Source organism: Poecilia formosa, unplaced genomic scaffold (assembly GCF_000485575.1).
Source record: "Poecilia formosa unplaced genomic scaffold, Poecilia_formosa-5.1.2 Scaffold160, whole genome shotgun sequence".
NCBI lineage: Eukaryota > Metazoa > Chordata > Actinopteri > Cyprinodontiformes > Poeciliidae > Poecilia > Poecilia formosa.
This window is the reverse complement of record NW_006800099.1, coordinates 224,421-368,599: the sequence shown is the minus strand read 5'-3', so window position 1 is coordinate 368,599 and position 144,179 is coordinate 224,421. Positions and strand designations below refer to the sequence as shown.

The following is a 144,179-nucleotide window of genomic DNA, read 5'->3' as shown; positions in this document are numbered from 1 at the left end:
AGTCATTGTCCTTTGCATACGCTGCATTTATGAGCCACAGCTCAAACGCCCTTTTCCCATTAGCAGAAGTAAAGCTTACCATTTCAAGTCTCAACCATGACATTCCTGGCACAGTTCAGTACACACGAAATGCAATGAACCTTACTTACTTTTAACATTTACTGTTTCTACGATTTGCAACCTCCTTCTAGTTTCCAACTAATCAAGATGAAATGGGCCCTGAATGCCTTTTCAAGAAGTCACGACAGCATCGTCATGATCAAATGCTAAGACATGAACAAACAATCCCTGTGTGGTTTAAGAGAGGCCAGGGAAGATATATGTATGAATGGGGATTGCTCTTCCTAATATATTCCACAGTAAAGACCAGTGCAGGGCCACCAGACGAGTGAGATGAATAGCAATGACTGTTTGTATGGACTGGCAGATAGAAGGAGACCCTCATTGCACTGCATTAACTTTTAATTATGACCGTCTGGGAGATTCAATTACCCATTTGAGACTAGACCTGCTAGAGCGCTACAACCAGGCTGCGCCCATCTGTGCAAGGTTTAGAAAACTTAGCTTTTTTTTACAAAGTGTCCTGGTGGTTATTTCAGGCTACGTTTCTACAATTGTAAGCTGCAACATTCCTTTTGTTGTCTCTGTCTGATTGTTGTTTCCTTCACTTTGAGGTTTCTGTCCAACATCTCTTTCACCGGCTCTACGGGACTGATCCAAGTGGACGCTGATGTTTCTCGAGTCCTTTCCTCACAACTGTTCCACGTATGGAGTCTTAAAAGAGGCGCGCTGGGTCAGCCAGCGTGGGTTACTGTAGGACAGTGGACCCGTGGCCGACTAGAACTTGAGGGAGGCATTTTGGGACTGGTGGGAGGGCTCGGCAGCAGCCAGGGACAAGGCCTTGGAGCTGGTGTCAGAGGAGGGGATGGTCAAGGGGACGGGTATTTTGGAGGACGCTGGAGACCTGGACTTTCCGTCGAGGGACACCGCCTCCGTGTGGTGACATTGGTTGAACATCCATTTGTCTTCACACGGGAGGTCGATGAGGATGGGTTGTGTCCAGCAGGTCAACTCTGTCTGGATCCTAAAACCAATCGGACTGATATAATCAATGGCCTCTTCAACCAGCTTCACAACCCCAACTCTACAGTGGTAGACTGGGATGGAATTGGTGGGTTTGTTTTGGCAATTACTTACAAAATACTTGCACGGTGTGTTGCACATTTCCAATGAAAAAAATAGTAGTACAATAAGTCCTAAACTAACCTAATGACAACTGTGGCATTATGGAAGGATTTTTAATTATTCTCAATTCCACATTAATGCATCAATGTGTTTGTTTTTGCTTTAATGTAAATACCGGACACCATATACCTAAAGTAACTTCAGATAGTAGTATAGCGTTACTTTAGTATCGAGCTCATTTTGTTAATGGTCCGTATAGTTCAAAAGCACATCAGGCTTGGTGCCAAGGGCTGAGCTCTACAGTCACATTACACTTTCATGAATGAAGTACATGAAACACATTAAATCAATATTCTACTCTACTGAAGATAAATCTAGTATGTTTTCTGACGCAAACAGATATTTGGCAACAGGGAAGCTCAAGGTTTTCAAATTGACCTTTCTTGTACTTTTTTGTAACTTGAATCAAAAAACTGCAAATAGAAGATAGCTATGTTAATAAGCTAAAGCATTAAGTCATGATCATGTGTTATAAAATTTTTTATTGCAAATCTAAAAATACAATAATATGTATAAAGAAGCTCAGAGGACAGATCTCAGGGCAGGCCTTTTATTTTTCTGGTAATTAAAAGTCACCACTGTCTTTGTAGAAGCAGTGTAGTCATACACTGTTGGCTGCTTCATGGCCTTCCTGTTACCAAGTGGTTCATTCCCTGCACTCGGGCCAAGAAACTAACTCACTGGTAATGTTCCAAAAATATCAACTTTAACAATCCCATATCGGACAAAATTTCTAACTGGTGAAGTTAGTGTCCAAAACCAAAATAATCCACATAACTATTCAGGCATAGATGTCATACAAGGATCAACAAGTCAATACAACTTTTCCAACATTTTTGCTCCCTTTAATGCCAAACATGCCAAATGAGATATTTTTGTAAAAGCCTTGAAAGGGGGAATAATTGAAAAAAAAAAAGAGCCACAGACATGTTCTTTCCTCTGCTGCAGCGTGACTGAGTTATTCTTACTTCTATACATTCCAAACTTGAAACAACAGTATGGTTTTCTTATAAACCGATGTACTACACAAATATGAGAGTAATAAAGAGACAAACTCTCATGTGCAAGGATTGTCTACAACTGGAATACACAGTATACTGATTGCTACATTCACTCATGGTTTAGCATAGTCTGCTGTGAGCTACAGGCTGACTGTGGCTAAACTTTATCCTTACCTGCTAAAACAACATATGAATATAGTCAGTAACCAAAACATATTCACAAGCTCTTTAGCAGTTCGTAAACCCACTTACAGCAGTAGAGTTAAGCTTATGTGTAGACCCATACCTGAAATGGAGAATAGAAGAAAGTGCATTGACTGAGAAGGAGGAAGTTCCCTCTTTACTATTGCTCACTAGCGCCAGACCCCCCCTGCTGGATGCATTTAGTTGTTACATTTACTGAATCAAATTAGACATTATTTAACCCAAACTGCTGGCAAAACATTGTACATGTAAACAATAATGCAAGAAGTCTGTAATGCATGCAGATATGATCAAAAAGAGTAAATGTATTTCTGACTTTTAATGGACACATGCCAGTCCATCACATTTCCACATGATTATCTGTGTGTTTGGGACTTATGGAGAAATCTGGACCCAACTTAAAGGAGTTGGCAGACAGCCACATTTAATTAACTGAGATTGTAAAACAAAAAAAAAATGCTTTGCCAAAGAAATCAAAATAGCAAAAAGTATATTATGCATTGCCAGCTGTCTGATTTTCATACATATTTTAAGGGTTTATTATTTAATACATTTTTTAGCCTCAATTATAATAAATGTAGCCTAAACCAGGGTGCCAGGTTCATTAAAATGTCCAAACTGATTTTTTATTTTTTTTTCCTTTGGTGATCCATCAGCAACTTTCTTAAATCACTGTTGCATAGAGATTCCCAGTGGTGCAACCACTGCACTTACAAAGCATGCATAAGAATGTCCAAATGGTTTGACATCACCATCGCTCCTTTGTTTCCTCTTAGATTTGCCGGGGGATCTAAGGAAATGCTGCTATGGGTACTGCATTGACTTGTTGGAGAAACTGGCAGAGGATATGGGGTTTACCTTTGACCTTTACATTGTGGGAGACGGAAAGTACGGCGCATTGAGCGGGACGGGACGCTGGACTGGCCTTGTGGGGGACCTCCTGAATGGAACAGCCGACATGGCCGTCACCTCTTTCTCCATCAACTCTGCCAGGAGCAGAGTGATAGATTTCACTTCTCCCTTTTACTCCACCAGTCTGGGAATTCTGGTATCCTTGTTTTTAGCATCATTTTGTTCATTTTAAGTTTGCACTCAACATGGTGTTGGCCGCATTTATTGGCACCCCTGATGAAGATATGTTTAAAGCCTTAAAATAAATTCAAACTTTATGACAGTAGAATAATCTCACGCTGAAATCTTGCATGAATTCATGTAACATCTCATGCTATTAAATGTTTTTTGTTTTGTTTTGTTTTTTTCTACGCTAAATCACTGGAGCCACAGGTATTGGCATCCCTATCGTCAAAGGTTTGTTCAACAACACTTTAGACACGTTAAGACAACACTTGATGTTCTCTTATATTTCTTATCTCTTTTACGAGGTTGGAGCATATAGAAACCTGGATCTATTCTATCTAGATCCAGAGTTCTGGGACTAACTCACACTTTCCTCATGGATTTAAATACAGAGATTTTGATAGCCATAGGAAAACATAGATTTTTGTGTCCAAACCGTCTCTATGGTGTGTTGGTGTAGTTTAGAATATTTCCCTCTTGAAAGTGCCAATGACGTCCCACTTTCACTTTCCTCATGGAGGGCACCAGGTTTTGATCAGGCATTCCTGTTTGCAGAGTGAAGTTGCACAGTGAGGTTTTGTGTGTGTCTTCTTCACTAATACTGAAGAAGACAAACTCGGCAGATGAATTATAACACTGTGAGGCATCACCTGCATTGTGACTAGAACGGGGAACACCTCTCCTTGAGAGTCAGCTACTTCTTATCACCACATCCAGGATTGCATATCTTTGGCTGCTCTTTTTGTCTGTCTTCTAAATTGCTTCCATAACTAAACAAATTAAACATTTACTCTTACAAATGCGCTCATATCAATTATTTCAAAAGGTTTCATGATGCCATACACCCCCGAAAAGATTATTTTGCCCTTTGCAAGAGAAACACGAATACAGCGCCACAGATCCATCGCTGTGCTTAACAGTAGTCTCATCTAACTCCATCTGTTTACATTTGTGATGGTATTGCAGAGTAGGCTTTTTCTGACATGCAATCATCCAGTCGGTCAAGTTTATTTCAGCAACATGGCAGTTCAAAGTGCTGTCCACTGTGAAAACGTAAAGACATCATAGACGCATCACATGTGAAAACCAGTAACAGGCATCGCATTTCGTCAAGTGTCATTTGTTAAAATCATCGATACATATCAAATATGTTGGTCAACCCTCCATTTACCATGGTTCAAAAGCAACTCTAACAGGTGGGTTTTCAGTCTTGATTTAAAGGAACTTGACGTTTCCGCTGATTTGCAGTTCTCTGGAAGTTTATTCCAGATTGAAGCTGAATGATCCCTCTCTTTGTTTTGGTTCTGGATCTGTGGATACGGAGCAGACCATAACCAGAAGACCCGAGAGGTCTGGGAGCCTGATACATACAACTGGCACATGGAAAGCATCTAATGGTTCTTATGACAACTCCAAGATATTCCTCTTCACTAAAATGTTTAACAGTAAGATTTTTAAGGGTCTTTTGCAACATTTAACTGGCACCCTGTTTGGTGGCGAAGTAAAAAATAAGTCTGCCTCCAGCCTGATAACCTAAAGGAAATGCCGTCTCATCAACGAAGAGTTGAACTTTAAACATGTTTAAATGCATTCATTTTCTTGGTATTTCTTTATTGGTAGAAATATCAATAAAGGTGCCACCATGGATTAGCTGAAGACATTTCATTTTCATTATGGGATATTTTCCCCAATATGTGAGATTATACTACTGCAATAAAATATTTGTTTATTTGAAGGCTTCATATACATGTTGCCAATGGTGCCAATTTGCTCATGTTTGTATGAGGCATGGCTAAAAAAGAAAACAAAATCTAGACTGTAAGTCCCTAATAAAGCTTTCAGAATCTTTTCTCTGCGACTGTTTCAGTAAAACCTAACCTCTTAATTCTTCTGTATATTTCAGTCTTAATCCTGGTCTTCTGGCAAGAGACATATCTTCTTTTTTTTGTTGCAATAATTAGCTTGTGGAGCTTTGTGGAGGACATGTTAATTATAAAAGTTCAAAACAAGAGTTAGCTTAAGAAACGTCACACATTAGAACTTAATTAAGGAAAAAAATAAATTCTTTCCTTAAAAAATGCATGCAGAACAAGCAATTAATTTAGTCTGCTTCAAACAAATTAGAATTGTGTTGACTGTGATTATTTTCTGGAAATAAAGAGTGAGATTTATAGTGACAGTTCTGGATTAAGCACCACAAGATGAAATGTTTTGAGTCAATCTCAAGTTTGCTTTTTTTTTTCTTTTTTTTTTATGTGATTCAGGTTCGTAGCCGGGACACGGCAGCGCCCATCGGAGCGTTCATGTGGCCTCTCCACTGGTCCATGTGGGTCGGCATTTTTGTTACGTTGCACCTCACAGCGCTCTTCCTCACCTTGTATGAGTGGAACAGCCCGTTTGGCATGACCCCCCACGGAAGAAACAGGCTGCGTGTGTTCTCCTACTCGTCTGCCCTCAATCTCTGCTACGCAATACTCTTCGGACGCACCGTCGCCACCAAGGTAAAGAAGCTCTCCCTCTCTTTGGCGAGCGTGTCTGAAAGTACCCAAACAAGTCGGGGAGAGAATGAGAATCAAAACAGTAGGCCATGGGAAAAGGCTTGGGGAAGATGATAGAGACGACCATAACAGAGGAAAGATTAATAGGAGCATGGTTAAGAGGGTAGGCAGTGATGAAGTAGAGAGATACAGAGAGGGTAATGTACGTACAGGGAGAGAAAGGGGAAAGGGTAAGTGCGCCAACAGATACAAAGGGGAGTTTTTTTGTTTTTTTTTAGGAGAATGATTGGGATGGATGAAAGTGGTAAAAGATTTAACGGTTAGAGGTTAACTCCTGAAAGTAGTCAGACACAAAGTTAAAAACAAGAAAGCAGGGGAAGGAGGGTTGCTTAAGGGCTGCAAAGGTGATAGAAAGGGAGGTAATCGGCAGGCTGACAGAAAAATTCTCAGACACAGTTCAAAGTGTAATTGTGGATATGAGAGATGAAACTGTTTGAGGGTGCTGTAGAAAGCTGGTGATGTACACCGGGGCAAACAACAACTGAACAAATCAATGCTTCACTCAGTAAATGCAGTTATAATGTGCCCACTGGCAGGAAATTCAAGTCGGATGTCAGTATAAGCTCAAGTAATCCGCACATACAAAGAAATCAAAACAAGCTAGTTAGTAAATTATATGTTTTTAAAAATGGAATGACACAAGAAAACAAGTACTTAACATGGTTGCAGAAATAGCTTTTGGCTGGTACACAAACCAAGATCAAATGTTGAAGGCTGTGGGCGTCTCTCCTATGCAATTACATGTTCAGATATTTCCACACATTTTCAGTTTGACTCAAGTTGGATGTTTGATTAGGTAGCTCGAGTTTCTTTCTTGGGCTGATTATTGGCTCACTAAAAACAAAACAAAACAAAAAAAAAAACTATCCACCCCCATTATATCTTCTTATCAAGAATGTTTCAGTAATTATTTTCTCATTTATTCTTTCTTCGATTGTTTAAGGAAAATACCCGACAAGGTTCCTATCTTCACCGTTGGCGCAGTATGTTGGAGTGACGAGAAGTGTCATTCCTTTCATAATTATAAAATTTCATTCTCCTCTGACCAAACAATACTCTAGTATTTTGTTGGCTTTTCCAAATATTCAGCACTAAACGTTAAATAAACTCCGGAATGCTTTTTCTTCAGAAGTGGAGTCTTGTGCTGTGAGTATTTATAGTGTTCGCTACAGTTGCGTTCATCATCGATTCCATGGAAATGTTTTGATTCCAAGTCTCTCTGTAGTGCTCCGCAAATTGAGGTCACAACCACCTAACCCAAGACAAAGTCAAGACCAGCTCATTAAAAACCAGAACAAAAGAAAAGACAGTAAATAGCTGCTCTCCAAGCTAACTGGTTGCACTTATATGGCTGATTTTTATAGCTAGGTGCTCCACTGTGTGCTATTCGGGTGAACCTAAACTTTTATGTCAGCAAACTTTTAAGCATATGCCATTTTTTCAACTAAATCTAACCTGCTGTAACAACCACACAAGTATGCAGGGCACAAACCTTAACAAATTTGGCATTAGCTGCAGGCAGAGTGGGTGGAAGCAGATGACCAACCCACTCAGAAGCCTTACTTTCTGCATATTACACAGACAGATGAACATCCATATATTTGTGCATCCTTGAAACATAAGGACATTGTTTAAATTGCTGGCATTTTTAAATAAAAAAAAACAACAAAACAAAACTTTATTTGCTGCATTTGATTCCAGACGGCAGATTAACAGAGTTTCAATAAAAACGATGTTGCAACAGTGGTCTTGACTGGCTTTGCGGTTCATGTCCAGCATGTCCAGAACTCGGACAAGACCAAGTAAAAATTCAGTTGACACAAGACATGACTTTGAAAATGTGATCTCAAGGCGAGTCTTAACGTGCTCCTTGTGCTATAAACACAAGTAAAGAGAAACCTCTTCATTTACCATCAACTGAGACTAAAACAATAACATTAGTCGACACTGACAGGTGGTGAAATTCCTTTGTGATTCCTGACTAAATTTAGAATGCGAAGCTCCAACAAAGAGATGTGACTGCTTCTCGTCTGTTAATAAACATGCGGCGGCTGGTGAAACAATCCAGTTTCCTGCACCTTGTTTCCATGTTATTTATTTGACATAAGTATGTAAAGATATTAAATGCGCCTTTGCAATAACAGCGTTCTCCTGGGACGTGTCAGATTTGACAGATTGTGTCACACCCACAGTCACATTGGCGCGCACGTCCAACCACAAAGCGGATGAATGATGACTCCATCCTCCGTGCATTCTTTGTTTTCCATGCAGCGACGCAGCCGTCCAAAAATCCATCATTATGAAAACCTGCGCTTGTGCGCTTGAAATTTTCCCAGCAGCAGCGGCAGCAAGTGTCATTTCCTAAAAATCGCGCCTGCCCTCCTCTTGTTGAGATTGCGGCTAATCGTGAAGTATTTCAAATGCATAATAATATGCTGTCCCTAAAGGAAGCTGCTCACAATAACCAGAGTGAAAGAGTTTGAAGGACTTCCGCGTAACCGAACGATGACAAGCCAAAACGAGTTGGTCTGCTGATAGCTTTACTCCTTAAAGTGTTGCTGGAGTCTTCACCTCGAAGCGTTACTCTAAGGGTCACACGTTCGTTCTTTGCAGCAGCTAATGTGTCAGTTAACAGTTGTGTTCATTAGCAGTCTCAGGACCCGTTAAAATGTCCTTCAGTAGCTCCGTGAGACCCTTGGTGTCGAGCCAAACCGTGACGTTTTCCACACGCCCTGCCTGTCGGGGGAGGGAGGGCAAGTGAATCGATCGCTAACTGTTATTGCAAAGTTCAGCTTTGATATTTGGTTTAATCCTTTCAGACATCCATTAGCTATCCCCAATTTGTTTTTGGAGTGGGTTATGAGGTGCTGGAGCCCAGCCCAGCAAGAAGCAAAAGATACCTGGAGTATTTTGCCATTGCATTCTAGTGCTAACACAAACAGACAAGCATCAGTGCTTATAGTGAAATTGTGGACAATGTAGGCAGATTGCTTCGAAATAACTTTTTGTGGTTTACATAATCAAAGGCCTTTGAGGCATCAATAAAGCAAAAAAAGGTGATGTTGAAAAGATCTGAAATTTATTTCAAAGCAAATATGTCTGTCCGATGTTTATGTTTAAAGTCAAACTGGTTGTTGGAGGTCAAAATGGCCTTCACTAGTACTTCAGACTCGGTGCTGATCAGCACGTAGCAGTCTCATTTAGTTAAACCCACTAACTACATTTCTTTAACGCAAAGAGCTGTGACAATTTTTAGATTTTGAACTCGTCATAATGAGTTTTAGAAAGAGCTATCCAAATCTAGCTAGCTGTTTGGACAGCTAGCTATCCAAACAGCTATCCACAGTTTGGATAGCTGTGAAACTTACAGCGATCCATTGTGTCGACTATTAGACAAATTTGCCAGATTATTATGCATTGATTGACCTTCAGTCTGTAGGTCCGAAGTTGAAAACAGGGGGAGAATAAAAGGCAATAAAGTAAAACAAACAGTTATTCATTGCATCCACAACTGTGTACCAAATGTCTAAATCTTCTAAATTCATTTGCTCTGCCATTCTCTGAAGAATATGTATTACATATTATTCCTGTTCATTTGACTTATGGTTCATTTCAGGCACGAAACAATTAAAAATGTAACAGTACAAAATAGGGAATGTATTTTTCAACTAATTATTCATAATACATGTTCCCTTCTTGTACCGTGTGCACTCAAAATGATGTCTTTAATATTTTTTATGTATTTCTTGAAATGTGTTTCTTTTTAAAGTTTAACACACATTGAGGGAGTCATTTTGACCAGGCTGGTGACTTTTCCACTTTGACAGTTTATGATTTAAACTTTTTATTTATTTATTTTTAAGAAACTCCTCACAGCCTGCTGTCAGGGAATGTGGTTTATGACTCCAGTAAATAATATCAACCAGCAGGAGGCTGCGTACAGCTATTTTGCTTTAATCAGGAGTCACAATCTGTTACGTTTCATAAGTGCCAATCAGAAAGACAATCAATGAAAATGGTTGTAATTTTTCATCTTCAGCAGACTGCATACAATTACAACCAACTTATATGGCATTTGAGAATTTTTATCATTACAAACCTTCATATTTCATCTAAATACATGACACAAAGTGGCAGAAGCAGATGTAGATGAAATGTTAATGTGTGGTTATGAAATGGAACTGAAATTATTGCTTCTTTGTAAAATATGGATTTGATCAGTGGGGCTTGTTTTTTTTCTTTACTAATTTTATAGCTCGTCTTCTAAAATATTACATATTTAGCTCTGATGTTTTTTTATTTGTTCAGCTCAGTTTTGTGCTTTACTGTCACTCACGGGGAAAAACATAGTGCACAGCATTAGTCAAGGTAGTCATACATCACTGCAATATTACATTCAATAACAAAAATAGAAATCACAACGTATTATAAAGTGTTAGAAAATGTGCCATGCTCGGTCAAAACGGGCAAGAGCTTTAATTTGTGTAAACTGGAGTTCTTTTTATGAGAATAATGTGTTTTTTTTATTAAAGACTTTGCATTAGAAAGGCTATCTTTTCTAATACAAGCAGCACATAAACGGGCTCACATCTGCAGCCGTTTTGGGCTTTGATGGTAAAATCTGAGCAACCTTGCGAGAAAAAGAAACAAACTGTTTACAATGTTGTGCCAACAAATCTTCTAATCCTGAAGCTTTTTTTTCCTCCCCCCTCTGCAAACACATTCAACTTGTGGAGACAAACAAGTATGTAGGCTAAGCTGTCAAACTGCCCGAATTAGGTGTCTATTTTAAATCCTGCTTGATGAGGTTTTCATGCAACAATGCTGAATTTTTTTTAATTTTTTTATTTTTTTTTCTCAGTGCTCATCAGCTGAGAGTTTGCTCGGAAAATGCAGCTTCCAGGTCTTTGTTTAAATATGTTTGTATTCGGTAAATTAGAACACGTTTGACAAGATTTATATCTTAACGTTCGTTTAGAAAACACAATTTCCAAAAGGCAGTGCTGAGTCGGCACTGAGACGCCACTTTTATTATTCCATCTCCACTGGAGAGACGTAGGAGAGCATGTAAGCTTTCCTAAGGACGACTTTCCTCCCCAAAAATGCTAATTGGAAAATTATGCTCATAATGTGAAGTCTCACTTTATTCCCTTTTCAGTAAACCGACTAATTATGCCTGAGTGTTCATCACCCTCTCCACGCTGTTGTGAAAGTGGGTTATAACCTTGTTTGTATAATTGATGTCCCATTAATCTCCAGCCTTTAAAACACTGGAAGTGAATTTATTTTCTTTCTTTTAAGTGGATTTTAATTGGATCAGTAATTGAATGATTGCATGTTTCAGGTGTTGAATTCCCCTAAGCAGGCGATTTAATGGAAAGATATGTCCGATATGCTGCAACAAAAACACTCGCACTTTCTTCTCTCAGTTTTGCCTTTACCGATTCATTGGTTTCACAATTTGTGAATTTCATGGGAGGAAAAAACACAGTTTGCATGAAGGTTTTATATTTAAAAAAGTGGAGGTGGGGGGGGAGAAAGGCCATTTTTGACACGATGTTAATTCTCAGTTTCTTCTTGAGTTACAATAGTTCAATCTTTTAGATTTGTTCAATTATTCATTCATCATCCGCCATCTCTCTGCAGACTCCTAAATGCTGGACGGGACGCTTCTTGATGAACCTCTGGGCGATTTTCTGCTTACTGGTGCTGTCCAGCTACACGGCCAACCTTGCTGCTGTTATGGTTGGAGAGAAAACCTTCGAGCAGGTTTCAGGAATTCACGACGACAAGGTAAGGCGACGTGCAAGCTGGCAAGTTTATAACTGGAAGGTCTTTGACGTGCAACACAGAGCTGTAGTGGTCTGGAAAGGTATTTATACCACTCCTACTGTTTCCAACTTAGCCAGCGTGACAGACTTCAATCTGTTTTATGATGATAAACACAAAACAGTGCATTGTTTTGTTGTTTCTTTTCGGAATTGGAGGAAAAATTGTATCCATATATAATCATTCCAATCCAATTGAATAACCCTGAAAAAAAAAACTTCAGCGCATTGATTTACCTTCAGAAGCCACCAGTTGCAGTAGTAAATAGAGCCCATCTGTGTGCAACTTAATCTCAGTATAAACACAGCTGTTGTGTGAAAGTCTCAGAGGTTCGTTAAAGAACAAAAGAGAACAAAACAGTATCATGAAGACTAAGGTATACAACCAGACAGGTCGGGGAAAACTTGTGTTAACATTTATAACAGTTACGATATCCTAAGTTTGGACGTCTCGTGTTGAAAGAGGATGGCAAAACTTCAAACTTCCCAAGACACAGCAGGCCTAAACCGACAAGGCAAAGAAGATCGGTGGTGTTTAATACCAGGGAACTCTGGGAGAAAGCCTGATAGAGGAAGCAATAAGTGTGTGACGGGGTTGGACATTCATCTTCCTAAAGGACAATATGCCTAAACAAACTGCTCATGTTACGATGGAATGGCTCAGAGCAAAGCATATCCATATGCAGTCAAAGTCTACGGTTAACAGGTAATTTGTTGCAATATATCATCATTAATTTTAAGTTCCAATCTGACTGAACTTCTGCAGTTTTGCAAAGAAGACTTAGCTAGACCGTTGGTCCCTAGATAAGGAAAGCTGCTAAAAAGAAAAAAGAAGACAAACTGCTAGAAGCTGTAACTGCAGTGGAAAGTCGTTCCTCAAGCACCGACTCGGAGGCGCAGACCGCATTATGTTTAAGACATTTCCACAGTTTTGTGGTAAAATGTGTTCGCCATGTGCTACTTTGTTTTTGACAAAGGCACAATAAAAAAAAGGTGACAGTTGTAGACAAAAAGTGAAAAATGCTCAACAGGGGCTGGGGGGGGGAGGAGCGGAATAATTTGTCAAGCATCACTGCTTTTCTCGCATCCCTATTCCATTTTCGGGTGAGTTTGGAGTCGCCGTGAATCTCACCTCCGCGTTCCGTCATTTTTCTCTTTTACTTCTCCATTACCGCCTCGGCGTCATCCTTCATCCATCCTCTTCCTGTGTCATACCCCCCCAGCTGCACCATCCCTCTCTGGGCTTCCGCTTTGGGACGGTGAGGGAGAGCAGCGCCGAGGACTACATGAAGAAGAGTTTCCCGGAGATGCACGACTACATGCGACGCTTCAACCAACCCACAACGCCAGAGGGTGTGCACATGCTAAAGTAAGGCTTAAAGCGCGCTCTTTTTCTTTTTTTATCCTTGAGTAGTTGCTATCCAAGTCCAATCAGTCTTGTGTGTGTGTTGCATCTGTTCACCCTACTTCTCCACATCTGCTTTTGGAGCAGTTCCATTACGTCCTAAAGATTCGTTTTGAATTTCAAAGAGAGCAGTCAAAGGCTAGATGTGTTTTTGTAGGTTTCGCGAGATTTGTTGCCATTTTTCCGCCTGAAGTAATGTTCCCTCTAATCCATTTTTTTCTGTGTTTTCTTATTAAGAGAACACGGTACTTTGCGATTGCACCTGTCAAAGATACAAACGAACACCCGTTGATGTATGCATTTGCACTCCGCATTAGCATGACCTTTTTTTTTTTATTTTATTTTTTTTAATGCAAACCCATTTCAGATAAAGGTATAAGTGAGGTAAAACTAGACATAAATTGCACTGACAACATGCTTGCAATGGGGGGGGCGGGGTTCTGGGGTTCTTATTCATAATGAGTTTTGGAAAATAGGAATGAACGCAAGTCAGGGCCAGACTGATGTAAGTATCGCTGGGAAGGAACGGTTCGGTGGGATGCTGAATGGGGACAGAAAGCAGATGAAAGCGAGGAGGCAGAGCGTGTTTATTTTTAAAGTTTAAGTAATTCACAAGGGCTGCAAGAGTGATTCGTATACGGCATTAAAAAAAAAACATAAAGCAGATGAAACACAAAGGTGCTAAAGAAAACAAATATTTTCAGCAGGGAGGAAAAAGGTTTACGTAACTGCAGGACCCCGTCCTGTAGGGGCCCCGGCTGAAATACGGAATTAGAGGACCCCTGCATCTAAATATATTCACACTGGTAGGTCTGTTCTGAGGGAATTTAGTTTTTGGACGCTGGGAGAAAGCCAGAGTGCCTGTGGAAACCCCACAGGGTATACCAGAAGGACATTCGAATTCTAAACGGAAAAGGGCCACAGCTGGGATTTGACCCCGTGACTTTCCTGCTAAGCACGGGGTCAAATGCTAAGCACCACCATGCTAAGCACCACCATGCTGCCAGATGTCTGTACATGAACGGGCATCTACATAAAGGAGATACACACATTCACTGGCCATTTTTGCTAAGCACCACCATGCTGCCAGATGTCTGTACATGAACGGGCATCTACATAAAGGAGATACACACATTCACTGGCCATTTTATTAGGTATGCTCATTCAACTAACAGATTACAAGGCAGCAACTCATTTCGCCGACGTTTAAATCAAGTATCAGGGTGAGCAATAAAGGGACTTACGTGACCTTGAGCAGAAATAGCAATATATATATTTTTACATTGCTGATCTATAGAAATAATTTGCAGCAAACCATCTAAAAAAACAAACAAAAAAGATTCAGTGAGTGACACTGTGAGGATCTGGGTTTTCTGTGCTTATTTAGTTCCTGTGTTGTCTTGTTCATCCCTTGATTGATCCCAGCTGTGTCCACTTTCCCCTTATTACCTTCCCTGTGTATTTATACCCACCTGCGGTTGCATCAGTAGTCGTGTGCATGTCCCAGTTGCTGCCAGAGTCAGAGCTTTGCCGCTGCTGTGCTGCCTGGATTTCTGTGTATTGATTCTTCATTAAAACCCTTCATTTTTCACCGTACCTGGTTCCTGCTGCGTCCATCCTCACTACCTCCCTACACAATTCACGACAGACAGGTGTGTGGTCAAAAATGCTTTGTAGATGTCGGATAAGAATTACAGATTGGCTCAAGAAGACAATAATATATAATTGGCTCAATTGGTCACTTGTAAACAACCAAAGTATGCAGAAAACATAGATGGGGCTACAGCAGCGATTGGGTAAACGTGACAACTACATTTTGCATCGGTTCACTGGAACTGAACAAATTAGAAAAAAAAAGTTTCCAGAAAAAAAATAGGCTTTTTTTTTTGTCATCAAATCTGTATTAAAGTCAGATGTAAAACAATATAGTACATTCAGAGCAACCCTTAAAATTTAATGTGATAGAAGGAAATGAAGGATTATAAGAGTAATTGCCTGATGGGATGAGATTCCATATTAGCTGCAAGATTCAGATGCTAGAATTTAAGGCATTGCATTAAAGTTTGTGGCTGTTCAGAGTAGTGAGGTTGTTTGGGATACTTTCTTGCCCCCCTTTGAGCTCCTCAGGGCAGGCCGTTCATTTTTAAACAACACAGCCTGTACCTGGGTATTTTTGCTGACGGGGCCCCTGCCTTTATAGCCTGTATAGCTCTGGATACAAGTTCAAGTCTCAATCTGGTTTCTTGAACACAATGAGTTCACAATACTCTAATGGCCTCCAAATCTCATTCCTATTGCGCACTTTTGGCTTGTTGTGGAATGAAATATTCACTCCATTGATATTCAGCCGTGAACTCTGTAGCAACTCTGCGAGGCTTTCATGTTGACGTAAACCAAAATCTTTTAACGTTTTTTGACAAGTTGAATGTATACCAAGAATATTTAAGGCATTTTTAAAGGCAGCAGAGTTCAACTCGGTAACTGCAAGGATGACCTAATTTAGCATGCAAGTTTGTAATTTGCCTTCTCCAAAAGTTAAGACATCTGTTAAGAGTACTCCATTATGTTTTATTTATTAGACTTCTTGATCTGGGACCTGAGTTCGAGTTTCGTACCATGAGCAAGCAATTGTGAAATGGTATGACGATTAAATTCCTTGAATCCTTGAAACGTGAGAGAATCAGTCTCAGAAATCAGCCTTCATTTAACCTTCTTGTTACCTATGAGAAAGCCTTGCTCTCTCTCACTTTTTTGCAGCCTTAATTAACAGCAGCTATACGTCACAGAATACACAGTTCTCTTTTCAGTAACCCTTTTCTCTATGCTTTCTCCAGCTGCCTTTTAGCTTTGAACGTTTTCCAAACAGTCCCAGATCCTACTGCCAGCTCTCTTCAGTGTTAGTGGAACCTGGCACGGTATCGCTTAGGACTTTATGTTCTCCGATCCGAAAAAAATTAGATTTTTGGGAGGGTGGGAACCAGTCAGGACCAGTCAACCTAAAAATCGACCGAGTCTGGCCACCAGATGATTTCTGGGTTTGTTTCTGCTTTAACAATGATTCAAATACATCAAAAAGGATAAAGTGAAACATTTTGATATAGAGATGACTGTCCATTCAGATCAACTCTTTGCTAAATTTCTATGGAGTGGATACCTGACTCTGGCACTACCTACCTTGGTCTAGCATTAAAACTGCCTTGGTGAAGAAATGTTTAATAAACTGTGAAAGTCAGCATACTTTGAAATTATTTAATCATATTTTCACGTTCTTTGCCATCAGCTCATGGCTTTTTTCGGCTGAACATAAACAAACACTCGATCATGCATTACATACCACCTCCACAATCTCTGCTTTGATCATGTTCCTGTTACGGTGTTGATTTTGAACACGTAAACAGCTATTTTGAGCTCACTGTACCTGAACTTTCCACCAACACATCCGGCACATCTCACTTCTGTAACCTAGCAGGGCAGCCGATGTGCTGGCGTCTGAGCCGCTTTGCCAGTTTCTTCAAAAGTCTGGCTTATCCTGCTGATTGTTGTGACAGTAAAAGAAGGATGAAAGTGACAATACTGAAACCCTTCAAAGTCTTCAACTTTATTGAACCTGTAGATCAGTGCATAAATTCTTCATCATCCTAAAATTTTCAAATAAACCGTATCGCGAGTTAGGTAGTGAAGACTCTCAAGGTTTCATAACTTATTCCGTAACGTCTGTCAGGGCAGCCTTCAAAAGCTTCACGGAAAAACTAGCGGAGTGAACACAGACCGCAAGGATTTAAAAAGTAAGTTTGGACCGGCTACATGCAGCATTGAAGACAGATGATGCTATAACCGTACATGCACTTGTCAGAGGCGCCGCCTGCTCCATAAAGCACCAGCGGAGATGCGGAGATAGAGCATGTGCTGACTTTGTGATACCAGTGGGAAGATACAAAGCGCTTGTTCAGAAAAAGAGGATGATGAAGGCGGTGTTTGTTTGTGTGCAAGGCAAAGCTGAATTGTAAGACACAGCAGCGCAGGGAGCCCGAGTTGGAATGTAAAATACTGTGTTGGCAGAACTACTGACCCCAATACTCCTCACAAATCTTGGAGAGAAGTAAAACCCAATCCTTCCTTGGCTACTTATACGTATTTACACATGTGTAGAGGGCTCGGAAAATAACTTGCACACACTCCACCTGTGCGCACAATTGAAACATGCCTTTCTGGCTGTCGTCTTTCATGCATTCGTGTGCGTGCGTGCTCGTACGCGGGCAAACTCGATTCTTATTCCAAGGCCTTGCATCGGGTGAATTCCGACCCTCTTTAGTCCCGTAAGTTGTCTCTATCCTCTCTGCTCCCCGCGCCTCATATTTGACAGGCCTAGACATCGAAAAACAGACTTTCCATCTTTGCCAGGAAGGCAAAGACTTTGTAAAGTCAACCTTTTGTTTGGAGGCTCATGTACTGAATAACAAGTTACTGGAAATTTGATCAGGCTGCTCTGTTTTTTTTTTTTTTTTAACCAATAGACGGTAACAATATGTTTTCATGTGTATGCGCTTATGTAAATTTAACGATCTCCCCAGTTGAACCTGGGTGCGTATGGGCCTATGCTGAAAAAGTGGAATGTCTTTATCTTAGATAAGCAGGTATATTTTTCAGACTCTGAGTGTTGTGCATCCTTAACCACAGCCGCAGCAGTGGTCAGCAGCACGGGGACGGTCTGTAATTAGGGGTCAATTAGGGTCGATTGGATCAATATCGCTGGAGCAGGAGAGTCCTCTGCAGAGTGTATAATGCCTTATCAGTCTGTTGCAGAGCCTGTTGGTTTAGGTAATGATATATGTGTTTACAAAGTGTATTGGAGCATGGTTAATCTAATCCTCCCTATGAATGACGAGCTGACATGACAGCCTCACATTCAGAATCGTGGGAATCGAGGGTGAGGAGAACTCAATCTGGCGTATGTTTATATTTACTTTTCTTGCAGATTAGAGGTCTTTAATTAATCCGTCACTCTCTCTCTCTCTCTCTCTCTCTCTCTCTCCCTCTCTTTTTCTTCTTGTCGTTATGTGTGTGTGTTGGTGGTGAAGGACAGATCCTCCGGCCCTGGATGCATTCATCATGGATAAAGCCCTGCTCGACTTTGAGGTCTCCATTGATGCAGACTGCAAGCTGCTCACAGTGGGGAAGCCTTTTGCCATTGAAGGTGCACACGCCAGCAGACTCACACACTTGTTTATACGACTTGCAAGGAATTTTTATTGACCAGCGGTCAGCCTCCCTCCCCGGGTAGTGTTTTGTAAAATAATTTTTTCTGCCGCTCTGTTGATCTTATCACATATTTTTTACATTTTTTATTTTAGTTGGGTGGCTTACTTTAAAAACAACAACATCACAGGGCTTATCTGAGCTTTGATCGAACTAAATGTTTGATTTCTAGGAAGGGATCAAAACACTTTTGAGGCTTAATTTCATTAAATGTTTGACTGTTTAAACACCCGCTTCGTCGTCACGTGACTTTGGTGGAGCAGTGATCACAAAATATCTATTGTGACGACAATGTCTCCATAATACATTGAAGAAAAATATCAGACTTTCAAATTCACTCGTCAGGGTTCAGTTTTCTGCTTTTCCACCTGCAGTGCCAGTCAGAAGTATAGTTATGCTCATTATTTTTAAACTTTAGGCATTTAGTAATACAGTACATTTGAACTGTTTTTTTTTCTTTATCCATGTGAGAATCTCTATACCACCAAAAATTTCAGTGATTATTCAAAAATAATAATTGGATGTCTCTGAAATTTCTAGCAAAAATTTAGTATTTATTTGCAAAAAAAATGAGAAATGGTCAAAATGATGAAAAATATGCAATGTTTTCAGATCTCAAATAATGCAAAGAAAACAAGTTGATAATCATTTAGAAACAACAATACTAATGTTTTAACTCAGGAAGAGTTCAGAAATCAATAGTTGGTGGAATGACCGTGAGGTTTTCAATGGGGTTCAGTGCAGTGGTCTCTTAATTTTGTCCAGAGCTTTATGTCTCCACTAATGTTTGGAAAAGCAGGCCTTAGTAGGTTGCAGAGAAACCACATCCTTTTGTCATCAACAAGCTTCTGGTATAATTTTGCCTGGTTTTTGGTCACCTCTCCAAAATGTTTTAATTCACTTAAATTGTTTAGTTTCTGGACTGCACAGGCTGTTGCCTTTGAGCAAAAAGGCTCTTGATTTGAATCCTGGCCATCTTTCTGGATGGAGCTTGAGTGTTCTCTGCACTGGATATATGGGGTATATGTACAATTGCTGTCTTGTAAGTGTGTTGGTGTGTGAAAGCGAAAAAAAATGTTTCTGGGGGTGGGGTTTGTCCTAAAGGGCACCCCATTTGGATAAAGTAGGTTGACATTAGGCTTCTGGAACGATCCGACCTCAGCTTTATAGAAATCCTGCTTAAAAAGAGAGGTTTGTTGCAGAAAGTTAAATATTTTAAATTAACTCTACCAGTTCTTCCAAGAATAGTTAATTTAATATTCAGCAAGAGGATTTCCAGAAGTTTGTTCTTGTCTATAAAAAAAAAAAGTGTGGTTGAGGAGCAACTTGCTAACTCGTATTTTGATACATTTATCAAAAATACCACCACAACAAATGTTCATCTAATTATCATCTACAAAAGTCATTGAAGTTGTTTGTCGTAAGATCAGTCCACCACAAAAAAACAGTTGCATTGCTCTATTAAGAGCTTCACTGCTAACCAGCATTTTAAAGATGGCACATCTGTATTCACAGAGTGAAGGATGGCTATCTATCTCATACTCACTCACACATTCATCTTAAGAAAGATGAGTTTTCTGCTGTGAACTCATGCAAAGATCAAGATCAAATGCTGTAGTCAGCAACATGACTGACAGGATAACAAGTGTGTGAGCTTATAATGCCCCCGGGGTACTCGGCCATCTATTATTAATAAGACAATGTTGGACAAGAAGACTTTGGACTTAATGATCACAAGTTAGACTAACAGCAAAGCAGCCATAAGGCCCATAAACAAATCCATAGCCAGACAGGAAACACCTAATGACCCGCATAGGGGTTTGGGGTACGCAAGTTCTTCCTCAGTGCTACATGCATGCATGTATTACTGCATGTTGGTGTGTGTGAACAAGTGTATGTGTTTATCAACTTGTGGGTGTGTGTGTGCGTGTGTGTCCCAGTGCCATTCTTGCTTTGAGACTTTCGGGGGAGGACATTTATTCACAGCTGAGGTCTTTGCTTTTGTTCTATTTGATAATCACAGTGTAGGCCATGGCATGAATGAGGAAAAAGGAACCTGGAATATGACCAAGATGCTTCCAGCAAGCATTTCATGCAGCTCCCAAACTAATTGGTTAAGCAATAAACGCAAATTTTGTAAAAATGCTATAAATATTACAGTAAAAGCTCTTATTTCATGTTCATACGAGACGGCTTTGCACCGCAGGACCTTATTCTCTAGGAACCAGGTTCAAGGTTTTCCCCAGAAAACTTGTAAAGCCTGGTGGCCCGCCAGGCTCATCATACACTAGCAGGAAACCTTGAGATTAGTTTTGACCAAATCAGATTAGCAAGGCGGACATTTACCCCAGAGGAAATGAGTTTAAATCTGCACTGAATCGTTGTGGTGGGAGTTTGCTAACAGTTTTTGTAATTGTTTAAATACCACCTCAGTTATATATTAGCCATCTTTCAATTTAAAAATACATTGCAAAACATTCTTTTTAGAAAGCTTGCAGATAACCCTGAGCATCTTGTTCATGAGACCGTTTTACAACAACAGATTGTCTTCAGCTAGAAGTTTCTTCAGCTCTGCTGTAATAAAAAAACAACTGCAGGAGGTCCTTCCTGCCCACAGACAGCAGCATCTACAGCAAAGAAACTTGGATAAAATTGTTTAGCACATGTTTTTCCAAGACAAATTTCTCCTATGGGGACAATAAAACACACCTTAAGACTTACAAGAACATTTAATTTCCCTTTGGAATTAAGTATTTTTGAGGTGAACTGAATAATGGTCTAGACAATAATGAAACTCAGCTGGTGATGTTCCAGTGCAAATTCAATTATACTGGAATCAGCTGAACCGAACACAGACGTTACTTCAAGAACAAATAAGTGAAGTCTTAATATTCAGACATCAGAACGATCAGTGTTAATTTGTTGGATTTTCAATGAGACATGTTGGGTTTTTATTTACACTGTTTATATTCCTAAGTAAAATAATAATGATGGGACAAAAAAAAAAAAAAAAAAAAACATTATGGTTACATCAGTAATAGCAGGTCGTCTACGTCCTGAAGTCGGATCCTAATACTACTGGTTGTTATATCGGTTGGTCTGTGTTACCCAGAAAGCAGTTGGGCACAGTATCGCAACACCAACACCGTGAGTGAAACAACGACTGGGGCAGCTTACTATATAAAAGTACTCGGGGACCAATTCTTTATTATTATACATCCACATTTGTAGAGTACGTAACAAATCACGTCCTGTTTAGGTTCAATACGGGACGGGTGGCAACCCGACCTGTAGTGTCGATTCTATACGCCTTATAATGCGCTGCGCCTTATATATGAAAAAAGTTTTAAAATAGGCCATTCATTGAAGGTGCGCCTTATAGTGTGGAAAATACGATAGATATATATATGTATATTTTTAGCAAATGTGAGACAAGTTTTAATGGGATTTTTTTTTTCTTTTTTCTTTTGAATGGGTGGCAGTCATTATTTGTTTGGCCTTGAAACTTTCCAAGAACTTGGATGCCTTTTCTACCCAGATGTACTTGCCACCTCCAGGATAATTGGTTGATGTGTTCTTGCAGTAATTTTGGCTGGCAGGTCACTCCTGGGAAGTTTTGTCATTCCACGTTTTCTCATTTTGTGTACAGAGACTCATTGTGGTTCACTGGAGTCCCAAAGTCTTACAAATGACTTTTTAAACCTTTCCATCTGAGAGATGTCGGTGACTTTGATTCGCATATGTTCATGAATGATGCATTGACGTTTAAGATCTTTTAGCCTACTTTATGTTGTCAGGTTCTATCTGAGATGTATGACAAAACAGGAAAAAAAAAACATGCAAGAGGGCAAATACTTCTTTACCAAACAATGTCGACAGTTCTGAAACGCAAATCAATTTGAATTTCCAGTTTTACAGCTATTAAACTCAAAACACTTAAACACTTCTTTTTTCAGTTTGTACGGTGGTTAACGGTTGATCCGATTTAGATTCAAGCAAGTTGTTTATCTGTAATCGGGAGTGACATACACACACGCGTGCAGAGCGGTGGACCGTGTCGCTTTAAGAAACGAAAGGCTGCCGACGACCTGCAAGAGAAGATCATGTCTTCTGTCTAATAACAGCCAGCCTCTCTTTCACTCTGCTAAATGAAAAGCTATTATTCAGAGTTTTACATTATTCCAGTCACATGCCATTTGCACTTATACGCCTTGTGAAGGTGACTTTGACCTGAAATTTCAGCTCACAGAACAAATTTATTAAATATGTCAAACTGTTAACTTGTAACCCCGCTCAGCTCGTCTCACGCGGAGGATCCTGCAGGGATGGGGGCGGGGGGGGGCGTGCTTGTCTTTGTGTCAGTCTTCACATTGCCGAGACATGCAGATACTACTAGTAAGGGTGCCACGTGGGAGCAAACACTTACTTTGTTGCACCTTCTCTGTCACTCAGAGCGTAGCCTCAGAAAGACCCCGCTCCCGCATTTCCCCTCGCTCGGCGTACAACTGTTGTACGCCGGAGAGTATCTACTCCTTTCTTCGCTGCACACCACAAAGCGAGTTAAGATGCGCCGTCGTGGCGGCGCTCTTGATCGCAGCGGTAAGCCAGGTCTCATTGGTATGTAGGACGGGTCAGTTTGATGACTGCGCGATTCATAATCCGTGTGAAAAAGCAGGCTAAAGGAATCTACTTTGGGCATCAGTGGTTATTTACCCTTAGAGTCTGAGTGAGGAGGATGGGAGTGAATACCTCAATAAATCTTAGCAGTGTTAGAAGAATGAGCAGGAAATGACCCAGACAGGAAACGGGGAAAACACAAGGAAGGAAAAAAAAAGGGCAGTGAACGAGATGGAAGATGGCAAAAAAAAAAATCCCCAACAAAGGCGATAAAAACGAGGACTGACTGAGGTTGGAGTCGGCCATGAGAAGGAGATAGAGGGCTTTCATTTGCCCACTGCCAGCCCTGCGCCTTTCTGCACAGCAAGTGATAAAAGAGCCAGCCAACACAGTCCCCTAATCAAGACGAACCTTTACCCCAAGCAGATGGACTAAGGCAGGAAAGAGAGGGGAAAAGTAGGAGGGAAAGAAAGAGAGGAAGTGTTATTTGATCCATCTGAGGAAGGATTTATAGAGTGGTTTGTGGTCGGGAGATGCAGGAAGCCAGAAGAATTGGGAGTGCGCAGTTGCTGCAGGCAAGGTGCTCAGCTGAAATCTTCTGGCTGCTTAACTGGAGAGAGATGCGGGGGTGTCGCTGTGTGTCTGTTTCCTCTGAGTGCTGCTGGGAGATGTTTACGACAGCCGAGACACACCCCATTAATAATATTGCCAGTGAACGCGGGGCCGCTCGCTGCTGCCGCTCGCTGCTGCTGCGTATGCACGCTGGTGTGTAGATGTGTCTGTGAACGCGTCTTCTTCCTCTGCACATAAGCGCACCATTCAAGTTCAGCCAAGCAGCACGGAGTACGTCTGAAGATCAAAATAAGGATGGGAGAGGACTTTGTTACCAGGGCTAAGGCTGTCATTGGTCGGGCAGCTCACGTCTTGACGCGGGCAAATACACGGACACCTTTGTCTGCTTCTGTGGCTGAAATTCCAGAGATACTGAAAGAAAGAAAAAATGTTCAAAACATCCTGAATACAAGTTTATAATTTAAAATTAGCTTAATCCATTTTCAAAGTTTCTTGGTCGTATTTTATGACATTGTTCGTGTATCATTAAGAATAATGAGGCTAAAATCAATTCACGCTAGGGATTGTGACTGAAGGTGAAGCCAAAGGGTTTTGGGTTTTTGTTTTTATATATGCAGATGAAATTCAGATTCTTCAGGTGCAAACCTGATGAAAGGGGAGAAACTTCACTTTCAAAACAAAGACTCATAATTGTTTCTCTTCAAAAATGCACATTTTTACTGGCAGGAAAACACATGCAAGGGCTGTCGCTTCCACAGAGTGTTTGTGTTGTAGGCATGTTCACAAATCATTCCCCCCTCCAAGTCCAAGTCAAGTTTCTGGTGACTCATGAGTGCATGCTATTCAGTCTACCTATACTGTGTCATTGCTATACTTTAGAAACTCAAATCCATGTACTATTTGTCATTTGGCTTAGATTAGCATATTAGATTAACTTGTAATCTTTTACTTCTCGTAATGTTTCTGCATGAATAAAATCGTTTATTTTATTTCACACCTTATGATGACTTTAACACCTATTAATCTTACAAAATTGATACTGGAGAGTGAGCTACATCGATGCATTTCTTTCTATCTCTTGTATCAGTTCCCCTTTTCTAACTACTTTTCTTTGTAGATTTGGATTGAAATTTGGTTTGGATGGAAAGAAAAGTTTTAGTTTTTTTTTTTTCAAACTTTAGGGAGCACAGTTTTTTTCCTTTTAAATGCCCACTTTTTTTAGCATTTGTATAAATGTTCTCATCCACTCATTACAGTTTATTGAATGTTTACACAGGTACATGAAGAACTGGATCTGGATTTAAAAAAAATAGTTATCGTTGCCCAATACAACAAGTTATTGTTCGGTCTTGCACATTTTTATCTCGTTAAAATACTAACAATTTTTAACTTAAATGAAAAAAATAAAGAAAGAAAAACTAAAAAGTTGCTGAAAATCACATTTCTCAAACTTTAATTAAAATTTTCCTGAGTGAGTAAATTTATTTTTAGCATTTTCCTGCTCCTCTGTCACCGATTTCAACATCTTGGATGAAAAAAATCAAAGTCAGCCCCATGAAGGTCACGCACAATGCACCGCAGTCAACCAAAGCATTAAAACTGACGGATAAAGTGAATTACATCCATTACTGTCTTACAATGGCCCCTGTCAAGTGTTGGGGAGATTTGAGCCATCAAGTGAACAGTTAGTTCTTTGGCAATGACTTGAGTAAAACTGGCAGAGGGGGCTAAAGCACGAGAATTTGAGAAACTCTGGGAAGGACTAAACTTTGACAGAGTGACAGCTAAGTGAAGCCACCTGAAGCAGGCAGTCTTGTGAAGCTGAATCTGTATCCAAAGGTTTGTACTTGACGAAAGCAGTCCTCAACATTTAGCAGTCGAAACGGGGTTATGGATGTCACAACAGCTGCTGAATAACCTGCACAGCTCCAAATCAGTTTGACGTCCATGTGCAGAGAACGTGTGCACACACTGAGCACAGGACTGAGCTGCAAAGCAATAAAAAGAGGTGGAATCGCATCTTTTTTTCTTTTTTTTTTTAAATGTTTATTTGCGAAACGGGTGGAAGGAGGACGCTTTGCGAGCCAGGCTCTACCTGGCGTTAGCGAGGTTTCGACATTCACCTGGATGTCATTTTGTCACACAGAACCACCTACCTCTTCCGGCACAATTAGCACAAAAGCAGTCAAAAAAAAAAAAAAAAAAAAAAAAAAAAAAAAAAGACTGCTGTCAGCCACGTGCTAATGTTAGCTGGAAGTTCGTGTTGTCATTATGCCGAGCGAGAACGCATGGGAAGCAAAACAGACATCTCGCTAATTAAATTTATGCTTGATGTCTCAACCATGCAGCGGTACATGCATAAGCCCGACAGAGATAATTTCTTTTGCACTGTCCAAACCGTAAATGTGGTAATGCCGGGTTCATCTAATGCGAGCCGCAGAAACCCACTCGATTTGACCGAAAATGACTGTGTTTAGAACCGTTTGTTGCTGATTTCTGGGGATAATGTTGCATTAAGCAGACAAATTACAGCTGCGATCATCAGCATGCTGTACAGTGCGATCATTTTTGTTCCTAAATTATGACGCCCGAGTGCTAGAACAAGCTTGATTCCAACGCAGGGCGAGAAACGCACCACAGATTCAATCTCAAAATAGCAATATTGTCCAGGTGTTCTGTTTCTGTTTTATGCTAAAGACATAATTTAGAGGATCCACTACATAATTACGAAGCGCTCTTCCATGCGGGAAGCTTCGGAAATGCATCAGCAGCTGTCTGCCATTATCCTTTTTCGTCAATCCTTACTTTGCACTCACTGTATGTGTGGACATTAAGGACAGAAATGGACAATTTAAATACAATTTATTTGAATCTCCGCATGTTAAGTTTTTTTTTCCTCTTTATGACACTTTTTGCTGACTGACGTGTTAAATGTTAATTCACATTGACTGGCATGAACCGAAAATTAAAAGATTTCCGTCTGTAGCCGTGATGAAAGCTAACTGCGGGCAGAAAGCAAGATGGCCACGTAAAGACGGTGCGGTGCAGTCACATGTCTGCATAGTTTCTTTGGGGATTAATACGAATTACTTTACAGGCGGGACTTCTTGATGTTGCTACTGCATTTTTCTCACCTCGTATTTACACTGCGCAAGTCGTTCCTGACCGCCCTGATTTAACGCACCGACATCATTGAGTCAGAAACTACCAGAAAACGTCCAAGCTAAAGTCGACAGATTCCGTGACTTTTTCAGAAAGCAACTGAACACAAGTTACCGGTTGGACAAGCTTCCCTCCTTGCATTTGACAATTGCTAAATAAATGCAACTCGCATATTTTTTTCCTTTCTGTAAGGGTGTTTGTTTTTTTTTGTTTTTTTTATTTAGTCCCTATGTTGTCTTGTCTAGTCCCTGATTGGTCCCACCTGTCTCTTGCACTAATACTGAATGTGTCTCATCAGACGTTCACCCTCTTCTGTCCATCTTTGCTTAGAAATGATCAGCATTTTTAAACATTTGTCAAAACAAGTGGTCAATTTAAGTGTAAAAATGTCTCCCAGATAATTTCAACAGTCATATTGGAATGATACGTTTAAAAAAATGGCCACAAAAACACACAAATAAAGCATTTAAATACGGTTTGTTTGTTTATTTGTGTAGCACATTTCAGAAACACTGCAGAATTAACAGCAGTTAAACACTCGTGTGTTGGTTACAAATTAATAATTCATGCAGTCTGTTTTATTGCATCTCTTATATTTCACGCATTATCAAACAGGTTGGCTTTCAGTTTTATTGTATCGAGTGCTTTTAAGTAAAGTCTAAAGTGCACCATCACGTCTGTTTAAGTCGCTGCGTGGGGAATTTGAGTGACGACTTTAGGGCTTCAGATGAAGCAACCGAATGTCTGGGGGACACAATCAAAACAAATGACAAGTGGCTGCCCACTTGCATCTCACTGTCTGACTGAGTGCGCCACAAAAAAATGCAGATGGAGATTGGCTGATGACAGAAAGAAAGCCGTCTGTTGGCTGGAAGTAAAAGGAAAGAGGAGGGAGACGTATGGAGACAGATGAGTGGACCCTGGAGAGGACCTGAGAAATGCGGAGAAGAATGGATTGAAGCAGAAAGAGAACAAAAGCAAAGGGATGACAGCGATGAGGGGGAACGCGACCGGCGGCAGTAGAGAGAGAGAGAAATGACCTCAGAGTGACAAGGAGGAATAATGAAATGATGGCAAAAGGAGGGAAGAAGAAACAGAGATAGAAAATGGGAATAGAAGGGAGATGAGTGTAGACGGTCTTTGTAATGTAGGAAGCAGAGTGTGACAGTTGCGTGAACCTTTGCTATTCTCCTCTTCTTTTTTTTTGTCCACAACCCCATCAGGCTCACACACCTTGACAGTCGCATCGTACACACACACACTTACACACACACAGACAAACAGCTGCCAAGCCTGAGACAACCCCACAAAGCTAAAAAAAAAAAAGGAAAGAAAGAAAGAAAGTTGGCTCGACCGCATCTTTGACTGCAGTACAGATGAAATGAAACAAACAACCCCAGGGGAGCTGGTAATTTTCAGAGTCTTTTGATTGAAAGCTAAAGAACAGATTTCTGTTTGGCTTTTTTTTTCCCCCCCTACTTGCAGAGATGCATGGTATAATGCAGATCAAAGGCAGTTTCTGCAAGCCTGTGAAGGGCAGAGTCGTTTCTCTTTCGAGATTACAAACAGTGATACATGAAAATGTCACAAAAGCAATTAAGGCGATACAGCAATAAAGACTTGTGACAGACGTACTCTAATATCTTACTTAATTAAAAACATTATGGTTATATAATTATCAACTGTGAGTGCAGCGTGTTTTTATTGCTTTCCGGTCCCGTAAACTCCACACATTTTCAGCTTTACGCGGAGAAATGAGAGCAATGCAACGGCGTCTACAAACAAGGCAGATTTAATGAACTACAGAAAGGATTTCATTTATTACACTTCATTGGTGATAGTTTTTATTACACACCTGATACATTACAAAATCTGAACTGCCAATTGTAAAATTCAGCTTCTATTTAAAGCGGAAGTCGCAAATACACTCGAGGGGGTCACGTCACAGGCATCAGGTAAAATATGTCACACCAGTTAATTTGAGAAGTAAATAAATAGCCAACCACTCAATATGAAATTTTGTTGAGTTTTAGCAACAATGATTTATTACAAACCTCACAAGCTAAGAAATAATAATAGTTATCCTGATAAATAGATCAATAACCAAAAATTCCTCAAAAAATAAGGTTAGGTTATATTTAATTCACTCAGTTCATGTCGGTATAGAAACCCAAATGGCTAAATGTCCAAATATTCCCGTTCCTTTTTAATGCAAATATTGTCCACAAAAGAGTTCCATATCCTGGGAGAAATTATCCCTTTTAGTCCAAAGTCCCAATCTAAAATGAAAAATCCAAAGCGTCAAGCCGAACGTTGATTGCTGTTTTATCTCTTTCCTTTGATCTATCACTTGTTCTAAACTTTCAGTCAATCCAAGCCTCCCGCTGCACTGATCTGACGGTGAGCGTCCTCCTCTCCTCTCTGCCGCCCCGCGCCGACGCACACGCCCCTTTTTATATACTAATCTCAGCCACACCTAAAAATCAGCATGACCTGCCCAAACATCAGTTTTAAAAGTGGAAATTCTGAATAATTTTACAATGAAATAACAGCAACTGTTATACAAATCAGATAATACATTTACTCTTCAATGTATTTATCCAGGAAAAAAAACAAAAAAAAAAAACATAGTGGTTATGTTGCACAATTAAACGATTTAAATGCTAAACACATCTTGATCTGCAAGAATATGTGCAGTGGAAACTTAGCGCTACCGCTGGTGGGACAGCTAATCAACCACACAAAAACATAAATGCCGCTCCTGAATTGGCTGTTTTGCATGTCACGTAGCATTTATGCTAGGTATTTGAGCTTCCAAAAGCTGTATTTTCTTTTCAGTATTTTAGATATGCTCTACGAAAAATCTGCAAATATGCCAAATACTGGCCATAATCTTCTGTTTACCTAAAAATTAAAAAAAAAAACCTTATAATTTGTTTCTAAAGATATTTCTTTCTCAACGCACACAGCTGCAAACTTTAATAATCTGAGGCCTTCTTCCTAGAAATAATATACATATGACTACATTTCTACTTTGAGCTCTTTCCAGAAGGGCAAAGCTAACACGAGCAGGTTCAGCCTCTGTTTTGATATGACTTGTTGATAATTCGGCACATAATGCATTTCAGTGGAGGCTCCAGCTAACTGTCTGAAATCAGAGTTTGCAGAAAATCAAAGTGGTTTCTCTCACACTAATGATATCTTATCACAGCAAATGCACTAAATGGAGGCTGAAGCTGGTGTGACTTTTTAAAATCTTTGCAAAAGATGAAAAATCCTTAGCCATTTCGATCAAGAAAATTGTGTGCATGGTGGCTGAGTGCAGAATGTGCACTAAAAACAGCAACAGAGAGATTAGTTAGGTCAGTAAACGCAGTAAAGATTATTTAAAAAAATGTCTTAATCAGAACACTTGTCTGGTTTCATTTCCAAATGCTTGTTTTGGGTATTATAATCTCTTTAATCAGATCCCCCTGTGTTTGTCTTGCATAGTCTTTGAGTCATTCTGTTGTGTTTTGGTAAATTTCCACCAGGCACTCATGTTCATTATTGTGAGAAATTGCTTGCATGTAACCGTTCTACCGTAAAGCTAGTACACTGTTTGCTGATGGCGCTGAAGCTCTTGTTGCTGCTCAGCCTCGGCTAAATGTGAACAACAGAAACATTTATCCACAAAATGTAATACTGATGCACGTTTATGGCCATGAGATAACAAAATATTCCCCGGTTGTTTTGTATGTTTGTATGGATTTTCCATATATTTAACAAATTATAACAACTCGAAGGATGTTTATATTTAAGATATTGTGACACTTCGGATCAATATCCAGTGTTTCAGAAACTGAATGACAACAGACCATTTAAAGGATTTTTTTTCTTTTTAAATGCTTACCAAATGTTTTAAATATATATTTAATACTGTCTACATCGATTCAGCCGTCACCACTCAGAAAGGAAATCAAGGTAGAAATGTAAGAAGTTGCGAGTTGAAAAGGGCAAGCAGAGAAGAGGAAGACCTGTGAGAAACATGCTGCGGGGTGAGTCACGACCCTGCGACCTTTTTAAAATAATATCTTCATAAATTCCCCATTTGTATCATCAGTTGGCGATAAAGGGAGAAGCCGATGCGGTGTATCCGAGTGTATTTTTGTTCTGCTTTGTAACTACTGACTGCAGCAAATTGTAATGGAGCAACAGTTTTGGAAAACGGTCTCAAAGTTGCACTTCTTTATTCGCCTTAAAATCATACATATTGTTCACATTTCATCTAACAAAGTGGATGTCTGTGGCAGGACCTAAATCCTCACGCTGCACTAGACGTGGAGTCGCCGTTTACAGCCGGTCTATAGAGGTTTGGACTGAGAAACTGCAAACTGCTGCCGCCGCTAGTCTAGAGGTGCAATTCCAAGGGGGAGCTTTGTATAACGAATGGCTGTTACGGGAAACTAGTGGATCTCTAAAATATGCATGAAATCAATAAAACATCATTTCAAGTATGTTTTTGATGGGGAAATAACATTATGAATACCTCCCCCCTGCATCCCAACACGCTTTAAACACAATTACGGTAAAAGGAGATTTTTCTTTTTCTGCCTCACAATCACTTCTAATAAATAAGGTGTAGTTAATTATGCCGTCGAGGGAGGCCAGCGGTGGGAAGCTGCGTTAAGCCTGAGGCTTTGTGGGGGTAGAGGGACTATTTGATAGAATTTGACAATGTACATTGAAATTATGCAAATACATACAGCTTGTTTAAAGTGTAAGAAGATATTTTAAGGGTGGCGTCTACAAATCTTGCTACATTGATTAACCCAGGATCAGACTGATGACCGACGGGTCTGGCTCTGGGCAAGGAAACGAGTACAAGTAATATCATGTGCAAAGAAAAATTTAGGATGCTTCACTGAGTTCCAACAAAAGGACAAAGAGGACTTTTTTTTTCCCCACCTCTCGCATAGAAGAATGCCGAAATCTATTTATTTGTCTCCGATGCCACTGGAGGTCATGCATGAAATGAAAGACCCCTTGCTAATATTTCCATCTTTTGTTGGGGTTTTCTTCAAGGGCCTCTTTCTGTTTCTGATCTTTTCTTTAGATTCGTTTGCTTTCAAACACCTCTTGGGTTTCAGCAAAGGAGGAAACGGACATCTTCTATGCAAAATAATGTGATCTTAATCACAACGGAGACCTCCACCAGACACGTTTGGGGAGATTTTTCTGTAGGGATGCACACACTTCATCGGACACGAGCGGTGAATAAGCTAATCACATGGCAGCAGCTCAGTGCATGTAGGCATCTGGACATGGTGAAGACGCCTTTCTGAAGTTTAGCTGGGCAGGAGGAAGAAATGCTGCTAAATTTACTTGGAACATTTTGTTGTTGTTCTCCAACTGGCTGGTCACAGTATTCAGAAAATTGTTGATGGTCTAGAATGTTCAAAACGCCACCCACTTTTCTGGTTTATAGACAAAGGTCTAAAAAAAAAGGAGAGAAAATCAAAGAGAGATAGTTGAGTGGGCAAGAGTGCTTTGTTGAGGTCAGAGGTGAACGAGCTAATAGGTTCGAGTTTATTGGCAACAATAATGAGAATAGCCATTCCTTGCCACCAATTCACAGTCGTATTCAGTAAAATAGAATCTACATTTCAATGAGATTTGTTTGCCAGATTAAAACTATCTTAAAAATAACAACCTTAAAGCAGTTGTTAATTGTTAATGTCTTGTTTCCACTACCTGTAGGCAGATCGTCGTAATTTAGGCCTGTAAATGGCCATCTGTGTGTAATTAAATTATATAACGTTTCACTTACTGAGTTGAGTTACTGGAATGAATTAACTTTTTTAACAACATTCCTATTTTAATGACTACAGCTGCATGCAGGGTGTCGTCTCTGAACGTCCGACTCGTCGAACTTTGAAGCAAACGGGCCCTAGCAGCAGAAGTCCAGGTGCAACTTTTCCCTGATGGAAACTGGAAACTGTTTCTGTCTATTTGAAGCAAATAGTGAAGGCTCACAAAAATTCCCTGGTTCTGTGACTCCTGATTTCAGCTTGCAACATTCAGGTAGTAAGGTTGAACATACAGCAGCTTGGGCTGGAGTCAGCAGTGACGGTGAACGTTTTCTTGTGACACTTTGGGTCCCTCAAGTGAGCATCGTTTGAACGATGAAGCCTACTTGTGTGTTACTACTGACCCTTTCCACCAAACGTGTTTATTGAACCCCGACGATGTATTTCAATGGCCTCCACGGTCGCCTAATCTTTATTCAGGAAAGCAGCTTTCTGGATGTAATGGAACCGAAGATTGGTTTCTGCAGCCGGACGTATCTTTGTGCAGCAACTTTGTGATGTCGTCATGTCATTATATATGCCCATATAATGTTTCCAGCACCTTGCCGAGTCTACGCCATGAAGAACTAAGGGAGTTGTGAATGCAAAACGGCGTCCAACCAAGTGCAAGCGAGGTGTGCCCAATAAAAAAATGTCCGGTTACTGCACTAAATGTTGTGCTCGTGCACTGAACTCGGGCAGAAAACACGGTTGATTCTGATTCAAAGTGAAGCCTGGAAACTGAAGTTACATATTTTCCATAGGGAATTTACCCTTTGGCTTTTTTTTTTCCAAGTGGCCAACTGTTTTCCTACAAAAAAAAACAACCAAAGTTTGCATGCCCTGTTCCTCGGGCACAGCTAAAGTTCTGAGTGCCTCCGCTGAGGGAACATTCATTTACATCTATGTCTATGTCTTCTTCCAGGCTACGGCATAGGCCTTCCCCAGGGCTCTCCTCTGACCCGTAATGTGTCAGAGTTTGTGAGTCGCTACAAGTCTGACGGCTTCATGGACATGCTGCATGACAAATGGTATAAGGTTGTACCCTGCGGAAAGAGAGTCTTTGCAGTCACCGAGGTAAGTCATCAGTGGGAGTGTTCACATGGCGAGCGTGCATTGTGTGCAGAACGAAGCCTATAAATGAGTCTCCCGTTGCGATGCGGACGAGATTGGCTGCCAGCTAAAGCGCACACGCACAAAGACGTACGCATAAGTCACCAAAATTACATAAACTCAGGTTTATTCACCGACCTCAACTAGCGTTTCAAGCTCAAACTGAGCATCGACTCCGATTTTGTCATATTTTTTTTGTGTGTGCGAGTGAGGAGTACATAAAGTTCTCTGCGCTCCCTTCTCCTTTCACTCTATTTTTTATTTTTTTTGTAAAGGATTAAAATCCCTAGATACAGCACTATGTCTGTATCTCATATTCGCAACTAAAGAAGCAGTGCATCTCCCTTCGGCCGTTCCTTTTTAAAGGATCCTACTTCAAAGTTGAAATATGGAAGCGAAGTGCAATTACGCAACCTTAGCTTCACCCCGCACCAGGAACTTATTCGTCTTCATCCCGTTTAAAGCCCGGAGAGCTGGCTACTCTGAAACAATGTGAGCATTAGTGCAAAGTTGGCCCCCTGGATCAGGAGCAGAAGGAGGTCATTGTAGATGTTGATGAATTTGTCGAGTCAGCATGGGGCTAATTGCCATCAGAGGCGACGCAGAAATGAGTTGGGTGTGGGGGAAACGTGATTAGACGACGGCGGCGGCGGCGGCGGTGGAGGAGGAGGGGCTCCCCGCCACTTCCTCTGATGAGCGTGTCATAAGATGGATGTCGCTTGAGTTAAGGGTTGTGGGCGAACGGAAAGGAAACAAAGTGCTTTTTTTATTTCTCTATTTTCCCCTTTTATCGTCTCTCTGCTAACTGCTGCTCCTTTTTATTACTCTAAGTTGAGCCTTCCACTTCTCCCTTCCTCTGTCTTCTCTCTCCCCCTCTACCAGCATGTTTTTTTTTCCCCCCCTTACACTTTATTACTACTCTTATGGGCTTACACAGCCGCACTACAACGGCAGAATATCAATTGCGCCCTCACTAGCAGTGGCCTTAATGGTAATTAGCTTAAGAATAAATAAGAAATCGTTCCATTTGAATCCTTGCCGGCCCTCGGCTCCACCGGGTTTCTGACGCTCCCGTGTCTTCCTTCCTTCCTTCCTTCCCTCCCCCCCTCCTGTCTTCTTCGACAGACTCTGCAGATGGGCATCCAGCATTTTTCAGGTCTGTTTGTGTTGCTGTGCATGGGTGTCGGCGGAGCTCTGCTGACCTTGGCAGGTGAACACACCTTCTATCACCTGGTGGTCCCCCGCCTCCGGCGCTCCAACACCCTGCAGTACTGGCTGCACACCAGCCAGGTGGGTGAACACATGGGGCGGGCGGACAGGCATGCACACTCCCTTCTCCTCCGCCCCCACCCCACCGTCACATCTCGCACACAGCGAAGCAAATCTACTGCAAAGATGTGCAGACGCTGCTTGTAATCTTAATATTAGTCTCTGGTGTTCATGCACTCCAGCTGCTCCTGCTGCAAAGTTCCCACCTGCATCACTTGCAGATAACCTGCGCCCTCTGCTGTTGCAAACTTTTAATGACACTTACTTTGAGATCATTATAGTTACAATTTGGTTATTTGGCACTGAGGAAAGATACAGTCTGACCTCCTTATGTTATGTTAATTACATTAATTAATGGGGGTGGGGGAGAAACTTGTTAATTACCTAATTAAGCTTTAATGCTGCCTATAAATTAAGAAGTTAATTTAAACTTCTTAAATTAAGCACATTTCCGATAAGCAGTGCTATATGCTCTGGTTCATGGTTGGCCCATTGTACATCTACGCCTTTTGTCAGCAAAAGTCGCTTTCATCTGATGCTAATGGGCTCTTGGAATACAAAACAGGGCTCGAGATTTTAATACAACATATTGTATCTGAGAACTTGTGGTGTTTTGCAGCAATATTGAAATAGCAAACGAATAGCAATGCAGAATTTAAAGGTCATGTGAAGTTTTTCTTCTTATGCAACTCTAGTCATTACCAAATGAGAGCCCTGTGGCAGTTTCTGGAGTGAATAATGGAGCCGGCGGTCTGAATATCAAGACTGCTCGCATTCTTTTGCTACGTTTTTCCAAAAGGGCAGCCACTTCAGAGCCGCTAACTACGGTTTCTGACGTAGTAGTTCAATCTGAGCCCTGTAAAATAAGAAGAAGTCTGATTGCCGCGGCTGTAACGCTCTGGCCAGACGTTTATGTGCACTCATCATAGCTGTAAACATCATTTTTTATGATTACCATTGTTGTTTAGTGTTGGTTCTAAAAAAAAAAAAAAATAAATAAATTAATGGTTCCATTAAATCAGTAAGAGCAAATGGTGAGTGTTTATAATCTTCTGAGCAGAACTGGGAAAATGACATCATGTTCATTCATTATGTATTTTCACTCTGTGTATTTGGACAAACAGTAACACTTAAACTGTCTCAAAATGGCAAGTTTGAAAGATTTGTACTTAGCTGAAATTCAGAGAATCTTCTCTGAATTTTCAGAGACAAAGCTGCCACAGATGCTCTGTGAAACTAGGCGGAATATTAATGCCTTGAAAATAGCTTTCCTAATTTGACACAGGTCAGATAAAGTCGTAACATTTTTATTTATTTATTTATTTATTTTGCTTTATCACCGCTTCTGCTTGCAGAAAATCCACAGAGCGCTCAACACTACATATGAGGATGTCGGGAAGGAGCTGACCGGCCTTGACCAAAAGTAATGAGCTCACTGACATTTTGATCTCTGTTTGCCCTCTGTGTTCACAGTCTCTTGTTCTGAAAATGTTCTGCTAAATCCAGCTTAAACACTCTAGGGAAAGTTCATCATTCACCACAAACGTATAGTTGCAAACACACATTATTGTTGTTGTGATACTGTCAGGTTTTTTTTTTTTTTTACATCTTGTAAAAACGTATTATGACTATTTGCATCTTTACTCCTTTTGAGATTTTACTACTACTTCCTGTTTCCCTTTAAATGCCAACAAAACACCTGAAAAAAATGTACAATAAATAAAAAGGGTGAAGGGTTATGAAAAGTTTTGCAAGGTATTACTGCATGTGTCACAAAGTCAAAATGGAGACCAAAGAATATTGGATTAGAAATCCTATAATAAAAAAGATTTGCCTCCTCATATATATGTAGGGATGTCTGCTTAATACTGAATGTCACTTGAAACATGCTGCAATCTCCCTCTCTTACTCCAGGCCCTCCTCTTGTATCTCAGAAAACTGCACCTTACACAGGAAACAGCATCAGCCCTCTCCGCCGTCACCTCCCACATCCCTCCCTGCTTCCACCACAGCTGGTGAAACCGGAAGCTCCTCGCCGTCTCATGAGCCCAAGGAAAAACGCGTACACTTTGACCTGGACACGCTTCACAGCTACCGCCTGCGCACGCACACGGCGTCGGTGCGCGGCCGGCCGGGCATGGTCGGCCGTCCGGGCCTCGGTCTGGGAGGGTTTGGCTTCGGCAGCCTGGGCAGCTTTACCTCTCCGCCTCAGATCAATCTCCATGTCAACGGAGGTCCGGTCTCTACACTGGCGTCCACGGGTTTGGTCCTCTCCCCCCTGGGAAACAGGGCCACTCAGACCAGCCTGTGGGAGGGGGAGCTGCAGGAGCTTCAGGTGAAGATTGAAACCTTTCGCAACCAGCTGAGAGAGGCTCTGGCTCGAAGAGCCGAGATCCAGACCAGCCTAGACAGAGAGAGGAGCGGGCTGGTACGACGGGACACCAGCCTGGACAGGGAAAGAGACAGACAGCGGGTCCAGACTATCAACACAGACAGAAGCAGTTCCACTTTGTCCAAACTCCCTGAAAGAGACAGGACCAGCCAGCTGCAAACCCTGAACAATCAGCAGACAGGACGACCCAGCCAGACAGCTGGAGCTGGTACCGCAGGGCTCGGACGGACCAGCCAGTTAAACACAGTGAACAGTTTGGACAGAGGAAGAGCCACTCAATCACGCCCCGTCGTTACTGTGACGGGAGAAAGGACTGTCCAGTCACGCACTTCCAGTTTGGAGCGAAGTCAAGTCAACCAACAAGGTGCTGGAAACATAATCGTCCAGACAAGGAACACTTCCAGCCTGGACAGACAGAAGGCCAACCTATCACGCACTCTGAACACTTTGGAGAGGACAAAAGCCAACCAGTCAAGTGTGAGCAGCGGAACCTGATTGGTTCTCTGAAGCCTTCTGGTGCGCAGGAATTAGCAGAGAACTAGTCAGGTGGCGCTCTCATAGCCGAGGGAAGATGGCTCGGAACGGGTTCTGGACATTTCACCCTTTTGCCATTTTGTAGCTTTCGCAGCCTTGGTCTTTTCCTCCCTGACCTTTTCAGGTTTGAAATGGAGCCGTCTGCCACAGGATGTTTTGTACCGACCCCAAGTCACCTGAAGGCCACACTAACTAATTTCAAATATATCCAGCTTACATTCTGCTGTAAGAAAACGTGACTCCAATTGGAAATATGAGCACAGGACATCTTGGTGTGACACGTTTCTTGTGTTTTTTGCTGTTTTGTTATATCAAGTCAAATTTTAATATAAGATTATAATAACTAGAATATACGCAATCAGCGGTTTTCAAACAATGACTTCATATTTAAATGTCTCTCAGTGAGGAAATAAACAACATGGCATACAATGATTTAATTGGACAGATATTAGACTAAGAAGTGACAAAATAGCAATGTATGGCTAATAAACGAGGTGCAAATTGGCAAAGGGGTGAATTGACCCGGATTCTGTTGGAGTTCATCGTTTTTTTGTTGTTGTTTTTTGTAGTTGGGGAGTGAGATGGCAGAAAGCGGGAAATGTTTATTCACAATTTCATTTGTAGCAATCCACCTAATTTGAACAATTTCCACTCTCGCTTCAATTTATACCCAGAGACAAACGCGAAGCTGACTCTTGAGCGATGATGAAACTTCCACATTTACCCTGCAATAACCAAAAAAAAAAAAAAAACTAGTCTTAAGAAAAGCAGCAACAATTGCAACGGTGTCTTAATCTCCTAAATCAGATGAATTAAAACTGGTGGAAGAAAAACAAGTGAACTTTCAGTGGCGGTTCACATCAAGATCGATTAACCACCACTGATTAAAAAGAAGATGGCCTCTGGCAACTACATAATCAGTGGCAAGAGGGCAGAAAATCTATTTTAATCACATTAAAAGACGACTAACTAAATTAAAAATTTGAAAAGCAAAACAACAGCCCGACACAAGAATTTGCAGAAAGCAATGTAGGAAAGAAGAAACTAGAAGGATGGAGTGGCATAGACTGAAAATACTTGAAATTGCTAAATTTAATGGACTCAAACTGTAACTGTCTTGATATTATATCCTGTCCTTAAGTCACTATGTCAAGAAATGTTTTCTATTTTTTTTCCTCTCTCTGCTAAATAAGACATAACGGGTGGATGTTTCACGGGTAATGGAAATGAATGATATTGGAATATGATCTACTTTATTTGTTTTCCTTTTTATTGAACCTTCATTCAATGTCTTGTTCTCTCCCTCTCTCTCTTTTTACTTCATTTTTTCCGAAGTAAGAACAAACTACACACAGAGGCCGGGGTTTCTACGTATGCAGGATTATTTGGGCTTGTGTGTTTCAGATGAAAAAGTAGGATGCTGTGTAAAACATAAATGCAAATATGTGCAAATAATACAAAAAAAAAAAAATCTCCAAACCCATCCTGCACTCAAACTGCTGCGTAAACAATCCATTTGATCTCAGCTGTGAAATATGGACGGATCTGGTGCAGAAACTCTTTAACACAATGGAATTATGGGATATTTGCTTTTTGTAAGTCGAAAACCTTTCGGCATAACGATCGCCAGGGTGGCAAAAAATACATGCGAAAAAAAGAAAAAATGTTCTTATATTTGTTACAAGGGACAAAGATTCCGACATTGTTTCAGACCACCCATCTTTTAAAACATTCCTGTGCCGCTGCTAATTAAGACGTGGAGACAAATGTGGTTTTGAAAAACAGACATTTACATATTTACATTCCACTTTAACGACTTCAGTCCAAAGCCAAACAATAATTCGGGCCCAAACGCAGTCCGACACGTCTTCTCTGTCTCCAGTCAACGTGGGGGGGTTTTAACCGAGAGATTGAACACACTAGTTCCTTGTCAGCGCTGCTCGTAGGCCCGTTTCCATGACAACACATGACCAAGTGACCTCAGAGAGCAGGAGAGAGTGATGAGAGAGAGAGAGGGGGGGGGAAAAAGCGTTTTGAAGTTAAATTAATAAACTGGTAAATCACATTTAAATCCTTTCAAGTAGAGCAACTCAAATCAAAAGAAGTGCATTTATGAATTAAAATATTTGGTTAAATAGAAAGTGCATAAATGCAAAACCTCACCGTTTTACATCAACATTGTTTTTATTTTATTTTTTTTGCTAATTCTTTGGTCAAAATGTGACTGAATATAGCTAGCACTAGCTTTCCTTAGCAGGTAAAATGCTAATGCTAACTGTATTAAACAGTGTATTCTCTAGGCCAGACTAAAGTTATTAATATGGCTGACTTTCTTAAATATTACTATTTATTGTTTCTGCCCTACGTAAGACGTTTATACATTTATGTCATTGTTTGGCACTCTAAAGGCTTTTTCTTGTCTCTTAAATAATCTAATAAGCCGAGTCGGAATGTTTGACCCAGGTGTGGTTAGAATTACCCGACAGCATAAACACAGCATCTCAGTGAAACAAATATTTCACTTTTACGTTACGTTTTAAATATCTTTGCAGCCCTGTAGGCTTTCCCAGTCTTGCAACTGACTGGGAAAGTAATTAAACATCAGAGCAGCACAGACATTTGATGCAGTTGTAATTCCCGAAACAGCGAAAGCTGTAAGTACACAGATGAAACCGTGGATAATATCACCTGCGGAAACAATTAACATCAACACACTGTAATAACCAACTTTCCAACTGAGCAGATTATTCCCGTTTTAAAGCTTTAAACCATTGTGTATTCTTTTTTTTGTATCCCTTTCTCTGTTTTTGGTTGCAGTCAATTTCTGTTTAAGTGCCTGATGTTAAAGAGTTAAAAGCTGCTCATTTTGCTAAGGTCCTGAGTTACATGCAGTGATCACGCATGCAGTCACCAGTAAAATAGAAGAGTCGTCTCCATAAGCAGGTTTCAGCTCGAAGTTCTTTGTCAGTTCTGTTTAAGAATAGATTAATGTTTCACACAGCATCCCAGACCTTTTTGGAAAGTAAAGTTAGTTGTGCAATATATTTTAAAGGCTGAAAGCACATGCATATGTACAGGTAAAAAAAAAAAAAAAAAGATGCTGCTGAAAAATTCACTGAGGTGGTTTGACCCATCACATCACAGATTTGGTTAACTCAGTTTTTTTGTTTTGTTTTTTTTTAACACATTTGATTTTTATCATCCATTTTTTCCCCCTCGTGTCTTCTCTAACCCCGATCATAATAAGGTGCAATATTAAATTACTGCAAAGTACCTTTAATTAAAATCCCATCCCATTCCTCGTCATTCTATTTAGGGTTTGACAGCTTGCAAAAACCAAGTACACTATTTGGATTATGGAGGAAATAATTATATATAACAACAACAAAAAAGACTCGAGAAAACTTGCGATTGGGACACAACCTCTCTCCTTGTTTTGTGTCCTCTTCCTTTTTAGACATGTCTACTTTTCATTTTCTGGACGCTCATGCAGGTAGCCAGTTGCCCACTAGAGGGAGACGCATGTCTGCTTCCCGGTGGCTATGGACCGTGGAGAGGTTCTAGAGAGATATTTTGATTAACAAAAACAAATTAATCACTTCACGTGGTTCACGTATAAAGACATAACGGCATGTAAAAGGTGCATTTATAAACTTTGTTCTGCTACGGAGGCAAATGGTTTTTACAAAGTCTCTCCAGCATTTTAACAATGCAATTCCACTTACTGTCTTTGAGATTCTCAATCTCTCCAAGCAGATGTCAGAAATCTGAAAACGTCACCTTGATTTTTTTTTTTTTTTTTTTTTTTTTGTGATATTGTACATTTCAGCATCTCAACCTTTGCTGTGGTGTGAAGTGGTTGTGTTCACATGCCATGGTGTCTTAAAGGACGTCAAATATTTTAGGAATTTTGTCAAGGAAAAGCTTGTGGTACTGGATATTTAAAGAGATACTTTTAAATTATCACTTATTAAAGTTATATCGACATATTAATAAATTTTATGCATAAATGGACATTCTCATGTTTTGAAATAAACATTTATATACTGACGTACTTGCATTATGTGATTCTTAAAGTAGACATTTGTTTAAAGAACCGGCTACAAGTTATAATCAATAACCAAATCAGTGCTAAAAATAATGAATAAGAGCAGGGATAGTAGGTATAGTCTTGAATCTTTACCTGTTGCACTCTAACAAATAAAAAATAAAAATAAAAGCACTGAGTTTAAACCAGAAGTTTGGACAATTTTTCTAACTTTAATTCTAAGGACCAATCAACCCTCGGCTGGTTCTACACAGATTTTGTTTTATTATTAATTATGCATTAAGCGTGATCTCAGATAAAGTCAGTTTAGGGTAGGGTTAGGGGTTAACCCAAACTCCACTGTAAAAATATTTATTGTATCAATGCAGCTAGGGTAATTTGGATGGCAAAACTGCAAGAAAACTTGATATAAATATCAATTTCTATCCATTTGAAATTCACAGCAACTATTTTTGATTAAGATGCGAGTGCTGAACATGAGTAGTACTGGTTTGTGCTAACTTGGTTACTTTATAAGGTATCTGTTGAGTTAATGTTTAGTTAAAACTATAAATGCCTTTCCCAACAGCACAAAACTAGCATTAAGGTTAATGAAATAACCCATCAACTTATTTGTGAGGGTCCCAATCCCCCATTTTGCGAATAGGGAAAGAAATATATAGAAATACGGAACTATTCTGTGTTTGTATTTTTTATTTTTTTTTAACTGCTCTATTTTAAATCGGTATCAGAAAAGAATATTGGTCTAAAGTTGCCTCAGGCTGCAGACTTCTGAATTAATCAATTAATTAGAAATTGTAACTGATATTGATCTCTGTTGTCAGCAAACTGCCAAAACCTAAATGTCCTTCTATTAGATCCATCATGATTTTGTGACACGTCGGGTCAAATCCTCTGTTTTGTGAGGTCATAACGCTTATTACAGCAAAGTGTAAAAGGTGAAATGGTCACAGTCTGAGTGAGTTGTCAATGACTTGAGGCCAAGTCAGAAACTGGCCTAAATCGCAGTTATTTGTGCAATGGCAGCTTTCAACCACACAGTGGCGCTCGAGTCTATCACTTCAACTCGCAGTGGAAGTTCCTGCTGGGAGTGACTTTGCACTAAAGACACTTGTTTCTGTTTTCGGTAGAAAAAGTTTATGTTGACAATTTACAGATTATTTGTTTTCATGTTGTCTGTTATCCCTCATCCTCCTAAACCATTCAGCTGCCAACATTTGGTCAAAAACATGTACCGGCTCTAATAGTGTGGTTTAGAAAATGATACGCTAGTGGAAAAAGTAGCATGCTAATAATTTACTTATGGTAAATTTGCCAGACTGCATAGTTCAAAATATTCCTATAGTGGTAAAACCAATCAGTTCTCTGCACGTGCACACAGTTTGCCCGAGGCTGTGATAGAACAAACAATGGTCTCTTCGTCAGGTGTGTTGAAAGGGGAAACGCTGAAGAAATCAATCAGAATCCAATCATAGAACTGATCAAGATTTCAGCTGGATGGATAAATGTACTGATATGTAAGTACAAGGCTAACCAAAATGCTTTCATGTAACGCATACAGCAGTCAAAGATAATATTATGACCAGTGACAGATAAAACGAAGAGTGTTGACTGTCCATCACGTGTGCCCATGGCAGTGCAGCAATTTAGACTACATTGTGCTGCACGTAGTCTCGCGCTGCAGCAGTTCACTTTACTTTACACTGAAGGAACACGAGTGAAATGGTTTCGGGGTTGCAGGATTGCGAGCCGTTCAGGAGACAAGGCGAAGCTAAGGGGATGCTTACAAAACCCAAGTCGATTCTGACAGGAAAAAGTGTCGGCTAGTGATGCTGGCTGAAAGTTTTTGAGTAAGGGGGCGGTGGAGAATGATCCTTTCTCCATTCGGTTCTTGATGTACGAGGTTGAAGAAGAGTCAGTGAGTTGAATTCAACTCGCCAAAATACAGCTGGTCCATTTGTTCGTGCCATCCTTATGGATTAAGAGCAAGATGGCATTGAATAACAGTTTGCAGTTCTCTTTGTTAGCCTCTATCTAAGCCGTGTCATGTCCTTTAATAAGGTTTTAAAAATTAAACCGCAGAGCGATCGAAGACGATTGGGTTGTTCTGAGGCACCTTGTCGTCTTTCACACCAAACAGATGAGAATCATGGTCAATGTCTGTCATTACCTGGAGAAGACATAGCTCTGCACGATGTATGATATGTGTGTTTCCAGATCCCTCGATATTATGCCTACATAACTGTGCTAGCTGTATGAGTATTGAGGCCACGCCCCCTACTTGCACTGTGCATTCCTCCTTCACACACACTGTGTTTTCTAGAACCCTGAACTTTTGAGGTGACAAAACACGGCAGGACATCAGAAGCCACACATTTGGTCTTTTGGACTATATTAAGTGAGATGGAATACAAATATCACATGGACTTTTGTTCATTTCATGACAGTCATGGTTGGATATGACACGCTTTTTTGTAAATTATCCATTTCAGTTTTGTGGAATTTAATTATTTAGAAACTGTTTTTGCCTTTGTGCAACCCCATTTGTAATGTTAAAATATATTTAAAGGGCCAGTTTAAGAATTTAGAACAATAATATCTGCCATGATGTGTGTAGAAGTGGACCCAACAGTAGCATGCAGCAGATGCAGAATATTGTGGGGGATTTTTAAGGAAGAAAATCAATAGCTGAAAATAATTCTAACACTAAAGAAAACCTGATAAACTAGAAGAGAAAAAGGCATGAGGGAAAACCTAAACAAACCTAAACAGAAACCAGGCTGATTTAACAATAATAAGAATTAAAGATCATAGAGCTAGAGTAATTAGAAAGACTAAACAAAGAATTAACCTAACTAGGATTACTAAAGGAAGATGGACATGCATAGCAGGACCAAACCTAAGGTGACCTGATAAGGAAAGATAGAAACACTACGGAGGGGAAGCTAGAAGGACTAACAAAGAAATAACTGGAACCACTAAAGAAAGGTGACGAAATAACTAAGAAATAAACTAGAAACTCTACAGGGAGACTGAAATACGGAAAGCAATAACAAGAAAATTCTAATCACAATAAATAACCTCAAACAATAAAACTAAAATGACCGTTAAGGGCTAACCTAAAGTAAACTGAAACACAATGATCGAGATGAAGAGCAAAACCAAACCCAAAAACCCAGAGTCCTGACAATATCTGAGCCGATTTAGACGAGTATTCCAACAGGACAAAACCAAATCCAAGACTTAATCGGACTTATATGGTTTTGAAATAACTTTTATTTCAAAATGTTCAGAGGAAATGTATTTTATGAGCCTTTAAACTTTTGTCATGTTTGCAATGTGTTGTTATTTACACTCAGGTCAATTCTTATTCACACAATAAATAAGTGAAGGTAGGAGGCAGTGCAATCCGAGTAATCTTCTAGTGTGAATGTGTAAAGCATTTCTGGTCAAAGTAACTGTTATAAAAGATATAAAAGTTATTAAGTGTAAAAAAAAAATCAACTGAAGAATATTCAGAAGAGCCATCATAAGATTTTTTTTTTGTTTGTTTGTTGTTGTTTTTTTTGTTTAAACACTGCTGTAGTTTTTTCTTGTCCCTTCTAGGGTTAGCCATTAGCTTCAGTCTAGTGACACCAACTAATGTGAATTTATACCAAAGCAGGACACCGAGAGAGTTATCTGCTGCAGGTAAGACATTAATATTTCATAACCTTCTAACAAAACTTCACTCTAAAATGTTCTACAATAGTAACCTAAGTGTTAATGTTCTGCAAAAATACATGTACAGTCGGTGATAAAAGTCTGCTATGTGGGTCACATATGAACAGCAGTCAAAAGTTATTTTAATTAAAAATGTTAAAAATCCCCAATGCACATACCCCGCAGCAGGCAATTAGCATCCAACCTGGGTAAATGACAAAAAGTGATGATTTTTTTTTTTTTTTTTTCTGGCAGCGTTGTAATTAGAAACATACATTTTTTTAGTCATTTTGTAAAATTCATAGTGAGAAGATTGAGTTTCCAGCAAAAAATAAAAAAATAAACATATGAACCACTTCATGCTTCTCTCTTCCTCTTGACAGCAATTTGTTTGTAGGTGAACAGCATTCAGACACAGTGAGTGATGAGTTTATTAGCTCCTACCAGCTGTGACCAACCCTTGGGTGTTGTTGGAGGGGTAGCAGTCCTGTATCTCTATGAGGACAGGATTGTAGAGATGGGGGGTGGTACGGCTCTACCCAGGCCGGGGGGAACGGGAGGGGTGAAGGGAATCACAGACGAGGGAGCGCCTGTGAGTATACCAGAAGAGCTCCCTGGCAACTAGAGACAGGATTGACGCCATAAATGGGGCTCCCCTGTTCTCTCACCATGAAGCAGTCAAACAAAGGCCAGTGACAGAGGGTGGGAATGAAGAGGAGGGGCCGGGGTATGTAGGATATCCAAATGGGTGTAAAGCTTCCAAAGGCTGGACAGCGGACGAATTCCTGCTCCTCACCTTAGCGAGCTTTTCCTGCCCAGAGAGAGAGACTTGGAAAAAACATCTTCAGCTTTTTCACTTTTTGACGTTTTGTCCTGTTGCAACTACTAACATCGGCCTGTTATGATGGGATTTATGTGACAGAGCAATATATAAAGCAGCACGATTGTAAATTGAAGTAAAATAATACATGGCTTTCAAAAGTTTCAACAAACACAAATATGAAAAGTGTGGCACATGTTTAGATTCGGGCCAGTGAGGCAATCTTTGTGGAAACCCTTTAGCGACAGCTGCAGCTCCAAGTCATTTTGGGTATGGTCTTTGACTGGGCCAGTCTAACACATGAATATGCTTCGAAGTAAGCCGTTCCATAGCAGCTCAGTCTGGGTGTTTAGGGTCATTCCTGCTGGGATTTATGTTCTTTCCATACAGGGTTAGTTTTAAAACCTAACCCTGTTAAAACGTCTCCACAACTTGATAGGAAACAACTTTTCTGGATTTATTCCAAGGTTAAATCACACAAAGAGGGATACCTTTAGAAATTTGGGGACTTCTGACAGCAAATAATTTTGTTTAGTTTTATCAAAGATTTAAGTAAAGGGGGGAGGCTACCACAATTTTCTGATTTGTATGCGTAAGCTGTATTAGTCATGGTCGTTTGTGTTGGTCTGTCACATAAAATCTAAATTAAATATACTAAACTTTGAGATATGGGGTATTAATACATTTCCAATACAAATGTGCTAACGTGGGACTCGTGTGTCCCTGAACGTGTCACAGCTTTCTCACTTGCTGACATTGCGGGGAAAACTGAATACGGGGGTAAACCGGGGCTCCAAATGGAGATGTTGAAGTTTAGCTTTAAAAGCCGCATTAATAATTCATCACAGTGAGCGCAGAGGTTATAGATCTCTCACAGAGAGCATCTTCTGAAAGCACCAAAAATGCGCACGCCGACCATTTTTGCTCGTGCGCACGTGCAAGCGAGCCTCTTTGATGTTAATTACCGCAGCGTCATTCATTCGAGATGAGTCAGAAGAGACTGCGTTTGCTGGGGGAGATATTGGATTCCGGGGTGATCTAAACGCACCACCGTGGTCAAACCGCCCGCCACACCCTTCAGAGTAAACAAAAGGCAAGGCGCACGTGAACCTTCATCTGCGGGTGACGGTTGCTAGACGTCACGGGTCGTTTAAATGAAAGCAGTGGGGTTCAGGTAGTGCTGTGTGACAAACAAGCTTTTTGCTCGGACATGCAGAGTTTATCTCCAAACACACACGTCTTCACTTTCTACGCGTCGGCTGATCGTGCAAACATGTACATACAGTCGCACAGGCACATGCGCACATGAGGTTCACATTCCAAAAATCAACCCCCTTTGTTTCTGTCGCCCCCCGAAACAGGAATTCGGCAGAGAAGCGTGCTCGTGTGGACCAGACTGTCTCCTCCCCCCACCCTAAGCACACACACACACACATACACACACACACCACAACTCTCTCTCCTCCCTCAGTAACCCCCCACTAACATCACCAACAACACACACACCTCCTCAACCCCTTTGTGTGTTTATGTGTGCATGCTGAGAACCCCGGTGACGGATGCTGAGCTTATAAATCTTTTTTTAAAATTGTTTTTATTATTATTTTAAATAACATGGATGCATTTTATTCACCAGCAACAGCTTCTGCTGGATGTATGGAAGCCTGCAGGTGAGAATAAGGCGGACCGGGTGAGCGCGTGCGAGTCTCACCTCTCTCCATAGCCAGGACCCGGATTGCAAGAGGAGCCTGTTACCAGGAGCAAGTGCGGCAAAACTGGGACTTTTCCACCATCAGCATCCCTCCTCTCCTCGCCTCATCCCTGCTCCTCCTGTGGCCACGCCACCATCCCCTCTTCCCTCCCACCCCTCCCATCTCTCCGTCTCCTTCTTCCGTGATCCCAGAATAGCCTCGCACCCCTTATCCCCGGTGGAGTGTTTGGAATTTCGGGGTGACTCGAGGGAAGCTGGAGGATGGATTAGCAGAGGCGGCGCGACGGCAAAACTGGAGCAGCACGCGCGACCACGCCGGGGGGGAAGGGGGCGACGGGACTCGGTGAATTCACGGAGCCCCCGGGACAGAGGTGAGTAAAGCCTTCAGTCCCCTCCGCGTGGATTTACACAGGCGGGCGGGCTGCCTCTCTCCTCCCCGGCGCAAGGAGGTGAGAGGCGGACAACCAGCACATGGCTTTCACGTTTCTGTAACTGATGATCTGAGTCGGTCTGCTTTTTTTTTTTTTTTTTCTATTGGTGGAGGCGTAGATGTGAAATGCTCCTGTTTAAACACTGATTGATTTTTTTTTTTTTTTTTGTGGGGGGAACAAATAAAAAAAAACTACAGCAATCAAAGCAAATTGAGCATAATGAATCCCTCTAGAAAAAAAGATGCAATCGTCGTGATAATTCTACACGCTTCATATAAATCAGGACAAAAACGAGTAAGCACAAGGGTTCAGCTTTTATTTTTCTCCTCAGTCTGTGAATTAAGTTGGGTGTTCCCTCCTCCTCAGGACTCATAGAAGGCCCCTCTAGGTCCATGTGAGAGTTAAGAGGCATTTCTAATGGATTCCGCTTGAACTTTTTTTCACAATTTGTCACAACACAAGCACAAACGTCCAGTGTATTTTTATTGCAATTGTAGATGTTTGAGAATCATGAAGTAGCGAAGTGGAAAGAAAATGGTCACATTTTAGAATATTTTTTTTTATTGCAAGATAAAGCATTCCTTTGCAGGCAGCAGTGGCTCCATGTTTAAGGTCCTTATCCTGCTGGAAGGGGAACCACCGCCCCGGTCTTTTGTATCATATAACAGTTTTTTTTTTTTTTGTCTTTTCCCATCAAAGATTATCCTGCATTTAGCTCTGTACCAAAGATAAGGATCCTTTCAGCATGACGCTGTCACCACCATGTTTTATTGTGTGTTGCAACCTGCCACATGTGGGCAGAGTAATTCTGGTCTTATCACACCCAGGCATCCTTTTCTACATATTCATGGGCTCGACATAAACTACAAATCGGACTTTCGTTTTAGGGCATTTGCCTTTTATTCGTATTTTAAACCCGGTTTTATGGCGTGCGCAACTAATACTCCCACCTGAGCTGTGTATGTCTGCTGCTCATCCATAGCTATCAAATGATTTCCACGTCTCAGTATGGTTTCTATGACATTTTGGATGGTGAATTGAACAATGCTCTATAAGATGTTAATAGCTCGGGCTGTGGTTTAAAAACCGAATCCTCCTTCATGTCTCACCAACACTTTATTCCTGAGCTGCCTGCTCTGTTCCTTGGTTTTCATGATGCTGTTTGTTCTCTAACGATCTCTGCTGATCTGTTAATAAATAAATGAATCCTTTGAATCGATTCGCAGACGCATAGCTCAGGTCCTGTGCATCGAAGAGACGCAGCCTCAGTTTATGACGCCGCTTATTCAAAGCGAGTCCCCTCGAAGGCTGAAAAGAACAGAACTGACTGAGACAGTCATGTCAAACGGCAACATTTGACCGAGTTGGCTCAATTGCCAGACGTTTAATAAAGAGCAGGATCCCACGAAGCTCATTGAACAGTGAGTAATTATCACTAACATGAATACTTTTGTGATCAAATACTCAGGATTTCATTATAATTTGACTGGAGTACAGCAGACTACCAAATCACATCATTTCAGTGTTTTACTTGCAGCACATGATGAAAACAATCAGCGTTTCTTGAGCATATTGAATAGAATAGTGTGTGAAATGATGAAACTGTTAAAACTATATACTAGACATCACTAGAGCATGTTACCAGTTTCAGGGATCATAGCTGTGTAGCAGTGTGGCGTGGTTTGGATGCCGATGCGTCGCTTTTGAGATGGCAGCAGTTTGTAAAGTTTGGCTCCCCTCACTATCTCCTGCAGGCAACCTCTCGCCTACCGTCCCGCGCCAGGTTTCCGTCTGTCCTCCAGCTTTTGTTGGCGTTTGGCTGCTTTTTGTGTTTACTGATCCACCGTTCCCATGGATGGGTCGCGCTACCCTGGTCTCACCCAACAATGTATTGATAAGGTTCTCTCGTGTGTGGACTCCCAGTTACGTTAAATGTAAATAACAGATCCTCACTTGTTATTGTTTTGAGATATTGTTTCCCAAAATCTATTGAAATAATAATGATAATGCAGCTTCGAATGGATTTTTAAGCCCAGAGAGCTGGAGCAGCATTCTTCCCTTCATCGACGTTCTCCAGTCATTGTGTGGGGTGGAAACCATGCGACATACACTGATTAAAGGTTTTTTCACCCGTGGTCAGGTTAGCTCGGACGTAATGATTTTGATGGGCGTAGAATGTGACTAATGTCATTTTCGTGCTCATTAAAACACTTACTGAACCGATGGAAGGGAACATTCATCTCGGAGGTCGCTTCTCCCACCGGGAAATAAATGCTTCATCCAAGGATAAAAGTGATCACCGAAAACAAGTCTGCATTGATCTGTAATAGCACATGCACTATCCCCCAACGGGACCCAGTCTATGTCCTGCAAAACCGTAAAAGAGCTCCTGATTTTTTTCTTTTTCTTTTTTTCTTTTGTCACACATCTGTAGGTAAAGGCCTTACTATTCAAAAGAACTGACGAGATAAAAATAGCTGGGTTTTGTTTACGGTTCAAAAATTGGATAAAGCGGCTGATTTCTAGCATGAAAACAGCCGTAAGAGCGGAGAAATAACCCATAACCTGAAATTCAGAACAAGTAACATTTGGGTTTAATGAATCTGAAATGACAACAGATGACATCCTCCTTTTGTCTAATAATGTATTGTTTTTGTTTTTTGTTTTTTTTATCCAAAAGAGCAATAAAAATCTCGTAAATGTTACCAACATCATGAGTGTAGGCTACACATTAGGACCGCTAGAGCAGTTTGAAAACTGGAATCTGAGGGTTATTTATGTCTTGCAGCAAAAAACTGTGAACCGTGCTCACAAAAAAATAATAACAAAATGCTTAATCTTAATCGCTTTGTGACCGTGAAATGTTCAACAAATGATCTTTGATCAACCATCTTTCTTTTTATCCGGTAGCATAAATGTCAGGTAATTGACTTTTATTTGATGTTTTTTTTTTTCCCCTTTCTTTCACTTAAAAGTTCACATTCATTAAAGTAGAGCAGACCCATTGCAGCGTGATGTCACAAGCTGCTTTTCTTATTTTCTTGTAGTGGATAAGCATGCATGAAAATCTGAGAAGTTAATATGAAAAAAAAAAACTCAAACATGTGCGTTCGCCTGAATATAAACTAAGGTTTGTCAAGAACTTAAGCCTTCATTTTTTCTAGATAAAGAAAGCTTCGTAAATACCTGTCCAGCACAGAATCATAACTCACTTGTGACGTTTAGATAGTGGTTAGCAGTCTTGACTTTTACTACAGGCATATTTACTTCCTTTTTTTACTTTAATAGTTTTGTGAGGGTTTTCACATGACTTCATAAAAATGCAACCATATTAGCGGAATAGAAAATATTAGCAAACAAGCACTTCAGTCATCTAAAACTTGAATTGTTCCAATCGTGGAAAAACTTTTATTCGTTAACACTGTTCTATCAATTTAATTTTTTTTAAAGTGTAATTTACGTGCGGGCTTCTCGTGTGCCCCAAACGTTTATCACTTTTTACTTTGCATTTCAGCTTGATTTATTTATAGCTTCTGTTTCTTTAACAGACTATATTCTGGGAGTTGTAACGATTAAACAAAAATACCGAAAAATTAACTTGATAAGTAGTGTTGTGCAGAAGCTTGATACGTTTCTGTCAGTCTGCAGCTTTTATCTGATATTTATTTAAAATTTCTAAGAAAATATTCAGAAAAAATGAAATATTTAACCTAAACTTCTTTATTAATGTCTGCCACTACGGATTTTTGAAATTTTGATAACGTAAGTAAAAAACAACGCTCTATGCACTGTCACTTTCATAAACAGTAAACTTCTGGAGCCGCCTCCAGTCCTCCCACCACAGCTGCTCCCACAAGACCCTGATCAGAGCCGAGTTCATTTTTTGCAGCATTTAACATCTTGTATGAAAATCTGGACTTTTCGTCAAAATGTTTTTTTTAAGCTTGATTTGTATTTCAGTCAAACAATGCCAAGAAAAACATTTACTTTGTTGTTAGCATCATTAGCGGTGCTGGCACAGCATCTCCATGTACATTGAAATATTTCCTACATTGTGCCAAAGTCGAATTGCTAGATTGAGGTTAAAAGTTGAAATATTTAATGAAACATTTTTTTTGTTTTGTTTGCAATCAATTACTATTCCATTTGTTCCCTGCAGCGCTCTGGAGTTTTCTCCTCAGTTATCACTGTTTGAAATAACTTTCACTGCTCTGAATGTTTGCACAAAACACACGCATTTATTTAGCATTTTCCCTCCTTCAAACACTGAAATCTCCCTGCAGAAGGTGATTCATTTCTCCAGGGTCTCCACTGCCAGGAGGCCTCCATGACACACCACGCGTTTTATGTTCGACGCTTAAATGAACTGCCAGTTCTGGAAAGTTCATCTGTTAATACATTTGAAACTTCTCTTCTTCTTTTTTTGGGCAATTTATATATATATATTTAAAAAAAAGTATTTTTGAGTGTGCAGCATTTGTTGAGCTGACAGCTTAAATGTCCAGAATGAAATCAATCAAAATGTGACGTCCGGCAACACAACGATCATGTTCTCCGGTTTGGTAACCTTAAACCCGATATCCAACCCAACAACTGTATCAAGTCGAACTCTGTCATTGGATCACATTCGCCGGTTCTCTACTAAACAGACATAAAGTGTCTATCAATTTCAACTGATACTCTGTTGAAGCTAGGTTATTCTTGACATTGGAGGCCATTCGTATGTTTGGTACCGACGTTAAATCTCTACGTTATTCTGCAACTTGCGCTTCTTGCTCGCTTTGCCGGACGCATCCATACGCTGCGTTTCACCACCACCGCCGCTGCCTTGTTCACCTCATTCACACATGGACAGGCACAATGCATGCAGACTGCTTACAGGACAGCCCTATCCAAACACTTTCATGATGTTTGCAAGCATGAGTGTACATCAGCTCCAGCCACTTACTCATGTGATGTATCCCAGAGGACGAATGCTGGCGTGATAGATAAACGACCCCCTTTCTCTGAGCCTGGAGCTCATTCTATGTGTGAGTGTGTGTGTGTGTGTGTGTGAGAAATATGATTTAGGATGAGGTTTAAATGCTGACTGGAGTAGGTCACTGAGACCAAGCGGCTAGCAGGAGTGAGACCCCCGTCCTCAGCATCTTGCTAAGCTGCTTTCAGCCGAACTGGAATCTCTTCCTTCACGGCATCTTCTCCGTTTCTAATTCCAGTCCCTTTTGTCAACTTCCCCTCGACCTCCAAATGTGCATGCTTCTCTTTTGATGTGTACTTATCTCGGTCCTGTTCTTCCTCCCCTCTCCGGCACGTTTCCAGGAGTCATGGAAATTAGATGGGAGAAGTCTTTGATTCTCGGTGCATCACAACGCCTCAGGGTCGGGGTCTCTTATCTCGCCAAAGAAACGATGATGGGAAAAGAAAACCGAAGGATGATGGCTATGAAACATAGTCGGGCATAGAGAGAGGTGAAGAATGACAAAAAAGGGAAAGGTGTAATGATGAAGAAAGGTAGATAAAAAATTGAATCAAACATGTCAGAATGGCCTAATCAAAGACCTGCTTTGTAAAGAATAATGAGGTAAAAGTCTGTAAATGGGCAAAGCTAACAGAGACATATACAGAACTGGTGGTTCTCAACGGGGAAAAATGTTCCAAAGTATTGACTCAAGGAGGCTGAATACTTTGCAATTATGTGGTAGTTTAGTAGTTAGAATGGCCTAGTCAAAGGCCAGACCTGTTTTTCAAACAATACTTGGCTTAAAGTATGTAAAAGCTGCAACTCTTGGAGTAAAAGTTTGTTCCAAAGTACGTTGGGGGATAATTACTTTGGAGTTATGTAGTACTTTGTGTTGGTTTACTGCATAAAATCCCAATAAAGTAATTTCTAGAGGTATGAAAACTTTTGCACAAAAAGAAATACCGCCCCAAAAATAGTCCGTCAGACATATTTGGCACAGCTAACGTTGCAAGAGTGAGGATAAACCGGAGGAGAAATAACACAGAGGGGAAAAGAGGTCAGGTGGAAACCGTTAGCAGAATGAAATCAGATATGAAGAAATCAGGTGAAATCAACGAAGAGCAGACGGTACGTGAATGAGAAGTAGCGAAACTACTGAAAAATGGGACAAGGAGATGTGTGAGGCAGGGAGAGCGAGATTGACAGATACAGAAAGGAAGAAATCAACAGGATGGGAAGGAAGGTATTGGGACGAATAGGGAGCTGTAGGGAGAACCGTGAATATTTAACTCTGTTTGACTTTCCATCTGTGCCTCTGGCCGTTTCCTCTCTCGGAGGCCTTCTGCATGCCTTAAGGTTACTGAAGACACCATACTGTATATATATATATATGTATAGTTTGTGTGTATGTGAGTGTGTGTGTGTGGAAGATAAATTTGGGCTAAACAGCTGTTGGGTTGTTGAAATGCTTCCTGCTTTGAAGAACCCAAACAGATAGAATGTCTTTTGATTATAAAGCAGCTCCAGGTACTGCAAACACACACTCACTGCAAAGCATCCCAACACAACAGTGCACATCGGTCATGTGTCTATGTTGCAGTAACAACAGTATCACATCAAATGGATGATGATCCGCTGTATAAAAAGGCATCTCCAGTTTTCTCAACAGCGTGAAAACTGTTTCCATTTCCTAAAAGCCACAATAATGGCTGACAGTTTCTTAGTCGATTTTTGCCCTCCCTTTTACAAATGCATAGTTTACATACATAAACATTGCTATGCCTTAAAAGAATATTGGTAAACCCAATAGGTTTACCAATAGGTTTGAATGTGCTTTTGCATGGTTGGACAAGATATCAGGAAGGAAATTGTCGACCGCCTTATGTCTTGTTCTCCCTTTGGTACAATCTCGAGAGAACTGAGGATGTCGTGTGCATTTGCTCTGAGAGTTATATCCAAATCTAAACACCATGGCGATATCCAACTCTTACGCTGGTTGGGAAGGGAACAGGAAGACAAAATTTTTAACAATTAGAAAAATAAGCCAAAGTCCTCCGGACATTCCAGCCGATAACCGTTTGCAATGTTGTCCCAAACAGGTTGCGACTGGTCCCACCCCAAGATGACGTCTCCCAAAACCAAAGCCAAGAAGAAGCCACCCAAAGACAGCATGACTCTGCTGCCATGTTTTTATTTTGTGGAGGTACGGATAAGTTGGGAATATGAAAGAATTATTGTTGAAATGCAACAGTTCTTAAATATTTTTATTGAAATTGTCACCTCTGTATATTTCTGGCTTAATCATGTCGACATTAAACCAATATCTGAGCTTTTCTTACGCATGTGTTGTATATGCATGCAGCTAAAATGAAACATTCGATAACTTACTCCACTCCACCAAAATAAATCAAATGCTTGTCAGTTGTTGTCCTTGGTTTTGTTTTACGTGTTGTGAATTAACATGTGTGTGTCTTCTCATTCCCGTCCAGCTCCCCATTGTCCTGTCCTCCTTGGTGTCTCTGTACTTCCTGGAGTTGACAGATGTCCTTTCCCCGGCAATGGTGGGCTTCCGTTGCCATGACCGCGACCTCTCCATGCCTTACGTAGAGACTGGAGATGAGCTCATCCCTCTGCTGATGCTGCTGAGTTTGGCGTTTGCCGGCCCAGCCGCTTCCGTAAGTCCGCCTCGCGACTTTCAACGCAAAGCAGCGCGCCGTGTTATATTTGCGAAGTGGAGGGAAAAGGAAACTCTGCATCTGGTGGCGAAAGGCAATCTCACTGCATGATGCTGCCAATGCTGTGTTTCACCATAAACCATGTATTTAGTTTTCAGTGTTATTTTTGTGCTACACGATTTGGTTCGGATTGTCCTTTATAAATTTGTTTACTGTCCTGTTTAAGCAAAAGCAACACTTTTTTTCTTTACAAATGCATGAAATATGACTAATAATTAGTTGTGAAATTTCATCTTACTAGCTACTCTGTCAAGCACCTATGAGTAATCTGAAGTATGCTAATGTGCTTTTTGAGCAGATATTCTTGGTGGGTTTGTGTCTAAAATAAATTTGTTCGATTCATGTTGTGCAAATGTTGCTCAGTTGTACACAAACCTCCAGTTCACCTCACGGCACCAACGTCTCTAATGCAATATCGATGTTTAGAGTGATAAACATCCAGATTTCCATTAAACATGTCAGCCCCCCCCCCAAATCGGTAGACACCAACACACACTGCTGTAATCCATCAGCAGCATGGAAACGAGCAGCGGTCATTTGTCACTCTGATTGGAAGTGATCACTGTTCGATAGCACCTTGGTCTGCTTTCACCCCGCCGTACCTTCCCACGGTAGATCAAAATCACAGACATCTCTACCCGACGTGAATAGCACTTTAACACTTTTACTCGTTTGTGTTTGTCCTACTCTGCTCTTCCTGTCTTGCAAAATGCAAGCAGCTGAAAAAGCCAATCTTTTCCCCTTCTCGCCATTGCTGGCCGTAGATCATGTTGGGGGAGGCGGTGATGTACTGCATGCAGTCCAAACTGAAGACCTGCCCCAAGTCGGAGGGCAGCATCAACGCCGGAGGCTGCAGCTTCAACTCGTTCCTGCGCAGGACCGTGCGCTTTGTTGGTACGTCCGGCCTCCAGGCCCGTTTAGAAGTCACAAACAAGCTACAATAAGTTTACTGGGAATTTACACTCAATCCACACTGGTCAAAATTTGTTTATTTATACAAACTTCCACTAATGCTCAGTTAAATGTGACTTAGCGAGAGTCATTGTGGCAATCAAGATTTGGTATAATTACTGTTGGATTGTAGGAGCGAATGATCAAAAACTAGTTTAGTCACATTGCAATGAATCAATTTCCGATTATATTTTATCACCTGTGTATTCTGGACCAGGTTCACAGCTTCAACATAAATTCGTTGTTGTTCATTCATTAGATTCTGTCTGACATAAAGTTTAAATATGCATATACATTGAAAATAATGTCTTTCACCGATACAGATTGTTATAGTACATTTGAAACTTTTTGTCAACTTATTTCATTCTATTTTTTTTCCCACATAAAGATTAAGTTTATTGTAGCCAATTCCCCCCCCCCCAAAAAAAAAGTTGCTCTTACTTACATATGGTAGCGTATTTGCATCCATGCTAAAAAAGCCAACCACTTTAAAGGAACTCAGCAGTCTTGTTCAAGTAGAAAGGTCAAATATCGGACAGGAATTGTGGAAGACACGTTGTTGAGGTGCAAGCTGCTACAGGGCATTTCAGCTAATGTTGTTAGTTTATATGTCTGCGTAGCTTTTAGGATGTCCCCCCTGTTTGGATGAAAGAAAATTCTCAGTCGACGCCCACTTCTTATTTTCAAAAATCACAAAAGTTTTCAGACGTACCTCAGGCTGCGGTTATCCAAGTTCAGCTGAGCCTTCTTTGTAGAGCGACAATTTTACTGTGATCTAAAGTTCCCAGTGAGTCCCGACTTCATTTCGTTTTTCAAAGTAAAGAAATAAGCTAATTACAGACATTAAATGAAGGGTGACTTAAAATGAAATCGACTTAAGAAGCTGAGATAATGAAATACCCGAGGCAAACTTTGAGCTTTGAAGCCAAAAAGAGAAATTAATTCACTTTCCCGTATTTCTCTGCCTGCGTGCGTGTGTGTGTGTGTGCGTGCGTGCGTGTGTGCGTGCGTGCGTGTGTGTGTGAACGCGAAAAATGCATCAGACTGACAGCTTATGGTGTCACTTCAGGTTGCTGCAAATTCACGCTGGGTTTTTTTTTTCCCCCCTTCACTGCAACACGTGTCTCAGAAATGAACCGCTCTGTGTTTGAGGAAGGCATTGGGTGTTTTTTTTGTCTTTTTCGGTTCATTCGCTGAAGCTGTATTCACCTCCGTTGCCTCTCTTTCTCTCCCTCAGGTGTTCATGTGTTCGGTCTCCTGGCAACAGCCCTGGTGACAGATGTCATCCAGTTGGCTACCGGTTATCACGCCCCTTTCTTCCTCACCGTGTGCCAGCCCAATTACACGGCTCCGGGGGTGTCATGTGACAACAACGCCTACATCACGCAAGACATCTGCATGGGGAAAGACCAATATGCAATCATGTCAGCAAGGTAAAAAAAAAAAAAATTGCTTGTATTTATTTATACAATATTAAACATGTGTTCATTTAGTATTTTAACACGCCTTGCAAGAATACAACTGGCATTAGAATAGTCAGAGCTGTTTGTTTATTTATTTAGGATTTCATGAAATTAAAATTGAAATAAAAAAATAAAAAAAACTTAGATGTTCTTTAAGTAAAAATGTGCATGTGGCTGTGTTCAGGAGGGGCATTTTGGATTCAGGTTTGCCGCTACAAGATGCTCTGTAGAGGGGATCAGACAAACAAGCTCCAGCGAGTCGGTGTGAAAGGCATATTAGATCCGTACACAGGAATGATCACAGCTTAGCGGCACTGATACAGGGATAATCCCAGTAACTGTATTACAAGTGTGCATGTGAGTGCTTCTCCTCTCAAGGGGAGCCATTATTAAAATACCTACAGACGTAGCTGTTTTGCATAGGACGACACGTTTTCTATTATTATCTTTTGTCACCGGGGACGGCGGGACGGAGAGAATGGTTTTGAGAGGCGGAGGAAGAAATTGACGGAGATGTGTAAAAATTATTTCTATGAAGCACTTTATGTTTTTTTTTGTTTTTTTTATATAAGAAGCTTTGATGTCTCACCTCAGTCAGATTCAATTCCGCTTACGTACCCCGGTGTGCCACATTCGTGGTTAATGGAGTTGAAATCCGAGGGCATTCATTAGGACAGGCGAAACAAGTTGTCGTGTCACGTATTGCACCTTTAAAACAAATTCAGCATTTTTTTTTTTACACGTAAAATTCTGAAAAGTGTGGTGTGGTCTTAAACAACCCTCAACAATATCTGTAAGTCTTCTGTCTCTACCAGCAATGACCCAAAGACTGAAATTTTTGGACGTTCTATTTTTGTGAAATTGTTCCAAGATAAGTCAGACTAAATTAAATGTAAATAACGTAAATGTCATTTACATTACATGAATTTCCTGGCATCCATCTCCCAAGCCTTGCCACAGATTGTAAATAGATCTGGGCTTTGACTAGTCCATTCCAACACATGAACAATGGTTGAGCATTGTTTGAAAAGAATAAAAGAGAAGGATTAGTCCTTCCAGGATTACCCTATATTTAACTCTGTCCATCTTCCCATGAACTCTGACCTGCTTCCCTGCTCAAGCTAAACATTTGTTCTAGCTACTCTTCTGTAAAAGTCAGGGCGTGCATGACGAATAGCTGTCCTATCAAAAATATTCTCCTACCTGAGCTGCTGACCTCTGCAGTTTCTCCAGAGTTACCAATGGTTCGTTTGGATGCTCCTCTGATTTATGCACTGCCTGGTGTATCAGTTTAGGCAAACGGCCATGTCTGTGTAGGTTTGACAACGTGCCATGCTCTTTTCGTTTTTGGACGTTGAACAGCTTACGACATTGTTTTATAACCCAATCCTGCCTTAGACTCCTGAAACATTATCCCTAACAGGAAGCAGATGAATTTATACTGAAATATTCATGTTTTGCTGGGTATCTTTTAAAGGCAGTTGGTTGGACTGGATTTTATTTAGGGGTATCATAGTAAGGTTGAATATAATTGCAGACCACAATTTCAGAGTTTTGCTCACAAAACCGTAATCCACTTACCAATTATAGCCTACTTTGTATTTGTCACCTAAATTCCTAGGAAAGTACAAGTAAAAAAAAAGGCTTAACAACATCTATCTTTATTTCCCCACTTCTAATTTTCCTGCTTTTTTCCTGTAGGAAAACCTTTCCATCCCAGCATGCTACGCTGTCTGGCTTCGCAGCTGTGTATATCTCTGTAAGCACTTCAACTTACTAAGATTCTACTAGCATGATGTGTCTGTGGATGGATGCTTATTCATAACCCTGGAAAAATACTCAGTTAAATCTGTTTATATTTGTTTGTTTGTTTGTTTGTTTTTTTTGTGTGTGTGTAAAATCCAAAGTGACACATTGCAAATCCACAAGGAACAACATGCGGTCAGCCGTGACTGTACTTTTCTTCTCCGTTTCATCAACGCTTAGCAAAATAAATAGATATTTTACTTTTTTTTTTACCAATTATATAAAAATAAAAGTTAATATCTTTTAAATCATACAAGAGTTTCACTGATCAGAGTTTTTATGGCCAAATACTTAGAATGGATTCTGCAAACCTTTGACTTCAAGAGTTATGAATAAGAACCAAGTACTAATATTTTGTAGTAAATTAAAACAATGATTTGATCTAAAGCATCTCAAACATATAGAGCTTTCTCACTGCATCACTTATGATCAATGCAGTATAAAGAGGAATCTATAAATAAAACTCAGCTAAGAACAAATACAGCATATTTACTGATTTACATGGCAGAGAACAGCTCACTCTTTTTTTTCTTTTTCTTTTTTTTGCTTAACACACCTCAATATGTAGATGTATGCTATACCAGTTCAAGACATGCTAATGTTTTCTGCAATAAAAGAAAAAATACAGCCAAGTCTGACTTCATACTTGGCAGAAAAAAGCTGATTTACTGTAAGACACCCGATTGTTAACAATGCCAGCCTTTCTGTCAAAAACAATCATTAGGAATTTCTATAGACAACAAACAGAACGCCACAATGTCTGAGAGAGGACGCTGACTGTGCTACTCTGCTCTGCAGCCACGCATTTCAGTATTATCTCAAAACAGACTGAATGATGACAGATGGGATATTTTCAAAGTGTTCTAGCAAAGAGTGCAATTAGCACAGTCAGTGTTACTAGCTTTGAAAATAAGCCTCTGTGAGTGTGCATAAGTGGAGTCTTGCCTTAACAGTGAGAGTTTCAAAAGATTCACAACGTTTCCAAATCCAGCATATTCCCTTACAGATACAATTAGATTCTGCGAAACGATAAAAACAGAGCAATCTTGCCGTAATGCGCTTAGCTTTCTCTTATTAGTTGACATTTTAAAAGCAGTGGCCTGAAGGATCTGGCAAGACGCGTCTGTAAAAAAAATATAGATTTTTTTTCTTTCCGGATTCCTTCTGTCTTTTGTGGCTCCTCTGACTTTGCCCTTAAACATTGACACTGGAGTTATAGAACCTGGTTTACAGTAGGTCTGATGCATTCACTGATCAGACAAAAGCAGGATTTTTACTTTTCCAATTGGTCCACCACGCATATAACCACATGATATCTATAGGCGTGTCTCTAAAAATAACCAGAACCAGTGATCCGATTTTTGGTTTTCAAAGTTGATTATTTCATTCATCTTTGGTGAATATTGGTTAGTGTGTCTTGATGTGTCTGTACTGTGCTGCAAAGTATCGTTGTTTTTCATCATTCCAACACCATCCCATCTGCACACACACACGCGCGCGCACGCACACTCACTCATCCTCATCAGTGGCTATATAACTGCTGCATCACTGGATCCTGTGTGTCCTCATTAAAATTCACTGAAAAGGCACTGACTGACATCTGTTACAAGACAGTAAGGAGGAAAAGAGTTGCTTGCTGTCTAATCTGTGCTCATAGGTATTTTTTCTCAATTAATGGTGTGCATTTATTCCTCTGTTCAATTCTCAAAAAGTTTCTTTTTTTTTGTCACATTCTAAGATTATGAACAAACGAAGAGGCAAGAGAAAAATCTCCTCACACAAACATATTTTGGGTAAATCTATATGGGAGAAATTTCTCATTGCTGACAGGTTTTCCCTCTTCCTATGAACAGTAGGATTTTTTTTTCCTGCTCAGTGGCCTGTGGACAAGCTTGTTAAAATAGGTTATTTTTTTTGCAAAGCCTGCCATTCTGTCACTCAGCTGTCTTCTATTTTATGCAGTCAAAATACAGTAGGCATGCCGGAAATGTGAATGCAGCGAAAAATATATTCTTGTTTTGTTTTTTTTTTCCTTTCCTGCTCAGTCATCAACTCTGTTTCTGTCAAAAGATGTCAAACTGTTCAACTGTGCACACGCCATTCCTTTTCCTACTAGCTAAACAGAAGCAACATAATAATCTTTTTAATAAGTCATGTTTCGCTGGTTATTCGTGCCCTATATTTTGTTTCATATATTGTCTCATTACAACCACACAGTTTATGTGATTAACTAACCCAGTTCAGCTCCAATTAGTCAACAGTTTGTCTTTCTGGAGACGTTTCTCATAAATTGGTCTGAGGGGGGAGATGTGTCATATCGTTTATCATGTATTGTGAGAAATTACTTATCACAATGAGAAATTTGACATATCATTAATGCAATAGATTACAATTAATGACGTTTAAGACACCCCAAAACTGTCCTTATTGTCGGGATTGATAATTTTTCTATTTTCTCCACCGTTTGTTCAATAAAAAAGCATGAATAAATACAAGCAAATTTGAAAATAGACTTTCTTTGTGCACCTTAGTTGTTTGTGGGACTGTCATGTAAATGCACAGCTGCCTAAAAAATAATAAACAGATTTTATCATCATGTTTATCATAGTGACAATAGTACAAAATACTGCCCCGACATCCTGTTTTATTTGCAAGTGTCAGAGTGAAGGGGACAGAATACACAGGCATACATCTTTCAAGTTTTTATCAGTAAAACACTGAAAATCACACGTCCGTTTCATTTCACTTCACATTTATGTGCTAAAAAAAAAACCTGAATAAATGTGAAAAAAAAATTAAAATGAAGCGTGTCAAACTGCCTCTTGATCCCCCCACATGTCTGAACTCTCTTTCTTTTGCCAATCCGTACATGTCTCTCTCCCCACAGATGTACTTCAATACCAGCATCAATAGCACGACTAAGCTGCTGAAGCCCCTGCTGGTGTTTGCCTTCTGCATGGCCGCGGGCCTCGCTGGCTTGACTCAGATAACGCAGCACCGCAGTCACCCGATAGACGTCTACGTGGGGTACCTCATAGGAGCTGGCATCGGAGTCTATCTGGTGAGTTGAGAGAAGAGCGACCGGGACGGTGTGACGTACGCACGGAGCGCAGTTCCTGTCGCCCTTCAGACGATTTAGAGTCAAAGCAAATGGAAGCAGGGGTCAATCATTTTGATCTGTTTAATGCAATCATCTTTCTTTTTTTTTTATTTGAATTTCAACATAAAAAGTTGTTAGCTTCTCATTTAGGACCTAGTTTCTCCTCCAAAGTGTATTAAAGAGTCAGTATGCAGAATGGTTACTTTTTTTATTATTATTATTTTTATTATTAATCTGTTAAATGGTCGTATTGTCTTTCTTTGAACAATGTCACAGCATGTGCTAACAAATTCTTGATTTTTTGCACCACTTCCACTCTCCCTGTGTGGCTTCCATATTTTTTTTCTCTCTGCATTTTTTTTTTCACATACTATTTATAGCTATTTCTATTAAGGAGGGGAAGCGAGAGAGAATAAATAATCCGATAAAGATTCTCTGAAGAATTTCACACTTCGTTTTAAGAAAACTTGTCGTTGCCAATTTCCACGCTTCTCCTCTTTCTCTAGTCTCTCACTTTTTGAAAGGAGGAGCGATTTCTGACGTTTAAGGAGTGAAGGAAAGAGAGGGAAAGACAGTGATTCAAACTGACCTTAGGCATAGCAAAAATAGGGAGAGACAGCTATTCACGTACACTCTCCGCGCTAATAGAAAAACATCCAAAAAACATTAAAGATGCTTTCACACTCATTACTTAATATGTATAATACTTCCGTCTCATAATTTTTTCTCACTCCGCCCTGTGTCTGTTAGGCTGTGTACGCAGTTGGAAATTTTAAAGCATCAGAGGAAGATTCTCCCTCTTTGCAGCGGCTGACATCGGTTCATCACAAGGACGGGCTTAGGGTGTTGACCCAGCGGAGCCACGATTCCCTGTACAGGAAGACTCCCAGGGTGTCAGAGAGCAGGGAGGAGCTGGGGGCCGGGCTGGGGTCCGGAGCCCGCAGTAAGGTGAGGAGGGACAAGGCGTCCCTGGCCTCGCTGAAACGAGCCAGCGCTGATGTGGAGCTCCTGGCGACGCGTGGCCCCATGGGCAAGGAAACCATGGTAACCTTCAGCAACACCTTACCCAGAGTCGCAAATGGCAACAGCCCCATCTCCCCCTCCGACGAGCCAGTCGTCACGCAGCGCCACATGACGTTCCACGTGCCCTTCGATCCCCAGAGGTCCCGGCAGCTGGTGTCCGAGTGGAAGCAGCGCTCGCTGGAGCTCCGCAGCCAGAGCTCCAGAGACGAAGACGAGGGAGAGGACGAGAGGGACAGAGGAGGCGGCGGCGGGGCGGCTGCGGGGGAAGGAGAGAGCAAGGGGATGCCTTCGTCTCTTTACCCGACGGTGCAGGCCAGCAACGTTACCGCCACGCCGGCAACGGCGAGGATGGCCGTGGCACCGCCGCTGGTTCACATCCCCGAAGAGGCCTCGCGGCCTCCACCCGTTTCCCCCAAGAGTGCCAAAACGAGAGCCAAGTGGTTGTCACTCACAGAGGGAGGAAGTGTGAAAGAGCCTGGATCAGGACCCATCGCGGTGTCGACTCCCAGGGTTCCCAATACGCAGCCCAACCAGCCTCCCAGCCAGCAAAGAGTCACTCAGGTGAGAACGATGCTAGAAAACTCTTTTTATACTTCTTAAAGTGGGGGGAGGTATTGTGTAAAGTCTTTTTTTTTCTTTTTTAGTTTTATGTCATGTCATGTTATTCCCTCGTCTCAAACATACCTTGAACCTAAAACGCTCCTTTGATTCTTTCATACATATGTGAGGAATCTTTGAATTTCCCATAGTAACCATTCCGCGGTACCTAATCATTTGCTCATACAAAGCACCGCCTACTTCTACAAAACTCCTTCTTGGAGCTCAGTCTCCAGCTGAGCGTTCGCCTCACAGAGCATCCCTACCCCACGCCTTCCTCACTCAGTTCCTCCAGACTAGCGGCAGTGGCAGTTAGCAAACACCTGATTGAACTGCATATGTAGAGCTCATCATAAAAAGCTACTTTTCACACTGGTGCTCCTAAGAACAGTTGTATATGGCATCATAATGGAGCATTGTTGTGATGACATGCTGAAAGCGGAGAGTAGGTGCTTCTTAAAGACAGAGGCTCCGTTTTAAGGCGTCAATTTGCGAAGTCAAGATATATTTGATATATACAGCATTTGTATGTTGAAGTTAACATAGTTAGTTGATTGTGCTACAAAATAGCAGTCTGTGGCATTTTTGGGGTGGTACCATGGAAAATACATTTTAACACCCAAACGGCATAATTCCAATTTTCATAAATACAGAGGCCACCTTAAAATGTTATAGATTGTGTCACATTAGATCTATAAACTTGTATGTCTTTCTGGGATCATTTGCAAAAAGTCAATCATTTCTCGTTTCACAATTATGTGCTCCTTTTTGGTCTACCGTGAGAAATACAATGATTTTAGTGATACATTTTACAGGGCCCTGTATAGTTGAACAGGAGAAGTGATTTAGCAGCTGCCAGATGCTGGACAAACTAAATAACTCTGATTTATTTAGGCAGTAATCAAAGCCAAACACTGAAGGAAACAATTTGCCTGAGTAGTTTTCTCAGTTATTCCCTCATTAGGACTGTAATTGTAGTGGACATTAACATGTTGCTGTCATCATATAGTTTATACGTTGACTGCTGCCCCTTCCTGCAGGTCATAGCCATGTCGAAGCAGCAGGGTCACGGAGGAACCACTTCGTCGGCCAAGACATCAGAAGGGGGTTCCTCCTCGGGCGGTGGCTCCAACTGCTCTGAATCGCCGTACTACCGCATCCCATCCGATAGAGACAGCTGCACCGGCAGCAATCCGGGGAGCGTCGCCGGCAGTGGGAGCATCGTCACCATTGACGCTCACGCCCCCCACCACCCGGTGGTGCGCGTGTCAGCCAGCAACGGCAAGCCGTGGGAGTGGAGGAACACCATCAGCGGCAACATGATGAGTGCCGACACATCGGGAGACAAGCACCGCATGGCTCTGCAGCGGCAGGACAACGTCTGCCACTACAGGGACTACCGGACGCTGCCGGGGAAAACGGACTCACTCGGCTCTTCCACGACCAGCGGGAGTGCAGAGGTGGGGGTGGGGCTGGGAGTGGAGCTGCCCCCGCCACCCCTTCCCACGGCCTCCTCGCCTCTGCCTCCTCCGCCTCAGTTGTCTTCCTCCCCTCTTCCACCACCTCCATCCCCTTCCCCGTTGCCTCCGCCTCCACACTCAGGCCCTACTCCCATGCCTCCACCTCCTCCTCATTCTAGCTCCCCTCACCTTTCTAGCTCCCCTCACCCGTCTTCCTCACAAATGCCCCCACCTCCTCATCCATCCTCCTTGCAAATGCCCCCCCTTCCTCACCATTCCTCCTCACAAATGCATCCTCACCCTTTATCCAACCAGATGCCTCCACCTCCTCACCCATCTGCCTCTCCGCTACCTCCTCCTCCTCTTCCCTCCTCGTCCATGCCTCTTCCCCCCCCCCACCCTGACCTGCTGATGGACGGCCACGGCCAGGCCCTATCCCGCTCCTCCACCCTGCCCCGCCGGCCCTCCGTGTCGTCCCGCAGCCACGCCGAGCAGGAGCACTACTACAAGGCCATGCAGAATGAGAGGATGTTATAGTTGGGGAGAGGCGGGGAAGACAACAGACATCGTCTCAACATTAGAGATTGTACTTGAAATGACAGAACTGAGGAAGGCATTACAACAAACCAGGCTGCAACAGGTTGGTAGAGATTTCCGACTTCTGAAAAATGACAAAAAGGTTTGGAGCCACCAAGGGCGCCAGGGACTGTAAGGAGGTCTTGCTGCTTAAAAAAAAACTCAGCGGGGTGGCTGTTTTTCCTCGTCTCTCTTGCTTATCCTGCCACAGCACCAGCCAAGACTGAGACGAGGAAAGAGAGAATGAAGGAAAACAAGACAGAAAGGCAAAAAAAAAGAATGAAAAAAGTGAAGCCCGCTTGTGCTTTTGCCTCTGGTTTTGTTAGCATCTCTGGAGTTTCTTTAAGGACGGGTTCAAAAGAAGGAGCTGAGAAAGAGATATCACAATGGATGGTGTGGTATTTGCTAAATCAAGTTACCCTAGGGAGGAGACTGAGAAAACAACTACAGGCAATGCATGCTCATCTGAAACCAGAGCAGCCATTTGAGGTTTTCCTGTGATCTCTTTTTATCCAGCTGAAACATTCTTGTTCCAGTGCACCGTACAGCAGAGAATATGGCCAATTCAGCAAATTTAATCACAGGTTTAGGAGTATTAACTACAGCTCACAAAGGCTTGAAAGTGAGGCCATTGTCTTTTTGATGCCAAGCAGGTGTATCAGCATGCACCAGATATGCTCGACTTAGGAAGGAGAGGTGAGTATAAATAGGATCATGCACCGCTGGGCAACCTCCTATACGGACGTCACTGAATGGATAATGGCTGTGAACATTAGAGGCAGTGGAATGGAAAGAGAATCGCTTCTGAAATGAAAAGTACAGCAGGGGCACTCGGCACAAAACGCTGGGCTCACGGTGGGACTTTTCAGCGAGCGAAACTCGCCACAGATTGAAGATCGAAGCCGAAACACGGAACGTAGACGAGTGTTTTGTTTATGAACCCATGCCAGCATACGCTTCTCAACCGCGTCCCCCGTTGAAGTGTCAAAGTTGCTCCAGCCGGCGAAGCTAACCTTCCCATCCAGCACGTCTGAAGCAGATGGAGGGCTGCGTTGCGCAAGTTTCATAGATCAACACGGACACACTTTTCAAAACAACTCCTGAGATATCTGTTTGTAAAATTTTTTTTTAGATATATTATCCAGGAGAGCTCTTCAGGAATACTCAAATGTGTTCATTTACAACTTTGTCAAAACTGGACTGTTGTCAACTGTCATTCACCTTTTGTGGGCTAAGAGTGATTGTCACTCTTGTTAGCCTTTTAGTTATTGCACCATCACTTCTTTCTTTTTTTCTTTTTTAATAAAAACACATCTTAATACAGGTGAGATTGCTCTTTGGGAGCCTTAAGGAATTTTAAATGAATTCTCTTAATTTTCTTCAGGGGAGTCACACTCATTTCCATTTTTTCTGCGCTTTTGAAGACTTTGATCACTAGTTCATGTCAATGAGGGATTCAGAACAAAACGTTGAAATAATCAGGTTGTATTAAATTCCTTTCTTTTTTTATTTGTTTTGCATCACAAATCCAATCATTCTTCCATCACCAACTTTGTTCCCTTGGTAATTTTCTTTAGAAATAATCTTTTCTGATAAATCCTGGCTCCTATTTTAAACCAGATGTGTAACCTTTATTTTAAAGCTTTTTTTTTTATTTTTTTTTTATTGATGGTTGAAACCCATTGAGAATTTGAATCCTGCTTTTATGGCAATTTAACATTTCAAAAATGAGGAGCCTTATTTTGAGAAAAGTCTGTTAGCTATACTGTGAAAGTCCTTTTGTTTTTATCCTTCTGTCACGGTTTCTCTTAGTATATTTGGTGTCCCTGGTTACCATAGTGATTCCCACATTTTCTGGCTGGCAGAATGTGACTTTCTTGCTTAGAGCCAAGTGAAATGATACATGACAGAAACGTCTAATCAAATGGCTGCTGTTTTAGCCCCATAGGTAGCTATAGGGAAGGTTTTGAAACCATACAAAGCACCAGGGTCTGCTACTCAATCTGGGTGATTTTCGTATTTCTACTTTTGTAGAAGCTATGCCGATGTAAATACGCCTTCAACACAAGACATAACGAGAAGAATCCCTCTCAACTAACGTTAGTCGATGGACGAAATCCTTTGATCTACCTGAGCTCTGGGGGGATTCGACAGAAAACTGTCAAATTCCTCCAATGGTAGACTCACTGTCTGAAAGTAGACGCATTTCCATGCACAGCTGCTGAAACGGTCGTGTGTTGGTTGAGGTCTGTGGTTGTAAGGCTGGGTTAAAAGGAATATTTAAATTGAAATTCCCAGGCTTCTTTGGCGCTGAGAGAATTTAATAATGTAAGAGAGAGTTCTTTTTCAAAGCATTGTCTGATTAAAATGAGAAATTTGTGTAAACCATGTAATATTAAGTTTACTTGTTTATCTTGAAGTTAAATTATGACGCTAAGTGGAATTATTGCTGCTTGTACTGCTGAGATTGATGGGTAAAATAGCCGTTTAGCTTTAAACCCAAGAGAACTGAAACAACAAATTAACAGATATTTCCTAAAAATACTTCAAAGGTATTAGTTTTACCCCTCATCAAATATTAACCAACACGATCACTGTGTTAGGCCTTCAAAGCCCCAAAATGTTAATTGAAATTTGCAAAAAAATATTTGAAAACTCTAAACAAAATTCAAGGTAACGCTAAAGGTTTAGCTCATCAATACATTGCCATTGAAAAGATCATTTTTGTGTTCCTGACAACCCTTTAGTTTTAGCCATTAGGTCCTGTAATAAACTTAATTACAAGACAAAAAGGTAAATACTCATACAAACTAACACAAAAAATTGTCTAATTATGTTGTAGGGCAAGAAAAAACATTTAAAGGGTTTATTTTATTAGCTAAAAAAAAAAGTAATTAAGGATTTCTGTAATTTATTTTATCAGCTGCACAATAAACAGTCTAAATGAATGGACCCTTGGTAAAGATGTCGCAATGCGGTAGCAGAATCTCGCACTGAAAAGTAGAATTAGAAATCCAAAGTTACATGTTCGTTGGTCAGCATTCCCAACACCATTTCCATGTTTAATGAAGCTAATGTTACTTTCATCAAACCAAAGAAGAGTCAGGTCCCAGTTAAAGTCTTACAATTTCACAAACTCCACAAGTTTATGATAGTGATGGTAAAAATTATAACCAATTCCTGGCATTCCCCCCAAATATCAATTTGACTTGTAGATAGCATGTAATAGTTGATGTGTCGCATCATATTTACATTTCATAGAAACAGGAAGTAATGAATTTTTAATGAGAGATTCCTAGAAAGTCTGACCAGGTTGGAAAAAATATCAATAGTTATTTTATAGGAATTGTTTGGGTTCTAATAACCGTGCTACTGATGATTTTCTCTCCCCGCCCCCCACTGAATAATTGGGTTCAAACTAAATGTTGGCATTGTCTCAACTTTTCACTGTGAGATTATTCTACTGCATTAAAGTACTTATTTATTTTAAGGCATATCTTTACCACATTTCCTTTGCCTATAAGAAAAGGAAGATTTGCACAACCCCTTGGTGCTCCTTTTGAACTACCCCAACACCTTTTTGTCCGTTTATATCTTGTATAAAGTGTTTCCTTTTTTTCCAGACAGAAGATTTCTCATTTAATCACACGTGGTTCATTTTGGCCACTAATTTGATTGTACTTTTTCAAAACACAGACTCGACGACGGGTGACATCGTTGTCCACCTGCTCACCCCTAAAAACCCCAAGAGGTAAATAGCCTGATTTTGTAAAGTTGTCCTAGGGAGAGGTTTTGTTAAATGAAACAAGTTGTGTGTGTGTGTGTGTGTGTGTGTTTTTTTTAGAGGTGCTTCTCAGACGAGGAGCTGGTAGTTAAGTTGCCTGTCACTTTGTGCTGCATGTGTGTAAGAGTGTGTGTGTTTTTTTTAACGTTAGTACTTAAACCTTTTTGAAAGAATAATCTTCTGGTGAATATGCTACAGCTTTGAGCCCAGTTTGACTGTAAGATATTTGAAATTACTTAATATTATTAATACTATTATTATTTAAAAGTCCTCTTTTATGGGCTAATGTTTTCTATCTGTGGTGATGTGTAACACTGATAACTTTGTTGAATAAAATAAATAACGTCTGCTTAACTAAGGGTTGATCTCGTGGTGCTAGAAAACAATGCGTTGCGTTCATGAGGCAGCACTCAAAATAGTGAGTGAGGTCGATGCCACGGCGGCGTTTACCGCCACCCTGATGGAAAGGATCTTCCTCATCGATTCTTGGGTTAAGAGAACTTTCTTCCTCATTCCGCACTTGAACACACACAAATGTGTGTAGCAAATGTAGAAGAAGCACATTTGCAGTGCAGCATTTCTCTCTCACTCTCTGCACGGTCTAGTGTCAAGTTTCTGAAATGAATTCTTCTACATTGTTGGTCGAGCGACGTCTAGAAGTCTAGAATAAAACAAACATTGTGTGAGGTCTCCTTATGTTTTAGAAAAGAATGGAGGAAAAAATTTCCCAAAGTTTTTTTTTTTTTTTTGTCAAAGCCACAAATAGTGCTTACTTTGACTTTATGTGATAGACCAACAAATGCAAGATAAATGGTTAAGTGGTTTGAAAATAAAATTAAGTGAAAGGTAAAGGAACATACCAGCGTAGCACATCAAATTGCTCAAGCTCAGTCACATTGGATTTAAAGTATGTCTGCGCAGACATTTTGAGGCATTGACACAAATACAAAATTAGGTTTATGTCTGGACTTTGACTGGGCCAAAACAAATTAACATGCCTTGATTTCTAGCTCTGGCTGTAGTGCAGTATTTGATGTTCTTTTGTTTTGCAGTCACTAAGCTGTTTTATTTCAGTATTACTCTGTATTAAGGTTCTACCCAGACTAAATTACACACAAGTGGGCTATGTACTGCTTAGGTGGCGTCAATAAGCAACTGATTCTACAGGACTTCAATTAGGGATGTCATAGTAAACAGGGAGGACTATCATGCAGCTCACAGTTTATGTTAATGAATCACAGAAAATCCCAATAAAACAGAGATCGGATGCCTTTGAGAGACAATGCATGTGGCGCTTAAAATGTGTCGGGTTTTTTTTTTCTCTGAACGCGTCTGTCTTCGCTCATGTATATTTGTGCGTGCATCCAACACTGTGGAGCAATGAGCTGTGTGATGAGGCCATAGAGGTAGTGGGGGGGCAGATGGTGTACCAAGGCCCGAGGACAGTCAGTCTGTCCATGACTCACACTCGGCAAGCCAGCAGCCCTTTCTCTCAATGTTGTCCCTTCCACTCCCCAGCTCCCCCAACATTCTTTCATTGGTGGCCCAGAAACTGCCACACAACAAGTGTGCATGGATATGTGACTACAGGAGGCAACAGAACAGAAAATGGAGACTGAGCCATGTGTCTATTTTTGTGATGGAGTGCCTTCTGTTTAGTGCTTATACAGTATCTGTGCACCCCTGGGTTTGTGTTTTTGTGTGTGTGTGTGTGTGTTTGGCCAGGCCAAGCAGCTTACAGCCTTTTCAGGACTGATTTACCACTGCAGAAACAGCACAAAAGGCCTTTTGTGTCCCACTCCTTTGTCATCCCGCTCACTTTGACACTATCATTCTCCCGTCTGCCACCACATCCAGCTCCCTTTCCACCTTTACAGATGGAGGAAGTGGATTTGGTGCTACAAACCCTTAATTTTGAGCTTAAACAGCTCTCTGACTTCTGAAAGATTGGATGCTCATGGATGATACAAATACTCTTGTTTTTTGTTTAGGCAATACAGTGAATCTTAAACCTAAAAAAAAAAAAACATTCACTAAATTCAGCATGAAAATGAAACATCGGTTTGTTTTGGTCATGTAATCTGGCTCAAGGTTCTCAATTATGGAAAATATCACAATCAGTCGTGATCATTTAACACAATCACAGTCATTGAGTTTAGAAGCACATCACATTTATTGCACTTGAAAATCTACATTAGGCCTGACGCAATAAGCAATAACTCAGTTAATTGCACAATCAATTAAAGTGAGTTCAATAATTTCCATTTGCATGATTTATCACTTCTCTCTTTTCTCTTCCTACCAAAAATCAAATGATACAAATCTTCAGTCTGGTGCATTGGACTCAACTAGCTACCTTTTTTCTTTTAACAAAGACTTCATAATTAATTTTATTTCATGTTTCTGTTGTCTTATTTATTTTTGGATACATTAAATGTCTTCCGGTTCCAGTGTTAAATGTTCACTAGAGTTTAAAGTTTATTGATGCTTCAGAAAAGAGCTCTTGGATTATGCCATTACCATAATATCATTTGAAAATGATCTCAAAACAACAATATTATCATTTATATTGTTTTGGAATAAGCTCTGGGACAATATATTGTCCAGCAAAATTTCTTGTGACAGGCCTAACCAAACTAGGAGTGCAATTACAATGTGGAATGTGGCACAGTAATTTTACTTATACTGTATATTTAATAACAATGTTAACATTGTTAACCATGTCTTCAGTGTAAATGAATGCTGGAACAAAAAACCGACAGGTGTAAAAATGTACAGTAAAGTATTTCCTCGGACCTAAATGTAATGTTTCAGTACACTTTTTTTATTTCAAAAGTCGACGTTCTAAGTAGCGGTTTGCTTAATTTCTCCGTTAAAATCTCTTCCAGATCAGATGATGTCTACTTCTGAAGAATTCATAACNCTCTGTATTAAGGTTCTACCCAGACTAAATTACACACAAGTGGGCTATTTACTGTTTAGGTGGCGTCAATAAGCAACTGATTCTACAGGATTTCAATTAGGGGTGTCATAGTAAACAGGGAGGACTATCATGCAGCTCACAGTTTATGTTAATGAATCACAGAAAATCCCAAGAAAATGGAGATCGGATGCCTTTGAGAGACAATGCATGTGGCGCTTAAAATGTGTCGGGTTTTTTTTTTCTCTGAACGCGTCTGTCTTCGCTCATATGTATATTTGTGCATGCATCCAACACTGTGGAGCAATGAGCTGTGTGATGAGGCCGTAGAGGTAGTGGGGGGGCAGATGGTGTACCAAGGCCCGAGGACAGTCAGTCTGTCCATGACTCACACTCGGCAAGCCAGCAGCCCTTTCTCTCAATGTTGTCCCTTCCACTCCCCAGCTCCCCCAACATTCTTTCATTGGTGGCCCAGAAACTGCCACACAACAAGTGTGCATGGATATGTGACTACAGGAGGCAACAGAACAGAAAATGGAGACTGAGCCATGTGTCTATTTTTGTGATGGAGTGCCTTCTTTTTAGTGCTTATACAGTATCTGTGCACCCCTGGGTTTGTGTTTTTGTGTGTGTGTGTGTGTGTTTGGCCAGGCCAAGCAGCTTACAGCCTTTTCAGGACTGATTTACCACTGCAGAAACAGCACAAAAGGCCTTTTGTGTCCCACTCCTTTGTCATCCCGCTCACTTTGACACTATCATTCTCCCGTCTGCCACCACATCCAGCTCCCTTTCCACCTTTACAGATGGAGGAAGTGGATTTGGTGCTACAAATCCTTAATTTTGAGCTTAAACAGCTCTCTGACTTCTGAAAGATTGGATGCTCATGGATGATACAAATACTCTTGTTTTTTGTTTAGGCAATACAGTGAATCTTAAACCTAAAAAAAAAAAAACATTCACTAAATTCAGCATGAAAATGAAACATCGGTTTGTTTTGGTCATGTAATCTGGCTCAAGGTTCTCAATTATGGAAAATATCACAATCAGTCGTGATCATTTAACACAATCACAGTCATTGAGTTTAGAAGCACATCACATTTATTGCACTTGAAAATCTACATTAGGCCTGATGCAATCAATTAAAGTGAGTTCAATAATTTCCATTTGCATGATTTATCACTTCTCTCTTTTCTCTTCCTACCAAAAATCAAATGATAAAAATCTTCAGTCTGGTGCATTGGACTCAACTAGCTATCTTTTTTCTTTTAACAAAGACTTCATAATTAATTTTATTTCATGTTTCTGTTGTCTTACTTATTTTTGGATACATTAAATGTCTTCCGGTTCCAGTGTTAAATGTTCACTAGAGTTTAAAGTTTATTGATGCTTTAGAAAAGTGCTCTTGGATTATGCCATTACCATAATATCATTTGAAAATTATCTCAAAACAACAATATTATCATTTATATCGTTTTGGAATAAGCTCTGGGACAATATATTGTCCAGCAAAATTTCTTGTGACAGGCCTAACCAAACTAGGAGTCCAATTACAATGTGGAATGTGGCACAGTAATTTTAATTATACTGTATATTTAATAACAATGTTAACATTGTTAACCATGTCTTCAGTGTAAATGAATGCTGGAACAAAAACCGACAGGTGTAAAAATGTACAGTAAAGTATTTCCTCGGACCTAAATGTAATGTTTCAGCACACTTTTTTTATTTCAAAAGTCGACGTTCAAAGTAGCGGTTTGCTTAATTTCTCCGTTAAAATCTCTTCCAGATCAGATGATGTCTACTTCTGAAGAATTCATAACACAAACACACAAAGAAATGATTCTGCATTCTGAATCCAACTAAATCTCACAGTTTCCTCCAAACCCATGTCATAAACCCAAATGTTCAGTCAATCCAGCAAACTCCGAAATTGTGGAAAGCTGTGGCAAAAATCAGAATGAGGTTTAGTGCATCAGTCAGGCGTCTCTACCCACCGCAGCTGGAGGCTCAGACTGACATTTTCAGGAGGTTGGGATTCTCTCAGTCTCTTGCTTTATTTTCAACCAGCTTCTACCCTCCTTTCCCTGTACGTTTTCAAATCGATATTTCATTAACTTTTATGTGGCCAAAGAGTGACACAGAATGCCAAAGTTCAGAGAAATATTGCATCCACAAGTGAATGTGAGGAAAAACAGGTCCCCCTCTAGTCGCTATATTTTATAACAAATTCCTTTTTTTATATATGTAACCCAAAGGCTATCTGTTTGGAGGAAGAAAAATGTCCTACCAGGCTGCTAGCGACATTGATACAGCCCAGCTGGGAGCCTGACATTTTTATAGCACCCTGCAAGTGCTGCTTTATAGAAAGTTAACTTTCAACCCTGCAGACTTTAGTTCTTCTGAAGCTATGAAGCTGTTTGTCTGGGTTTTTATTTTACAGTAAGTCTGCAGCAGTGCTGGGAGCTTCCAGGGAGGTGTCGTGGTCACACCAGAGGACAGCTATTCACCAGGCTTTCAGAGGTTATTTCAACCAGGTTATTTTAGAGCACTTCGTTCTTCCTTTTGCTGACAAGCATTTTGGAGATGATGATTTCATTTTCCAGCAGGACTTGGCACCTGTCCACACTGCCAAATATACCAAAAGCTGGTTCAATGACTGTGGTATCGCTGCTAATGATTAGTCATTAAACTGGTCTGGTCTTGAAAATTAATTAAGACTTTTTCATGCCCATCGCTGAATGTGTCTAAGGTCGTTTATCTGTAGTGGGGTGTTGATATTTCTAGTGGTAAAGAGAAAAGTAAGAATGGCGGTTGACTTAGGTACATTTTTGGAGCATCAACTTTTTCATTCTACATATGAACATACAGATGGAAGCAAATGGAAATCATCGTTTTTGCCTGAAATTATACGATCATTTCAACAGTTGAACCAAAGAGTCATCTGAATCACCGCTGATGTACTGAATTTAAGTCACTTCAAATAAAAGGGATTCTTTATTCTCAAAGAGAACACTTTTCTCTGAGTTGCAAAAGTGAAAAATCTAAAGTTAAAGATATGGAGCAAAAAATTGTCTTGTTAGTGAGTAAAATACTAGTATAAAGCTCCGAACTAGCAAAGACTTCAGCAAAATGACTAGCACTCAAAATAGACGTAGCAATGGAGCTTCATAAAAAACTGAAATAGAAAAAAAAAGTTCGTAACAAACGCACCTCTAAAAGAGGACAAACAGAAAACCATGACATCAGCAACATGACTTCAGTTTTATACATGGAAATTACAGTTCAGACAATAATTACCGAACATCTGGATTCTTCACTCATGTGGCCATAAAGTCGTCTCTTTCGACAAGTCTCGGCTCAAAAATGTCCTTTTCTTCCGTTTTAAAGTGCCCAAGTACGTAAACGAGAGGTTTTTTTCAACTTCCGGAAATTTCAGACCTCTCTGTAACAACAGCACCACATGCTGACAAAAAGAAGAATTGCAACCAGTGCATGAAATAAAAGCAAAACAAGGTTTACAAAATGCGTATTTACAGGAACCCATTTTTCACCTGGTGACACTTGGTTAAGCTCAAAATTATTCGTATCTCTGTCAGATCTAACGTTAAGGTGTTCTTTGAACTTTACCAAAATGTTTCTTCTCTGTAAAAGTCAACCTTAGTCCTGACTTGAATCTGACAGAGAATCTGTGGATTTGACTAAATACTAGCATGATGGAAAAGAAACCCTGCCAACCTCAAAGACACAGAATATTCAATCAGTTATCTGTGAAAACACACAGAAAGTTTGTCAGCCATTTCAAAAAGCAGTTTGATTGCAGTAATGCCCATAAACATGTACCTATTGATTACTGAGATGGGTATAAATACCTAATTGACCGCCATTTTTTAAAAACATGACATGAATAAACAGATTTATTATTTTTACTTTGCTTATTTTCTTTTGAGTGATGCCTGTCCACATTTCTTTGCAGAAACAAACTTCTTGGATGAAATCTAAATCTGCAAGGAATAGGAATAATGTTTAATTTTGGAATTAAAAAAGCTTTTTAAAGCAGAAAGTGATAGAAAATATTCATTTCCTTCTTGCTTATTTCCTTGTCAAAAAAATTTGAACAACAGCAAATGTCGCTTGGGCAGAACAAGGAGAAAACTCTCTAATTATTACCAGAGTTAATTCCCTGCTCACTCACACAGTGTGATACAAGGTTGTTCTGGTTTGTAATTACATCCTTTCCTCTCCCCGGGGTCTTCAAATTCTTCTCCATTTAAAATATCAAGAAAGCAAGTTTCATTTAAATTTTTAGATCAGCCGTCCCACCCCTTGCGGGCCCTGGGCACGACAAATCCCAGATGATGCTACGCTTTCGGAAAAGTGACTTAAGATTGGTTGAAAATTGGAGAGGTGGCTGAGCCGACGGCTGAAAAAACTGTCTCTCTACCCCCTCAGGCTGATTTAAGGGGAGGGAGGGGAAAAAAATGCTAAAAAGCTGACTTTGCAAAGATATAAAGCTCTGTCGTGACTGCTGAGGACGCATGCATGTAAATCTTTCATTTTTGTCTCTCCTCTAATTAAACCCGATATGCCTGTTTGGTAGTCTCCTCATGCGTCCCTCTGTGGAAATGACGGTGGAATTAGACGGAAACAATATTCCGCTGGAGCCCCAGATTCCATGACACATGCAAAAAACGCAACATGTTTGCATTTCTTCTAGGTGACGTAGGAAGACATGCAAACTTGAGATAAATCCCATTTCTTATTCTTCTTTTTGTTGACTTTATGCAAGAAGACGGAGGAGTGGAAAGATGCAGAGTATTTAAGCATGAAAGGACTGATGTGTGTTGTGGCCTTACATGCATGAGTAAGGCTGTACAGTGCATGACTTCAATACCCTGCAGCTCCAGGCATGGGTACTAACACACTGACACAGTTATTAGACCAGACTAATTGGGTCTGGGATGATATGTGTGTGTGTGTGTGTGGGGGGGTGGGTGTGTGTGTGTGGGTGTGTAAGTGAGGACAGGATTGTAAATCTACAGTATGTTACAGCACATTTCTGTGGCTGTTTCATGTAGCGACAGCACACACGTTTTGCTGTGATTTCACCTCCGCGCCGTCTCAAATGTAGGTCAAATAAAACTTGATAGACGAAGATTACGGCATTTACTTCTGTGAGTGATTTTCCTGTCTCAGAGGAAAAAGATGTTCCAAAAGTACTGCATGCATTTGTTGTCACAAATTTACTGATGCCCTCCGTTTGAGGCGACTCCAACAGATGTAAGTTTTTTTTTTTGGGGGGGGAGACGCTCTTTGGGAAAGATCACGCACTCTTATTACTGCTTGACCCAGTTTCATTCCTCACAGTTCCGTAGGGTGATAGATATAATGCAAAATAAGCACAAGTATACACACACCGAGAAAAATAAATAAATAAATTCCCACATCTGCACGGGCCCGCGTGCATGTTCTGTATTTTTGATAAATCTGAAAAATAATCCAGCATGAAATTAAAAGAACACAGCTTCGTCGTTAATCCGGTCTAAATCAGTCGGTCTGGGAGCGTTGATTTAATGACTAAATTAGAGCGGTGTGCCACCACACTCAGGCCTGTGATTAATCCCATTTTGTGTTAGCTGCAAGCAGGGAAGCAGAAATATTAGCCCTGTTGAAAATATCTGTAAATGTGTCTGTTTTGTTTTTTTTTCTTTTTCTGTTTTCTAAACCATCTTGCAGTCACCCTGTGTTTACTTATAATGACAGGAGTTGTGGGTGATGATCAGAGCCCAAAGATGAATCACAAAAAAAAAAAAAAGAAACATGGTGTAACAGAAACTGCTGAGCTTTAAATCTCAGAAAGGCAGAAAAGAGAGGCAAATAAACAGAGAAACACAAACTAAATGTGGGAATAGGAAGAAAACTTATGCGCATTTCCTTCCAAAGGTATTTGTATCTGTTCTACTTTTTTTTTCTTTTTACAATTTGTCAAGTTGCAGCTGCAAACTTTAATATATTTTTGTTAGAAGTTCATGTAACAGCCCAAGACGATGTCAGAGATATAACAAAACTAATACCAGTACGTTATTTCAGTGGTGGTTTTTTGACTTGGGCCAAATGGGCAGTTGCCCAGGGCGGCACTAGAAAGAGGAGCTCACAATCACCAGACAAAGTAAATAGTGATTGATAGCACGTTTGAACATGTTGTCTTAAATAGTCACCTATTTAGAATTTTAGAATTTTAATGATTTCCTGCATTTTGAATTGTTGGGGCTTGGCACAAAGAATTAAATTAAATTAGATGGAAACCATCAGTGACCATCTGTTTCCAGGACTGTGACAAGATCCTGCACACTCTGTGCACGCTCCTGTCAAGAAATGTACGCATAGAATAGAAAACATAGAATAAGCCAGGCAGAGAAGAAAATCCAAAGACTTCAGATACGCCGGAATGAAATATTGTTTATCTTCTCATCTCGTGAGCTGTATCTATTTTCACACCCTAAGTATACGCCGATTTTCTAATCATACTGCCCACTCAGAGAGCTTTTCGCACAACAGTTCACGTTCACCCAACTGCAATCACAAACACCCACACATTTAAACAATGATCTGTAGATATGGAGCTCAGTGTCTAGGTGTTTTGCATGTTGTCATATTTTTGTGTAATGAACTATCAGTACATTTACATTACTTTCATATCCATAAGTCAACCAGGGTTTTCTCATGACTTAGTAATAAGATTTTTATTTATTTATTTATTTATTTATTTATTTATTTATTTATTTATTTATTTTTTTACCTGAAGCAAAAATCCCACCTCTCACTAACTCTTTAGCAACTGCACTCTCAAGGCAAAGAAGGAGATTTACTGGAGAACTTTCACTTTGACAGTAAAGGATTTTTTTTGTACATTCTTTTTGTCAAAAAAGCTTAAATTTGTTAATTGTGATTGATTTGGAAAAGCAATAAAAAGGGGTAAAACATCCACGGGACTCGCTACTTTTTAGGTACTGTAGGTTGATTTGTGTACTAACTGGTTTTATTTTTATTGATGCACATTTTGGGGTTAAAGGGTCCTGGTACTAACTAGGCCAGATGATGGCTAACTTGTTCAGAGTCGTAACGGCATAAACAATTATCTTATTGAGTCTTTTCAGACATTTTATCAACATGTATTTTTGAATAAATAGCTATTCCCTATACTGAAATAAATCTTAACGGTGCTCAGTGAGAAAAAAAAATAGGAAGATTTCTTTCGATTGCGTATTGTCCTGCTAAACTTAGGTTGTCATTACCTCACACATAACTTTTGCTGAAGCCAAAAACGAAAGAGGCGTTTTCCAGCGAATCCTCAACACTGACCAATGTTTTCAAAACAACTTTTAGTGATTTGCGTCATGCAGCGACATCTCTCACCAAAGTCTGCCTTGCACAGCCTGCAGAGGCAGATTTTCGACGTGAATCTGCGTGCCCGCATTCTGCAGCCACCTAAGCAGCTTGGAGAAAAGAAAAGGAAAAGGAGAGATTTGTTTTTAGCTTTCATTGACTTTATGAGAGGAGATATAAGAGCTGTCACTCGACCGAGGCGTCAAGCTGAGCCCAGAACTGGATCAGTGGCTTCGTCGCGGCTCTCGCTGATCTCCACAACAGGCGCCGATTAACACATTGTTACATCCGATGCCAGCCTGATCCGGAACCACGAAAGGGTTTGTTTTTTTGGGGGGTTTTTTTCCCCCCTCACGGCGCATATGTGAGTTAAATAAAAAAAAATTAAAAATTAAACCAAACAAAAGGACAGCCCCAAAACACAAACACTTTGTCTCAATCTGTGTGTGGGAACAGATGAAACGACTGGACAGGGACTGTAGGTGTGTAACTTCGTGATACCGCCTGTTTATCTGGTTGGAGGGGAGGAAAAACAGAAAAACTTCCTCTCACGCTGACACATTTCCATGGCATGACCCTCATTATAGTGCTGAAGATTCATGGCAGCAACAGACTGGTGTGCATCTGTGTGCATGTCTGCTTCGTCTGTGGCTTTCTGTTGCCTTGGAGAAAAATAATAAGTGATGCGGTAAGTAAGAAAAAAAAAAAAAGGAAATTGGGATGAAGCAAAATAGACAGTCAGTGAAAGAAACGTGCTTTATGTGCTTGTACAGTGCATTTCTCTTCAGTTAGTCATACAGTATCTCGTAAAACTATTCAGCGCCCCTTGTCTTGTTTTCACGAATTAGGACCACAAACTCTCATTTAATTCATCAGGATTAAATGTAATAGACTAACACATAAGCAGTGCAGAAATGTCAGGAGAAAATTAAATGAAGACAGGCTTTTTAAGGCTTTGTACGAGTAAAAGTCTGAAAATAATAATGTTCACTTGATTTTGGCACCTTTATCTCTGATATCGCCGCATGAGATCTGCAGCTAATGAATCTGTGGATAGCACAACTATTAGTCGCCCTTCACATAAATCTGGGAATTTTAGAGAAGTGGCATGATGAAAACTCTGTCGACATAAAACTATTAAGTTGACAGATCGCCTCTGCTAAACTAAAACATTTTGCAGTAAATCTATGCTTTATTTTGCTGTTTTAATCTAAAAAAGTGGAATTTTCTGGACAGTGAATACTTTTAACTTAAAAATTAAAAAAAGAAACATATGTTTGGCCAGCATTGTTTTGGACCAATGCATGCATTTATTTGATAAAGTCCTAGTCAAAGTGTAGATCTGTACATTTTTGAGAATCTGTGGCACTGTCAGCACCTCCGGTGTGTATGTGCAATGATGCTAAAAAAAAGATACCCTAAAAGACATGCAGCTCTTACCACGGCAAGCAACAGTCATACAAGATGATGTCATGTATTGCTCTCCTTCAGCCCCACAATAACATGTGCTGCTCTGAATTAGTCTGTTACATAAGATACAAATGAAATACATTAAAGTATATGAAATAGGTTCAAATAGGTTTGAACTGTACGATATAGCTCGTTAAATGTGGGAGCAACAGAAAAAAAAACAAAAAAAAAAACAGAGCTCTTCTCCTACAAACGCCCCCACACACTGGCACAAGAGCGCAGGAAAATGCAAAACAATCTACAGTAGCCCACAGACACACGACTGGCATTTTGGAAAGGACGGGGATGGAGTTAGATACAGAAACACAAGGCAAAAAAAGATGAAAGAATAGAAAATAAATGAATCATTTGGAGAATTTTTTTTTTTCCTTTGGTCATGTGCATGGAAACGAGGAAAACCCCAAAGCCTCTATTTGCCTCTCAGCTTCCTCCCTCACTATTTCATTTTCTCATCCATTCACTTCCTCCACATCCCCCTCTCCTCCCCCCCTCGTCCTCCGACGTGGATTTTCTGCAGCCTCCTCCAAATTCCACTCGGTTATTTTCACTTTGGGAAATATTTATTCCGGAGATGTTTATTCACGACCAAGGTTCTGAGAGGGAGATAAGAAGCCAAGTGCTGAGCTGGCCTCCAGGGCTCCAAAGTCACAAACACACAAACCACGGCGCACGTAAAACACACACATGCACACGGGCTTGTTTGCATACATTTACGCGTAACGACACTCACCGAACTGCTTTTGGTTGCAGATCACGTACAAACTCAAGACGGTTTGTCCGTTTAAAGTCCCTCAGTGTTGTCAAATTGAGATAGAGATGTTGCATTTGATTTCTCAAGGGGAAACAACAATAATAATAATAATAAAAAACATTTCGGTGAGGGTTTTTAGTACCCAAACATGGCTGACCCTCTTCTGTCACCAGTATTTATCACGATGTCAAGAGAGACACGCACATGCACACCATCAGGAGTGCGGTGCCTCCTCCGAATCCTCTTCCTACATGCAGTCGTGTGATCTACACACACATGGAAAATTGCTTGAGGGGAGAGAAAGATGGATGTGCGTGAAGTGAGCAGCAGACAGTGAGGCTGGTGTTTTTGTTTTTTTTCCCTCTTTCAGCATGATTTTGTTTCTTCGTATTCTCCCTTGCTGGCTCTCACCCACTTTTACATTCTTCCACGATTCCCTGAACACCCACATGCTAAACTAAGATCTGATACCGCTTTAAAACTCACAACTTCCCTAAAATGTGAGGGGGGGAAAAAAAAACAAACAAAAAAAAAAAACAAATCTTAGCTCAGCCTCACATCTTCACTTAGACATTCAGTGTTGCAATAGTATCCACACCCCTTTTTCTTTTTCTTTTTTTTTTAAACACACAACACAAAATTTTACTATGATTTATTGGGATATTGTGTGATGGACTAACACAGAGTCAGAACTTGGAAACTGGAATTAAAATGATAGTTTTTTAAAAATAAATGAGTCAGGATTTTGAGTGGTTTAAGTTGCATTTTAGCTAATTCCTTTATCCCTAAATAAAATTAAATTCTTCAAAATGTGTTTAGAAGTAATCAAATTAGGAAAAAGGTTCCACTTTTGTGTAATTTAATCTCAGCATAAATGTAGCTGTTCTGGGTAGGTCTGATGGGTTTATTACCTACACCCATACACATTTAATGTTTTTTTCTTTATTTTCATGACGGCATACATTTTAAATTCTCACCAAAAGCATAAAAACTTTCCATAAACATATATGGAATTATGTAATAAGTGTGAAATATCTCTTTGCTGCACAATTATATATCTTGTCCCACATATTTTCTGTCTTGCTATGTGTCAACAACATGGAGAGTAGCAGGTGTAGTAATATATAAAGAAAAAACATCTTAAAGGTCCCTTCGACACTTAGACAACGTTAGACATAAAATGTCTATCTAAAATAGATAGATAAATTAGTCCTAATGCACTCGTTTGGTGTTTAGAAAATTCCTTTAAGCCTATTTGCTTTTAAAAGCATTTCCTCCTGTTTAAATTAAAGTTTCACACCCAGTTCTGGCCAACTCTTGGAATTTATATGAGGAAACGTAATGTGGCCATGAAAACTATTTAGATCTCTACCACCACCTGCTGTACGCTCGGTGCAGGTGCAACATGTTTTGGACAAAATCAGGGTGCAGAGGTGAGAATAATTATAGCCAGCTGGTATTATTCAGGACACAGTTGTGACGTCAGTATTGAAAACAGTTGATACACGAGCGAATGGGTTCACCTTAAAGCCTCACACACGAAGCATGGGCGTTATTATTGCAGCAGAAAGGAACCGCCCGGGGTTGAGTCTTGGGACTGAGCCTAACACCGCCACTAGATGGGGAGGCGGGACAGGAAAACAAGGAAGAATGGCGCTCTCTCCAAAATGCAAGAAGGGCTTGATGTGTTTTGATGCACCTCTCATAGCACACAGCCTCCGTTCCTTGCGTCATGTGATAAGGGCTGGAATGACAGCCAGCAGCGGTCCTCGTTAGCAGAGGAGGAACCGTATCTCAATTAGCGTGCGCGGCCAGGGTCCCCTTTATCTCCACACGGCAGGGGAGGCGTATCCTTTCCCCCTTTGCGCTCCCCTTCACATACCACTCACACTCTGTCTGCCTCCCTCTGTCTCTCTTTCTCTCTCTCTCTTTCTCTCTCTCTCTCTCCCTCTTGGCTGAAGCGAAACCACAACCTGCTCCCTACGACGCCCTATCGCCCATGAGATTCCCGAGTCCACCGCGCGCCTGTTTCGCACGAGACGAAGCCGTCGGGTTCTCATTGTAACGTCAGGCTGCGCGCGCGAGCTGCCTGCCGCGTCACCTCGGCTATAACAGGAAAAAAAATAAAGAAAGGAGGAGGAGGAGGAGAGAGAGAGGGAGAGAGAGAGAGGGGGGTGTTTGGCCATTCTGAATCCAGAAATAAATAACAATAAATAAATAAAAAAAACAGCTAGTTTGGAAGACGTCTGGAGCGGGAAGGAAAAGGGATCTGCAACTGAGTAAGTCCAGATTTTTTTTTTAACTCTCTTTTTTTTTTCCTGTGGGTGACCTGTTTTCGGTAGCTTGTGCGGCAGCATCAGTGGGTTGGGACAGACTTGGATGTCAGCGGTGGAAGGTGGATGGAAGGCTGAAAATACAAAACATATTGGCGGTGTGTGTGTGTGTGTGTGTGTGTGTGTGTGTGTGTGTGTGTGGCCTTCTTGGGCCATGTAAACATCTTGGACGCCGCTGAACACATTCAAGGTCTATCCCAAGAGAGGCTACATCCTTCTGGGACAAATCATTCCAAAATTCAAAAGCAGATTCAATGAGGATTTATGTCATATTCCACCGTGTTTTGCTGCATGTCTTGGAAGTACAGACGCGGCACGACAGGTGTAACGGGAAGGCATGTTTACACGAACGCCTATGATGCTCCATCATGTTATATCGATCCGCTTGTGCGAGAAAAGAGGAGCGTTTCTGGGTGTCTCTGTTGGTAAATGTTCCCGCGGCGCCAGCAAGCCGTGTACGGCCGTCACGGCGCGGAGGAGAGAGGGTGACTGGTTGCAGACTGTGGATGGAGGAGTGAGGAGACGCGAGGAGGCAGGGGGAGAAGCGGGATATCTCCTTGCGTGTGTTGTGATGTGATGCGAGCAGTCCGCGCTCCAACATGGCGCGCTCCCACTTGAGCTGATAAAACCTCGGTCATTACATACTCCTGTCCGGAATTTCCACTTTCCAGCGCGGAAACGGGGAGTTATGATGCTGAGCATCTTCTACGCGCTCAGGCTGCCTCCGCCATCCCGCTCTGAACGGCACGTAGACCCGCGCCTGTGTCTTTTCCTGTCACTGAACAGAACATTGTCACTCCCATTAATTTTACTCTGTTCTTCTCAGCTGCGTTTGATCCCAGCAGGTAGAAGCCAAACCAGACAAAGCAGATTTTTTTGCCTTTGGTCCTTACCTATTGTCTCTCCCCCTGGAGTTCTCTATGTTGTGAACTAACTCTTTGTTGACAAGTACATTGTCTGTATACACAACACACCCAGAACATTTCTAGATCCTGGACATACCTTATTCTACTTCATGTCCTGCGAAATATTCATCAATGCCTGTTTGTGTTCTAATAATGCCAGAAAGATGTCAACTTCACTTTGCAGTTTATAGCACTTTCCCAAATATTACTACAGCACCAGGATAACTTGCAAGTCTACTGTAGTGTGATTTTTGACAGATATGCTTCACAAAATTAAACCGTCTTTCACTGCATTTTCAATCTGTGGCTCAATCGCAATCTTGAGAGATTGAGATTTTTGCCTGTTTGTCTGTTTTGCTCAAGTTCTGAGCGAACTTGAGCAAAATAACATAACTGAAAGTTCAGTCAGATTACCCAAAACCCTTCTGTGGACATCAAATTTCAAGGTTTGATACTGATCCTCAATTGAATCTAGGCCTGAATGTTTACATGTAGGAATGTCCAGGGCATTCCCCCCCTCTCACCCGTTGACTGCTGGTGATAGGGAGCAGCCCCCCTTGCAAACCCACAAGGATAAGTGTGTTAGATAATGGGATGATGGATGAATGTTTACGCTTTCATCTAAACTATCCCATTGTCCATCTGGTTGTATGTTTATGGTCATCGTCAAGCTGGTAAATGAAGATGTTTTATCCCATAAATTCCCTGAAAATACGCTTCATCCATCTTCCTGTCAAAGATGACTAGTTTGCTTGTCCATGCCAAAGATGCGCTGTACTATAGCATGATGCCGCCACCACCAAGTGTCAGCATGGGAGTGATTTGTTTAGATTAATGTGCAGTGTGTTTTACATGTTGGCCAGAAAGTTATATTTTGCTCTTATCTGAACACAACACCTTCTTCCTCATGTTTGCGGTGCCCCGTACAAACTTTAAACACTTCTTATGGCTTTGCTCCAACAGTGGCCTTCTTCTTACCACTCTAACAAAGAGGAAAGAATGGTTGAATAACTCTATGTTGTTGTCATGTTGACAGATTCTCCCACCTGAGCCATGGATCTCCGTTGGCCCTCCAGAGAGTTATCACAGATCTCTTGGCTGCTTCTAAGCTCTCATTGTCAAGCTTTCGGTTTGTTTAGGTAGACAGCCATTTAGTAGTAGCTGACTTGCAGTTGAGCTATAGCCTTTCAAAGCTTGAGAAATTATTTCATATCCCTACGTTAAACCTTCCTACACATTTCTAGCTTACATGTGTGCTGGGTTTCCGTGCTGTTTTAGGCCAATCTTGCCAAGCAGAGTAACTACACCAGGCCTGTTCCTGCTCCTGTTTGTTGTCTGTTGTGTCATTTTATTGTATGAGCCAGACACGTTGGGTCCCCTAAAATGTCTCGGCCAGTCGGTGCTTTAGCTTGGGGGAGCTGTATATCCGGTGGGGGCTGCTCTGTGTTTTGTCAGCAACTCACTGTAGAGCTGACAGCACTTGTCTTGTTCACCCAGTCATCATCTGGCGTCACGACTATGGCCAGTCACATTTCTGTCTCTGTGTGCCTCCATGTGCAGCTTTGTGTGTGAGTTTTAGGCAGTAGGCAGCAAAGTTGAACAAATAAGACAAGCATGTATGGATTGTGTGTGTTTTTGTGTGCTGATGGCTCCCTCCTGACCTGGCGGTCATGGTAATTGGATGGCTCTGTTTCCATCAATTTAGATTTGGGGAAATGGGCTGGTAACTGGAAGGTCACTCGCTCATATTTATGGGCTGTCGGAGGGGGAAAAAACGGTGTAAGAATGAGTTAGGTCTAAACTAAACAGCTTAAGTGAACGGTTTCTCTGTAAACTTTGAGGTTACTGCCACTGTTTTCAGTTTGATGAATTGTATTTTTAGCACCCAAGCTTCTTAATTTTAGTTGTAGAAATGTCTTCATTACTTCTTCTGTGTGATAGAAATTCTTTTTACGTGTTAATGTTTTTGGTCTACCAGCCCTACATTCCCACCTTTTATATAGCTAATTTGAGCAGAACTTGGTTATTTTCAGCTAACATGTGAACCAATAGTTTACCTCTGTAACTCCACAAACTGGATGAATTGAAGTGACCAACATAGTCGGGACACTTCAAGAAGCCCTTTGACTCCCCTCACTATTATTGCATTTGTCTGTGAAACTGCAGCTGGAGTACTACGCTGAGATGCTATAACTCAACACCTTCTCCACCACTGTTTGTTCAGTGTCATTTCAACTTAACATACACTCACCTGGCATTTTATTAGATACCTGTTTAGTGGCTCTTTAAAGGAAAATAGCTTATTAACTTGTTACATGGAAGCAAACATGGTTAAGATGGAAGGAGGATTTAAATAATTGAATGCAATGTGGTTGTTAGTGCTTTATAAGCTGGTCTGCCTACTATTTAAACACATAGAAACTTTCTTGGGTTTACAGAGAAGGTTCCAAATATAAGAAATATCTTGTGTGAGGATGCTTTGTTGATGTCCGAGATTATTTTCAAACTGGTTTGAAATGGTAGAGTGAAAACAAAATAGAATAAGAGCCATGTTGAGCCTTGAAACCGGTGGGCTACAGCAGCAGATGACCACACTGGTTAACTCTCCTTTAAGCTGAAAACGGGAAACTGGGGATACAACTCTCACAAGCCCAACAGTACCAGGATGGAAAAACGTTGCCCGGTCTGATGAGTCTCAATTCCGAAGTACAGTATGAATCCATACTTGCTACCAAGTGAAGGACATGAGTATTGCTACTCCTCATTTCCATTATTTTATGGCCACAATGTACCCAATTTCTGATGGAACAATGTACCATATCACAAAGGTAAAATCCTCTCAATTTGGGGTATAGAACACGACCATGTGTTCTTTGTTAATCCAATGTTTTCCAGAGTCACGGGAGTTTCATCCAATGATGCTTTCGTTTCAATGTTCAAACATCTTGTTAAATATATGCCAAGTACAAAGGAAGATCTGAAGGTAAAATGAGGTTAACTTGGTATCATGGTGCCACCGATAGCCCCCTCAAAAGTGGCATTTAACCAGTTGGGTTGATTGTGCATGGTATTAGCTGCTGGGATGGCTACATAGCTGGAGTACAGAGGACCACCCACAGTCCAAGGTGGCTCCCCTCACTGACCCTGCTGTCAACAATACAGCGGTTCTAAAACTAAATCAGCAGACTGAAAGTGTTAAAAAAGCGGCAAGCATGACAAAGACCTTAAAGTTTTCTGCGGAGCAGTCGTCCATTGAAGGCTTCCTCGTCCAGCATTCAAAGTTATAAAGAGCAACATTGGGCTCAGATTGTAGAGGTGTTGGATATTAATAGTTAATGCACTGCTCTCCACCTTGCCCTCTCTTCCTCCACGTAATTTTACTCACTTCTTAATAATCTGTTTCCTCATTTTCTCCTGGATAGTCACTTTTTTCCTCACCCTCTCTTTAACTAGTCTCCCTCCCCTCGCCCCACGCCTGCGTGCTGCATTCTCATGACGGCTAAAGCGGGTGGGGATTTTGTTTTTTTTATTTTCACTCGCTTCCCTACAGATCATCTGTCTTCTCATTAACTGTCATTTTAAGCCACTAAGTCGCTTTAATCTCTGAGGGAAACGTCCTCGGCCGAGTGTGTTTGTGCGCGCTGCGCTAATACGTGTGTGCTCGGGAGAAAGAGAGACTCTTGTGTCCGCTGGTCAAACCACGCGCACACCCACATTCTCATATGACGATCAGCCTAGTTGTTACAAAGACTATTTCAAGAGCACTATTGATATGTGGCAAACGGGGTACAAACATATTTTTATTTGCCGTTAAGGACCCGAACCTGAAAAGAAGACTGTGAACAAATATTAAATCTCTTGTGAATGTGATATTCTATTTTTTCTTTGTAATTGTTTCTGTTAAATCCCAGAAGAGGTTTGCTGGGGAGATGTGAGACAAACAAGTTCTCTGTAAACAATTGCTAGCTGTTCTTAGAGTTTTAAGAGGGGATTGGGAGGTTGCCATAAGGGAAGGCGCATAATTAGGCTTAATGGTTCCTGCGTTAACATTGAAATGAGATGCTGCTCCAGTAATGCAACTCCATTGTTTCACGGATGTATAAAAGATGCTGACTGACCTGAGAGGCAGAGAGCAAGTATTAGAATGCAGGAGACGGCTTACTATGAAAATTGGTTGTCTGCAAGGATAAAAGCTCCGGTGTCAGCAGGTCATGTTGGTTCTAAAGCTTTTACAAAGGTTGTTGCGTTGAGACGATGGTACAAGTCAGTAATTAAAACCCATTATCCTGTTCTTTACTCATTAACAACCTCTGCTACCCTAGCATCCTGAGATGATGGTTGACTTTTTTTTTTTTGATGAACTTGCAGATGTTGATAATTGCTTGATAACTGTGAGGTGAAATAATATGACCAAGAGGCGTGCTGATGATGATGACAAGCTACTGGATTGTAGCTACAGCTGCCATGGAGTCTGACAGAATTGAGGCTGCAATTTTGCACCATCAGCCCTTATAACCAACACCCGCAGGCGAGGCAGGTGAAGCGTCTTTCCCAGGGACACAAACGAGTCAGGCGGACCGGGAAACCAAGCGGCAATCCACCGATTGCAGGGCGAACTCCAAATTCTTCTATGCGTTTGTTTCTGACACTTTCCTGCAAGAACTAGACTTATCTAATCTTTTGACCCAATTCTGATTTTCTTTTCAAGAACTATACCATTTGTAAAACCGTTTGCATTTTGTTCAACTTTGTTCAATCAAAGCATATACCTGTAACCCAGGACTGTCTAAAGTGTGGGCCACAAGTCGTTTTTAGCCCTTGTTGTGGTATGTATTGGGTCCATGGCTGTAATTCAAGAATGGGACAGATTTGTTTGGCTGAACACTCTTTTTATTGTTTTGGGCAAGAATGTCACTAACAGATCTAAAATCGTGTTAAAATGGAAAACATCAAGTACAACACAAGATGTTCATCTTTTTTTAAGCCGAAACTTCCAACAATTTTCAACAAACATGCGAGACCCTGTGTGTGGTTAGCTCTCTGAAGGTCTTTTCTACAAAAATCAAGCTAACTTATTATGTTGAATAAAATATTTGGAGACCTGTCAGCTGTTTTTGTCACTCACTAAAATTATTTCTGGTGAAATTAAAGCTAAATTAAAGGAGTTTTTTTTTTTTTTTTTTTTTTAAGAAATCTGAATTTTACTGCATAAAAGAACTCGTCACTAGATGTTTGGTTATAAGATGAACAACAGAAGACGTGCGATATTTTACCATTTTACCTTCGGATCACTGGTTGATCGATTTCAACCACTGAGCATTGATTGGGGCATTCACTTGTATCAGGTTGTCTCATAATTGTGAACACCTGGTTCCAATTTGTTTCGCATCCATATCCTCCAAAATATTTCCTCTATTAACAATACCATTATGCAGCCCACTCCCTACTCCACATTGACATAAATCTACACAATGGCGTAGTTCAGAGACAAAGCTTTGCTTTATTCTGTAGGGATAAATCTAAGAAAGAGCCATTCCTTAAATGCAAATTGCCCGTTTGCACTGATTTGTAACAGCATAAGCATGGGCCAAAGGGGAGTGAACAAGTCAGGCCTTTAATCACATGTTAAAAAGATCCATGTTGAATTTTTTTCTACGTTGCCAGAGTGATGAGTGTAGCCTCAGCAATAAATCTCTGAATAGGTCACGAGTTGAGTGCTTTTTAAGTTAACGCTGTGGAAAAGTGGAGCTAAGAAATATTCTGTGTATTTTTGAAAACTGACTTCAAAATCTTACGTGTTCGTCTTGGATGTAAATAAAACAAGGTGTCAATGTCGTCTTACCTGTGATACTTTATAATTCCCAAGAGCAATGGGAAGCTAAAAGGTAGAGTCTAACAGTGGTTTTAGTAGATTTTAAATATCTTGTAAAACTATTTATGCAATACAACTCAATATTAGCACATATTAATCTACACAGTTATACGATTCAAGTAATTGATTTCCTCCCATTGAACAACATTCATCTTTTACAGTAAACTGGGTGAGGCTAACAGCTTTATCCCCCTGCTAGTTGTGAATCAACAGTTCACTCTAAGTGCAGGTATTCTTTCATGCAATGGAATTGAAAATGTGAGCAGTGTATATATAGCCTGGGCTGTTCCAGGGGTCAGTTGTGGCAACTCAGTGAAGTCTGGATCTGACATTGTGGTCGCTGGTTGAGGTTATGTATGTTCAGCTCTGCAGGGGTTTCGGGCGGCGGGCCGAGGGCTGCTGGCTTTGGGATGGCAGCAGGTCCAAACGTCGGTGGCCCGTGCCGTCAGTGTCCCCTGCACTGCTGCATGTTGTGTCCATGACTGTGAATGTGAGAGGCAACTTCCTGACATGAGTATTGTGGTGATATCAGCCTCCTATCCCCTCTGTGATGCTGATTACCGGTTTTCTGCAGGCAGCTTTTTCCTCCAATTCTGTACACACTTGAGCACACACACACACACACACATGCCTAGCAGACACATTTTGTTGTTCATATCTTGTTTTTGTTTTCCTATCTTTGTTTTTGTCTTGTCGGTATTTTCACTATCATGTAATGAAAGTCAGGGGAATGCCGGATTTCTCCCTCTAGTAGAAGGCAGCCAGACCCACCACAATGTTTGCCTCAACTGCAAGTACAGGTCACAAAGAGAAGATGGTACGTTTCTGCAATTTACCAGGACTTGTAGTTGTTTGAAAATTATCCTAATCTAACACTGAAGCTATTTGGCAGAGAGAACAGCGGCCATCTTTAAGGTCTTGTGATAAATGTAGATGCATTTTATTTTTAAAAAATAATACCCCACTGACTGCATTTTCCATTTGAGTCGCTCACTACTCTGAGGATATTGTGTGTTTTTTTTATACAGCCAATAAAATATGACATTCATCTACTAATTTGACAAAACCTGATCTGAAATCATCAGAGCTATCCTTTTAAAGCATTGATCTACATAAGTTTTAACCCAATTGAGTCAAAAGCTGACAAAAATTGGGTATAGTTGGGGGTCTTATGTAGCAGTCATTCCTGAAATTTTGATTGCAAGAAAGACAACAATAGCCTAGTCAGAGAAAGTAAAATGAGAGTTCTTCTTGTCTTAACAAATAGAAGATGTGAACTGTTCATGGCGTGTCTTTTGATTTCCCAAGAAATTGGTAGAGGCCGTATTGATGTAACAAAATGCCAGGCGCTGTATTGCAATACGGAGTTGGCAAAGTAAGACGTTAAAAGTGCTTCTTGGTCGTCTTGATCCCACCACCCCTCGTCACAACTCCGCCCTGCATTTCTCAATCGGCGCGTGGTTTCCCATTTGTCCTCACGACGTGCATGTTAAACAGTGCCTCATTTGTGCTTTCGACATGGACATCGCGCAGCGCTGTCCTCCTCTGACTGCCACAGCGGCGGAGCCGTTATTTACTGCTGACCCGAAAGAAGGGAACTAGTTTTACCCCGTGACCCTGGAAGACTTAACATGTGACCTCAGCGGACTTCCTTTGGTTTTTATTGGCACCGCTGTGTTTACGTTTGGCACAGTTTGTGTTGTGCCTCAGAGAGGAGGCTGCCGAGTGTGGTGGCGGCGAGGTCACGGTGTGGGTGTTTGGCCTGAGACGAGAGCTTGGTTGGAGTTTGGGGGGTGGGCGGGGAAAGGCACAGATATTGTTGTGCGTGTCCTCTTGTGGCCTGAAGGAAGGAAGTCGACGACGTGAACAGCAGTGAGGAGAAAGAAGTGCCACTTCAATAATGAGAGTGTGAAGTGATTTGAGATTAGCTTCCTCTCTGAGTACCTGATCTTTTTTTTAATCCTGGCCTGGATTATTAAACTAATCAGTCAGACTGTAAAAGTAATATATGTCCTGAAAAAAAAGATATATATATATCTTTTTTTCTTTTTTTTTTAAGCTGCTCCTTTATCAAACTAGTTTTGACACTGCTTGAAAGTCTGTTAAAAGGTTCCTGCTGCTGTGAGTTTGCATGCAAATGAACGCCTCTTCGCTGCTCAGAGAGCACAAATGAATTTATGGAAATAGTTTAAAGGTGTTTATGTTTCGACATATCATAAGTGGGATCGTTAAAAGCTGTTTTCTAGTTCATTAGTTGCAGTGTTTTCTGTGAAAGGGAGCCGCACCATGAGAACTATAGCTGAACTACGTTGCCGATTTTAATTGGTTTGTAAGGGTGTAATTGGTTATTAATCGATTAAAGTCATGAAAAAATATGCAGCTTAGTTCAGCTTAATGTTGCCACGATGTAAGATGGAGTTATTCCTGCCTGTTATAATTTAATGCAGTTTTTTGTTTTTTTTTTCCAATTGTTTTGGTTTGGGTTTTTCCATGAAAACACTCTTTACCATTAGACACAGATGATGTTTCTTTCAGGTTTCTAATGTAAACCCATTCTTGTTTATTAAGGCCTGAAAGTAATCTCAAAGCATTCGATACCCAAATTAGGACCACCAATGGTTTTAGAGGCTTCGTAACTGCTTACATACAATTGGATCACAGCAATTTTGGCAAAACTTTTGTTTTCTGTCCTCCGACTATCCACTAATAATTCTGACAATGCAGGTAACAAATCTGACCTGTAAAGTTTCCAAACCACCAGTACAAATTAAAAGGCCTCTGCTCCTCCACAATCAGTCGGCAACTTGATATTGTTTCAAGTCAGTGGTTCTTCATTGAAATCGTTCACCCTTCAGAGTTCAAGTTACTTGAACCTGCGGCATCCATGTTTGAACACATCAAGGAGCACAAAATCCATTATAATTATTATTATGATTTTACACGTAAGACTAGAATATTCCCATCGGGCCAATCATATGCATGTGACTTTGTTTGTAGAAGTAGCTGCAAAATAGATATTAGATCAGCTCAGGCATTTTAAAGTAAGGTGTTTAGTCACTGATGATCAGTGATCAGATCAGTCTAAAAGGAATCTGTGATTAAGACGACTGCTGTAACGTGTCACTAAAGATAATTATGCGTGAAACGGACAATGTGAGCCGCCTTATGTTGGTATGCCATGTTCTCGCTGACCTTTATGCACTCAGACTGTGCTACGTTAATAATTGATGCGACGCTTCTGAACAAACATCTGTGTCAAAAATAATTTTAATAATCAGCTTTCTTTTACAAAAACAAACAGTTGCACTTAAAAGCAAGATGTTTCTGTCACATGAAATAAAATATGTCGGTTATAAATGTTGCAGGGCAAATTGCCGCTGTTATGTTTTGGCTGCACCCTGCCAGTTCCTGTTAGAAAACATTGCGTCTGTAAACTGTAAAGCTTGTTTGTCTTCAGATCTGTGTCATGTTCTCAATCAGTGACGGGCAGCGTGTATTATTAACTATGTAGCTTCATGGGCACTAAGTTAATTTCTTTGATTCAGTGGAGTTGCACAGGGCAAAAGTGTATGCCGGAGCCAGAGGATTATAAGCAAAATGTGGTTAGAAAGCATGATGGTGCACTTTGCAGCCAGTTAATGTGTTCCTGGAAACGCTGCGACTCCAGAGCACCCAGCAGAAAGCAAGGATGACTGTGTCTTACCGGCTTAGGCTGTTGCACACCTGCTTTGTCATACTGCCAGAAACGTTTGTTTCCAACCCCGCTGGCCGTTAAAGATCACATCCGTTTCCAGCTTTTTCTTGATCGACATTTTGGATCGCTTACATTTATCTGATTCAATATGTCATTGTACCCCGTCTGCAAGTGACTTCCTGCCTCCCTCGTCGTCTTCCTTTTACTGTGACAAATGTAATTACTCTCCTAACTATGCCACAAAGCTTTCCCCTCTGTGTGTGTGTGTAGTTTGTTTAAGAGGCAGCAGAACACGAGGCTGCATTTTTACGTCAAGATCCGCCAAGTTTCTTTGGAATGATTTTTAAATTTGTCACATCAGTCACGGACGGAGCTTGGACAAATGCTACTGAATCTTGAATTTTGCTCAAAACAAAATGGAAACAATCAACAAAAATCAGGCCATGATCAACTGTGTTTTAGAATACGCACTAAATGGACGCTTTATTTGGTACGCCTGTTCACCTGCTCAATGAATCCATGCATTGAACTGCAGGAAAGTGTGCTGAAGTTCAAACCCGGCATTGAAAGGGGAAAGAAAGGAGATAAATGTTACTTTAAATATGTCATTGATTTTAATGCCCAGTGGTATACCTACATCATAAAGTGATCTAATGGGACTTTTACACATAAGTGTCTCTTAACTGTACATAATGTTCAGAGAAAAACATAAAAGCCAGCAGCTGTGTAGATGGAAAAGCCTTTTTTTAATGTCAGAGGTCAGGTGAAAATGGGATAACTGTTACAAGATGCTAAAAAGGCAACAGTAGCTTAACACTCTTTACAACAAAAACTTGTGGAGTACCATTTCTGAACATACGAGTTTGCTAATTATTTAGATACTATATCTGTGAGGTATTTGGGAATTCTTGCTTTTTTTATTGAGCATAAATGTTCCAGAAAGTAAGATAAAAAAAAAAAATAATAATCTGTGTTGTTTCAATGCCAAAATAGGTGACGTCAACCCGAATCAACTTTTTGAATAAATCCTTGTTATCAAGGTAGTTATAGCAAATTTTTATGTACTTATAATGTGGGGTCCATATTTGCTAAGGACCTGAAACATAAAGACATTATGAGTACTTGAATTATTTATCATCAGTCTTATTATTATCGCAACATTCACCAATGCAATGACATTTCTTCTTCATAACACGCAGCCCTGGTGCTAGCCATGCTTATCCTTTTATGACCACAGTGAACAGGGTCCAACCCTTTTCTTGCCCGGTGTGAGCTTGAGACTCGTTGTCCTCTTAACCTCTGGGCCCATACCGGATGATAACATATGAAGACTCCTGAATTTCTGTTGTAGGTTTTTTGTTTTTGTTCGGCACTGCGGGGTCATCAGTGACCCGTCCCCCTCTGAAACCTTCCTGGTGACTCTGGGGACTCCTGCCTTCAGAGTGAATTCTGAGTTGCTGGATTTGCCGGTCTAACACAAATCTGTTTTCGAACCCAACTTACTGCCAACTATACGCTGTCCATCAGTTTTTTTTTTTCTTTGTGATGCTTGTTCAGTCACTGATTCATAGAAAATTAGCCGTTAACGTCGTAAGCATAGTCATATTCAGCTGAAACGTGTGTAATAAAATCAATACAGTCATCCAGCATTCTTAATGGTTAAGGAAATTGCAATAATGAGCTGTGAATGTTAGCATCCGCCGGCTGCATGCCTGATGACCCCAGGCTGAAATCAATGGCGGTCCATGTCGATCAGTGCAGTGTGCAGCATCTGTGCACCAGTTTCTGTGTGCAGCGTGGCAAAGTTAGCAGAACAACCAAAGATGTGAATATAATTTCAAACAGGACTTCAGCGCAGCAGGTCCATTACGAGGGGACACATGTAGGCAATGGGAGGACAATTCGATCACAGGCTGTATTTCTGACAACCAGTGAGCCTATTTATTATTTCAGAAGCAGGCTTTTTTCCCCCCGTGAGGGGAAATGGTCTGGAACATTACTTGAAAACTTTAGCATGGTTTTTCCTCATTTGGGCATGCAAGAAAGTCTTCACAGATGACACTGACTTTAGTTCTAAAAATAATAATGACAGGTTCAGATAAGCGGTAAATACTTTTAACATTAGTTCTAGGTTATTTTATTTTTTACAGTTCTGGTCTATCATGTCAAACATTTTCTTTATGCGGAGAATTTCCACATGCCTTCCTCCCATGTGCTTTCATTCCTCCTGATTTTGCTTGATTGGCTTGACAGGTCAAATGTGGAAAAAAACAAAAACATAAAAAATCCAGGAAGTATAATATGACTGTGTTTATGTGTGTGCTAGAGGGGTTGATCAGATGATTGCGGTTCTCTCTCTCTCTCTTTTTTTTTCTGAAGCATCTCCATGTGATGCTGATGGAAAAACAGTCTGTTTGTTGAGGTCACTCATATGATTGCTGTACAGGAGTGTGAAGAGTCCTACAGCCCGCAAGTTTGAGACCACTGGAGGTTCAGAAGACTCCAGTTCACACCGGGGCTGACACGAGAGCTGTCGACTCTGTGTGTTTTCAGCCCTCGTAATAAGCTCCGCGAATTAGTGCCAGCTAATTCGCACTGTGACAGTGGGAGTCCTGCCACCCAACAGGAGCGGTGACACCGCTTCTGCACGTGTTTTGCACCGAAGCATGTCGGGCTTTAGGCGGTCGGTCGGAGTCACGCAGGGTTGTTCCGTCGTTGCTCGTTTGAGAGAGTTTGATTTAAAGAAGGGAGAGAAACCAAAGCTTCCCTTCCTCAGCAATGAAAACATTGCTTTGTGTTGCAAAAATCGTCTCCAATCTGTGCAAAAAGCTATCATTTACACAATCTCAAAATAGTTTTCCCAGTTTTTTTTTTCCAAGCGAGAGAGAGGCAGCCTCCAGACAGAGTGGGAGAACTCAATATCTTCTCCTGAGGTTGCAGCTATTGATAATTTGACACCGACTCAGTAAATTACACTTGTTAACCATCCCCATCACTGGGCTACATTGATTTCCACATTTAAGTTGCGCTCTACCGGGGTGTATTTTCATGGCTTAATCTTAAGTATCTCTTCGTTAGGCAATTATCTTTAACTTTGCCGAAGCTATGTTTGAGTGTATGAAAACTGATGTTATCGATCTGAAATATTTGCAGTCGCTTTTACACATCAACTTATAATAGATGCAAGTTTTCAAAACATTTTTCTTAAAGACGTTTAAGCAGTTTTGTTCCATGAACAATCACATTGTCATATATAACGGGCGGTATTTCATTTAGAATGAAATTACGAAGTTTTAATTGTATTCCGTTCATAAGAGTGCCATGCTGCTCCTCTTCTGCTGACAAAAACTAAACGTATCTGGGATGTAACTAAAGAAATGTCAATGGATATTTTTGGCAGATACCAAATCTCATGTTTAGAGGGATAAATATAGGCATGCTTTGCATACATTCCACTCACAGTGTCCCATTCAGCAGACACACCTCTCGGCAAGAGAGAGAGAGTGTGGTTTCAGTAGAGGATATCCAGTAAAATGGACTGATTGTATCTTCTCTCTTGCTTCGCTCGGCCGGTTAATACTTTGTTTTCACTTCTTATCTAGAGATGCGCTGATCCGAGCTCTCTGATCTCTTTTAACTTGCTGATTCCGTTTTCGGCAAATTCTCGTTTCTCTCCAGGAACTATATCATTTATAAATTTCAAAATAGTCTGGTCTTGCATTCATTTTAGTAAAAGAGACGCTGTCACACTGTGTGAGAGAGAAGTGTCACTTAGTGTAAAGTAGGGTTTTACAATTATTTTTTCAAAAAGCAATATGAATACAGAACTGACATTTTTAATTATCTTTATCTTTTATTAACAATAACACACTAATTGTTAATAACAAAATATCCAAACCGCCGTAGCTGTTGTTAAGCAAGTTCAGAGTGAGAAATCAGATCAACTTTGCTGAAAGTTAATATTATCTACTCAAAGTCTTTCTTTGCTTGAAAAATGCCATTTGAATGAAAAGATAATAAATAAAATAGAAAATACAGTTTCCTTTTAATTCTTGTCATTTCTAGATGCAGCACTCAATGACAAAATAGCTAACTTTCAATTTTCTTAATTCATGAAGAATATCAACAATGAAATAAAAAAGGTGCGCCAATCAAATTTTTTGATTTTGTAAAATTTTTGATTTTGTAAACCTTTGATTTTTGGCAAATCCGATTTTTTTGTTGTTGTTTTGTGTTTTGTTTTTTCTGAACTGCAATATCACAAGAAATAAGAACAGTATTCAAAGCATTTTTTCTACTATTCTTACCATGAGTGGTCATTAATTGTTCAAGTTTGGAGCAGAGAGCCAGCATCATTTGGCATGCGAGCAATGCCAGTAAAGCTGTGATTTACTGGGATCTAATAAAACAACTAAAAACCTTGTTTTACTGGGGTTGCTCACACTCAAAGACAAATTAGAGTTGATGTATAAACCAAATAAAGACAAGTTAGAGTTGACATTTAAAACTCTCTTTGCCTCTTTTATTTGTAATTTAAAGTGCTTAGCATTAATAACTGTGAACATTTGCCTTTGTGTGTGTTGCCAGTGCAGAATTAAGACCCCCGACATTAACTCTGAGGTTTAGAGCTGCTGTTATTGCCATAAGTACAGCCTCTGTGTATTCCTTAGATAATCTAGATCTTTACCTTATAAATTATAATTATACTTCCAGTTTCTATGGTTTAGAGTTATTCTTAAAGTGATGCTTTATTGAGCATAGGGCAATATAAGATCCAACCCTTCAGGAGTTTTAGAAATTACTATTTGAAATGCAAACGATTAGGTCGTTTCTTATATTCATATTCAAAATGTTGATGTTAATACTATAAAACAGTGGTGTTATAGTTTTTGTTGTTTTTTTTTAATGTGACTGATGTAAATTACCGGTCTCGTTGTCGTGTGCTTTTTTTGTTGCTATTCTTCTTCCAAAGGAAATATCACATTTAATAACCATTCCTGACGTCTGCGACTTGTCATTCGTACAATCGTAACACAAGCCTCTAGTGGAGACTTATTATGACTATTACTATCGCTCAGCGTCCTGTCTCAGTAGGGCAACAGTCACAGTCATTCCACTCTGGCTTTAAATCTTGCTTCCGTCCATCCTCCATCCTGGATCTCTGGTCTGGAACCCATTAGAGCAGGAATCTCCAGCAGCGCCATGATTCCACATTAGCATTGCCTACCCTGTCTCACCCTGACAGGAAAGAGACACTGCCTTAGTGCCAGATAGACCAAATATTTCACTTCAGTCACTGGGAAGTCGTTGGAAAAGTGCAGGTTTGTTGAGCGAACACTCCTCTGGAACAGAACTAAGAGAACTGCTCACCAAAGGGCACTGAATGCAATCGTGGGGTTCCAAATATCTCCTGTTAAATCTAATTTTTTTCTCTTTCTCTCTCTTTTCTCAGGATGGCGGAGGTGTCACAAGAGGAGAGACTCCAGGTCATCGCTGTAAGCTACATCTACATGCAGACACACATGAACACACTGCCTGTTTCTTCCCAGCTCTTGCAGGCTGCACATCAGGACGGACGGCTGTAGAGACAACAAATCATTATTGCCTGTCGAGGTCTGATAGGATGACTTAATGACTCAACCTTTTAGAGCCCATCTTCTCCACCCATTAGTAGGCATCCAAAGCTAATGGTGTAGATACAGCTCGCTCCTTTTTTTTTTTTTTTTTTCTGTCTAACTCCTGGTATCTCACTCAGCTGTTCGATGACTGTTTCTTTTCTGCTGTGTTAAAACAAAACAAACCAAAGAAATGCAGATTTTTTTTTTTTTTTAATCAAGACAATCATGGCTGTAGTGTTTTTAAAACGCCAGGTGTTTTTAGAGGAATTCTTGGCTGGCTGAATGATTCGTGCACCGCTTTGTATCGCACAAACTTCCAGAAATGCAAGCTGATAAGTTTAAGAGTCTGGCTGGAGAAAAGCAAGTGCATATTTTCCATCCTGCAATTCTAGGAATTATTAGTGAATTCAAGGATTTCAGGAATTTTCCTGACTCTCTAATCATCTGTGTTAACTTCATGTGGAGTTGCGTGCAAGAAATCCAAATCCTTCCCTTGGGTGACATTACAAAAGGCTCACTTGTTTCAACTATTTTTTTTTTTTTTTTTTTTTTGCAAGAATACGATTATGCATCTGGCAGTGTGTTTTTGTAATTTATAAAACAGTCAAAACATGTGATACTGATCTTTTCCACTCGGTGCAGGTGGTTTCAGTCTGTCTCACCATTTTAAAACGCAGCACATATCACCATATTAATCAATATCCTTCCATTCAAATCGTAACTTGTTACATAAATAGGCCGAATCGGCATAGTGTCATACAACAATCGTTTTCCTATTGTTTCTGAGGGTCAACCGGCTTTTTGCTGGATGAACTCATTTGTTTGTAGGCGGGGATTTACGCCTTGCACTGTTGGCTGTGACTCATTTGATTTTTTTTATTTTTTATTTATTTCTCAAAATGAAATAATTTTACAGGTTTCCATCAGGGGAAAGCAGGAAAGAAACCACGCTCACACACATAGCTCGAAGCCAGCCGGTTTGGATTCCCTCGTGACTCGAACCTTGAGAGAATCCAGCTGCCTCCTAAAAACCAAACGGCTGTCAACCTTTCGGAGACGCGCCGCAAAACTTAAACTGAGCGCTTTGCAGACTGGCATCCAAAGCCGGCCTGAGGCATAAGTAAGCCCCAAGCCGGCAGGGGCCCCGAAGACCAATTGAACTCTCACACAGGAGACATCTTTGTGAAGTTAACTTTGAAATGTGCTCAGTTGTTTTCTTATTTAAAAAGTTTATTTTTTATTTTTATTAGTTTATATGAATGAATGTAGCCTTTAAATCTCGAAAGATGAATTCTGCTCAGAGTCCTGTCTGACCGCGGGCCAGCGCTCCTCGTGCCAGCAGTCGTTAAAAGCAACTGTCATAACAATTGTCAGTAAAAAAATAAGCCGGCTCGATAATGTTGGCGGTGATGCTGCGCTCATTTTTAGTTGGTTCAAACCTCTGTGGCCCGGTTTGTGAGAGAACTTGTGTCTGTGTGTGGCGACAGGAGAAGAGGAAGAAGCAGACAGAGATTGAAAACAAGAGGAGGCAGCTTGATGACGACCGACGGCAACTTCAGCATCTCAAGGTATACAGTAATGCGCTTTCTTCCACTTGTCTCTGTTTTTTACGTTTATACCTTGGCAAAGACAATCCTTTGGGGAGACAAATGCTACTTGGTTGGTGAGACTGTCTTCTATCGTCACTGCACCGAAATCTTCACCTGCTTATAATATTGGTTCCTTGTCTTCTTTATAGACTTAAACTTAGACTTATTTTATTGTCATTGCACAAAATAGCACAAGTAAAACTGGCAATGAAATGTCATCGCTTGGCCACCGGAGCACACACAAAAACACAAGTGTGTCTATAATTAAAAAATAAAAAATGTAAATGTAAATTTCTTTATTAAATGTGGTGAAATTTTCATTAAAAAAAATAAAAAAATACCGAAGGAACTTTGCTAAGTAGCTACACATCGTAGTTGCAACAGAAATGTCTGACTTTTTATGTAGGCAGCCCCTCAAAAACTCCATTTTGTTTTTAAAAATGTTAAAACAGAAGGAGAACTGATTAATACAATACCCTGGAGAAATACTCTTACCCCTTGTACTTTTAACATTTTGTAGCTTTAATGTATTTTCAGTGAGGTTTCATCTGACAAACTAAGAAAAAAAAAATATAGTGCATAATTTTGAAATGAAGACAATACATTTAATTTTTTTTTTCCACATCAATTAAAATCTGAAAAGTGTGGCATGAATTTCTATTCTCCAGCCCTGAATAGGTACTTTTGTAATAGAAGGAGAAGAGGAGTGGGGCGATGGCACGCCGCTTCTGTCCCTGCTGAACAGAAGCATCACATGTTTAAAACATCTTGAGAAACGCTGCGATAAAACGCGAAAGCAAAAGCGCCGGGGCCGACCAAAGGCAGGATCGCAATGCGCATTCTGACAGAAGGCACGGTTTTAACATTGTTTGAAAAGTACTTGAGCTCTCCACTGATGAAATCCAAATCTGTGTCATCTGCACCCCCTCACGCCTCTCTCTGGGCAGAACTTGAAGCAGGATCACTGCCGGGCAGGCCTCTCTTTTTCTTTTTTCCTTTTTCCTTTTTTTTTGTTTTTTTGGAGTCATGCTCTGTGTGTGAGCGCTGCTATACACCCACACAACAACATTAAACTCTCCAATGTTGCAGCCCAACACAGTGAGATACTCCCTCACCGCCGCTGTCACGGAATGTTCAGAATGGACCGCAGATAACGCCATCAGCTCCTCCACATGCTGTTTATGCACTCGCGCGCACACACACACACACACACTTATTATATCTAAACTAAGGCTATCGTCAGTGTATGTGTCAGCGCTATCAAAGCTTATTTCGTCCTGGGACAGTTCAGCAGCTCAAAGATGGGAGCAAAAGGTTGAGGTTCGTGTTTGTAAAAAGTAATCGTGACCTGCGCCGTTACCCCTGCGCTCTCTCACTTTTTCTATTTTCAGAGTAAACCATTGTGAGGGTGTAGCTGTACATGCGTGCGCTTGTTTCTGTGTGCATGCCTGATAATGAGGAAAAAAAACACAAAAGAAAACACAGAACCTCCAGACAATGCAGTGAGCTTTGGCAAAGGAAACAGATTTTTGTCCCACTCCCAGCAACAGGAAACTGTTCTTACACCCACCGCACCCCCGTTTTCGTCTCACACGCAGACTCTCACGCACACGCCGACACAAACAGGCGTAAAGGGGATAAGGGGGAAGTGTAATCACACTGAGGAGCAGCATGGGAAGACTCTTTCTGCACTGTGTGTCTCTTTTTTTGTGCACAGGCAGCATTGATATGGAAAAGGGAAAAATTACCTCATTCAACAAACTAACTAGTTAGTGTAACACCCCCATGATTAATCACTTTACTAATCTAACATCATACATACAGGGACGCATTTCTTGCAGTGAAGATGAAATTCTAAGACGGTGAAAAAACATTAGATTAATGCTGATGTTAAGCATTCAATTTTTGTCAAAATAAATCTTGATTTTCACCAGCTGAAGCCGTTATTGGGAATATGTTATGTTCTAGATGAACATAACCTTATAAAAGTGCACACAATGAGATATCTTTACTAGATTTACAACTAATGCTGGTTCATGTAGAATTAAAGAAGAAAGGGAAAGCATTAAGAAAAATATTTCCTGTTTTAATAGGGCAACTTCTCTCTGTACAAGGCAGCACGTTTCTAAATTTCACTTATTAAAACTTACTAAGATTCATCCTGTCCTGGTTATTCTACATAAAGCTACGATGAAGTGCTAAAATGTTTTCCCTAAAATGCACAATTCTTAGTTTTTTACTTCTCGCCATGTTGAAAATAACAGTGAAAGGTTCAGATACAACACGGACAGTCAACACATCATTTTGGTACTTTTATAAAAAAGTCAAACATATATCCATCCATTTATGCATCATCTAATAGCCCTTTTTCTTCCAGGGTTGTGGGGAGGTCAGACTGGATGAAACAGGCTGACTCTTTTGAAATGGGTTTGTGCTAGAAAGCTTCCCAATTTCTCCACGTTTTCCCTCAGAAGAGTTGTCAAATATTCAGCCAGTTGTTTTCCAGGAGCCAACCGTGAGGTACTGCAACAAGGTGGAGGTAATTGGGAACAACAGTAGCATAAAATCGCAGGGAGGCGCACAGTGGGCGTAGATCACCGGCTTTCTGCAGAGTCAATGGCTGAAGCCTCCCAAACTTTAGGAACAGTGCGTACAGAGCTTTTGTGGGATGGGTTTCAGTGGCCGGACAGCTGCTTCCAAGCATTGCGTCACCAAAGTGAAGTACCACATGTAGTGATGTAACAGAGTAGTGGAGACGTGTTCTCTGGCGAGAAAAAGTTACACCTCTCTGTTTGGAAGATATGAGGAACATATGAGGGTTTGGCAGCTGTCCGGAAAACAGCTTTTCTCTGACTCCACTGTGTAAGTTTGGCGCAGAAGAGAGTCGGTGTGCCGGGTTGTTGTTCAGGAGCGGTGCTCAGTTCCTTTAATTGCAATGAAAGAAACTCTTAATGTTGTAGCACTCCAAGACATTTTGGTCGATTTCACGCTCTTCAGTCTGTGGGAACGGTTTCAGGAGGCAGGACAAAGCAACGTTCCTAAATTTGTGAATGGGTGAGTTTGCTTTTGATGTACTTGACTGACCAGCACAAGGCTGCACAAGATTGCAAGCTGGATCTTCAGGTCCAACATCAGTGTCTGACCTCAGCAATGTACATCTGGAAGAGCTATCAAAAATTCCCCAAAGCACACTTTCAAACTTTGTAAACTCCCTTCCCAGAAGAGTTGAAGCTGTTGCAATTGCAAAGGGTGGGCCAACAGTAATTTAAACCCTGTGGATTAGGAATGGGACGTCACTAAAGTTAATGTGGCCCAATACTTTTGAGACTTGTACGTTGTTTACTTTCAGACGTATACTGAAAAAGTTCTAAAACAGTTTCACACATTTCACTGAACTCATATGAAATTGAACGACAGACTTCGTTTCGGTAAATTTGGGTGGCGAAAGACATAAAATGACTCCCGAAGCGAGGCTCTCCTGTCTACAGCTGCTCGTTTCATTTGGATGCGCGCACCGGCCTGACGCGCGTCTGCCTGTGTGCACCCTGTGTCCCAGTTCCGCCCTTTGTCTGCTACGTTAGCAGCTTTTACTGCGAGGAACAATGGAACGAGACGTAGCTTCAGCACTACGGCTTTACGACTTTTTCACACAGCCTGGTGTGTGTGTGTGTGTGTGTGTGTGTGCGTGTGTGTGTGTGTGTGTGTGTGTGTGTGTGCGCGCGCGCGCGTGGGTATGCATGAGTGAGCCAGCTAAGTGATGTCAGGCGTTAGAGTAGTAGGGTGTGGCGAGAGAACAAAACTAGAGACAGCGAGAGAGAGAGAGATGGAGGGTGGGGTTGAGTAGGGGGTTGGATTCAGTGCCCAGGAGACCATGCAGGGCCGGGGAATGAGGAGTGTTGAATTACACCGTGAGACTGTGTGCTGTAAAGCTCTGGGGCAGCTGAGTGTCTGAACCTGGATTACACAGTGGAGAAAGTGAGACAGAGAAACTAACAAGTTGAAAGGAGCAGGAGGCTAACCAAAATATTTCCAACTTCATCCAGGTTGACTGGACTTTTTACGCCTCCGGGAGAGAAACGGGCCGGGGTCAAGTCAGAGAGGAAACAGTGAAGGGGAAAAAATAAAATAAAATAAATAAATAGGGGAAGTTTAGTGTTGAAATTCACGTTGCATCATTGCAGAAGAATTCACACCGAGCTTACAAAAGAGAAAGCTTTTTTCATTTAGCAACACTGTCCTTTGTTTTTCAGTTTTATTGCTATTATTTTTTTTTCTTTTTTTGTGTCTGATCTAACAGCTGCAAGCAAGGCACTGTTATATTTACCTCAAAGCATGTCAAGTATTTGCTTTGATATGAGCTTCTCCACATGAGGGTGTTGTCAGGATAAGAATACCTGGTTAGAAACCGGGGGGGGGGTAGAAATGAGCGCAGGGCGGACAGTTGAACAGGCAAGAGTTGGTCGTAAATAAAGTGTAAGAATAAAGCTGGTTTGTTTTCACTCCACTGACCCAGCTGCTTTTCCAGTCCCATGCTCAGTTAAGTTTATTAGCAGAATTGCATGTTCGATGCTGGCAGCCTCCGTCCAATATGGCCAGGCGCCACATTTTCTCAAACTGGCAAGGCTGTTTGGTTGCAGCTCAAGAGTTCGACTGAATCCCCCCGAGTGGCACCAGTCAGCAGACGAATCGGACAGAGAAGAATCTGGTCTTAGATTAACTAAGGGGCTTGTTGCTGTGTCTCGGTGAAAGCGACACTAATCCCACCTGTACTAAAAGGCTCACAGGCTCGTCTGACAGCAACGGTGTGAGTCACTCAGGCGCTCGTGACAAGCACACGATGCAGCGCCCTGCGAAAGTAACTCATACCTCGTTCACATTTTCACATATTGTATCGCATTCACAAACTCCAGCGTGTTTTATTTGTGTGAGTTTCTGCGACATACCAACACAAAGTAACGTGGAATTTGCTTACAATTACAGCTGCAAGTGAGTTTTGCTCTTCTGGAGACAATAAAAACAGTTTCTGACTCGAGCTGAGTCAGAATGTACGGGACAGGGAAGTAAACGTTAATTTTCAAGCCTTGGCCAAATCCCGATTGAATTTAAAGCTGGGCTTTAACTAGCTCATTCTAACAAGTAAAATTCGCTCCAATCTAAAATCTCTACTTGCAGCAGTGGTTGTGTGTTTAAGAGTTGTTGCACTGTGGGTCTTGCTCAAGGATTTTTGTGTATTTAGCTCCATTTTTCTTCCCATCAACTCTGACCTGCTTCCAAAAAAAACCCCATCTTGTAACTAAAAGCATCCAGTCGTTTAAAGACGAGCAGAATTCTTGGGCACAATCCTCATCAGGTTATCTTTATTAGATTATGCCGATTAGCATATATCTCCCATCAGACACACGCTTTAGTAAGATACCATCTCGCTCTGAGCACACAGGCAGACTACGGAGCTGCTTCTGCCGTCTCTTCTTTGCAGTAGATCAGACTCTCTCTCCAATCCCACATCACTCCTTTATAAGTCACACCGGTTCCGGGTTTATGACTAGACTTCAAGGTTGACCGGGGGCGTAAAATTGCTGAATTGACTTAAGACTCCTCCATTCCGGGATCTTTTAGTTTGCGAAGCATAATAAACGCGTGTAGAAACTCCAAATGGTTACTTTTCTGCCGCATATACTGTTTTTGCATGTAGGTTATTATGGTCTCATCTAAACGGAGCACCGTCCTCCATGTCTTTGCTGTGTCCCCAGATGGCTCGTTGCAAACTGCAAACAGGCCAGATTTTTTTTTATAGTGTATGTCTAATAGTTGTCCTGTGAACAGATTCCTCCACCTGAGCTGTGGACCTCTGCACCTCATCTAGAGCTACCACTGGGGTTCTGTTGGTTGCTTCTCCAAATAATGCTTCCCTCACCCTGCTTGTAAATGTAGGACAATGTCTTAGTAGGTGTGTGGTTCTCTCCATTGTCGGACAACTGAAGTAACTAAGTAAGTAAATACAGTTTGTTTTTCTAGCATTCTTGATGGATAGAAGAGTGCAACATTTTTACAGTAGCACAAAGTTAAAATGCCATAAAAATGATGAAAATAACAGACATAAATTACTCAAAAAAATGGTCGAAAACAACCAATAATACAGACTAAACACAATAAAGTACCGAAAACAATCAAATTGAATCTCTAGCTGTATGCTTGTCTGACTAAAAGCGCTTTCAGCTGCTTTTTATGTAAAACAATATTGCTTGCGCAGCAAATTAATAGAGGAAGTGCATTCTGAAGTCCAACACAAGTCCAAGAGCAGGAGTACTGTTCCGGTACTTCAGAAAAATACTGGGGAGTTTGGCTATATAAGAATTGAAAAAGTGGAAGAAAAACGTTAAATTAATTGTGAAAATGACTGACAACCTGTTCAAGCTTGAGATATTGCCTCACATCGTAAGCCGTTAAACGTCACAACTTTATCCCTGACCCGTCTGCTGCGTTTCTTGGTCTTCATGTCGCCGTTTGTTCACGACTGCTCCCTAAAAACCCCTGAGGCTCAGTATACATCCAGCTTCACAGAACAGCTGGATGTATACTGAGATTAAAATACACACTGGTGGATGCTGTTCACCAAGTAGCTGACTTCTGAAAACAACTGGTTGCACTGGAAATCATTTAGAAGTGTCAGACTGTCCAGACAAAAAAGTTAGACGATTATCGGCTTCATTTTGTTCATTTTACCACATAAAAATCACATAAAAATACAAATCGTTCCTTGTTTAGAGGTATCTTTTAAGGTGATTTCCAGATAAAAAAAATAAAAAAAAATCTAGTCAAGAACGCCAAGCCATCAAGGGCAGACAGAGATTCTCCATTATTCTTTTTTTAATGTCATCGTTAAACACGCATACACACAATCACATTTCACTGTTTTGTGTTTGCTTGCAGTCAAAGTCACTGAGGGAGCGCTGGTTGCTAGATGGCGCTCCAGCAGAAGAGGAGACACAAAGGCGTCTTCAGGAGGACGAGATGAAGACCAAGCTTCTGGAACAGGTCATCCTCAGGTGAGCATCTGTTTGAAACAAACAAAAAAAAAATTGAAAATTGAAAAACAAAAAGTGAAGTTTGGCTTGGAGTGAAAGTATTAAAAGCAAACGTTTGTGATTTTTTTTTTTGTGTGTGTGTGTGTGTGTGTGTGTGTGTGTGTTTGTGTTTCTGAGCCAGGCTGGAGCAAGAAATTGAAGAGCTGGAGACAGGCGTGCCAGCTAATAAAGGTGTGGCCAAAGAAAATGGTGAGTTCTGGTGTCCATGGCAACACAGCTGCAACACTTGACAGGAAGAGAAAGCCACCTAATAATAGCTCCACAGATTACTAAAACAGTATATCCTTGTCTCTCGCCACCTTATCCTGATCACCTTCTCACCTCATTTGTCCTCTCGCCAATGCTCTGGCGCTCCCTGTAGGTGAGAACGGAGTAGTGCAGACCTCCGGCCAGACCCCGAAGAGAGAGGTGACGGGGGTCGAAGCCAAGCTGCTGGGCCCCAGCCCCGACCAAGCCAGCGAGGACAACCCAGTGACCCTGGTGTTCATGGGCTACAAGACCGTCGAGGACGAGAAGGAGACGCACACGGCCCTGGGCATGGAGGGCGTGGACGGCAACGTGAAGGCCGAGTTCGTGGTGATCGACGACGGCGAGGGGAAGGCGGCGGACGCGGCCACGGAGGAGCAGGCCCCGCCCAACGGCAGCATGGCGGAGAAAGAGAAGGCCAACGGAGGGGGAGAGGAGGGAGAGAAGGAGAAGAAACAGACCTGCAAATGCTGCACGGTCATGTGAGATATGTGCGTTTATCTGTGTGCGTGTGTGTGCGTGTGCGTGTGCGTGTGTGTGTGTGTGTGTGTGTGTGTATGTATGTTTGCGTGAGACTGACTGTGTATGGGTGAGTACACACACCTGCACCTGTGCGAGGAACCGTGTGCCATTGCATGAGTCCATATTTGCAAACGTATGTAGCTTTTTGTGTTTGTGTGTGGAAGTGTGTGTCAGGACTGATTTACAGCTACACAGTCAACATCCCAACAACGAGAGCCGACTCGAGCTCCAGCTCCAAGAACCACGAAGACTCATAAGTACACTTACTCTGTATACTTTCTCTGTATTTGACTTTTGATTTCTATTGATATTTTTCTATTTTTCTGTCTTGACCTTTATATCGTAGCCTACTAAGTGTGTTTCTCCTTATTATGAGGCTGTGTACTGTACGTTAATTGTTCTTATTGTTTTAAAAGAGAAAAAAAAATGTATTAGCTCTCTGGATTGTACTGCAGCCCAACTGGGAAAATTTCCGGGAAAAAAAAAAATCCAAAACAACAAAACTATGAAGGACACAGATACTTAAATATATATATGTACAGATATATATATATATATATATCTGTGTAGGCCTACCAACTATTTATCAGTCAATTTCATATTGCAATATTGTCTAAGACATTATTTTGAATAGTATTTTAATATATTGATATGAAATTATGTTTTATACAATGTATTTATTGCTTTGGTTCTCTGTGTCACCCTTCCACCACCACCTGCATGTTGAGGCTTGTGGGCGCCACCGGATGAACACTCATTCACAAGTGTCTGTGCTTTTCTTAGAGTCGTGCGTGCTCATATCTTTAGTCACACAAGTCGTCCTGTCAGTAATGGTGAATTATTATAAATGCAGTGTTCGAGTAACGCATTATGTCTAAAGGCAAATATACGGCAAAGAGGCACATAGAGTCACCGGTCGTGTTGCGGGGTCACTTTTAGTTTAACACTAGATTGTAGGGCACGGCAGACGCACCACGGAGGTCACCGCTTTCATGTTTTCTGTTGTGAGAGACGTGGATGTAAGTTTAAGATGCTTTAGGTGATTCGCACTACTACGCTGTTGCTGGAAAGGCTTAAAGTGTGGGCCACATTAATTGGCAGATTAGGATGAAAAAAATTTTGTTTTTGTTTTTTTTTTACACCGCCAAAACAGGCCACGATGTTTCTTTGATCTTTTAGGGTAAAGTCGCGTTGTTTGACTTTTAATATCGTAATAAATTGGGACCACAAACTCGTAGCGAGCTTTACTCGTAACCCACTCATCTAAACTCGGCTTAATTGAGCCAGCTCAGAACAGACTAAAACAAGTTTCTAGACCAACAAAATGGAAAACAGTTGATCCAAATATGTAGGAAATTGTCTTTGACAAGGCAAAGGTGAGAGGCACTTTTCACTCTACGAGAAAATCTGACTTCTTTTAGAGTCGCCAATAATATATCTAACACATAGTTTATCATAAGCTCACAGTTACAAATCATGGCTTAAACTTTGAGCGCCACTGCTCTAGATCTTCCAGAATCCTCTTCTCATCATTCAGCCCACAGGATTTGGCTCTGGAGACTGAGATGTTGTCTCAGGAACCATTTCTGTGTTGATATTTGTCATGTTTAAAGATTCATTTAGGACTCGTTTTGATCTTCCTGGTGGGAGCCCAGCAGATTTTTTACTTAGAAACCTCCTGGGATTTCACAGAGTTCATGATTTTGTGCGCTCTTACGAGGTTCCTGAGGCCTTTCTGAGGACACACGTGCCCACAGCATCACACTCCCTCCACCGTACTTGATGGTGGGCATGACATTTTTATTTTCACACATTCATGCTTAGTATAAAACAGAGCCCAACCCTTGGCTGCTTTTCCAAGGATTACTGACTCTGTGTCACATCATATTTATCCCCCAGAAACAGAAAATTACTATTCAGATGTTCCTAAAAACCTAGTATCTGATGCAAAAACGGATAAAGTCTTTTTATTTTACATTCTTCAGCAATATTTGCTTTAAAGTGATTATCACTACCAATTAATGTTTCTAAAATCCAACAATTTCATAACAGGGAATATACTTGCAAATCAAGAAATGGGTTCAAATTAAAGATTGGAGTTGTAATTTATATATAATATATATAGGTGTGTGTGAGATTATGCTACTGCAATAAAAGATGGGTTTATTTTAGAGCTCTAAAAACATTTTTACTAGGTGTACCAATAAATGTGTCCTACACTGTAAGCAATTCTGTTCTCTCAACAGTAGAATCAATGTAAATCTAAATAAGGTAGCACTGCATGAAGCCTTGCAGCTTTGTTTATCTCACCGTCTTTATTACTATATGCTGTCATTGTTCACATGAATGTAAACCCAGGGGTTAAATTGGGATTTTGTTCACTTTTTAATGAGGAAAAGGCAAAGCTGTTCAGCTCTCATTACTAAATATTAATTTAACAAAAAAAAAAGCTTTTTGTTGTTTCATGAACCAAATAAAACCTAAATATACTGTAATTTCCCTGTGTGGTTTTCAATTTTTGTTTTGTGTTTTTTTTTTTTTTTGCTCACTCCCAGTTTAACCCCTGATTACTTTTTAAAAGACAAAACTGCAAATAGTCACACTTGTTTCAAAAAAAAAAATGGAAAAGGCTCTCATTCTTCAAATGTCAAGAATCTTTGATCTGATCTGCCTTAAAACTCAATTCAGTGAATGAGATTGTGTCTTTCACGTGTATACACGGTCGATGCTCTCGAGCAAAATGTCAACTTGGCAGTTTTTTTTTTTAGGAGAGCAAGCTGAAAGCCCGAAAGGCCTGCTCCCAGTTCTGACCCTGGTTTGTTTGGCTGACATGACATTATGGATGGTCTGAGTCAGTGATGCAACACAAACGGTCTTCTGCTCACCCACATCTTTCATACACTGTTCTCCTTCATCGTCACTGTCAAACTTGTAGCTGCAAAACCCTCAATGCTTGGATATCTGCTTCTTGGAAGGCGGGGAGGGAATTGACAAAAAAAAAAACAAACAAACAAACAAATAAATGAATAAATAACTCTCTGATGCTGGTGCTATGCTGCAAAGCTCCTCAATCGCCAACTTTTGTTGTTCAAACCTGTTTCCTCTTTCGTACTCAAACTGCTTGGTAGGGCAGATTCGGCTGCCCTCCTGAGAATCTTCTGCTACCTTCAGTGCCAGATGCAAGTCCTGCCTGCGTTTTTCCACCTGTGAAACGATCCCTTCGTACATTCCAAAGGGAGGTCAGCAGGTCTGGACGAATACATTACAGTCTATGCGTTCCATATGTACACTTCCACACCAACTGTACAACAGCATTTCATATATACTCATGTACATGTTTTTATTTTTTTTCTTTCTTTCTTTTTGGCCTTTTTGCAAGGCCTGCTTATTGAATTTGATGTTTGTATTTAAGAAGAAGAAAAAAAAGACATCTGTGTATTGTTGGTGCCTTGTCAGGTTTGTTTGGCTGAACTTTTTTTAGACAGGTTTTTTCTCGCTCTGCTTCATGTGACCAACGACCCACTGGAAACACTGCCTTTCTACTCTGCAGGAGCGCTTCGTGAGAATACGGTGCCTTGCACTTGTATTGAGATTTTCCGCATTTTTGTCACGTTACGACCACAAACTTCAATCTATTTTATCTGAGAGGCAAACACAGATTGGCAAGTAAGTGAAGTGGGTGGCGAAGGATGCCTGCTTTTCAGATTTTTCCCTACTTTTAAAAGTAAAAGGTGTGGTGTGCTTTCCAATGTTTTTTCCGGAACCATTGGCTACCATTTAATGGTATACCTGCCTTGCATATTTTCACATTTACAAAATAACTCAAGCATAGTCAAATTCGATGGAGAGAATCATGGCATAATCGGTTTTCAAGGCTTACCACAGTTTCAAGATTGAATTGGGGTCTGGACTTTGACCGGACCGACTTAAATAAGTGCATTAAATTTCTAGATTAATGTTTATGGCTAACTTTTTTGTGCCTGGTGAAGATGGTATTTCCACGGCGTGAAGCCGTCACGTTTCGTGGTCAGGTGTAGTGTTTGGTCCACGTGATTAACGCACTTTCTTCCACATTATTGACTTTAAATGGGACTTCTTTTGACTTTCTTCTTGGCAATCTGCCACAAAGACCAGGTCTACTAGAGCTACTGTGGATCCCTTGACTGATTCTGTGATTAACCGTCTCCTTGCCATCATAGTGTAGGTGGATGGACATTTCTTGGTAGCTTTCCAGTTGTGTCAAACTCGTTCAGGTGATTGACTGGACAGAGTTCTGTGAGATGTTTGAAGCTTGGGATATTGTTTTATAACCTAACTCTACTTTAAACTTTTCCACAAATTTATCTTTGACCTGTCTGCTCCGTTCCTTGATCTGCCTGATGTTGTTTGATCATTAATTTTCTCTGACAAACCTGAGGCCTTCACAGAACGACTGTATTTAGACTGAAATTAAATAACAGACAGACAGCTGGTTGCACTAGATTATATTTAGAGGTATAGGAGAAAAAGGGGGATGATTGAAACATTTTGAAAACTCAAATCTTTCTTCCACTTCCAAGCTAAATGGAACTTTGGTGTTGATGTGGCACAAATGGTCTTAATAAAATGCAGTGAACTTTGTGGTTATAAAATGACAAAATACTAAAAGTATAAGGAGTACGAATACTTTTCAAAGTAGCTACGAGAGCCCAACACTTTTTGACAATTTTAGATACCTGCACCTTCGTTGGCAGGTAATATGCAGACTAATGTTGGTGTCTTCAAAAAACTTTATATTCTTCATTTACTCTTTTTTTTATTATTATTATTATTATTAAACCTATTTTGTTTCTTGGGATTTTTGTTGTTGCATCATCCAAAGTTAAACATTTTTGAGTGGATGCAAACTTTATAGAAAAGATTTAACTGGCAACCTATGTGTGTATAAAGCGTATACACATGTACATTATGTGTCTATATGCATACATAGAAAATAAATGTAAATTTTGGTGGGCTGAAGGTTTGCTTAGTTGTGGGGTCTCTGGCGTAGCACAGCCACAGCAAAAGTATATATATTGAAAAATAAATTTGTGCTGAACAAATGCCTGTTCATCTATTATGTGATCATCTAGATGTCCTGTCTTGAATAAAAACTACTGTTTGACAACATCAAGTCGAATACATTCGAGTGTAATTAAGCAGCTACAGAACAGAGGAGTCAGCTGTAACGAGTAAGGATTTTGAATTTTATATCTAATAAAAATGCAAGATGATCATGATATATTGTAGTTGTGATTTGAGACAGACCTTATGGGGCAAATTCTTAGATTTTTGCCCTCCCCACGCTGCTGTCTTAATATTTTGTAAAGTGCAGTGCCCAAATCAACTCACTAGGCGGCATGTCTGCACCATTTTATCAGCGATTCAACTTGCATTGTTGTAAAATGCGCTATGACCCGTGTGGGCAAGGTAAGAGAGATGGAGGGTTAATTAGGGGGACGATGAGAGGGGCTGCACTAAACAGCGTATTCATCATAGAGAGGGCAGATATACACTACTTCCCAAAACAAATGTAATTATATGGCTGCATTACACAGAAGTGGCACATTCAATAAATAGCTATTTAAAAACCCTCTTGAGTCCAACACGAGTGCAATACATTTAGTGTAGCAGCACCTTCTCTGCGATGTAGTGGAACACTGCAACATTCAAGAGGAATGATGTACAATAACAAAGCCATTAATATGACAGTCGATAATGCTTAAAAAAAAAAAAGTGAGACCAGACCCCGGGAATATTGAACCTTAAGGAAAAATAAAAAGGCTGGAATATATTCAATAGGAGAACGCAAACCGAGGAATGGAGCACATAAATCAATGCAATTAGCTTCACAAAGGGTAGCAAAATCTAATTGCTGCCGTGGTATCAGTTACAGTAAATTACCTTTCCTCAGCAACTGGTTTGTTAGGGCAGGAACAGAAACATAATGCAATAAAACAATCAGAGTCATTAAAAACTGCATGCAGACCACAGCAGTGCAACAGTGTTACAAGACCAGCTGCTGACAGCATAAGGAAAACCTCACAGTTCACCTGCTACACCACAAACAGGCTACATCTGGTCACACAAGTCAGGATGTGACCAGATGTAGACTGCTGCCAGTTCCCAAGATACATATGTTATGATTTTGTAACTTGGGGAAAAAAAGGAAAAAAAAACAACAACTTGAAATGCTGATGTTGCATTTACCAGTGATGGCTGTTGCAGGAGGACAGCATCATAGGCAAGCCTAGCCAATCACAATGCAGGAAATTATCTAAAGTCATCAGCTGGAAAAAGTTTGCTCCAAATGCAGCTATTAAAATACTCTCCCTGTTCTCAGCAGATAGCATCAAGCGCTAACTCCCACATGGAGTCATGTTTATCCCCGTAGATACGCAGAAAACTAAGAAAAAAACTTGTTCAAGGCACAGCGGACAGATAGGTCTTTTCTTTTTATCTGGCACTGGTATGACCTATTTCTATTGCCACTCTGGGGGCAGCTGCCCATATGTCCCGTTCCAAAAACAGCTACTTCAGCAGTGTCAACAAGCTTGGACTGAATTAGCATTTATCGCTAATTCAGTGAATAACTTCATGAATTAGTGATAAATTAGCATTTATCGCTAATTCAGCCTCAAAAGAGAATTAGCACAGAGAACGCACTGAGATTGGACGGTATTAAAAAGCCAAAAGCAACTGACTGAAACTAGATATTACTCTGCCAGTAGCATAAAATAAAACATTTGCAATCATCACATTTCTAGCAATACTCTTAATACATAAGAGGAGAAAAAGTAATCCTAAAATGGATACTTGAGGAACATCACAAGCTACCGTAAGTGAACTGGGTGTGAAACTCTGTTTCTACACAGAACTGTGTGAGAAAGATAACTATTAAATTAGCAAAAACCATGATTAGAAAAGCCAATGCTGCCAAGTCTCTATTTCAGTGATGTAGGTTCTGCATTGTCAAATGCTTTTGATAAATTAATAAAAAAGAAATAGGTAGTATATTGGGAGACACTATCACAGTGCATTTACTGATACTTGTTGATTTGTATAGTAGTCAAATTCTGTAAGCAATCTATCAGATAATGTCCAAACAATTCACAATTTCACATCACTGCACCTTGTAATGCATTGCTGTGTTATTATTATTAGTAGTAATATTATTTCACATTTTTTTTTATGTTAACACTATAAAAGTAATAAGTGATTTCTGAGTGTTATTTTACAGACCAACACAAAGTGGTGTACAGCTTTAAAATGGAAGGAAAAGCAGACTCTGAATTGTTTTTTTTTTTGTTTGTTTTTTTTTTCCAAAGACGGCAATCTTATTTAGTTCCATCCATCTTCCCATAAACTCTGTATGTGACCTACAGTGAACAGGACCTGTTCTGTTTTTTTTTTCTCCAACAATAGTTGTCTTCTTCTCACTTTCCTATAAAGACCGGATTTGTAAAAAGTCTGCTTTCCTATCAACACATTTCCCAAACTGAGCTGTGGATCTCTGCAAGCCACCCAGATCTTTCTCTCAGTAATGGTATCCAATAAAGGAACATACACGTCTTGGTAGGTTTATAGTTGAGCATTAGTTGAACATTTCCATTTTTGGATGTTGGATTAAACTTTGTTCTGTAAGATTTTTTCTTTCTTTTTAAAGCTTGGGATATTGTTGTACTACCTAAGCTTGCATAACATTATTCTTAAACTGCCTGCCATGTTCCTTGGGCTTCATGAAGTTATTCACTAATATTCATTAACAACCTTCTTAGGTCTTCACAGAACAGATGAACTCTATTTACTAATTACAAGACTTCTAGAGGAAAATAGGCTAAATAAAAATACCACACTTTTTAGATTATTCTGTGAAGAACATCATTTTCTTTCCACTTTCCACTTTAATACTCTGAATTTTGTGGTTGGAACATTACAAAATGTTGTTTTAAAACTTTGCAAAGCATGGTAATTGTACAGTCACATTTGAGTCCTCAATATCTCATACTCACTTGGAATCTAAACAGGACTATTGCTGTTGTTTTTTCCAGTTTTGAAAAGATGCTTAAATATTTCTATGCTTCTGTATTTCTCATGTTTAAGTCATTAAAACAAAACAAAACAAAACAAATCAAGCTCAGTCATGACCTGACACTGTGTTCACTCAACACCCCCTTGCTCCCCACCCAAACCGGTGCTGTTCCTCACTCACAGTGTCATGTAATCCTTCTTGAATAGTTCAACCCCTCTGTGAGTTTGAATTGGTCTCCAGGGAGTGCCAGGTGACCTTTACAGTTCTTTTGTTGATTTTCATTACAAGTGGAGGCTTACAACACCAAATTAGATAAACTAGCTTAAAAGATTAAGACTGTGCATTTGTTGGCTCTAATCATAGATTTAAATTGTGAATTATAAATGCTTTAAACACTGGGAGCACATCAAGACATTAACAAGTGTATTTCTCACAAAACTGCAGCGTAGCTCTCAGTGCACCATACTTATGTTGAAGCATGGCCCAGACAAAATGCAGACCTTAACATAATTGGTATGTAAAGAAATGACAATTGATGTTCACAGATGGTATGATTTCAGACTTTCAAGTATATCATTTTAGCTCCATATTCAAGCGAGTTTCAACCATGGTGCAGAACAGAATCAGCAGAAGGCAATTTTGAGATTTTTATTTATAAGTCAAAAATGAAAACCACTAATTTCATTTTCACTTTGCTGTCAATTAGTGCAAAGGACTATCATATAAACACAGATAAATACGGAAAAGGTTAAGACAATGTATATTCCTTCCAGGTGCCTATTGTTTGATTGAGTCATGAGGGAAGACACTGATTTTCGATCCCCTGCACGCGGAGTCACATGTAAGACAAAATTATCTTTATTTAGCCTATTCCAGCGCTGTCTGGTAGTAACCTTTCCATTACTCTGGACTCAAACAAAACCCCGACCACTTGAAATATCCTGCTGGAAATTTGCCGCGGCCTCCTTTTTTTCTGAAAATGATGGTCGTCTTGTCCAATCAGCGCTCGCGTTGAAGCCTGTCCCCTCCCACTTTTGGCTCCTGTAGCTGCCTGGACTAATCAGCGCTCGCCTCCGAGTGTTCAGCCATTTTGTAAGAAAATCAAGCAAGTCTGCCGCCCTACCTTCGCTTCAGACCTGCAGTTTTTTTCTTGTGCAATGGACGGGTAAGTGAAAAGAAGCTTACTTAAAGACTTACATTTTTAAACCAAACTGTTAGGGAAGCGAATTATTATGTTATGTTTGGGGTTTCGTTAAGTGTTTTGACTTCTCAGGTTGCCGCTGTTTAACCAGTGGAGCTGTAAAACTTTACTCGATACACTTTTTTTTCCTCTTCAAAACATGCAACAGTTAGCAGGAGGAAGCGCTAACTAGCAGCTGCTAGCGTCACTGCTATCCGTTAGTAAAGTTGGTAGTTTTTAGTTATTTTATCACCCTCTATATACAGTTGTATATCTGAAAAAAACGATTTAATGTCGGAAAAACCGTAATATGTATCTTTTTACTTCGTTTTTACCGACAGCTTCTCTTTTTCTCGCACAGCCCGAGTAGTTCATGTTGGCTAACTGCACCTTTGTAACTTGGTTTTTACGGGAACTCGAGAGGTTAGCTAAAGCAACGTGTCTCATTTCCGCATTCATTTATCCGCGGAGTTTCAGGGCCATGTTGAAAATGCCTGGCCTCAATATTTCACGTTGATTTAATCAAGTTATCTTATCTGGGTAGGGTAGGATGAATAATAGCGCATTGTGCAGTTCAACCGTGTTCTGCTAGTTTGGTTAACTGATTTCGATAAAGGGAGACCGAGAAGCTGCGCAGCGAAAAGCAACTTGATCGACTTTCGTGTCATTGTTAACTCGTGTAAATTTTCCACTCTGAAGTTTTGCCTCTACTTGTGTTTTCAATCCGGTGTAGCCGCCTAGACGCCACTGAGTTGTACCCTCTGGGATCCGGCTACGTCCCTGAAATTGAGTGAGTTTTTTTTTTCCTTTTCTTTTTTTGTAATTACTATTTTTATTTTTGTTGCATTGTTGCTCGTCTAGTTTTTGATTTCTGTCCTGTACTTCAAATTTGGAAGAGGAAAGTCGCTTCACTTGTATAAAAAAAAACAACAAAACTTGATGTTCTTAGCAAAAACTGACCGATTTGTTTATTCAGCTGTGAATAACCGGATTTTCTTTGGCTTTTACAGCAGTGTCCATGACATATCAGTTGGCACAAAGGTAGGCCACTTTTGTGTTTCATTTCAAATGCTTAATATAGACTTTTTGACTGTTGTTTAGGGCTGAACAATATTTTGCATATATATATATAAAAGCACCAGTAGGCCAGATTACCTGGTCTGTTCAGACCTGAGGGGGGATCTGCAGGTCAGACCTGAAAGAGGAACCAGAAATCTATATCCTTCATTAAACAATGTATTAGGCTTTTGTTTAAGTGGGATTCATTTATGCTCCTTAAAATCTGACAAGAAGACATGAGAAAACATGTATTTGAAGCCATATCGTAATCGCGGCTAAATAAAAATGGTACGTTTTTCTAATAATATTCACCCCTAAAATTAGATCTGGCTACCATTGTTATTATTGCAGGTTCATTATTCATATCTACAGGGATTGTTTCTGTTGTCAGTCTGTTTATTTAAAATAAACATGTCATAGCATACTGTTTTTAGTGGAGGAATGGATGTTTTATTCTGCTGCTGCTATAATTTTAAAGGGAAATAAGAAAAGATATAGTTTTGATATTTTTAATATAGCTAAACAGGAAGGCCTTCTGAGTTATCTTTTTTTATCAGAAGTCATAATCTTTCTTATTTTACAAGTCAACTGGCATAAACGGGGATTGCAACCACATTACGTCTTTTCCAATATGTCAATTATCAGAAAATTATGTACAGATAGTTCGTAGGTTAGATGTGTGCATTTGTGTGGCCAAGCCTCCACACCTCAGGAAATGGTTAAAAGAAAGTCAGACTGATGCACTATGGGGTAAGTATATGGGCACAACATGAAAGTAGGAAAATAGGAAATGAGAGTCCATGGGTAGTAATTGTCAAAGGAACAAATTGAGTTCAAGCTTTTTTCTTTTAAATGTAGTAGCCCTTAGAGGAAATGAAAAATTCTGGATGTATTCAGTCTTAGTCATGCAAACTTAGTTCTCCTGAGCTTTCTCTATTTTTAGGGCGGTTGTGTAAACCGGTTGCTCATGTGTCACAGGTTTCCCGTTGCCAACCAGACTTAATGAAACATTTATTACGTACGTCTGAGCTGTCAGCATGTCGGTCAGTTCCACTCAGGATGGCGAATGCTGAATGTGTGATAATTTGGATAAAGGCCTTTTTTTTTTTCTTTTTAGAGGTGGAGCTCCTTGCTTTCCTGTGCTGTGCTTGTTTGCATGTGTGGCTGTGGAAATGACACTTCCTGTTATTTCGTGTGGTCTCTGGGCCTTTCTGGAATGCTAAGAAGCCTGAATTGGGCCAGATGATGTTTTCAGAGACCATTGTAAAAAAAAAAAAAAAACACACACACAAACAAAATTTGTACAAGACTACTTTAGGGGGAAAAAAATGTGGGGAAATTTTTCACTGATGTAGGTCACGGACCCTCTGCAACTATTTATTGGGGCAGTTGGAGACAAACAAGTTGGTGTTTCAGCTCGACTCTTGTTCATTAACGTTTTCTCCCTATAAAAATTCCTTCTTAAACAGTAATCCTTGGTAACGGTGCCAGGGGAGAGACATGTGTAGGTGGACTAATTGATCGTAACTCAGAGCCATAACCATCCTCCCACAACAGCGCTCAGCCTCACGGCCAAAGGTCTTTACAATGTTTAAACAAGATCTCTGCTGCATGTGTCTGTTACAGTGACACACCCCGCAGCCTATTCATTCCAGTAAGGAGCTATTGGTTTCTATTTTGAGTCACGATGCAACTTTTTACTTTTTGAAATCCGTCCTGGTTGGAACTAGAGGTTAAATGCTATTGCCTAGCTCGGACCCTTCTTGTTTTCTGGGTATAACGCACTGCGGTAATCATGATGCTGAGTTATGGAGCCTTGCCTTGCTGGAATCTGTAATTATTCTGTCTGGGCAGAAGGTCTGGCATGGTGTAGTCGCATTCCGATCTCCCCCTCCGTAGCCCCCCATTGAGGCTCTGCTCCCTCCCCCCCTCGTCTGGTAGATCCTCATCTGATCATGGTGAAAACATGTCTCTACCTGTACTCGTCTTCTCCTTTGTTCTTTACTGTGAGATCTTGTTCCACAGCTTCTTACTATAACCGCTAATATGTTCCCTTTCAGCAGCTAATGCTGCGTCAAATCCTTTTTGATAATACAGTTTCCCAAAATGCTCCAGGAAAATCTAGGAGAGAAGAAAGTTTAATTTATGGCTTTAGGGACTGAAAAGAAGCAGCTGTGCAGTTTTCGGATATGAGCCAGTGTCAACTTTTCCTGACGGTTACAATTATACTCTTAGTCATCCACAAGCAACAAACGTAAACAAGCTGAGGCGCATTTAGCTGTCTTTAGAGGAAATGGCTAAGAAACTGCACTAAAATTTGCGTAATCTAAACTCTTTTTTTTTTTGTCTTTTTGTTGTATCATTATATCGTTTCTACCACACTCGTTCAAAAACTATTCATTACACCGTGAAAGCTGTCAGTTTGTCTATAAAGTTGATGCTCTAGCTTGGCTCTAATGTTCTTACTGAATTTGGGAAGTTAAGGGTGAAAGAGTCCAGCCTACAGTCCGTACAGGAAGTTGAGCAAACCCTGGAACCAAACCTGATCTCAGAGCTCTTCCTGTTTGTAGCAAGTCTGCTGACTGATAAAGATACGCAGCGTTCTCACAACCCCGGAGTCAGATTGGTGCTTTTTCTGCATTTCTCTTTGTCTCCATCTGCCCTTGACCTATGAAGATTTTGCTAATTTATTTTTACAGTTCCTCCCGTCAGCTATCTGTATCGCTGGATATTTATTATATTTTATCACTTAGTTGGGACTTTGGTACCAGAGCTTAGACTCTATCCCAATTATCACTGTGTGCTGCTTATTGTTTCATCCACTGTTTATTAGATAATTATTTTGAGTTTCACGGTGACTCATCTAACATTCATTATTGTGTTTATTATATGAGGTAATTCAATCATTTAGGTTTTCAACCTAAATGATTGAAAACCTAATCATTTAGGTTTTCAACTAAATGATTAGTTGAAAACCTAAACGTTTTAAATGATTCTCAAAATTAGCATATTCTTGCTACATGTTGGGAGTGATTGTGGGCACTATCGATTTAGGTCACACTCTCTCAGTCAAAACGTCTGCGAGGCTATGAGCAGTAATAACCGTTTACAGCCGTGGGCCCAGCCTTTCCCTTCTGCAATGTTTAGAGCGTCTCTCTCAAACTTTTATTCCTCTCGTTCCCCCACCCTCCCTGTCCTATTTAGAAACGCACAGCAAGCAAGAATGCTAACAAACCTGTTTTTGGTGGTTTCTGGTAAAGAGCTCTGGGCTCTTCAAATACTAGAGTCTCCTTGCAGCTCCATATGTGTGCACGGCTCGGTAACAATGCCCCTAGTCTCAGCCTGAACAGGACGTCCATTGTGGGCCGATGTAGAGCTTAGACTGTTGAGCCACTTCTTGTGACTTCTATACTTCATCTTGCCCGGCTCGCAATACACAGAGCCATGGAAACGGCCCTGAAACAGCACTTTATATTTTCTAAGGAAAGCTTGAACAAGGCACACAGCAAACTGGTTTTACTGGGATGGTTTCCATGTTACCTTGCTTATCAATGTGTGTCTGTGTTGATGCTACTGCTTGTGAATAGGGAGTCAGTGCAATTTTCCACTTTTGTCACCAATTTCCAGTCGGTTTTAGGTTCTGGACTTTGGTTCATTCAAACATATAAATGTTTTTATCCAAGTCGTTACTTTGTAGCATTGGCTGCATGTTCAAAGGTTGACCTTTGCCCTGTGTCGATTCTTTTTCCCTTTGTTCCTCCAGGATCGTCTTGTATTTAGGTCTCACTTCTGAACAACTCTCACATTTTTGCTGACTAAAAAACATTCAAGCAGCATGATGCTGCCACTATTATGTTCCGTCAGTGTTTTTATGTGTATGTAGGTCAGTTTTGTTGGTTTATTAACTAATAACTAGAGTTAATAACTCTAGTCTGGAAGAATAAAGTCAGAAGGGAATTCAACTCTATTATCTGACAAGTTTAGCAACAGAATTATTTCCAGTGAAAAACGGTGGCGTTTCTTTGAAACTGTTTCTTTTGGTTATCACGTTACTGCTGCGGTTCTCACTCAATTGCTAAGTAATATGAGAACTGTGCTCCTCACCTGCCATGCTGTGCCTTCATTGGTGAACACAGTGAAATAAGCCTTTATTTATATCTTTTTCCTCTTGCAGAGGGGATCCGACGAACTCTTTTCTTCCTGCATATCCAACGGACCCTATATCATGAACTCAGGTAGGGGGGTTGCTCTGAAGGGTTTTCTTTTTTTATTGAGGTGCTTAGTGTCCGTCTTGTTTGTGTTGCCATGACGCTCAATCCATTATTCACAAAGAACCAGAGCCTTATGTTCCCTCGCTGATTGTATCACCCTCTTGTTTTCTCCTGCAGCCAATGGCAACGACAGCAAAAAATTCAAAGGTGATGTCCGCAGTCCTGGTGTCCCGTCACGTGTGGTCCACGTACGCAAGCTGCCCAATGACATCAATGAGGCCGAGGTTATAAGCCTGGGACTTCCCTTTGGGAAGGTCACTAATTTGCTGATGTTGAAAGGGAAAAACCAGGTAAGGAGAAGTACATGCTACACTCTATAGCAAAACCTACAAGGTTTTCACTTTTCCTATAATAAATGTTCATCTCCAAAGCTGGGCCTTAAGAGATCAGATTTCTATACTGACCTAAAATTCTAACAATCATTCTTTTGTTGCATTCTCGTGGCTTTGTGGTCAAACAATGCTCATTGTTAGGAAATCCTATGGGAAGAGATTAGATCCCCCTTCCTTTTATGGAAATGGCTTTTATTTACAGCCATTATCAGTTCCAGTTAAAAGTGCTTCACGTTGGCAACATGGTATTGTAGCGTGTTTATCCGGTGCTCCCTCTGCAGGCCTTTCTGGAGCTTAACAGTGAAGAGTGTGCACAGACGATGGTGAGCTACTACTCTTCTGTCACCCCCGTCATCAGAAACCACCCCATCTACATGCAGTACTCGACTCATAAGGAGCTCAAGACGGACAACTCTCCCAACCAAGTGGTAAGAGTTTGGTCCGAGCAACGTTATCATCTTTTTGACCGTTCAAAATAATTGTCGCAATAGAAAAGGTGAATGAAAATAAATTATTCAGACACAAACTGACTCATTCATATGTTGCCCAGCAATCTGGGATGATGTTACTATTTTAATTTTTTTAATTGTTTTAAGAAAGCAGAAATTATATTTACACTAGAAGTCATTTTGGTATTTTGAACCCCTGGCTTTTTTGTTGCAGTCTTTGCTTCTGAATGTGTAACGTGAGATAATATCTCTGTTTCTTCAGCGTGCCCAGGCAGCTCTGCAGGCAGTCAATGCCCTGCATGGCGGTGGAATGGGAAGCATGGCCATCCCCACAGATCCAAGCAGCCTGGCCGGAGCCACAGCCCAGAGCCCTGTGCTCAGAGTGATTGTGGAAAACCTTTTCTACCCCGTCACCCTGGATGTCCTGCATCAGGTAGTACCACTGTGGTATCAGATTTTAGGTTTTTGTGATGGTTACAGACATTTAGAATGTCTGATTAATTGGATTTGATCAACTTGTATTCAATGAGCTCATTTATACTAATGATCTGGGTTCTAAGTTTATTTTCTGATCACTATTTGCAAAAAAATTTAAATTCTTTTTTCTTTGTATTTGAATGTGTTTGCAACTGCTGCAGATGGTGTGTAAAATTGGCTGCCTGCATTTTTGCAATGCCTGTGATAAACAAAGAACGATTTTGATTACGCTAACGTGTATACAGGAAGACTACCACCTACTCTGCTGCTAATAATACACCTAAATATTTGATTTATGTATTCGCGTTGTCTCTATGTCTCTATGGTGCAAGTCTGAGATGTAATCTGTAACTGGAGCATTGTGTCAGTGGTGAAAGGTTTCATCTTAAATCCAGATTGAGTTTGTCTTGCAGGACCTTTGCAGTAGTTGTTTAAATATATTTTTTTTAAGTGTGGTGGAAAATGGCACCCAATTGTATCTCTTCCTTTTCAGATTTTTTCAAAGTTTGGAACCGTGCTGAAGATCATCACTTTCACCAAGAATAACCAGTTCCAGGCGTTGATCCAGTATGCTGATGCCATGACAGCTCAGCATGCTAAACTGGTAAGACTGGTTTGACACCACTGGTTCACACATCACTAGGTGCTTTATTTGAGCTGTCCTTGCTAGAACCAGTGTGATTACAGAACATTTACTAGTGGTCTAAGGATTGGTTCTTGTTTAGTCTCTAGATGGCCAGAACATCTACAATGCTTGCTGTACCCTGAGAATCAGCTTCTCCAAGCTCACTAGCCTCAACGTTAAGTACAACAACGACAAAAGCAGGGACTACACCCGCCCTGACCTTCCTACGGCAGATTCCCAGCACTCACTTGACCCCCAGACCATGGCAGCTGCAGCATTTAGTAAGAGCTGTATTTATTTTTTCATTTGTTTGTTCACATCTCAAAAAGTGTGAATGTTGTGAAAAGGTTTAATAGTTTTTGTCACTCATTTAAGAGTTAAGACGCATATTGTTTTATCACAGATGGTGAAATATTTCAAGCCTTTTTTCTTGATTTTTATTTATTATTATGGCTTTCAGACGATAAAAATCATTCTTAGTCTGGAAGAAGTGGAGAGACAAGCTGGGCTTTCAACCTGTCGCACTGCGTAGGTTTCACAGGCTAATAGTCTCAGTGCCACGTTGTATTAATGCTAAATGAGAAATTTCTTTAAAATATCTACATTTTTATTGATCTTATGTAATATTCTAATCTTCTGAGACTGAATTCTGGATTTTCATTAACTGTAAGCCATAATTACCAAAATTACATCAGATAAAGGCTTAAAATATTGCCAGGTATAACAGGTTTCACTTCTATTATTTTGTAATATATATTTTTCTTCAAATGCATATTTTAAACTTGGATGTTAATGGTGAAATTTGCTGTATTTTTTAATTTTGTTTTGCTCGTCATCCAGCTGCTCCAGGTATAATCTCAGCCTCGCCGTTTGGTGGAGCGCATGCCTTCCCCCCAACATTTGCCATCCAGCAAGCTGGTAGGGCTGTAGCGATACACAAATCTCACAATACAATATGATGCATGATATTCCGCTCGTGATACGATATGTCACAATTTTCAGCAAACGATATCATTTGATAATTTTTTTCAGTTTTCTGAAAGATTTTAGAGGGACAGAGTGATTTTGGTGACATTTTGTGACTGTTCCATAGACTTTGAATTGAATTAATTGAACTGATGGTGTAATACTAGGAGCTTTACATATTGCTTTTGGCTTTGTGTATTTGGTTATGCAGAAAACAAACCTTTTTTGTCTTTATTTATATTAGATAATGTAATTTATCCATTTCATTATTTAATTAATTGCAACTGGTTGTTTCATTACATGTCAATTTTTTATGCAGATGTGTAACTGGGTAAAAAATGTCATGTGATAGCCGTCATTTAATTCATGTGGATTTGACAAAACTCAAAGTAGGATGTAATGCATTGATCCTCGCGGATGAAAAATTGATACTTTCTGAGGAAAAAAAAATCGATAAATATTGTTGAATCGATAAAATTACACAGCACTACAGGCTGGTTAGCATGAAATGTTTGTAGATGCTACATAATTTTCTTTGCTTTGTTTGGAGATGCACCAATCAGAATTTTGTAGTTGATATTTGATCTCAAAGTTTTTGAGGAGCTTTGAAATACCTGCAACGCTTTTAATTCAGTCAGATTTCTTGATGCCGCAAATGATATTTAAACTGCAATATAAAAAATATATACATAAGTGTGATATAAGTAATTTAAATGCAACCTGAGTATGAAACAAGTACGTGCATGGAAATTAGGATTATGTTAGGGTGCACTTTGCTTTTTTTTTTTTTTTTGTCAAAGGGAATTTAGTTATAAGTAATTTCTATTTTCCTATCCAAAGGACTGTCAGTGCCTGGCATTCCCGGTGCCTTGGCGTCCCTGGGCGTGGGTCACAGTGGCATGGCGGCTGCTGCGGCGGCCGCAGCCAGCCGGCTTGGCCTATCAGGGCTCACTGCCACTGGGGGACACAACGTGTTACTGGTCAGCAACCTGAACCCTGAGGTCAGTACCCTCACTAGGCCTGAAAGCATCAGTCACTGTGGCTAAATGAAACATTGCAATTCGTTTTGTGAACTTGAACCCACTTGCTCAGGACAAACTATTCTGTTTGACTCTTTCTTCCTCATATCAACAAAAGTGAAACTGCTCTGTTGTTTTTATAAAGTCTTAAGCTCCTTTCTTTCAGGACTTCTTTGTGTTTGACCAAACCTGCTGCGTTTCTGACCTGCCACTTTGCTCACTGTGAATTTTTAAGTTTGTTTGAGAACTAACTACTTTAAAAAAAAAAAAGAAAGTAAACACTTAACATTTCATATCTTCATTTTATTTATCCATTAGTTACAATCATTCTTAAGTTGTTGGAGAGACAATATTACTTTTTAAGTGTTATATAACGTGTAGCATAGTCTGTCATGCTCAGTGCGAATACTGTGGCTGTATCTTTTTGTGAACCATGTAAATTTAAAGATGAGCATTTAGAATTTATGCAGATTTTAGCTTTATTTTAATCATTAAATCATTAAAAAAAGCATAGTGTGTAATTTAAAAGTATATATTGTCTCTGCCTTTTTTTCTGTATTTCATTGTTAATCTTTTTTTCTCTTCTTTTTCTTCTAGTGTTCCCATAGTGAAAGTGCATTTTAATTTAGCCAGTTCTACTGTCTGAAGCACTACATTTCTTTGTGTATACTGACCTTGTTTTTTTTTTTTGTTTTTTTCATTTTACCTTTTTCTCTCTTTTTTTCTTTCCCCTTCTCCATCTTTTTGTTTTTAAACCTCCCCATCCCTCACACCCTCCCTCACCTCATATCTTGCCAACTGACTGACTGCACGCCCCATGACCAATTGTTCCCCTCTGTCCTCCTCCCTTCTGGCACCTCCCTGTTACTACTCCTCCATCTACCCAACCCTTTCTCCCCTCCTTACATTGTTCCCAATTTTGATGTGACCCACAAATTGAAAACACATCCTTGGCACTCATGATTTAAAAAAAAATATATATATATTTATTTATTTATTTATTTATTTTTACCACACCTTCCCCCCCCATCACATCTTCTCTTCACTCCCTCATCTTTCAATTCAAACTTTGTCTTCCATCATTCTCATGCCTCTCCTTCCTCCATGGTACTGTGGCCTTCCTGTGGACCTCGCCGCCTGCGGACATGTCCCGACTCCACTCCACTGTCCTCCGCTCCGCCTCTTTTCCCCTGTCCCCTCTCCCCTTTTGGCCCCTCCCTCCCCCCCGCTGCTCCCTCCCCCCTGCTGTCTCTAAAGACCGTTACGCCACACTGCCTCTTTATTCTTTTCGGTACGTTATCATCCTTTCATCTCCTTTTTATTACTACCGTTATGTGGCGAGGTGGGCATGTCTTGTTTCATGTTGTTGGCTTTGTTCATTTTACTTTTTTTGTTTTGTTTTAACCACTGATGGTTCGTCATCAGGCTGCAGAGCGGTTAAGGGTGGGGGTGTCTGTTTTTGGGGGTTTGAATGGTTTGGTTGTTGTGGGGTTGTGTGAGGAAAAGCGAGGTGGGACGTCACATTAAGCCGCAGCATTTCATTTAGTTTTTAAATGCCTTGATTTAATAACCTCGGGCAAGAAACATTAGCATTTTTTATTTTTTTTTTATCTTCAAAGAGCAGAGTCTTTTTTTAAATTTGTTTGTTGCCTGACTTAAAAAGAAAAGTGGGGATTATTTTATTAGAGTTCAATTAAATTTGTAAAGGTTTAAGGTTGGTGAATATAGGTCAAAACGTAACTGATTCTGGAGCAATAAAGTGTCTGCAAATAAAATAAAATTCAAAGTCTAGTTTCTTAAAATTAATGTTTTGTGGCCCACAGACAAGACTTTTTTTTTCATCTACATTTTGGACGTAGAGTGCACTAAAAATATGCTGCTGCTTTTTGATTTGAGAGTTAACATATATCTCAGTTTGTCACTCTAGTGTTTTTTTGTTTTTTTTTTCTTGTCAAAGTTATTTAGGGTATGTGCATGTGTAGTTCATTTCTGCATGTTTCTGCTTAGGCCTCCAGTTGGCCAAATAATCAACTTTCCTTGTCTGATCAAATTGATCAAAACTACTCATCTTACAACTCTTACTGATTTGTCCTCAAATCACTGCCTCTTCCTTTTAAAGATGTTACAGTCTTCTGTGTAATTTCTTCTGGAGTACTTGACTAGGTTTAGTTTGCAAAGTAAAGCAGAATATTAATAGAATAGTGCAAACACTAGCTCAGATTAATTTGGCAGAACTATTCAGATCAGATTTAATAGTTTAGGCAGTTTTTTGTTGCTGTGATTGGCTGTGTGGCTCCTTTTTAATACTAAGTTGCATGTTGTCCTTATTGCTCTGGTGTTGTGACACACTGTTTTCTCCATAGGTGTGTACGGTGATGTCATGAGAGTGAAGATCTTGTTTAATAAAAAGGAGAACGCTCTAGTCCAGATGTCTGATGGCACACAGGCTCAGCTAGGTAAGCCAGACAACATGCAATTTTCTTTCTTTGATCTCCATCTTTAATCTTGCTAATAGTGTTCCTCCCATTTTCTCATGTGTTGTTTTGTCCTTGCTTTTTGGGATTCTGTTTACAACCTTATATGAGGTTGTAAAATGTTTTTGTTCAGTTCAAATCTTACAGCTTTGGCTTATTTAAGATGATCTGATTCTCAGGTAAAGCATATGAAAAGCCTGGTATTAATAACATCATCTTCTAATACTTATTATTCTACTGAAATGTCAAGTCTGCCACACTCCCAGCAAGCGGTGCAGCTTTGACAATTTTATCCTGTTCATGTGCATAGATTCAAAAAATCTATCATAGGTCTCCCACCTTATTGTAGCGTTCTGGATTTTTATTAGTATTTTTTACACTTTGCAGTCAGCTTCACAGTGTAATGCCTCCTGCTGCTTCCATTCTTTTTCATGTGGGGAGAGTTGTGCAGAAAGCAGCCAAAACACTAATCATTTAAATGTTACATTCAAAACAGCACATTTATGAAGCGGGTAAACGACTTCAACTGGAACATTTTTTAAAATTTATATATCAAACCAGAAAAATGCCTTTTTTTTAATTTTATCTTATTTTTATTTGAAGGACTAATCGGTACCTGGAGCAAAATGTATAAACATTTTCATCTTGGGAGTAAAGAAGGGAAACGATTGAGGAATTTTATTTGCGTAAGCTATTGCGAGTTGTTCATATGAAAACTAAGCTCCTGACTTTGCTGGCCTTTTCAGCCATGAGCCACCTGAATGGCCAGCGTCTCCATGGCAGGGCCGTGCGCGTGACGTTGTCGAAGCACACGACGGTTCAGCTGCCCAGAGAAGGCCATGAGGACCAGGGCCTCACAAAGGATTTCAGCAACTCGCCGCTTCACCGCTTCAAGAAGCCCGGCTCCAAAAATTACTCCAACATCTTCCCACCGTCTGCAACACTCCATCTCTCCAACATACCGTGAGTGCCTCCATCTTTTTGATTGTCGTCTTACAATCAGCACCAAAATGCTTAGTGGTCAGAAAAACCTTCAACCCAAATTGGTTTTTAGTAATTTTCTCTTTTTTTTTTCATCCACGTGTGTGATTCAGGCCTTCTGTGATGGAGGATGATCTCAAAAGACTCTTTGCAAGCTCAGGAGCCACAGTCAAGGCCTTTAAGTTCTTTCAGTAAGTTGCAGGTTTCTGAAATTATCAAAGTTGAAACCGTCTCTTTTCTCTACGGTTGAGCCAACCGAAGCTGAAACCGTTGTAGCGGTCACACAACTGGACATGGCATCGTTTTGAGAAAATGTCTTTATTTGTAATTGAACAGAAAGGACCGCAAGATGGCCCTGATCCAGATGGGCTCAGTCGAAGAGGCGATCGAGTGCCTCATCGAGTTCCACAACCATGATCTGGGAGAGAACCATCACCTCCGAGTGTCCTTCTCAAAATCCACCATCTGAGTGCCTTTCCATGCACCTTTCCCTTCCATCTGAATGCCACTGCTCTCGAGGTGCCTTCAGTGGAAATGGCCTTCATGACATATTTATACTGTTTATTTTTCCATGAGGGTGTTGCCCATTTATTGCTTTGTTTTTTTTCTCTCGTTTAGGTTTAGTTTAGATTTCAGATTTGATCCATATCATTCTGATTCTTCTGTCCTAAGCGTAGTAACGCAGCAGATATTTTATGTTGTCATTTGCTGTCAAGGAAAAGATATTCCAAAACACACAATAGATGGATAATGATGTTCCCTCTTGCCTCGGACAAATTAGCATCTTTAGTTGGGCTGGTTCGTTTACATTCTTCATTATTATTAGAAAATGTTAGCGCTGGTCGGGTAATTTGCTGAAAATTAGTTCCTTTATTTTTTTTTTCTCCTCTTTTCTTTAATATTGTTTATACTCTAAATTCAACAGCAAAACCCAATCATCGCTTTTGTTTTGACAAAATTTTAGGATTTCTAAAATGGGCAACATTTTGTAACCAAAACACTTTTGTATTGGAGGCAAAGTAGAGCCATCTGACCAATTTTCCATTTTGACCATAATCTACCGAAATACGCATCGAGATGAATTGTACCCGACCCACTTCAGCATTCCTTTCTCTCTTCTGGTTGTGTGAAAATGTTCACCGTTTTGGGAAAAGGAAAAAAAAAAAATAGCCACTTTAATCCTGTTTGGCCAGTGAGGAACGGTTTAAGATGAAGATTTTTTTTTTTTTTTTTGGGACACATGCGCTCATCCATCTTTACTTTTTATGTTGCGTCTACCCTCCCATTTCCGTCTGAGGATCCAGACCACTATCGGAAGTTGTTCTGTAATGACCCTTTCTATTTGTCGTCTTCTTTTTAATGTTTGTAATCTTGTGCCTTACTTTGCCCCAAGCCAGTCTGCTCTGGCTTCTTTTTCCATACTTTTCTGGTATTTACCAGCATTATTTAAAAAGGGGGAAAGTGGCTCATTTAATCTCCTTTCTTCTTAAAAGTACCATTCTTTATCTTTTGTATGCTTATAGCCCCATCATACGTATCTAGAATCTATGAATGTAAGTCAGTTAGATGCTAAATCTCGTCTTTTTTTTTGTTATTTAGGTGATGTAGCTCTGTTTAGGTGTGTTGTTGCTGATGTAGAGCTGGATCCAGCCTTTCAGTCTTACAGCCCCCTGTCACTTTCATTTAGTTGGTTTTGGGGCCTCATTTAACCAGGTTACGTTCATATATATATATATAAAAATATATATGCGTGTAAAACTATATATATTCATTTATCTTTTCTTTTTAAGAGTAGATTTACATGTATTTTGCCTAAATTTAACTGACTTGTGCTTATAGTAGCTGAGTTTGATGGCTAGTGGAGTGCCTTGTCCCTTTGCGTTTTTATTCCAATGCTGAAACAAGCCTGGTCAGTGGACTTTGTTTACCTCTCTTTCAGATCTCGTATCACACTTGTCTGCAGAGATGCCTTTTCAAACAATAATCAGGTAATCCCACCTGACAGGGCAGCTTGGAGGCATTCACACGTTTATGAATGACAGTCTTAGGCTGCGTTTAATACAAAAACATATATATTAAAAAAAAATGAAATCCAACCAGTATATCTTCTGTAACTTCAGCAAACCAGAAGGTTGGGAAGCCCTGCCTCATTCCCTGTCTGTGTCAACTTGAGCCACAGTCAGTTTGTGCACTTTTCCTTACAGTTAAGTCCAAACAGGCACCATCACGCTGAAGTCTTAAACAATCTCTCATTCCTGCGTGCCTCAAGCACCAGTTTTCCAACAAACCTCCCACCCAACCTCTGTAGTTTTGGACCAGTAAAAGATTTCTGTTTCTATTTTTGTAAAGGATTCTTATGCATGACTCAAAGCTTCATGTAGCTGCAGACGGTTTTTTTCTTTTTGCTGTTGAGGACCAAAGTGTGTTTTGCCCCTGCTATTTTGTAGCATCTGAACCTTTTTTTTTTATTTTTTTTTTTTAAACACATTCCTGCTGTTTTGCAAGACCACAAGGATTCAGTTCAGACGTCTCCAAGGTGACGGCTTATACTGTATGTTTTCACTTTACAAAGAGCCTACTTTGGCAGAGATGGCTTTAGAATGGATACTTTGTTGAACAGTCTTAGCCGTCATGTAACAGTGTAGATTATATGCCTTTTACTTTTTGTTAAAAAGCTTTTATTTTTCTTTTTATAAGGGGGCGGGTTGGGGTTTAAATGTATGAAGCGGGGTTCATGATTGTATATATTCATGTTTTTGTACCACAAAATAATTTGGATTATATTCACTTGAAGTTCAAAACATGTATATTTTGATAAACCGTGAAGACATATTAAGCTCGCCTGAGCTGGAAAACAACAAAGGAAAAAAAAAAACAACTTTTGTAACACAAAGACATTAAACTATCTGAACACAGAAGTGTCTCTGTATGTGCCCCACCCGCCCCTCCACTCCCCCCTCCTATTTTTTATTTTTTTTGCCATTCTTGTTTCTTGCATCTTCTGCTGCCTTTAATAAATCTTTAGTTTGTTCCTTCTTCCATCTGGCCTCATTTGGTTTCTGTCTCTTTTGCTTTCCTGTTGCGCTGTCGATCTGTGCCGGTTAACAATTCTGTAACATTTTCTATATTCCACATCCTGTTTACTACTGGTGGGTTTGTGCCTGAAGTCCTTCACTGTATTTCCAACTTCATGCTCATTCCATCTGAAACTTGACCTGACCGCTCATCTGGACTCCGCTTCATCCTTTGACAAGTCCACCGAACCTTCACGATGGATAATCCACCTCTACACTGCACTTTGCTTTGATCTTTTCAGTTTTTACATGTCTCGCTCTTTTGGATGGGGGAAGTGTTGCTATGGAAACCAAGTCAACATTTCTCATGAGATGGGATAATTAATCTGAAACACTTGCTGTAAAGTACATCTGGCATCCTTATTGACGTGAAGTGAAACCTACAAACCAAGTTGGTTTTGCGTGTTCTCCACCACTAGGGGGAGCTCGCGGTTTATGAAAGTGTCGTCGGCTTGTAAAGTAAAGGTGACTTTACCTGCCAGGCGCCGTTTTAGTAGCTGGTGTATTGATCTCTAAAGCGTTCCAGAGCTACACCTTTACTTAGATTGACTTAAAAGCAGTGAACAGGATTAACCTCAACTCTTCCCTGCATTTATAAAGAAAAATAAACCAAGAGCAGGTTTGATTCCTGGATCTATTTGTGGTGAGGAGGAGACTGCAGCTTGTGGAGTGAAATGTTAAATGCAGCAAGCTCAAAGTTCTTTTGAAAATCACAGTTGTTGCAGGTGCATTGGTGCCATTTCTTTAAATAGCAAAACACTTTGAAGTTTTTTTCCCCCCTTCTGTCTCCCCTCTTCTGAAAGGAATCTAAGTTTTTATTAATGGAAAACAGTCTGAATGAATCTGGGGAAACATATGGAAAATGTTTGTTTTCAGGCACTATTTCCTAAAGTACAGATTTCAGAAATTTAGATTTGTTTTGATAATTTAATGCTCAAAATGATAGCACTCCATTTTCACTAACCAGATTAACTGTTGGTAAAAAATAAATATATACTCCAATATGGCAAGTGATTTACAACATAATACAGACGGCAAGCAGTGAGCTCGTTCATCTGGTAAACAAGTGGTCCTCATTGAAGGACAAAGGTAGGATATGCCATATGTGGCGTTTAGTCCTTTGAAAATGTTGGTTAACACAATGATATTTTGGTTCTGCAGGACAATTTATTTGATTAAAAACAACTGCAGAAAATGACAAACAGGAAAAATGTGAAGGAAAAAGCCACAGATCAGCTGATATTCAAAAGAAGTAGTTAGATGTCCACCTTCCTACAGCACAGGCATTTCCAATGTAAATATTTGCTACTCAGTCATGCTGAATGCTATGTGAACTGTTTAAAAAAAAATCTATAAATGCATATTTAGAAATTAGGAAACCATAGACAGACCAACCTGCTGCGACGCTTCGGAGCCTTGTTTACTTCTGAGCATATCTCACTTTGCATCATCAGTAATTTGAGGCAGAGAGAAGTTCATGCTCAATTCTCTCTGGAATATATTGAAATGCAAAGAGACTGCATAATTTTAGATGGATGTGTAACCAACTCATGTTTAGATTCTCACTGCAGACAAAATATAGGAAGTTTGTTTTAGGATACAGCGGTTTTGCATTTCTTTCTCTTGCGTGTAGACCGGTGTGAGATTCTCAGGGTTCGAGTCGAACTAGCAGGACATCGCACTGTCGACACAAAAATGTGAACGTGAAAATCACATAATCGTAACGCCTATGAAAACTTTTAGTCCTCCTGCAGCTAAATCTATGCAATATGTTGATTACAAAGATCATGTATTTATTAATCAACTTTCTTGCTGTAGTTTTTAAACAGCAATGGATGGTTCTTCATTTTCCAGTGAGTAATGTATTAAATATTTATAGGATTAGCCAGGAGAATATATACTTTTTGGGGGGGAGGTGGGTCTGTCAGAACAGACCGTCGCAACCCCAGAAGTGTCAAATTTGCAAATTATTTGACCTGGAGCACTGTGTGTGTTAACATCAAGAAAAAAAAAATCACCATACAGTTTTTTAAATTCAACAGACGATGACCCTGGCGTGACTGTGAGAAAAGGTTTTCAACCCAGTGTGATTGTGAGTCCAGGAGAGTTGAGGGGAAACGACTTTTGAGTCAAATTTCTCCATTTAGTAAGAAAGGGAAACCTGAAGTAACCTTGTTTGAGGCAGCTGACCGAGCCGCTCTGCTGCAGCCCCAACCCTTAAATGAAAGTTCTGCGGTATCGCAGTGTAGACCGAAACAAAAGTTGCTTCATGAAGACGTTGTCTCAGAAAACAGACATTATTCAACTGGAACATCTCAAGCATTCGGTTTCTTTTGTCATGCATTTGAGAAGATCGCACAGTGGCCTTCTTTTGGCTGGCTGGCTATCGGTGTGGGTCAGCCTGGTGTTCATGATGCCCGTTTCTCCTTTGTGCCTTCTGAATTTGGACCCTCGATTAGTCCCTCGCTCCTAAACGAGCACGGCTGAATGAGCCCACTTGAAATGGTAATTCAGCCACATCTGGAAGCGTTTATTTACGTTAGGCCAGCGGTCTCTAATCAACGAAATACCAGCAAAACTCCAAGGCCACACAAATGTGAACCTGCTGGGTATCCAGAAGGGTTTGGGAGAGTGGGGGGGAGGGGGGTTGGGCTTAACAATTTGTTCAAGTTGTGACCTGATCAGTTCCTGCCATCGCCAGACGAGCCAATGAGACCAGATCGAATGCTATGTGTGACCCGGAAAGCTAATAATTGATTGCTTTTTTTTCTTTCTGGTTTGCATTTTGGAACCGCGTTCACAATTCATCCTCGATGTCACGTCCTTGTTTCAGAGCAATCGAAGTCTTAACCAGCTGTAAGGTTTAAGATTGAACACCCCTTTAAAAGAGGACGCATACCCAGATTTAAGCCGACTAAATATGCTGCCTTAAATGAATCGGCCGAGTATTGTTTAGTCAGCTTACACGAGATTTGGTTTCACTTTCAGAGTGACACAGACGAGGAAAAAGCCTGCAACGGAGGTGAGGGATGTCTTTAGTATATAGTGGCTCCATTTAGGAGAACCACCAGGAGACAATCTACCTGTTTATATATGCACGCCTCAGACAGATGTTGAATAATTCATGCACAGAGGCGGACAACATGCAGCTGTATTTGGGTTATGGGGGTGGTGGGGGGTGTGCATGGGCTCTTTCTCTGCTAGAATATGCACGGCCCAAATTATAGGCATTACTTTGCAAGGAGAGAGAAAGTAGGCCACTTTGCATAGAGGATCTAACGGAGCTGGGAAAATAAAATGGGAAAGATGGAGCTGAAGGAAGGTTCGGTTAAAGTTGGATGATGGAAGTAATTATTAGGAATATTTTTTTGCTTATGGAAAGATGCAGAATACCACTTGGGCTACTTTTTTTTTTTTGTTTTGAAACAATGTAAAATGTACCAGTCTTCTAATATATATATATATATTTTTTTTTTAATAAACTGTCATTCCCCCATTGAGAATGCAAATGAAATTGCTGCAAACAGTTTCTCTGAATCAATTCTCATCTTGCTGAGAGTGAATTGATCTTCGCTGGAGATCATTCTGCGCAAGACGGCTTGTCAACACATGTTAGAAACAGCATGGTGCACCCTGTGGAAGCGGCGTGTAACAGTGCACTTACAGCTTCATCCATTTCCCCCTGGAGGTGGAGGTGGAGGTGGGGGGCCTGGGGGCCAGACCAAAATACAGAAAGATGCTGCTTCTGCTCAGGAATCTGTTCACTGCAGATGGAGGCACTGCTGGGTTTTGCTGTGGGCCACTTGGCTCTCTGCTCTGGGCGGCATGATGTAAGGAGGGGTGAAGGAAAAATTTTTCTTGAAGGAAATTTTTTTTTTAGTTTTTTTAGTTGAAGGAAATTTTTTTTAGTTTTTGTTTTTGCTATAAATATCTTTGAAGTTAAAATACATCCAATCATTTAGATCAGAAAAAAACGAGTGTCTTTGTACAGAACTGCATACTATTTTCAAAGAAAATTTGTAAGCCCACCTCAAGAAAGATGTCTTTTGCTTCATTTTTCTGTGGATAGCCAGTTCATGATGCTCCACATCTCCTTCTTGATGTTTTTGTGTTTCCTATTGATATTTTGCCACCTACAGGCATGGCATAGTTACTGCAACATTTTTTTTTTCATAGGACATTTCTAGTAATGACAGACTTTTTTAAAAGACCAAAAATAAAACAAAATCTTGAAACTGATTTTTATCAGTACAAGGCCTAGAAATTGTGTAACGAACCATTGATCTGTTCTCATTTTCATGTGTGAGAGAAACTTTTTTTTTTGTTTGGGGGATAGAGCAACAAGATCGGCTCTAGTCCTGAGGACCACGTCTCTCTGGTTGTACCTATGGTTGTGTGTGGAGGGGGAAGAAGGAGGAACGCCGCAGTTCGCTGATACCTGTCAGGAGGTTTGCAGCTCTCGAGTTTTAAATTCGGCACTCTGTCTGGTTGCCATTTGGGCCCTAATGGACTCTAATGAAAAATGACTCCACTGTTGCGGCGATCCATCAGAAGGTCTTCTCCTTCTTCCTCCTCTCTCAAGCAGATCTGGGGGTGTAGTGGCAGGAAATGTGACTGGCATCTGAATTTTGGCATAATATCCATTTCGAAAACAGCAAATGTCAGTTGTTAATGAAAAGTTTTATTGGTTTTTTTATATATATAATTTAATGTCCAAACATTACTTATACACAACAATAAAATAATGGTTTATGACAAAAATTTTCTGTTTGTTTTTAGCTTTTAATTATATTTTAGCAATTAATGATAATAGAGCTCTTTGATTGGACGCTCCATGTAGCTGCATTGTTCGTTTGTGCCTCAGGCCGGTTCTGGATAAGATTTGGTATCTTATATAGTGAGATTCAGCATGAATTTCCATTTGAGCGCTAATGCGACTCATTTGAAGAACAAAAAAAAACACGTAATTATGGCGCATTTTACGTTAATTAACTTTTAATGAGTGTTTAATGACTTCTACGCGCTCTCCGTTGTGTATCGCCAGGGCGCAGTGAGTCAGCCGGCCCCTGGTCCCCAGAGGGAGCGCGGGCCACAAGCCCCGCCCGCTCTGAAAGAGGAGCGAGCGCTGGATGGAGAGAGAAAGAGAGGAAGGGGAGGGGAGGTGAGAGGATAGAGATGGAGCGGGTTACTTTACACCAAATCAGGGTTTCAGTGAGTAACACTGCCGCCATAGGTGGAGGTTGCAGAGAAGCATGTTGGGATTAAAGCTGTGACTGAACCCGACGGGCTCCCCGCTCGCACCTGGTCCTCACCGTGACGCACAGGTTACCGGAGTCACGTTGGAGCGGAGCCGGCGGCGGCGGCGGCGGAGGGATCGACCAAGTTTGGGATGCAGTGAGAGAGGATGCTCGCGCCTGCTCGCAGTTCTGATTGCGCTTTAAATTTGGACGGAAAATAAGGTCGCCCGCGTGGGATGCGAAAGGGTCAGATTTTGTCTGGCGTGCGTCAGCCTTAGACATCTCTAGAAATATGTGCGGCGGATTTTGTCTTGTTCGCGCCGAGCAGCGAGGAGATCACCGATAGAATCCCAGATCCTTGGATGAATTTTGGAGAAGGACCTGGAAGGGGGAGGAGGGGATTGGCGGAGGGGGATCTGATCCAATGTGGCGCATCCACCGCTCCTGACTGCGCGTAATGGGGAGAAAAGTTTTTTCGGACGCGCTCGCAGCATCCCGCCGCTCGTAAATAACATGTGAATCCCGCTTCTTCTTCTTCTGAACGCAGCCGACGAAGTTTCCGAGTGATTTTCAAACCAGTCCATTATGACTTGAAACACCCTCGGGGTGATCGGGACTCCAATCGAACCAGTTAGCGATCCCCGCACCGCCAAAGACGCGCAGACGGGACGTTCATGATCTAGACACAAGAGAGGATTTCTGCAGCAGCGGCAGCAACGCAGTGAAACAAGCCCGATCCGCTTTTGTCAGAGAGAGAGAGAGAGAGAGAGGTTCCGTTCGGATGGCTGTGATGCTGTACCAGCTTGGCCAGAGGTGTGTGATGGAGCTGGTGCTGCTGACCGTCCTGTCCTGGGTCTCCGTGTGGGCGGAGGAGAAGATCATATTTGACAGACACGCTGTGTACTGGAACAGCTCCAATCCCAAGTGAGTTTTCCTTAAAGTTTGGCCTTGAGGTGTGTGTTTGTGTGCGTGTGTGTGGGTGTGTGTGTGTGTGTGTGAGAGAGAGAGAGAGTGTGTGTTTGTGTTTTAAGGACTGCCTGTCTGCCAAGCACGCCTCTCAAAATAAAACCTTACCAGTGGGCAACAGTGCCTTGAAATATGGAAGGAACTGCACAGTTTCCCACTGCTTGACATATTCTGTCTGACCTCTTCTGTTTACCTTTAATGCTTTTTTTTTTTACTAGTCTCCGTTGTGTTTTGGCTGAAAATGCAATATTGATGTTTTTTTGCACACAGACACTGGATGTTTTATGTAGCACAAGGGGCATCTTTTGTTTTAAACAATGAGGGCATGCTGCCTCCTCTTCTCATCACTGTCTGGAGATTTACTCTCTCTCTCACACACACACACACACACACATGCAGAAAGCTTTTACCTCTTCTCAACTGGTTTCAGGGTCTGAACGCTCTTGCATTACACACACAAACCATGCAAACGCTCACATTTCGCTCTCTCTCTCTCTCTCTCTCTCTCTGTTTCTCATTGACATGGCGCAGGAGCACACTCAGTCTGTCTGACTAATGCTTTGTGACAGCCTCTTTTTCTCCTTTTCTATCACCCTGTCTTCTTTCTGTACTTGTTTTGTACCTTCCTCCCTCTCCCAGTCAGGTAAATAAACAGTAGGCACGTGCCAGTTATCGGTATCAAGGTATGTCGAAGGTTGTTTTTGTTTTGTTTTTTTTATTCCTTAGAAAGTTCTGATGTGAAAATTTCCCGTCATGGATCACTGTCCATGAAAGCAAAGTTATGTCATGGTCAGAGTTTTTCCCAGCTGCCCTCACATGTCGAGCAAACGTGTAAAGTAAGCTAACTGCTAAATATATTTGACAAATTATGCGTGAGAAGAAAAAATTGTCTCCCTCCACTGACCCCCCCCCCCAAAAAAGTTTAGCTTAGTGAAATCTTTTGCAGATTCATGGCAATATTTGCCTGACGTATCAAATATGACACAAAAGGAAATTTTGGACGATTGGATGAGAATATATTTTTTCTTTCCTTCTTTTTCAAAAACTTAAAATCTAATGAATGTTATTTCTGTTTTTTTTTGTTGTTGTTTTTTGTTTTTTACAAAAAGCTAGCAACCTGCTCCTCCAGCTTAAAGCACTTCCCCTACTCCCGCCTGTTTCTGTGCACTGCCAGTCAGCTGGCTGAAAGAAGGCAACAGCAACACCAGCCACCAGTTTTACATTGCTTACAAGAAAAACAAAGTGCATCTCAAGATGGGAACCAACACGTGATTATTGTGGTGTAAATTTTAAGGCATGCAAAATATGCCTTATGATTTTGGAAAAGTGCAATAATTAACACTATAGTAATTAAAAAACTCAATGTATCAAATATGGTACAAAAAAACCCAACCTGTAATGT

At 40.5% G+C, this 144,179-nt stretch overlaps 5 protein-coding genes across 12 annotated transcripts in view; all 5 read left to right on the top strand.

Moving 5' to 3' along the window:
• The window catches only part of LOC103146524 (glutamate receptor ionotropic, NMDA 3B-like), a 183,342-nt gene extending 143,266 nt beyond the window's left edge, over window positions 1-40,076 (top strand). For 2 of the 4 annotated variants that reach the window (XM_016677680.1, XM_007564497.2), the window contains exons 3-12: window positions 675-1,171; window positions 3,227-3,498; window positions 5,792-6,028; window positions 11,732-11,878; window positions 13,137-13,282; window positions 18,397-18,512; window positions 33,680-33,831; window positions 34,993-35,157; window positions 36,492-36,559; window positions 37,051-40,076. In XM_016677680.1, the coding sequence (XP_016533166.1) occupies window positions 675-1,171; window positions 3,227-3,498; window positions 5,792-6,028; window positions 11,732-11,878; window positions 13,137-13,282; window positions 18,397-18,512; window positions 33,680-33,831; window positions 34,993-35,157; window positions 36,492-36,559; window positions 37,051-38,023 (2,773 nt within the window). In that variant the 3' untranslated portion in view covers window positions 38,024-40,076. The remainder of the gene's footprint in view (window positions 1-674; window positions 1,172-3,226; window positions 3,499-5,791; window positions 6,029-11,731; window positions 11,879-13,136; window positions 13,283-18,396; window positions 18,513-33,679; window positions 33,832-34,992; window positions 35,158-36,491; window positions 36,560-37,050) is intronic. The other 2 variants (XR_001663668.1, XM_016677681.1) reach the window with 2 other exon arrangements.
• An 8,253-nt stretch (window positions 40,077-48,329) lies between these two features.
• Window positions 48,330-71,394, top strand: plppr3a (phospholipid phosphatase related 3a). The gene is made up of 9 exons (XM_016677682.1): window positions 48,330-48,714; window positions 55,834-55,937; window positions 56,224-56,409; window positions 57,234-57,363; window positions 58,658-58,853; window positions 60,585-60,642; window positions 63,577-63,750; window positions 64,540-65,373; window positions 66,450-71,394. The coding sequence occupies exons 2-9, from the start codon at window positions 55,857-55,859 to the stop codon at window positions 67,404-67,406; spliced, it is 2,616 nt and encodes an 871-aa protein (XP_016533168.1). The 5' UTR covers window positions 48,330-48,714; window positions 55,834-55,856; the 3' UTR covers window positions 67,407-71,394.
• Window positions 71,395-85,343: 13,949 nt separating this feature from the next.
• Window positions 85,344-116,760, top strand: palm1b (paralemmin 1b). Of its 2 annotated transcripts, none has more exons than XM_007564494.2 (6): window positions 85,344-86,032; window positions 102,010-102,052; window positions 103,663-103,743; window positions 110,695-110,810; window positions 110,971-111,038; window positions 111,211-116,760. In XM_007564494.2, the coding sequence occupies exons 2-6, from the start codon at window positions 102,011-102,013 to the stop codon at window positions 111,579-111,581; spliced, it is 678 nt and encodes a 225-aa protein (XP_007564556.1). In that variant the 5' UTR covers window positions 85,344-86,032; window position 102,010; the 3' UTR covers window positions 111,582-116,760. The 2 variants fall into 2 exon arrangements, with proteins under 2 accessions (XP_007564556.1, XP_016533175.1); XM_016677689.1 differs by lacking the exon at window positions 85,344-86,032 and adding an exon at window positions 101,378-101,878.
• Window positions 116,761-120,743: 3,983 nt separating this feature from the next.
• On the top strand, window positions 120,744-136,415 carry ptbp1a (polypyrimidine tract binding protein 1a). 2 transcript variants are annotated; one of them, XM_007564493.2, is made up of 16 exons: window positions 120,744-120,832; window positions 121,581-121,637; window positions 121,858-121,888; window positions 126,081-126,141; window positions 126,295-126,467; window positions 126,791-126,937; window positions 127,221-127,391; window positions 127,929-128,039; window positions 128,161-128,341; window positions 128,901-128,978; window positions 129,867-130,027; window positions 131,303-131,336; window positions 132,409-132,501; window positions 133,266-133,482; window positions 133,614-133,691; window positions 133,837-136,415. In XM_007564493.2, the coding sequence occupies exons 1-16, from the start codon at window positions 120,825-120,827 to the stop codon at window positions 133,967-133,969; spliced, it is 1,734 nt and encodes a 577-aa protein (XP_007564555.1). In that variant the 5' UTR covers window positions 120,744-120,824; the 3' UTR covers window positions 133,970-136,415. The 2 variants fall into 2 exon arrangements, with proteins under 2 accessions (XP_007564555.1, XP_007564554.1); XM_007564492.2 differs by having other exon boundaries at window positions 120,756-120,832; window positions 121,861-121,888.
• A 5,313-nt stretch (window positions 136,416-141,728) lies between these two features.
• efna2a (ephrin-A2a) overlaps window positions 141,729-144,179 on the top strand; it is a 117,197-nt gene continuing 114,746 nt past the window's right edge. The window contains exon 1 of one of the 3 annotated variants that reach the window (XM_016677687.1): window positions 141,729-142,735. In XM_016677687.1, the coding sequence (XP_016533173.1) occupies window positions 142,593-142,735 (143 nt within the window). In that variant the 5' untranslated portion in view covers window positions 141,729-142,592. The remainder of the gene's footprint in view (window positions 142,736-144,179) is intronic. The other 2 variants (XM_016677688.1, XM_007564490.2) reach the window with 2 other exon arrangements.

Coding starts and splice junctions, on each gene's coding strand:
- plppr3a (XM_016677682.1), top strand. CDS start 55,857: ATGACGTCTCCCAAAACCAAAGCCAAGAAGAAGCCACCCAAAGACAGC. Junction 56,410..57,233: donor TTGCCGGCCCAGCCGCTTCC/GTAAGTCCGCCT, acceptor TGCTGGCCGTAG/ATCATGTTGGGGGAGGCGGT. Junction 57,364..58,657: donor CAGGACCGTGCGCTTTGTTG/GTACGTCCGGCC, acceptor TCTCTCCCTCAG/GTGTTCATGTGTTCGGTCTC.
- palm1b (XM_007564494.2), top strand. CDS start 102,011: ATGGCGGAGGTGTCACAAGAGGAGAGACTCCAGGTCATCGCT. Junction 102,053..103,662: donor AGAGACTCCAGGTCATCGCT/GTAAGCTACATC, acceptor GTGTGGCGACAG/GAGAAGAGGAAGAAGCAGAC. Junction 110,811..110,970: donor CTGGAACAGGTCATCCTCAG/GTGAGCATCTGT, acceptor TTTCTGAGCCAG/GCTGGAGCAAGAAATTGAAG.
- ptbp1a (XM_007564493.2), top strand. Junction 121,638..121,857: donor GGCTACGTCCCTGAAATTGA/GTGAGTTTTTTT, acceptor TGGCTTTTACAG/CAGTGTCCATGACATATCAG. Junction 126,468..126,790: donor TGTTGAAAGGGAAAAACCAG/GTAAGGAGAAGT, acceptor CTCCCTCTGCAG/GCCTTTCTGGAGCTTAACAG.